Consider the following 144,179-nt stretch of genomic DNA (forward strand, 5'->3'; position numbering starts at 1 on the left):
AGGATATGGCGTGCCACCAAATTGGAAAACTCCCGTTTAATCTGGCAAGACAGTCTTAAAACCTATAGAAAGGCCCTCTGTAATGCCAGAGCAGCCTACTACTCCTCATTAATAGAAGAAAATAAAAGCAACCCTAGATTTCTGTTCAGCACAATAGCCAGGCTGACAAAGAGCCAGAACTCTATTGATCCTTGTGTTCCTTTAGAGCTCAGTAGCAACGACTTCATGAGCTTCTTTAATGATAAAATTCTAACTATTAGAGACAAAATTCATCACCTCCTGCCCTCAACAGGCTCTGATTCAACTTCAAACCTAAGAACCATAGAAACAGCTGTTAGACCGGATGTGTATTTGGACTGTTTTTCTCCAATTGATCTTTCTGAATTGGCTTCAATAATCTCCTCATGTAGACCGTCAACATGTCTCCTAGACCCCATTCCTACTGGGCTACTTAAGGAGGTCCTGCCCCTAATCAGCACATCCTTACTGGATATGATCAATCAGTCTTTACTAACAGGCTATGTACCACAGTCCTTCAAAGTAGCAGTAATTAAGCCTCTCCTGAAAAAGCCCACTCTTGATTCAGGTGCATTAGCTAACTATAGACCTACTGTATATCCAACCTTCCCTTTCTCTCAAAGATCCTGGAGAAAGTTGTAGCTAATCAGCTATGTGATTTTCTAAACTCTAATAGTCTATTCGAGGATTTTCAGTCAGGTTTTAGAGCTAACCATAGCACAAAGACAGCACTGGTTACAAACGACCTCCTTATGGAATCAGACAGAGGACTTCTCTCTGCACTGGTCTTGTTAGACCTGAGTGCTGCTTTCGACACCATTGACCATCACATCCTGTTACAGAGACTGGAACAGTTCATTGGTATAAAAGGAACTGCATTAAGCTGGTTTAAGTCCTATTTATTAGATCAATTTCAGTTTGTACATATTAACAATGAGTCCTCTGTCCACACTAAGGTTAGACATGGAGTTCCACAAGGTTCAGTGCTTGGACCAATATTATTTATCTTATATATGCTTCCTCTGGGTAATATTATCAGGAAGCACTCCATTAATTTACATTGTTATGCAGATGATACACAATTATATTTATCAATAAAGCCAGATGAACCCATTCAGTTGAGTAAACTTCAAGTCTGCCTTAGTCCTGGATGAGCAGCAACTTTCTGCTGCTAAACTTAGATAAAACTGAAGTTATTCTGCTTGGCCCCAAACACCTCAGAGACACCTTTTCTAACAACATATATACCCTGGATGGCATTACTTTGGCCTCCAGCTCCACTGTGAGGAATCTGGGAGCTATCTTTGATCAGGATTTGTCCTTTAACTCCCACATTAAACAGATTTCTAGAACTGCCTTTTTCCATCTATGTAATATTGCTAAAATCAGGCCCATCATATCCATAGGTGATGCATAAAAATTAGTCCATGCGTTTGTCACTTCTAGGTTGGACTATTGTAACTCGTTATTATCAGGCTGCCCCAATAAGTCGTTAAAGACTCTCCAGCTGGTCCAGAACGCTGCTGCTCGTGTACTGACGAGAACCAGGAGAAGAGACCATATTTCTCTTGTACTGGCTTCTCTTCATTGGCTTCCAGTAAAATCTAGAATAGAGTTTAAAATCCTTCTCCTCACCTACAAGGTTTTTAAGGGTCAGGCTCCATCATACCTTAAAGAAGTCATAGTACCATACTACCCCACTAGAGCACTGCGCTCCCAGATTGCAGGTCTACTGGTGGTTCCCAAAGTCTCCAAAAGTAGTGCCGGAAGCAGCAGAGCTTTCAGCTATCAGGCTCCTCTCCTGTGGAACCTCCTTCCAGTTTGGATTCGGGGGGCAGACCCCCTCTCTACATTTAAGAGTAGACTAAAAACCTTCCTCTTTGACAAGGCATATAGTTAAGGGCTGGATCAGGCCTTGGACCAGCCCCTGGACCAGCCCCTAGTTATGCTGCTATAGACTTAGACTGCCGGGGGACTCCTGTGGTGCACTGGGCTCCTCTCTATTCTCTATCCTCCTCTTCCTCTCCATCATTATGTCTCATGTCCGCTTAATGTCTGCCACTAACTTGCTATCTTCCCCGGAGCCTTTCTGTGCTTTTCTCATCTCTCAGGTTGCTGTGGATCCTGGTCCTGGTCCTGCTGCTGTGGTTCTCTGGCTTCATGAATCACTGTTGCAGATCGTCGGCCACTTGTCACATTTTTCAATAATACCATACTGCTAACTTTTTAGTCACACTCCTATTGTTAGTGCTATAGTCACTGTTAGCACATTGGTTGCTGTTTGTGTTGTGTCTCTCTCTCTCTCTCTCTCTCTCCACCCAACGCTGACCCTTACAGAAGCCGCCCACATTGAGCCTGGGTCTGTTCGAGGTTTCTTCCCGTTAAAGGGGAGTTTTTCCTGCCACTGTTGCTCAATATAATATCTGATGCTGCTCATGTGGGGATTCTTGAATCCTTAATGTTGAATTCCTGAATCGTTGGGTCTCTCTCTTAATTAAAAGAGTTTGGTCCAGACCTGCTCTTTATGTAAAGCATCTTGAGATAACGCTGTTGTGAATTGGCGCTATATAAATAAAGATTGATTGATTGATGATTGATTGGAGTTTGCAGTAATGCATTGTACTGTGCACTGCAATGAAGGTCATGAGCTGAATAACTTATTTATTCCCTCTAGATTCCATCTGGACCTCTAACGTGTCTCTGAAGGCATTCTACAGAATGATGGAGGTGTCTCTCCACCATTACCTGCTATTTACCAGTGAATGCAAAATTATGGCAGCAGCTGTGTGGGGAAATATTTGATAGATGACTTCTGAACATGTTCATTACACTACTGCCACCCCTCTTTTCTGAGCCATAATGTGAATGTAAAGCCGTCACTGTTAATTGGTTTGTGGGCAAAGATTAATTAGTCTGTTCAATCTTTTATATAATCAATGTGACAAAAGCTAAATAAGCATTTCATAAGTGCAGAGTGTATTATTTCATGGACAGATGTCGAAATAACTGAAGCACACTATTCCTGTCTGCAGCTCAACAGCAGACAGCTATGGAAGGTTTCTAAAATTTACAAATCCATATTATGTTTTCTGTTTTTAATATACCCTGAAACTTTCAGCTAGCAGACAGTATAATGACAATCCAGTCATCAGTTTTGCTATGTTGTTTTTGTCTTTGTTTAAGGATCTGAACATTAGATGGAAAAATGCAATGTAACTCAAATGTCTACAGAAACTGGCCTACTTTATCAGACAGCCCGGTGGGGTTACAGCGCTAAATGGTTAACCAGCCTTTAGAGATGACAAGGCCATAACTAATCTTGACTTCAGGCAACATGCATTTATCTGTCTGTGTGTGCTCACCAAGCAGCAATGCATTACATGCTGTTTTTTTTAGGGGGCCTGCACTTTGCTTCGATGGAAGGTATAATGCTTTGGTGTCCAGCTATTACAGTAGCATCACAGCCAGCCAAAGAACCCTGCAATCAAAAGCTTTACTGAATGTACTGTAAGGTTTTCTGTAAGTGGCCAGAGCACTTAAACTTGATGTGACACTGAATAGCTTCTAATAGGGTCTGGGGTATTTCTGCACCGTTAAATTCTCACCCACTGCCTCCTTGGCTCGGAGCTCTCATCTGTAGACACCAGACAGGAAAATTCCCCTGACAGCCGCTCAGCCTCTAGTTTGGAGCTGTGCAATAAAAACAGTCAGGTCAGCCTGTGTTAGTTTCCCATTCGGATCTTTCATGTCCTCACAGTTTTTAAGGGCCACATTTGTATTCCATTTTAAAAGCTACTTGGAATTCAATACCATTTTAAAAACCAAAAGTCTTCTTGCAAGTCTTTTTGTGGCAGCAGCCATAAAATAAAATAGTCTGAAGTGGTTGAATGGATCACCATAATCATCAAATGTCAAACAGCAGGCAGACACACCAAAGGCTACAAAAGTCCAACTGTAGTGTTGCAGACACACACACACACACAAAATCCCTTTTGAAAAGATCATAATCGTGGTCCCGCTTGACAAGTCAGAATTAGCTTATATGATGTATATCAAATGTTTTTGTTTTGTTCATATTTGATTTGAACTATAATGTATGCCTGTAGCTGAGATACATGGTGGAGCAAAAGGAACAAGGCTGAGCCAATGCTGGGTCAGATCATACCTCAAAAATTGTGCATGCTACTTTTCCAAGATTTTGTCATTGAAGACAAAATCCAAAATTACTCCACAAGGACACCCAGTAATGATATTACAATGCATCAGAGTGATGACATGCCCAGTGTTTCTACAACAGTTTCCTCAGTGAACACCTGCCTTGCTACACACTGTTTCACTCTTAATATATTGACGAGCTTATTGTTCCTACCAAATCCTACAAAAGGCTTACAGACAACAAACAGAGAACCAGCTAGTCAGAAATCTGCCAACCAACAGAGATCTATCAATCAACATCTATATACTACAACATAGATATATATTTTTGTGACAATGTTTGTTTATTGAAACGAATGTTATTGAATGTGTGCATTGCGTGCAACCTTGGTGTTTCGTGGAGGATTAATTTGGCTTGCAATAAAGGGGAAAGGAAATAACTGAGTGAAAATAGTAAGTAGGGGAAATGTAGGGTTAAATCTTTAATGTTGAGGAAGTGTATCTAAAGATAAGAAAAACCCTTAGGAACGCTGAATATTTTGGGTTAACTCTTTAATGTCAAGGGAGTATATTTAAAAAAGAACCCAAAAAAGTAAGGCATCTCTGGTGTTGAGGAAGTATATCCACAGATAGTAAGTCAGAAAGGATTGGGTTGAGTCTCTGGTGTTGAGGAAGTGTGTGCAGAAATAGTGAGTCAGATAGTATTGGGTTTAGTCTCTAAATGTTGAGGAAGAGAATTTGAGAGATATCCAATATTTGTTGCACACTTGGATACAAAAATGGGACTCCCAGGTGTGCATGGGTTATGAACATCTCTTTAATCCACTGGAAATACAGAAAACACAAGCTCATCTGCTCAGCGTGGCCACATATTGCTGGACATCTCGGTCAGCTGGGGGCGCGTGTGCACCTTTGCATCCTCAAACATAAGGCAATAAATGTGTGCTGGCACTGTAGTTCTTACTCACACATGGTACTATTCTGTATGCTTGCACAGTCATTATTAAAGCAGGATACAAGTGGTTAAGTTTCTGATCTCGTAGCTAGCAAAACGGCGGCACTTAAAAGAGAATCGGCTATCTTGGAAAACTTCAACATATTGATTTATTTGCAATAGCAGTAGCCGGTTTCTCTCACATACTCATTATACATATGTGTCACTATGTTTACACATTGTTTCCTGGAAATACAGAAAACACAAGCACATCTGCTCAGCGTGGCCGCATACTGCCGGACATCTCGGTCTGCTGAGGGCGTGTGTGCACCTATGCACCCTAAAGTCCCCTAAGCTGCCCAGAAGTGCCTCTGGGGCCATACTCATTTTACCCATCAATAAACCTACTTATGACTAGTGCTTTTGTGCATGCGTATAAATCACATTACAACTGCAAAATAACAAAAAAATAAAACATAAGGATGGGGGGGTACCCAGTGTCCATTTATATTTTCACGTTGCTGTGGGTCCCACAGTTAATTTCACAGTCTCGGCAGCACACATCCTTACAGAGCCACGATCAAAACCTTGCTCAACTTTTCCAAAGACATGCTAGACAGTCAATTCAGTGCTGAAATATTTTACAAGGGCGGCTGTGGCTCAGTAGGGCGGCTGTGGCTCAGTGGTACAGTGGGTCGTCCCTCAATCAGAAGGTCGGGGGCCCCAGCTCCTATGGGTCAACATGTCAAAGTGTCCTTGAGCAAGACACTGAACCCCAACTTGCTCCTGAAGAAGCTTCAGTGTGTCAATGAGTATGAAAGAATAGAGAAAAGAATTCCTCCTGTATGAATGATGTGTGAATGGGTGAATGAGGATGTGTAAAGCGCTTTGAGTAGTTGAAATAACTAGAAAGGCGCTATACAAATACAGACCATTTACAAAGACACGTCCAGGGCTATGGAGCAATCAATCAAAGAGCTTGCTTCTAGAGAGATTCTCCTGTTGGGCCTCTCCATGGGGACATATTTTTCAGCAAAAGACTTCTTTTGAACTTAGTTAATTGGAGAATTAACCCGACCCGAGCCAGCGACGCCGTTTAGGTCACACGTCTGCTTTACTGAGGGGTAATGCTGTGTGTCCGTTATCGGACATTATCATCAAAACCTACTCCATCCCTCAGAATTCTAGAATATGTAACCGGCTTTCTGTCGGGGTCCGTGTTGGGTGGAGAGATGAGAAAAGCACAGAAAGGCTCCGGGGAAGATGCCAAGTTAGTAGGAGACATTAAGTGGACATGAGGCATAATGATGGAGAGGAGGAGGAGGAGAGAGGAGCCCAGTGCATCATGGGGAGTCTGCTGGCAGTCTAAGCCTATTGCAGCATAACTAGGGGCTGCTCAGTTGGGTCGGGGTGCACAACGCTGCATTTGTTATAGTTACATTGAAATAGTGTGGTCTCGTTGTTGAGGAAGCTCAAGTATTTGACTTTGTATTTTCCCAAAAACATGAAGCTGAAAAATTCTGCAGGGTTGCTGACGAGGCTGGTCTGAGTCAGATTACTTCACTTAGCAAATTTTCCCCAAACCCCTGTCAAAGCTCTGACCTTGTCACCATGCATGCAAGAACGCTTCTGACTGTTGATTTCGGTGCAGGTGTGGCAAAGGGTGAACACTAATTAAGTCGAGACATTTTGTAAGGCAAAGTCTTTGTAGATGATGGCAGGGTGCCCAAGGGGGTAATGAAAGTTGCAGCTGACAAACAGATACAGCGAAGTACTGTCTACCTAGAGTACACGTTCATTTTCACACACTGTGTATCTCAACCTGGCAGCGCTCATCCTACCTCCGTAAAGAATGTGACAGGGGAAGAGAGGTTCAGGAGGATTGCAATCCTTGAGGAACTCTTTTACCCCAGGATGAGAATCTGTCATTCTCCTCATTCATGCTTTCTCATGATAACCGTGCGAATACCATGAATGTGTGTAATTCTGTCAAAGCAGATATTTCTTGAAGATGCTAACAAGACAGACATCTGTGATAAAAGCATCCCAGAAACTCAAAGGTGTACTTTACGTTACAGTATTTCAAATTTGTTGATGTCATTAAAAGGTCACAGTTTGACTGTTCAAACCAGCGAAACATTGAATCTTGCTGCATGTTCTGCAGTTTCACCATCATTGTAATTTGGAAAGGTCAGATGGCAAAGCATAACTGGTTGGCTCTATTGTGTACAACGTACAAATGTTTTAGCTTACTTTTTTATCAAGCACATTCTAGAGCTTTTTCAGCTTTGTATTTCACTCCGCCTCTAGGATTCTGCACCACCTGCACAACAAGTTCGAGGTTAGCTTCGGACATAACTGACATGTTCGATTGTACTAACGGTCCAGTAAACCTCTTTCAATATGCTATGAGCAGGGTGATAGCATAGAGGCAGCTGGGAAGGGTGGAAAAACATTTTGCTCTGAGACCACTGGAAATGAGGAATGAATGAAGTGTTGGAGGGCGTCTTATATAGGATGAAAATAGTAATGCTAGGGTCTTGAGTGGTTTTAGAAACAGGAAAAGAGTCAAAGGAATTTTCAACCATGTCTACGGCGCTGACCAAATCTATTGGGAAATGTGGTGGAATGTGGTTCAGTCATCTACAAGCTAGAAAAAAAGCCAAAATGTACCTCTTCATCCATGTCAAAATGTCACATGTTACAACCACACCACACTAGAATGGAGGAAGACAGGATCTGGCTTACGCTGATGATGTCTCTGAAAAGAGACAATTGCTCTGCACTGTAGGTCTCCGTTCTTTCACTTCTCTGATGTCGAGAGAGAGCTTGTATCCCGAGATGCAGCCCATGGTCAGACAGGCGCTGCCGTTCCTCCCTCTCAGTAGTGCCTCTGTGATGAGAGAGAAATGTCAAGTTAACCTCTGTGTGTTGTGTGCGTATGTGTGCATGTGCCTTTGTATGTGTGCGCGTGTGTGAGATTGTTGAAATTGCATTGCTATAGAATTATATAGCAATGCAACCTGGGCGCAACACAAGGGAGATGACTCCTCTCTTTCCCCACTCCCAAGGATGACCCGTGCCACAGCAGATGCCATACAAACAGACTTGTTTTATTAGCAAGTCTTCAGCTTCAGGGTGAGATCAGGCCAAAACAATAAACAAAACATCTTATTAAATACATCAACTAAAATACCTAACCGAAGAAAATAAAATGAGGGTTTTTTTTATAAAAGTGGGAAAACATTACATAGCCTCATGCATTCTCAATCAATCAATCTTTATTTATATAGCGCCAATTCACAACGCTTTACATAAAGAGCAGTTCTAGACCAAACTCTTTAATTAGAGAGACCCAACGATTCAGGAATTCAAAATTAAGGATTCAAGAATTCCCACATGAGCAAGCATCAGATATTATATTGAGCGACAGTGGGAAGGAAAAACTCCCCTTTAACGGGAAGAAACCTCGAACAGACCCAGGCTCAATGTGGGCGGCTTCTGTAGGGGTCCGCGTTGGGTGGAGGTGAGACAGAGAGAGACAGAGAGACAGAGAGGGAGAGAGACAACACAAACAGCAACCAACGTACTAGCAGTGACTATAGCACTAACAATAGGAATGTGACTAAAAGATTAACAGTATGATATTATTGAAAAACATGACGAGTGGCCGACGATCCGCAGCAGTGATTCATGAAGCAGAGAACCACATCAGCAGGACCAGGACCAGGATCCACAGGAACCTGAGAGATGAGAAAGCACAGAAAGGCTCCGGGGAAGATAGCAAGTTAGAGGCAGACATTTGGCTGACATGAGACATAATGATGGAGAGGAAGAGGAGGATAGAGAATAGAGAGGAGCTCAATGCACCATAGGAGTCCCCCGGCAGTCTGAGCCTATAGCAGCATAACTAGGGGCTGGTCTAAGGCCTGATCCAGTCCTTCACTATATGCCTTGTCAAAAAGGAAGGTTTTTAGTCTACTCTTAAATGTAGAGAGGGTGTCTGCCCCCCGAACCCAAAATGGAAGGGGGTTCCACAGGAGAGGAGCCTGATAGCTGAAAGCTCTGCCTCCGGCACTACTTTTGGAGACTTTGGGAACCAGCAGTAGACCTGCAGTCTAGGAGCACAGTGCTCTAGTGGGGTAGTATGGTACTATGAGCTCTTTAATATATGATGGGGCCTGACCCTTAAGAGCCTTGTAGGTGAGCAGAAGGATTTTAAACTCTATTCTAGATTTTACTGGAAGCCAATGAAGAGAAGCCAGTACAGGAGAAATGTGGTCTCTTCTTTTAGTTCTCGTCAGAACACGAGCAGCAGCATTCTGGACCAGCTGGAGAGTCTTTAACGACTTATTGGGGCAGCCTGATAATAATGAGTTACAATAGTCCAACCTAGAAGTGACAAATGCTTGTACTAATTTTTCTGCATCATCTATGGATATAATGGGCCTGATTTTAGCAATATTACGTAGATGGAAAAAGGCAGTTCTAGAAATCTGTTTAATGTGGGAGTTAAAGGACAAATCTTGATCAAATAAGACTCCCAGATTCCTCACAGTGGAGCTGGAGGCCCGAGTAATGCCATCCAGAGCAGTTATGTTGGTAGAAAAGGTGTCTCTGAGGTGTCTGGGGCTGTTTGTTCGCTTACACTTCTTGTTTATTTCAGTGAACTTTGTAAAGCACTGTGAGACTACTCTGTTGTGATATTGGGCTACACAAAATAAATTGAATTGAAGAGAATTGAAGCAGAATAACTTCAGTTTTATCTGAATTTAGCAGCAGAAAGTTGCTGCTCATCCAGGACTTTATGTCCTTAAGGCAGATTTGAAGTTTAGCCAACCTTGTGGAACTCCATGTCTAACCTTAGTGTGGACAGAGGATTCATTAACGTGTACAAACTGAAATCGATCTAATAAATAGGACTTAAACCAGCTTAATGCAGTTCCTTTTATACCAATGAACTGTTCCAGTCTCTGTAACAGGATGTGATGGTCAATGGTGTCGAAAGCAGCACTCAGGTCTAACAAGACCAGGACAGAGAGAAGTCCTCTGTCTGATGCCATAAGGAGGTCGTTTGCAACCTTCACCAGTGCTGTCTCTGTGCCATGGTTCGCTCTAAAACCTGACTGAAAATCCTCAAATAGACTATTGGAATTTAGAAAATGACACAGCTGATTAGCTACAATTTTCTCCAGGATCTCGGAGAGAAAGGGAAGGTTGGATATAGGTCTATAGTTAGCTAATACACCTGAATCAAGAGTGGGCTTTTTCAGGAGAGGTTTAATTACTGCTACTTTAAAGGACTGTGGTACATAGCCTGTTAGTAAAGACTGATTTGTCATATCCAGGACCTCCTTAAGTAGTCCAGTAGGAATGGGGTCTAGGAGACATGTTGACGGTCTACATGAGGAGATTATTGAGGCCAATTCAGAAAGATCAATTGGAGAAAAACAGTCCAAATACACATCAGGTGTAACAGCTGTTTCTATGGTTCCTAGGTTTGAAGTTGGATCAGACCCTGTTGAGGGCAGGAGGTGCTGAATTTTGTCTCTAATAGTTAGAATTTTATCATTAAAGAAGCTCATGAGTACCGTGTGTTTGTCTGTGCTTGAGCCTCTGTCCCGTTCCGTAACACTAGCGCTTTGTCAGCCTGGCTAACACGTTGAACAGAAATCTAGGGCTGTTTTTTTATTTTCTTCTATCAGTGAGGAGTATTATGCGGCTCTGGCGTTACAGAGGGCCTTTCTATAGGTTTTCAGGCTGTCTTGCCAGATTATGCAGGATTCTTCTAATTTGGAGGCACGCCATATCCTTTTCAGTTTAGGCAAATTTTGCTTAAGTTCGCGGTTCTGGGAGTTATACCAGGGAGCTTGTCTCTTTTCTTTAATTATCTTTTTTAGAGGGGTGATGGAGTCGAGTGTCATTCATAGGGAGCCTGAAGCACCATCGACCGGATAATCAATTCGGGCAGGGCTAAGATTCACATGGGGGTCTTCTGTTGTATGGAGACACAGCATTGGCTTAAATACTGAATGAATCACCTCCTTAAATTTGGCAACAGCACTATCAGATAAGCATCAAGTGAGGACATTTTTGTCATATGGCGCATAGTCCAGTAACAAGAAATCAAATGTTAGCAGGTAATGGCCCGATAGAATAGAGTTTTGTGGGAAGACTGTTAACTGTTCAATTTCAACACCATAAGCCAGAACAAGGTCAAAAGTGTGGTTAAAACAGTGAGTGGGTTCATTTACGCTCTGAGAGAAGCCAATTGAGTCCAATAGTGAAATGAAAGCAGTGCTCAGACCATCATTATCATCGTCCACATGAATATTAAAGTCACCCACTATAATTACTTTATCTGCACCAAGGACTACATTTGATAGAAACTCTGAGAATTCAGTTAGGAATTCAGAGTACGGGCCAGGAGGGCGGTACACTGTAACTAATAAGACAATTTCAAATGAATTATGGTAAAGTTTAGGTCTAGGCTTGATCAATAAGCTAGATTTATAAATGGCTGCACCTCCACCTCCTCATCCAGAGTCTGGAGGAATATGAGTATTAATATGACTGGGGGGAGTGGCTTCATTAAGGCTAACATATTCTTCATGGTGCAGCCAGGTTTCTGTCAGACACAATAAATCAATATGATGGTCTGATATAATTTACTAAAACAGCTTTGGATGGCAGAGATCCGATGTTTAAAAGTCCACATTTAATTCTCCTATCCTGTTTGACTTTGCCAATGGTGGTATTAATTTTGATTACATTTTTCTGCAGAACTCCTCTTCTGTTAGACTTTATAGATCTAAATTATTTGAATGGGCGAGGGATGGACACAGTCTCTATGGGATGTTGGGATCTTGACCTTTTGACCTTTACGTCATCCATCATCCAGTTTTGAATAGATTTGACATAAGGTGGATAATATTAGTCTCTAACATGGTTCATCTAAAAACCAAGTATTTTTTTAACATGCCGCCCCTTTCCAAATGGTTCCTTTGGATGATTTCCCTGATGATTCTGTGTTACAAACTATTTGGCATGTCAGGTTACAAATGTAATGTTATTCTCAGGCATGCTGCTCAGAGTAATCGCAGTCCACGGTTCTTCTGCCAACAGCGTCAGGGTTTCCCTCTCTCCTCTGTGCCATGCGCAGGCAGGCTGCAAGTGTAAGGTTGCAGCCAAGCAGGAGAATGCTTTGTAAACAAATATACAGAATAAAAGTAAGAGCATTAAAAGGAATGCTATATACAAATATACATTATAAGAATGAAATAAAAAAATGCACATTGTAAATAAAAATAGGCTCCCTGAGATGTTAAGGTCAAGGAACTTAAAGCTATCAGTCCACTCCACCTCAGTCCCCTTAATGGTGAGAAACTGCAGAGGGGTGATTCTCCTTCTGAAATCCAGAATGAGTTATTTGGTTTTGTCTATGTTAAGAGCTTGTTCTTGATCTTGTGAACCAGGTCCCTGTGTCATTACTCATCCCCCTTTTGATGAGGCCAAGGATGGTCGTATTGTCCGCATAATTGATGATCCTGTGGAATCTTCTTCCAGTTTGGGTCCAAGGGTCAGACACCCTTTCTTCATTTAAGAGTAGGCTTAAACCTTCCTTTTTGGGAAACATTATAGTTTAGGGCCTTGGAGCAGCCCCTAGTTATGCTGCTATAGGCCTAGACTATAATGCACTGGGCTCCTCTCTCCTCCTCTTCCTCTCCATCCTGATGCTTCATGTCTCTTTAATGTCTGCCACTAACTTGCTATCTTCCCCGGAGCCTTTCTGTGCTTTTCTCATCTCTCAGGTTCCTGTGGATCCTGGCCCTGGTTCTCCTGCTGTGGTTCTCTGGTTCCTGTGGATCCTGGTCCTGGTTCTCCTGGCTATGGTTCTCTGGCTTCCGTCAATCACTGCCGTGGATCATTGGCCACTTTTTACTTTTTACTTATATTAGTCATGTTATTATTATTCATATATTAACTATTGTCATGTTTTTCACTGTTACCATATTTCTCATATTATTAGCCATATTCCTATAGTCAGTAATATAGTTGCTGTTATTATTTTGGTTCGTTGTTTGTTTTGTGTGTTGTGCATCCCCCCAATCCTTGAGAACCTGTGCATGTCACCTGGAGTACAGTCTCAAGGTTGCAGGGGGCCATTAAGGGGATGTGTCCTTTGTGTCAGTCAAATCTGGCATAGAAGCTGTTGAGGTTGTCTGGCAGAAAGGCGTCTCGGATCATAGTTCTGTTTGCCACATGCTTCTTGTGTTGTTTTCACTATAGAAGCTCTCCAGTCTCTGGGTGTATGTCCTCTTGGCAGCCCTGATGGATTTTTGGAGCTGACTTGAAAGCTGCACACTGTTTTCTGATCTTGCTGCATATATGCGCATTGAACCAGGGCTTCTGATTGGGAAGCACACAAGTAGTCCGAGAGGGGATGCAGATGGAAGTGCACCAGTCAATATAGCTGCTAACAGTGTCTGTGTATTCATGTATATTGTGCGTGGCTTCTTTAAAAATGTTCATATCAGTGGCCTCCAAACATTCCTGCAGTCCTGCCAATGCATTAAGTCCACATTATCACAATCCTGACTGTGACTGGGTCTGCTTTGAACCTTTTGGTGTAGGTGGGCTGTAGCAGAATAGCAAGGTGGTCACATTTTCCAAAATGTGGCTTGGAGACAGCAGTACAAGCATTTCTAATGTTGCTATAGCATCTATCCAGGGTGCTGTTTCCCCTGGTGGGGAAGAGGACAAACCGGTGGAATTTGGGGATGCTTTTCCGGAGATCACAGTGGTTAAAGTCTCCTAAGATAACAATAACTGGGTATGCGTTCTCATATCTGATGATCATGTTGTGTTAGTTCTCTGAGTGCATTGTCCTGGTTAGCCGAGGGGGGGACATACTCTTTATTAAGTATAATGCACAGCTGTTCTCTGGGCAAATAGAATGGTCTGCACTTCAGTGATATACTCCATGTCTTCAGAACATGACTGTGTTATTGGTGCTCCAGGATTGTTTGATGAGGACATTCCATTACATGGCGGTCAGCTCTGTAAACAGCTTGCCGGTGTTATCGCCCCGGGGAGGGTCCTCTGTCCAAGCCACGTTTCACAGAAACATAAAACTGAACAATCCTGGATGTACTTCTGTGAAGCTATCCAACTGAAGATAGCATCTTATTTGCCAGTGACTGGATGTTGGCGAAGAGTATGACCGTGACCGTGACTCCTAACTAGTTGGCGGAGTCTCCGTTCTACTCCTCCCCACCTACCAGGCTTCCATGTCAGCCTACGGGCACCAGAAGATTCTCCTCCTGTGGTTCAGCTCTGGGAAGTAGTCCAAGACATTTGTGACTCATTACTCCAAATTGTAATACAGTCTCTCGATTATACTTAACCCTTTAAGCGCCAAAGTCGCAAAATTGCGACAAGCAACATTGCTGAATAAAACAGGCTGTATCTATAAATGTGGTGCCGAATCTTGTTATTACTTTTCACCAGGACATGGTGGACATGTGTGCCTGTAATTTGAGCAGCATTTGTGGGCGTGGTTCTATTCAAAGTTTTACAGTAAAAAGAGTTTGTAAAACACCCTCCGGCACAGAGACACGGTGGCGAAGCAGAAGTGGTAGTGCAGAGCGTAGCGAGAGCGAAAGAGTGTTTTTTCATTTACTCACGATGCCAAGAGGTCGGTTTACCATCGACGAAGTACTTTGTCAGGTACTGGCTGACTCCGATTCCGAGGAGGAAGACATGCAGTTGTCCAGTGAAGCAGAAACTGACATTAGTAGTGACGGCGAGTCCGCGCGCCATAGTCCACAATCAGCACATGGTATAGCGGATGCTTCACCTCAGCGTGGCCGGGGTAGAAGCATTCTGCGAACGTCAAGCAGGGGACGTGGTCGAGGTGGCAGGGGGGCTCATAACACCGCAAATATGGGTGAATGTAGCGGGGATGAAAACAACCGCGGTTGTCGTGGCAGACGCGGGAGAAACCGCGGGAAAAAACACACCGCTAATAGCGGCGGAGGTGGCGTTCATTGCCGCACCATAAATCACGGCGGCGATGATAATGATGATGATGGCTGGCAGTTCTTGAGAGAAGAGGAAGAGTATCAAAAGTGGATCCGAAATTTTGATGAGCCTGTTGGTTATTGTGGAGACGATCTGACAAATTCTGAGCCCATTGATTTCATCTCTCTTTTTCTGAATGATGAATTCTGGAGCCTATCCCAAATTTCGTTTAATACTAAAGGTATTTAACATTTACAGTATGCCTTTATCTCAAACCACTTTAAAGTTATAGCCTTTTGAAACCTTGATATCAAAATTGAACATTTTCCAATATGTCCGCCACCTTGTGACGTCATAATATGCAAATTAGATGAATAATTTCACTCCCATCACAGACTTTGAGTCATACTGAACAATTTTCTCATTGACAGTATACCTTTATCTCAAACTACTTTCAAGTTATAGCCTTTTGAAATCTTGATATCAAAATTGTATATTTTCTTGAAAACTCCGGCGCCTAAAGGGTTAACATGAGCTCTAATATACTGCACATGAAAAGACAGCAGTGACACCAACAAGACAAAAACTGTGGAAAACACACAGAGCGCTACGCTGTATAAATGTGTAAAACTTGAGTCAGAGACCTGTGCTATGTTGTTCACAGGGGAGTGCCATTTATTGACTTGCTGGGGAGTGAGTGTGTGTGTGTGTGTGTGTGTGTGTGTACATCAAATTTTGTCATTTAGCCATATAAACGGGATGAAGATGGGTCTATCGGAACTGAATTTTACACTTCACATCCCTCTTTTAATCCTTGCACTTGTCATTTTCATAGATTTCATCAAGCTAGACTTGAGACTGTAAGCCTCCACTGTTACACAATTTAATTATTTGTCCATGTCACATTTACTTTTTGCGCTTGTCACATTCATATATTTCATAGACCTACACCTCATTTGCTTATCCATAGTACAGTCTATATTTCCTTTCTATGGTCAATATTTTATTTCAATCAGCCGACTATTCCACTCCAATACTTCTAATACATCTTAAATGTTCAATTTAATTTCAATATTGGTATACTTCATTCTTTCATTCAGTCAACCTTTACTTAAATCATGTGGAACCATTGAGGGCATGCCCTCATTTGAGTGCACAACAGAATACATACAAAAATAATTAACAACAAAACACAAACAAACTACTACTACACAACACAGTTAAAAACATTTGCATTCAAAAGCACAGTAATTCATAATCATGGTTTTAAACTTACTGATAGGTACAACTGTGTTTTAATATTTGTTTTAATATGCATTGCAACATCTTCCAAGTGTGTGTAGCAGAAAAACTAAAAGCAGTTTTTCCAAATTTAGTCTTTAAGTGGGACTTTGAGCATCAGACAGTCACTTGAACAGGTGGAGTAATGGTTATAGGACTAGTTTAATAGGGAGGTAAAAGATGACGACAAGTAATAAATCTTAGAGCGGAGCAATACACTGAATCTAGTGGCTTGAGGGTGAAGGCAGAAACGTGCCTATAGATAAAAACATCATAATCCAGAACAGACATGAAGACAGCCTCAATGATTCATTTTCTACTAAGAACAGGAAGATTAGCTCTGTTTCTGTACAAATGCCCAATTTTTTGTTGTAGCTTACTGATGAATGCTGCAATGTTAGTGTTGAATGTAACTTTTTGATCCAGCCAGATACCAAGATATTTATACTCTGAGACCCTCTCCATACTATGTCCACTCAGAGTGGAAACATGCAAATTATTGTCCACAATATCTCTGCCTCCAGAGAATAGCATTTATTTTTAGTGTGCAGCATCAGCAAAGCATTACAGAATTGTATTATCCCAATAAAGGCGGGAATTACAATTTCTAATAAGAGATGTAATACTATTAATATAATAGCCGAGGGGGGGTCGCGAGATGATTTTCAGTATCCTCTTGATGTGACCACTGAGGTGATTACAACAGATTAACGACAGTATCATTTGCAGGTGACATGCTGACATGTTGTTTTGCACCCTGCTGGAGATAAAGTGCACAGGCGAGGACATTTTCACAAAACTTGACAACAAACTAAAAGAAGAGGGACTGTCTTGGAATGAGTGCATCAGTGTGTGTACAGATGGTGCTTCAGCAATGCTGGGGAAAAAGAAAGGACTAAAAGCCAGAGTCTTACAAGTGGCGCCCCACGTAAACTTTACTATTATCCACAGAGAAGCTCTTGCAAGTAAAACGCTCGACCCAGAGCTTAAAGGTGTTCTTGAGACTGCGATAAAAATGGTCAACTACATAAAATCACATCCACTCAACACCAGGCTGTTTGCCACTCTCTGCAACGAACTGGGATCGGAGCATCAGGGCCTGCTGTTCCACACAGAAGTCAGGTGGCTTTCACGGAAGTGTTCTCAGCCGCCTGTATGAACTGCGGGACGAGGTGCGCTCAGTTTTGATGGAGCATGGGTCCCAGCTCGCTGACCACCTGACTGACCCTGACTTGTTAACAAGGCTAGCGTATTTGTCTTGCATATTTGACGGACTGAACGGACTTAACATGTCATTGCAAGGTGAAAACACAAGCATCATGTCGCTGAATGATAAAATCCATGCATTCAAGAGGAAAGTGGATCACTGGACTGCATGGGTTGAAATTGAGAGTTGGATTGATATGTTTCCTGAGCTGGAGGAATTCATGGAGGAAAATTATCTGAGTGTTAACACTGTGAAGAAGTCTATCACTACCCACCTTCAAGCCCTCCTGGAACACTTTAACAAGTTTTTCCCAGAGGAAACAGCTCCGGAAAAATATGACTGGATAAGATCACCATTCACTGTAACGACCAACATGGAGGACGCACTGGTTGAACTGTCAAGTGACTGCACCTTAAAGACAGATTTTAATTCAAAGACATTTGCTGAGTTTTGGATTTCAGTTGAAAGAGAATATCCACTGCTATCCAAGGCTGTGATGGACGTTCTGACGCCATTTGGCTGTACATACCTGTGCGAAATGACTCTCAGCACTGACATATATTAAAAATAAATACAGATCTCGTCTAAACATGGAGGATCTCCGAGTGCTTGCTGTGCTCCACGCATTGCACCCATCTCATTAGGTGAGATTAATGCTGAAACATAGTAATTCCAAAAATGTAAATTTGCACCGCAACAATGTTCACGTTTACTCAGTGCTACAGTTTATGGCTATTACTTTGACTAAGATATTCTTCTGCTAACATGGAAATGAAAGTATTGTGTCAAAATTAAGTTTGCACATGACAGCAACAATGTTCACTCATAATTTACATGGAGATTACTTTGACTGATGTATTCTGTTTATGTCATATGGTTGTCAGGCTGTTCTGTTCTTTTGTGTTGTCGTTATGCCTATGACTTGTTATCAAAACCAATATCACATACAGTGGGGCAAAAAAGTATTTAGTCAGCCACCAATTGTGCAAGTTCTCCCACTTAAAAAGATGAGAGAGGCCTGTAATTTTCATCATAGGTATACCTCAACTATGAGAGACAAAATGAAAATCACATTGTCTGATTTTTAAAGAATTTATTTGCAAATTATGGTGGAAAATAAGTATTTGGTCAATAACAAAAGTTCATCTCAATACTTTGTTATATACCCTTTGTTGGCAATGACAGAGGTCAAACGTTTTCTGTAAGTCTTCACAAGGTTTTCACACACTGTTGCTGGTATTTTGGCCCATTCCTCCATGCAGATCTCCTCAAGAGCAGTGATATTTTGGGGCTGTCGCTGGGCAACACAGACTTTCAACTCCCTCCAAAGATTTTCTATGGGGTTGAGATCTGGAGACTGGCTAGGCCACTCCAGGACCTTGAAATGCTTCTTACGAAGCCACTCCTTCGTTGCCCAGGCGGTGTGTTTGGGATCATTGTCATGCTGAAAGACCCAGCCACGTTTCATCTTCAATGCCCTTGCTGATGGAAGGAGGTTTTCACTCAAAATCTCACGATACGTGGCCCCATTCATTCTTTCCTTTACACGGATCAGTCGTCCTGGTCCCTTTGCAGAAAAACAGCCCCAAAGCATGATGTTTCCACCCCCATGCTTCACAGTAGGTATGGTGTTCTTTGGATGCAACTCAGCATTCTTTCTCCTCCAAACACGACAAGTTGAGTTTTTACCAAAAAATTCTATTTTGGTTTCATCTGACCATATGACATTCTCCCAATCCTCTTCTGGATCATCCAAATGCTCTCTAGCAAACTTCAGATGGGCCTGGACATGTACTGGCTTAAGCAGGGGGACACGTCTGGCACTGCAGGATTTGAGTCCCTGGCGGTGTAGTGTGTTACTGATGGTAGCCTTTGTTACTTTGGTCCCAGCTCTCTGCAGGTCATTCACTAGGTCCCCCCGTGTGGTTCTGGGATTTTTGCTCACCGTTCTTGTGATCATTTTGACCCCACAGGGAGAGATCTTGCATGGAGCCCCAGATCGAGGGAGATTATCAGTGGTCTTGTATATCTTCCATTTTCTAATAATTGCTCCCACAGTTGATTTCTTCACACCAAGCTGCTTACCTATTGCAGATTCAGTCTTCCCAGCCTGGTGCAGGTCTACAATTTTGTTTCTGGTGTCCTTTGACAGCTCTTTGGTCTTAGCCATAGTGGACTTTGGAGTGTGACTGTTTGAGGTTGTGGACAGGTGTCTTTTATACTGATAACGAGTTCAAACAGGTGCCATTGATACAGGTAGCGAGTGGAGGACAGAGGAGCCTCTTAAAGAAGAAGTTGCAGGTCTGTGAGAGCCAGAAATCTTGCTTGTTTGTAGGTGACCAAATACTTATTTTACCAAGGAATTTTTAATTAATTAATTAATTAACTAATTCATTCATTAAAAATGAAGCTTCCACTATGAAAAACGGCTTCCACTATGACGGACAACGGACAACAAAACTTGATTGGTTTTAGAATCGAGGAGGAAATAATTCAAACTGATGACCTTAATAGTCCGCCATACTGTTTTGCTTTCAAGAACACTGTCGTGTTTTTATGTTGAGAGATGTTTAATCGGATGCGCCGACAGTGAGGAAAAGTGAGTGTCTTCGCCTGAATAGAAACACTTGCTTTTGCAATTAATAACTGACGAAAAACATTTTCCCAGGATCCAATGAGAAATAAATTTAAATGGATGGTCATAGCAATAACTGGTCATACTGTTGACTTATCAAACATGTTTTTGACTGTTGTGGACTGAAAATAAAAAAGGGGTAAACAAGGATAAAATCTCATGGTTAAATAGTGAGTCATATAGTGGTTAAAGTTAAAAAGAACTTGTGCTGATATTTATCATTTTATGCAACGTCTGCGCTCGCAGGTCCTACAGAAGTTACACTGACAGGAAAAATATAAACACAAAACATATAGACATGAAAAGTCACGAAAAAAATTCCAGGACTACTTCACGAACTTCTGTGAGACTGGGTTGGATTGCAACAATTCTCTGACATATTCCCTTGTTCTTGAGGTCTCAGCAGACACAGCCTAGCTTTTGATTGATTTGATTGGTAGCTTCGAGCTCGCTGGGCATGTTACTGCAAACCAGTGGAGAATGCAAAAGAATAGTCCTGTTGATGTAAGAATTTGATGTTGCCACTTGTTAGCACTTGTAAATATCATGTCACAATTATAGCAGTTGCATTGGGCATAACCTTAAAATCATAAGAGGTTAACGGAGCCACCACATGACTGAAGTTGCGAATGAATCTACGTTAAAAATTGGTGAACCCCAGAAACCTTTCAGCGTGAGGACGACATGAGAGGGATGGTCACGGGGTCATCAAAGTTGACAGGATTAAGTTGGTAGTTGATGGGAATGAAACTCTCCTGGTTGGATCATCAGTACAAACAAGTAGTGATTGATTAGAAATGATTCAGGGTCATAGAAAAAGCCAAAGGTACAGGACAGTGTGCATAAAAAGAAGTCAGTTATAAATCCCATTGTGCATTGCCCCAAGAAACAGCTGAGCACAGTGCTTCAAATTCCATGGTTTTGATAGCGTATTCAGACTATCTTTGGTTGAATTGACATAATGAGGGAATAACACACACCTGGCCATGGAACAGCTGAGCAGCCAATTGTCCAATTACTTTTGGGCCCTTAAAAAGGTGGAGGACACATATAAAATGTGTTGTAATTCCTACACCCTTCACCTGATTTGGATGTAAATACCCTCAAATTAAAGCAGAAAGTGTGCACATCTTGATTGTTTCATTTCAAATCCATAGTGGTGCTGTACAGAGCCGAAATGCTGAAAAATTGTGTCAGTGTCCAAATATTTATGGACCTGATTGTATATGGTTCAACAGTTTGATTTTATCTGCGGAACTGTCTGAGAATTGGCCAATTGAATTGAATTGAATTTTTGGGAAACAGCAGAAGTGTGCTATAGCTGGATGACAACGGTGGAACAGAATAGGAGCTTGTCTTGACCACTTGTGAAGAGTTTCATCAATTCAAAAACTAATTTCAAAGGTGAAAGAGGAAAGGCTGTTTTTGTCCATTTCCACTCTGCTTTTCTCAGACTTGACAAAACTCCTGAGAGATATTATACATCTCTTTTTACAGGCTGAGTACTTCCCCTAATTTAACTTGGATACATAAAATTGCTGGAATGCCCCTTTAAACTTAACTGTAGAGGGTGAAGAATTAAGACACTCTGGTCTCTTTTGTCTGAAATTAATGTATTTTATTCCAGTGTTGATACCAATTAAGAAACTCCATACATGAAATGCAGCATAGTGTGCTTGCCAAACCTCTGCACTAGCCAAGTGTTACCCAAGCTACAACAGGAAGAAGGGCATAAAGAGGTGCATTTGTGGCTCTTTATGGCCATCTTGTCTTTTACTCTGAACACAAATCTAGTAAAACCAGTCTCCCACAAGCTCAAGAAGCTGAGACACCCTGAGGTGTCAGCAGAGACAGACTGGTGCAGCTCCGCTGTCACAAGGACAGATACAGGAAATCATTCCTGCCCAAAGCAAAAACCCTTTACAACAGCTTAACTCTGTCACGCAGGGACCTCTCATCCTGTCTGTCTCTTTCAAATTGCACTCCATCCTGCCAATTATTGTACATTTGCACATTGATATATTCTTTGATATATCGATATATTCCTTCCTCAGGTGTTATTACTTTTTCTTTACAGTGTATTTATTTTATTTATGTTGCTGTGACAATACAATTTCTCAGTCTGGAATCAATAACGTACATACTATCCATCTATCCAATCTTTGCCACTGGAGTCTGAACCTGTCCATAAAAGGCGGACGTTTGTTTTGTCTCTTTAATGAAGAGGGATGTCATCATTAAAAGCAAGTTCACATACTGAGGTAAAAAGTCACTGTTTACATGTTGTTTAGCAGTCTTCTGAAGAAGCTATTCAGCAGTCTTGTGCTTCTGTATCGAATGCTGTTGAACCTTTTCCCCGATGGCAGGAGAGAGAACAAGCAGTGAGGGGGATGGAATGGGAGGGATCAGTGGTGATGCTGCACTCTGCTGATGTCCATCAGAGACAGAAGAGAGGCATCAATGATCCTCCTGCTGTTCTCACCACGATGTGACATCGCCACACATCTGCCCAATCTGGAACAATATGTCACAACTCCCACCAGACTGCAGAAAATACTGGACTTATGTTACGGCAATATCCCTGGTGGTCTCGATCACTCCTTGGATGCTCTGACCACAATGTCATCCTTCTGTTGCCAAAATACAGATCACAACTGAAAACAGGTGAACCCCTAAAAAAACAATCAGAGTCTGGAATAATGAGGCAACAGAAACACTTAAAGGTTGTTTTGAACTGACAGATTGGAATTTGTTTTTTAATGACTGTGGTGATGATTTTAACATGCTGACAGATGTGCTGACCTCTTATATTTTATTCTGTGAGGATACTGTCACTCCCACCAAACAAATAACAATACATCCAAACAACAAGAAATGGGTGACAAAGGACATGAAAATCTGCCTGGTCCAAAAGAAAAAGGCCTTCTTACAAGGAGACAAGCTGAGGGTGAGGGAGCTGGAGAGGGAGTTCAGGAGGATGGCGAAGCTGGCTAAAATCCACTACAAAAACAAAGTGGAGCAGAAACTGACGTCAGGAAATGCAAAGGAGGCATGGCAAGGGCTAAACACCATGATGGGCAGAGCCCCAAAACCTGCAGCGGTTAACTGCCCAGACCCCACCTCCTTTGCAGAACGGCTCAACACCCGGTTTGACAGCAGCAGCACACCGATCACCTGGACCTGCCCGCCTTCTGTCTCTCCCCAAGAAGAAGCCCTCACCGTCGACGAGCAGCTGGTGACCTCCATCCTGCGCAGAGTCAACCCACACAAGGCCTCTGGCCCTGACAGGCTCAAAAGCAGGGTGCTCAGAGACTGCTCCACTCAGCTAGGTGGGGTCCTCACCAGACTTTTCCAGCTCCTTTTGGACTACGGGTGTGTCCCCAATCTGTGGAAGGAATCCACCATCATCCCTATTCCCAAAAAAACCCACCCTAAAGAGCTGAAGGACTACAGACCAGTGGTCCTGACCTCCGTGCTATGTAAATGCATGGACCGAGTGGTAGGTGCCTGTCAGACATGCTCTCACACAAGCTGGACCCCTTTCAGTTTGCCTACAAGGCAAAACGTGGAGTAGAGGATGCATGTCTCACACTTTTAGATACTGTCACCAAGCAACTGGACTCTGCACACCCCCACACCAGGATTTTATTCATGGACTTCTCCTCTGCTTTTAATACCGTACACACAGACACCCTACTGCACCACCTCTCACACCTTCAGGTTCACCCCACACTGATTTTATGGATTCAGAGTTTTTTACATGACAGGCCACAGCAGGTGTTTTTAAATGTTTTTAAATCCAGCAAGTTGATTTTAAACACAGGCGTTCCTCAAGGTTGTGTCTTAAGGTTGTGTCCGGACAGCACTGCGCTGACCCGTTACCAGCTGACAGTCAACAATCTTGCCCAAGCTTTTGATGAAAGCTCTCTTAAGCTTAACATCTCGAAAACAAAGGAGTTGTGCTGTGGGGCCAGAGGTAAATCTCTGACACCCCTTTTTAAGAATAAGAATAAGAATAAGACCGACTTTATTTATCCCGGAGGAAATTGTTGTGCCAGAGTGCGGTACAGAGGTCGTCACAACAATACAATACAATACAAAACACCCGTCAGTATCCAGGGTCAGTCTGTCGAGCAGGTAGAAATTTTTAAATACCTGGGAAGTGACATCGACACCAACTTGTCATTTGCAAATCATGCAGACTCTGTGTACAAAAAAGCACAACAGCGCCTCCACCTGCTGAGGAAACTGAGGACTTTTAATGTCAGCAGAGGCATTTTAACCCTGGTCTACACCTCACTCATTGAATCCATCCTCACATTCAATATTGCATCCTGGTACAGCTCGCTCTCCACTAAACACAAAACAAAAGTCTCCCGTATTGTTAAGCAAGCCAGCAAAATCATTGGTTCACCACAAACTCATGTCTCCAAACTGTACAACCGCTCTGTGATCAGGAAAGCCACCCTGATCACAGAGGACCCCTCTCACCCCCTCCATCACTCCTTCCAGCTACTTCCATCAGGCAGACGTTACAAAGTCCCACTGGCCCGCAAAAACAAACAATAACCACCCTGAACAACATGAAATAAGACACTGAACATTACATACATTTGGCATGTATTGGCTGCTGTTTGCTTTTAACATTTCATTTGTCATATGTGTGTGTGATATGCGTTGTTTTTATTGTTAGAGCCTTGTCAAAGGAGAATTTCTGTCACCGTCTGGGGCAGACAATAAAGTCTATCTATCTATCTATCTATCTATCTATCTATCTATCTATCTATCTATCTATCTATCTATCTAATGTTCAGTTTCAGTTTCTCATCTGAGCTGGAGCTGGAGTGGGAAGGCCCACTGTCTTCAGTCTACAGAGGAGGTGGAAATGCTGTAGTGCCTTGTTGATGACGGTTGTGTTGTTGTTGATTGAGAACAGGTCATCATTTCAGTGCACGCCCAGGAATTTGCTGTTGAGACTCCATGTTTCTTGTCCTTTGAACAAAGGGCTCCTTCTCTGAATTTCATTTCACAGAGTCTGTAGGTCTTCACACCTTTGTGCTAAATGCACCCCTGGACCCAGCTTCCAGGCCACCATTGATCAATGTGTGACACATGACCCCGCAACATAAGCAGAGCTTCCCAACTGCTCTCTCTCTCTCTTCCCTGGACCCTCCTGGGGGTCTAAAAACATGCGCTGACTTATTATAACAAAAAGCACCAAAATGTCAAACATGACGCTTCAAAGCGGCAGTCCATAAACCAGTGGGTGACGTCACAGTGGCTACGTCCACTTCTTTTATACAGTCTATGCTCCAACCTTACATTAGCTAGCTAGCTAATGCTGCATAGCAAGCTAGCATTAGCAAATGCACATAGCTAGGATAGAAGCAACTCTTTCAATCAGGTTGTAACAAAACATTTCTAGAGTCTGGCTTAATTGTTAAACCAGAGAGAAGTAGTAATGAAAGTAGGACATTTAAGTATCAGCATGCAATGGTAGTTTCTTCATCTTAAACAATTTATTGAAAGAAAATCTAACAACAGTGGAGGGTAAAACGAGGGTAAACGTAAAATTGGGATGTGGCCAAAGGATGTCCACTCCTCTCCTTTCTGTGACTCTTCCAGTCTCTGTATCTCTGTTGCAACCTGCTGATGACACTCTGTGACCCTCTAAGCTCAGTGGACACTTCTGTCTGAGGACCTGTTTGAAGCCTCCAGTGTTGAGGTGCTGCTGATCAATAGTTAGGTGTCGTCTTGGTCTCATGATGTCAGAATGTGAATAGCATGATGAGGAGGACTGTTAAAATACCAATTCTAACTGAACCAGGAAATGTATTGGTGGTGGTTCATCCTGAAATTTCACCTGAAAGCTGAATATCCCTAACTTTTTGTGAGTAGTGTACTTCTATGTGGTATTCAGATGTACCAAAATAACATTTTGAAAGATTGAAGTGCATGTAGGCTACTAATAATATGATTTCCAAGTATGCAGTATAAGTACCCTTATTACATGCTGGGCACTGTCAGGAGCAGGTTTGGGTATTAGCAGTAGGATAAAATTGATTATTAATAACTTCAAAACACTTAATATTAATCATATTATTAATGAAATTAATAATTTCAGGGCACCACCCTGGAATCAGGGACTTACAACTAAACAAGCAAATTCAATCTCAAAGGAGTTCCCTTAAAATGTTAACATTTATACACTATCTTACATTTATAAAGTGAATAGGCAGGCTTGAATCCGAGCACTGACTATCGCAACCAGGGTGTGGGGGAGGCTGTTACCTAGGTTTAAAGGGGTATGGACGTCTGATCAGAGAACACCTCCTGTAGCAACTTGCGTTGCAGTGGAAAGGCGGTCTGCTTCGTCACGTGCTGGTTTTGTATTCTTAGTGACGTCATGGCCGCATCGCTGGGTTCTTCCTGGACCCCGGTGGGCTTCTTCCAATCAGACCCCAGGATTTGAATCCCAACCAAACCTCCACTTACCTGAGGTTTGGAACATCCGGTGGAGTTTTGGTTTCTTTGTTTCAGGCTTTGGAATTTACATGTATACCTTTCTTTGTTCTCCCATGTGCTGAGGTCCCAACATCAATCAATCAATCTTTATTTATATAGCGCCAATTCATATCAGCGTTATCTCAAGACGCTTTCCATAAAGAGCAGGTCTAGACCAAACTCTTTAATTAGAGAGAGACTCAACGATTCAGGAATTCAACATTAAGGATTCAAGAATCCCCACATGAGCAGCATCAGATGATTGAACATATACATATACTGAAACACAAGTATAAGTATTTGAGATGAAGTACATGCGTTTGAAGTGAATTTAAGCAACTTAAAACTAATTTAGCATTACCTATTCTTAATTTAAGTAGACTACAATACACTTAGTGAAATGAGTTTCACTTGTACACTAAATTGCCAATGTGAGTATTTGCAACATAGTATACTTTTTCAAAGTACACTGAAGAACAGCTTAAAATGAGCTAACATTATTGTGCACTGGTTGGAAGTATACTTAAATACACTTCATATCATAAGTACACTTAAATAAAGCATACTAATAGTTTATTACAAAGGACTTGAAAATAATTATACTCTTCACAACTACAGTAGATAACCATTATAAATATTTCCAATCCAGTATTACAAAGGACTTGAAAAATAAGTATACTTTTCATAAATACATTAAATTACTTGATGTTTTTTCAATTGAGTATACTCTTCAAAGCTGTGCTTATGTTCTATTGTTACAGCCCTAGAGCCTGGGCCGTTTCTCTCTTTCTGGCTTTTGTTTTGCAGGTCCCTGGCTGGGCGGAGCAGGCAATCAGCTAACCTGGCACACCTGGCCAGTGCACCAGGGTATATAGGCCGGCCTGGAGAACCAGATCTCTCTCTCTTTGCACATCCAGCCATACATGCTCTTTGTTTTCTGTAAATAAAATGGTTGTTGCTTGCAGTGGAGCTTTTTGCACCTCTTCCTTTGTTGTGGCCTAGGAGCCAGCCATGACACTATCAAAATATACTTACTATACTTAGTACACTATCAGTATTTTTATTTTTCATACTTTGAAGTTGAACATCTATTTTGAAGTACACTTAAAAAAGTACATTTTAAATATACATTTACGTTGACCACAAAACATGTAAATATACTTTGTATATTATATACTTTAACCTTAATAAAACAACATAACAAAATCACAGAACGCTATATAAAAATGAAGTAACTTGACATAGATGATCAGGGCCCTTCTCAGACTGTAGAAAGCTCCTCCTGAGCCACAGTTGACCATATTCAGCTGTACATCAATAACCATAATAATAAAATCACAGATGTTAATTTGTAAAATCGGTGGGATGTCCCTTTAAATACAGAGCCGTGTCCCTTGATTGACATGTGTCCCAGCCTATAACAGCCATCTCCACCAGGCTTCCTCCCACTGATATGACCCGTCCACACCGGCGGTCACATCGTTTTCCCACCTTCTGTGGACCAGGCCATGAGTCCGCAGTAACCCTGACCATCAGGGCGACGCCACCCGGGCTCAAAATCACCCGCGTCCGTCCGTGAGCTGACGGTGTCCCTGATGACCGGTAGAGGGCGGCACTGAGGCTCCGAGGGGCCGGCGCTCAGTCAGTCCGAGGCGGGCTGGAGTGCCGCTGAGCCGGGCAGACACACAGACACGGAGGAGGGCAGGCGGAGGGAGGAAGGCTGCCTCATGCCGCCGGGGTTCACCGGGAACTAAACAATCTGACGTTCAGCTCCGAGCGACGGACTCTGTCTGTTCTGGGAGGAGGAAATATTCCACAAGAAAATGATTCTTTGGGGGATTTGGATGCTGATGGCGGCTGTGCAGGTAAAATATTTCTACACCGAGTCCGTCGGCTGGACTGGCTGCAGCTGAGAGAGGGAGAGAGGAGGAGAGAGGAGGAGAGGAGGAGAGCAGCCTCTCTGTAGAAGGGAGCGGTTCAGATCCATCTTCTTTGGCTGCGGTATTCCTTCAGTTCTCTGCTAGAGACGGGCCGAGAGCAGCCTGTGTTCAGAATGGTGCTGATCCCAGACCAGCTCATTCATCTCAGCAACCAGAGAACCGCAGCCTGGTGGTTCCTCTGATTATTACAGATAGTGCATGAATATATATCAGTGTGTGTGTGTGTGTTAACATCCTCCATCCTGCCGCTGTCGCTTGTTTCAGCATCTCAGCATCCATTCATGTCGCTTCCTGCTCAGACTTCAGCTGTAATGCAGCTCAGCCTGACTGACAGGCAGGTGGCAAAAGATTCCCCTTTAACGTGCTCCCTTTGAACCTGCTGAGGTGGAAGAGGAAGGTTTAGGGCCTTTTGAGTTGTGTCTGTTTGGCATCATGTCGTCCTGTGCCATGTTGCCAACCGTCGGCTATGTTTCAGTATTGGCTCTTGGCCCGGGTGCATCGTGGGAACATGAACCTCTTGTGGAAGTGATCGTGGTGTGTTCAGACCATGTCACCTGGTGGTTTGGCGCGAAGCTAGTAGAATAGCCTGATTTTTGAATAGGGTTTGGCGTGCAGGTTTTGTGTGCGAGATCAAGCAGACTCACAGACCGTTGCGGAGGACCATGGTCCTGAGTGTAGGTTTTACCAGGTACTGAAGTCACATGAGCAGTAGGCTGCACACTGAACACACTGAAAACGCTTGAGAATTCATTTAATAAAACAGGGAAAAGGTGATCCACACTATGTGGACAAGCCAGTAGAGAGGACAGTGCTTTGCCAAAGGGTCAAAGGTCAGGTCCTTAAATAAACTCAATGCCATGGCTCCTAAACAGCAGGGTCGGCACCGTCAGGGTTTACATTAGTCCTCTACGAATTTAAGCTTTTCATAAAGACTTTGATCACACACTTTCTATTCATTCCTGAAGGCACCTGCATTGTGTCTTATTGTATGCGGTTATGGGATGTTTGAATGTTATCAATACATAACCGTGGAATGGATTACTGGTAGGTCAGTCAACAGCACTGGGAAGTTTGTAGAGATAATAATGGCTCTGTTCCCCCCAAGCCATTAACTCAATCAAGGGGAAGAGCTTTGATTCACCAACTGGGTCACACATTTTAAAGTGACTCAAAATTCTGTGCCCCCTTCTTGATCAGACCTTTTTAGCCTGGGGGGGTGTGCCGCTAGTGAATCCCGTTCTTTATAGTGATATTAATGCAGATTTATTTTGCTGTTTATTTCACTGGACTGACTTTTTAGCCAGACATTTTACTCCCATCCTGCATGCCAGAAGAGAGAAGACGTTTAACCAACAGACAGGTGAGACTGATAGCTGGCGCAGATGCTCACGTGTTTTTTACTTTTTGCCCGCATCATAGATAATATTCTTATGTATGCCGTGCAGGAGCTGTGCTACATTTCAAGCATTGTTTAACAGAGGTGTCTCATGGGATTACATTTGATTAGAGGAGGTTCTGAACTATGCCAGCAGTGAGATGCACACACACACACTGGGAGGTAGAAAACAAATGAACACGAGGAGTTGTTTTTATGTTCAGTATCTGGAGGAGGAGCGCACCAGCATGCTGGAGCTCTGAGGGCAGAATTAGCTTTCAGCCCAATCCAGTTCTGGACTGGATATGATGCAGAGTACTGAGAGGTGGTGGATGGTTTTACACAGAACCTGGTGAAGAAGAACGTCAGACAGCTCACTGTTATGTAGCTACAGTACGTCATGTTTAAGCTGACTTCTCAAAGGCTCTGATCAGGCAGAAGAATTTAGAGCTCCAGTGTCCGACTCAGTGACAGCTGTTCAAACAGATGGTTTTTTATCATCCCGCCTACATTAAATCAAACGGGTGTCTCTATTCATGATCCTGACTAGACCCTAACACCTGTTACTGTGTAGCCGATCAATAACTCTGATTCAGTCCTTTATTGATGCAGTTTCTTGTGAGTGACGCTGCTTGTTTACACCTCAGTCATGTACTGTGAGTTTTTACACTAATGTGAATGGGATTTTCAAACACAGTGATGTTACAATCAGCAACAGCAATACTTTTTCAAACATTGCACCAGTAAAGGGGCCTTTTGATCAATCAATCAATTCGAGTCTTTCTGTATATCAATATATCAATCTTTATTTATATAGCGCCAATTCATAACAGCGTTATCTCAAGACTCTTTCCATAAAGAGCAGGTCTAGACCAAACTCTTTAATTAGAGAGAGACCCAACGATTCAGGAATTCAACATTAAGGATTCAAGAATCCCCACATGAGCAGCATCAGATATTAGATTAGGAAACAGTGGCAGGAAGAACTCCCCTTTAACAGGAAGAAACCTGGAACAGAACCAGGCTCGGAGGGGAGGGGGCTTTCTGTCGGAGCCGGTCTTGGGTGGAGGTTGGGGGGAGAGAGGTTGAACTATACTACTGACAATAGGAATAAGGCTAATGATTAGCAATATGGTAACAGTGACAAACTATGACAATAGTTAATATATTTTTGATGGTGTTGGACACACACAGGCTACTTCTCTCTACAAGTGTTTTTATTGGCATGTGCACAACATCACAGAAAGAAGTAGTTGGCAATGGAATTCTTGAATTTCAGGCTCCCTCTCACAGTGCTTGTACAGATAGAATAAAACATTGAGTATTAAGAGTCACCAGTGGAAAAAAGTTCTGATTAGAATGGGACACATAATCTAAGATTTATGACCTGAAATGCTGGCTTTGCGATGGCGTCTGTGTGGTGAGTTCAAATCAGGCCCTTGTTGATGTGAACCCTCAGGAACCTAAAGCTGCTGACTCTCCACCGTAGTCCCATTGGTGGAGATGGAGGGCGCGTCGTCCCTGTGGCGTCCTGTAGTCCACAATCAGCTCCTTTATTTTGCTGATACTGGGATGAAGGTTGTTGTCCTGGCAACAAGATGGCAGGGCACTTACTTTCTCTCTGTAGGCCATGTCATCATTGCTAGTGATGAGACTGCTGACGGTCGTGTCATCAGCAGGCTTAATGATGTTGTTGGGGCCGTGAGGGGCCACGCAGGTGTGCATGAACAGGGAGTACAGGAGAAGGCTGAGCCTGCGGTCCTGAGGGGTGGACCGGAGGGCAGTATTGAAGGCTCGGGCCATGGTATCCTCTGTAGATTTGTTTGGCCTGTATGCACTGAAGTGCACTGGCATGGGTCCAGTGAGTCAGGGAGGGAGGAGGTGAGGAAGGTTTTGCTTGATGCAATAGATGAAGGTGGAGGTGAGTGCTACTGGGTCATTCAGTCATTCAGCTACAGGATTTTGGTCTGTTTAGGAACGGGGACAATGATGGACCTCTTGAAATATGGGGGCTACAGACTGGAGCTATGAGATGTGAAGACATCTGCTGGTTGATTGAACACCCCTTGAGGGCTCATCCAGGGATGCCATCAGGTCAAGGTACCCCCACTCCTTTTGGAGGATCTACACATGTCGGCCCTGGATATTGCCAATGGGCAGGGGTCCTGGGCCTTTTGCACCTCCTCAGCTGGGTGTTCAGAGTCCATCTGGGAGAGATGCAGAGGTTATCAAAGCACTGCTGGTTTTTCCTTTTGTAGTCTCTGATGGTTCTTAGACCACATGCTCCTGGTGTTGGACCCTTAGTGGTTAGGCGCCACTTCTCCCTGTATTTTCAAGTGCCAGCACTCCTCAAAATCATCTGAGTTGTAAGCGTCAGTCTGTGCCTGAAGTTCTGCACCGTTAACCCAGAGCTTCTGGTTCAGGAAAGTCACACACAGGAATCCTCGCCGATGTGGCTAATGACTGGTTCTCCATGCTGGTGTTATCGCTGCTATAGCTACTGTTTCTCATTGGAACCCGTCATATTAGCTAACCAGAGCTGACCGCTGTCTATCAAACAATAAAACAAATTCAGAGTACCAGTTTTTAATAATCACATCAATGAATCATATTGGTTTTATTTTAGGAAACCAATGTTATCATTGGAATTTCAATTATGTTCATTGGCTGAAATAATCATTGGCTGATTAGTATTTAGTATATAGTTTCTTTTTGCTGTCTTGACTGACAGTTTGGGCTGTTGGTTGGTCTAGCACTTTGATGATCATCATGGATGTGGGGAATTGTCTGTCCACAGTATCTCTGTCACTCTCTAACTGTCACCACTGAAGCATTATGCAGAAATACAGCGTCATACCAGAGTCTTGCTATGTGTGTTTACTTCCTTCTTATGCTAATAGGTAAGAGATGAAAGCCGACCCCACCCTCCTCCCACCTCCAAACACGTCAGTATGGTCAGCAAGGACGTGAGGGTTTAAAGTTTTTGGGTTAAGTGGAAGCAAATCACAGCACCCCACTTGGCATCATTAGTTTAATCACACAAGAGCGCCCCCACACATACACACACACGCATTCCCACGCTCTAACAAACTACAACAGATGCTTTTATGGCGAGGAGCGGGAAATGTGTGTGTGTGTGTGGGACAGAAGAAGGGGGGGGGGGTTCATGTCAGGCCTGGGTTCAAACAACAGGAGAGACAAAAGTCTAGACACTAATTATCATCAAAATTAATTGACCCAGTTGTCTGCTGCTCCTTGTGGTGATTAATAATGGACTCCTGCTTTGGACTGGTGCTGAACTGGATTTTATTTTCTATTTTGCGCAGCATTTTGTTGCAAATTTGGACAACAAACCCCATTAAGAAAATGTTGAAAACTAGATGACTGGTGTGCTAATTGCTTCTCCACTTGTTCTGTTGTTTTATGTTTATATTCAGCCTGATGGCAGAGAACCATGTCAGTGTCAGCCAGTTCACAGTCAGAGGGAAAGTCATTAAAATATTCACAGAAACATCAGAGCCAAGAGGTTGTGAGGACACCAAGATATCATCGAAGATTCATGAAAATATCTGAATATTTGTTTTATTCCCTTTCATTCTTTCCTTCTCCAGGTTGTTGTTCTGGGTGGAGAAGCTGAGCATTCGTTGTCAGGCAAGCAGGGGTCGTTGCCATGCGTAAGGGGCTTTACTCAGAGGGAATACATCATCGAAACGGACCAAGAGCTGGCAAAGGGACAGGCTGTCTTCAACGGTCAGTGCACACACACGCGCACGCACGCACGCACACACACACACACACACACACACACACACACACACACACACAGGCTTGGAAGGGGGACAGCGGCAGTAATAATCCCCTGCTGCTGGGTGGGGGTTGTTGAAGAGTCCTGCTGATATTTGAACCATAATGGAGCTTGAAGAGGACTGACCTTTGCTGACTGAGTTGGAGAAGAATGTGGTCCAGTCTGTGCTGTTCACAGTACTATTGTTTAAATATGGGAGGACACTAGACAGTGTGAAATAGCACTGAGACCAGCATCCAACATGCAACACCTCCAAGATAGGAGGGCGACAACATTGATCGATGCTTTTACAGAACGATCACAGTGTTTATCACTAGTGCACAATTGTTTGGGAATGTCATCCAGGGTGTGAGCGACTTGACCTACCGCCAATATTATATGATGGTATTACACTTTTTTGTGTAATACCAGGAGGACTAGCCTATTCTGTCCCTTTTTATGTAAGTAAAATTAATATTTTGATAATGGAAAATAAGTAAATGGGAATGTATTATGCATTCTCAACAGTGTGTTGGGGGAATGGTAGTGATTATTCATTGCTAATAGCAGTGCCTTGGCTGGAATGCCAACATGAAGAACTATAGACTCCCCACCACAACGCTTACCTGGCCCATATGCTTGAAATGCAAGAAGATATAAGAATCAGTCCCCCCAAATGTATCTCAGCACTCACCTGTTAGTTTCCTCCAGCATGGAGAACATGCTATCTTTACAAGAGTAATGTTCTTAAAGAACGACTCCACTTTATTACCGCTTGTTTTTTATTTTATGCTATGAAAGCATTGTGCTCACCAAAGTCATCGCTGAGATGTTGAAATGCAACATAAGTGAGACAGGACTATGCAGTGAGACAGGCTACAGATACAAGTGGTCAGATGGTGAGACAGAATTAAAGAAGCACTAGTGTATCCGAAGTTAAACCACCTAGCAGAGCTGTGGGCTTCTTCAGCACCAGCGGGGTGTCACTGTGTGTTCAAGAGTCATCAAGTCAGCCACCTGTCTCAGTAATGACACGTACACTTACTTTCAGTATTCATCTAAAGCTGTCTAACATTAGCTAGCATAGCTTGGATTAGCCACCATAAGGTTGGCCATTCAGCCCCTGAGTGTGTTGACCTTAGCAGGTGTCTTTTATTGCTTATGAATTCAACTTTTCATGTGTTAGAAAAAGAATGTGTTATCCATCCATCCATCAGCTGTGCCGCTTACCCGTCAGGGTCACGGGGTCCCAGCTGACTTTGTGTGAGTGGCAGGGTGCACCCTGGACTGGTCGCCAGTCAATCACAGACACATAGAGACAGACAACCATTCACACTCACACCTGCAGGCAGGTTAGAGCCAATTAACCTGCACTAACCTGTGGGAGGAAGCCGGAGTACCTGGAGAGGACCCACACTAGAGGAAAACATGCAAACTCCACTCAAACCTTCTTACTATGAGGCAACAGTGCTAACCACTGCACCACAGATGAGTGCAGTATTACTGTCTGTGTGAAATCAAGAATATTCTGTATTTATGTGGCCCAAAATGTTGCTTTTCTTTTCATTTTCAATATAAGTCTTCAGAAACCCATAGAGGTCACACTCTCGTCTGCATTATTATGTTGCTATGGGTTACGCAACCTGCTGCAGGATCAATCAGCGTGATATTTCTCTACGCTTTGTCAGAGGGCTCAGAGTGATCAGTATCATTGACATAGTATGCAAGGCCAACAGAAACCCGATGCTGCCTCGGATACCTCTGTTTGTTTTAAACCAAACCTTTGGGTTTGATTGACTCTGGGGCCTTTTTTCTTTTTAAATTCTCCATTGTGTTCGTAGGATGAAGAAAACTGCAGTGTTACCAGACTGCCGCTCAGCCTCGTTTCTAATGTTTCCAGGTGGCCGCTCGCAGAATTGCAACAAAAATCTCTTGCAGACCAAAAAGCATTTTCCCCTCAGAGCACGGCTGTAAAAGAGCCCTCTGTAAACCTGCTGACGGGACCCCTCCAGCAGTTAACATGTCACATATCACACTTTGTATTGTATATGTTTAGTCCATGGACATTTATTCATTCACTATCTATACTGCTTATCCTTAAGGGCCCCCAGAGCCTTCTTGCTCTGAGGCAGTAGTGCTGACGACCGCACCACCATGCTAGCCACTATGGATGTTTAATCTTTGTAATTTTTTTTCTCTGAATGACATCACCGCGTGACGTGATACAAGCCTTTCACCATACCCCAGAGGTAATCTAGAAACCTTTCTGATGTATGTGTCAGGCGACTAATTCTTATTGGACTGAATAGGCGCCGCCTTGGGCTCCAGTATCCAGGTCTTCTAATCCATCCGTGGCTCAGACCCTTTGATGTTTCTGCATCTGCATGTCACTTTTAAGAGTATTCTGTCTTTTGATATTATTATTATTGATATTAAAGGAACTGTGTTTGAGTGTGACAGTGGCAGTAGACTGACCACAACACAGATAGTTGTGCTTCGTTGTGCTCTGATGAGAGTAGTGTCAGGGCTTTGGGCCTGGAAGGTTACCTGGACTGTAGAAACATCTACCTTGATATATCAGACCATATGAACCTGAAGAAATACAGGCCTGACTTTCTTTGCCAGAATGAAGTCGCTTTGTGTTTTCTGAGGGAATTTGTGAAACACAGCTGAGTAGCCAAACAGGCAAAATCCCTCCAATAATTCCGAGCTAAGAATGTGTGTGTGAGTGTGTGATCACATGTTGATGTGCTTCAGTGGACTTGTATGGGCTCTGTGAAGTGTAACAAGCCAACTGTGAGTGAAGCTGACGGAGCAGCTCTAGAAACAAGTGTTTCAGTGGCGTGTGTGTGAGTGAGTGTGTAGGTGAAGGGGGTTAGAAGCGTGTTGTTTGCAGAGTGTAACAAATACTAATTACTCCATCATTTGCAGCCAGGCTGCTGAAAGATGAAGACAGTTGGTCATCTTGTACTCTTCACCATTAGAACCTCCTCAAATCAAACTGTTCCTCACCCCTGTCTAAGACTCATGATGGGCTTTCCTGGGAAGTAATGCGTCCTGTTGTCGTCTTTATGATCTCCATAAGACCTTTTCGAGTTGACACTCCTGCAATAATTGGCAATATTCTGAATAAAAACAGGATGCTGTGTCAGGGTTGATTGACTTCTCACATTTAGCAGCAATTTAGCACCCACCACATCACATTTTTGTTCTGCATTAGCCTTTCTCAAAATAACCTTACAGTTATTCAGTTAGCATTTAGCCCTTAAGTCCTCATGTTAGTATAGCAAAGTAACAACATACACTATGTGCAATACAGTGTGTAGGCTGCAGTGTACAGGACATGTCGATGCCAGTATGCACCATGAGCTGTAACTGATGAATATTATATTTCAAATGTCATTCTTCTTAATAGTTGCAATGGCAGACTAATGTTGAACTTGACCATAACCTAGCTATAGACAGACCACCAGCATCATGATTAGTTCACAAAACTAGCTTTTTATTCTCATTGTTTTTTTGTAAGCTAGAAGCTTTGAAATAGTGTTTTCTTCTCCTCTCCATAATCACTCATCCTCAGAGACCTGACTGGATGATGGATTCAGATGGTTTTGCTGTGTTGGAAACAGGATGTAAGGGACTTGATGAGCTGTTTGAAGATCATTTGAGGACCAGTGCAGGGTATCTTTGCTGGGTTACAATCTGATGGCTCTGGGTGCTGTTAATTATTTAATTGAGAGCAGAGGAAGACTGAATTATACATGAGAAGATGGAGGGCAGAGACATGATTATAAGCAGACAGACTGACAGACAGACTGTCTGTCTGTCAGTCTGAGTGCCCGGGGGTTCGGTCGCGATGGAAAGGAGGTTAGAGGTGGAAATCAGCAGCAGAGACCAGGCCAGACTGATAGAAACAGACAGTAGGAGGAAACAGGAAGTAGCCTGATGGTCATATGATCCAGTCTGTTTTTCTAAGTACTGTCTTAAAGCCTTTTGGATTGATTCATAAGAGATAGATAGATCGGACATTGATTGCAAATGAACCCTGTCTGTCAGCTGTTGAACTGGAAACTGATCAGTTTATTCACCTAACTGGTAGTTATCAAGAGATTTTAACGTGAAAGTACCGATGTAGTGAGCACTGTGTTGGACAGAGGAGGATACATCCATCCAGGCATCCTTAAAATGAGATGAATAATTTATACCTCAGAGTGGTACAAATTGAGTGGTTTCTACTACAAAATTCAAGTAACAAACACTACATTACACTCAGAAGTGAAAACGCATAAGAGCAATGAACATCCCACTGCCAAGACGTTAACAAGTCCCTGAGAGACAAAACAAGGGCAAAAGCAGGAATCAATTGAGATGGAAAACGCAGAGTGGGACTGATTCAGATAGAGAGAATCCGGCTGCGAGGGGAGACAGTGATATATGAGGCTGGAATAAAGTAGGGCAATCCCCTGCATGACAGGAGAAGAGAAAGAAATGGGAAAGAAAGGCAGAGATAGAGAGGGGGTTTAGAGGGAGGGTGTGGGGAGATGAATGTGTTCAGTGTGTTCAGAGAATGGGGGATTCCATGGCTGTGTATAACAGCACTGACCAGCAGCTCTCCAACACTCACCAACACTCACCAACACACACCAACACACACCAACACACACCAACACTCTCCAACACTCACCAACACACACCAACACTCACCAACAGTCACCAACACACACCAACACTCACCAACACACACCAACACTCACCAACACTCGCCAACACTCGCCAACACACGCCAACACTCACCAACACACACCAACACACACCAACACTCACCAACACTCACCAACACACACCAACACACACCAACACACACCAACACACACCAACACTCACCAACACTCACCAACACACACCAACACACACCAACAGTCACCAACACACACCAACACTCACCAACACACACCAACACTCACCAACACTCACCAACACTCACCAACACACACCAACACACACCAACACTCACCAACACACACCAACACACACCGACACACACCAACACTCGCCAACACACGCCAACACTCACCAACACACACCAACACTCACCAACACACACCAACACACACTAACACTCACCAACACACACCAACACACACTAACACTCACCAACAGTCACCAACACACACCAATCGGGAGCCAGTGGTCAGTGTGTCACAGCCAATCAGGAGCTCATTCATGTTCTCCTCTGCCACCATCATCATCACTCTCACCGAGAAAAAACTCCTACAGTCAGTGACCACAAGCATTTTAACCACAAGCAGTATGAAACAGCGGTCATGGCCACACTTGGGCTGCCTGTTAGGGATGTAACTAGTTGTGGGTGGCAACACCAAGACTGTAGTGTGATGGGTGGGGTGTTAGCACCTGAACACATCAGGGACCTGTCATCCATTCTTCAAGTAATACTTTCAGAAAGCGGTGGTTCGAGCCTTTAAATGTTTCCGAACAGCCCTTTAAATCAAACTTATATGCACTGTATGTAGTGTAGGCCCTGCCAGCCAACTCAGGCTCCTACAGCCTACATCTATACACACTTCAGTTCAGGATGTTGGCTTCGTCTCATTGGCTCTTTGTTTTGTCTCTTCCTGCTGCTGTGCTGGCAGTCAGCTGGCTTCCAGGCCACTGTGGGCTGGCAGAAAGACCACGTGCACAGTTGATGTTAGCTGGACTGAAAGGTTGCACCTGAGTAACATATGAATGATATAATATAATATAATATAATATGTACAATAATGAGCTGCTTAGGTGTCAGTCTTGTGTGGATCCCTCAGGTCTGACATGTGTCTTCAGTGCATTTCTTAATTCTATTCATAAAGCAGATTTTTGGAATATTTTGAAACCTGCAATGTTTACATTCATGTTGCCCTCCTTCACTGCCTTTGTTGACGCATTGCTTCATATCTTTGTGCATCACTGCCACCTGGCGATCAGTGGACTAATGTGAAAGCATTGGCAGGAATGTGTAGGCACATGATGAACAAAACTAGGACCCATTCATGAGGAAGCAGCACAGCTCACTTAGCCTTTATGTGTATAGCCTCAGCTCGCCTCTGAGATCCATCCGCCTCCAGACGAATCCTTATGTTCACAGAAAATATTTTAAAATGCTAATGTGTTGTCTATGACTGGAGACAGATTTGTAACAGAACTCTGAGCTTTTGCAGATTTTTTTAAAAGCAGATGGTAAAATGACTTCCTCTCCTCTCCCACTGTCAGAGGTAGAGCGGGTTGTCCGTCAATCAGAAGATTGGCGGTTTGTTCTCCACCTCCTCCATGTTAAAGTGTTGTTGGATCAGTCAGTGTCAATGATGCATGGCCATTAAGCTCATGTAATAATTGTTGCTCAGTGTTTAGTTTCATCTGTGTGCTGCTGTCTGATGAGCTGTAATGAAACTTCTGGAGACTTCTCATGAACCACATTTCTTCTGCCCACCTGAAGAGGAGAAAACTGCTCATTTTACCATCTACCTTAATCTGTGAAAGCTCAGTTGGTGCTGTAAAAGTGTTCTGGCTGAAAGGGGAGGAAATTTAAGACACAGCTGCCTATAAATCGTTGGCAGATATTTAGCTAAAGCACTGAGGTGAAAATGTTTGAGCTCATCTCGAGGCTGTTTCCATGAACATATAGAGATGGGAAAGAGACGGTGAGATTAGTCAGAGGAGAAGGCTAAACTGGCTCCACACACAAACACACATAGTCCACACACACACACACACACACACACAGTCTGTGCCTGCACACTACTAGCTAGTCTACCACCACTAGCTAACGTGTACCTCCTTTGGTACACAGGCTGTTAGGCTGAAGTGAACAATGCGAGGGCAACATCTGCTTCAGGTCTGGGTGGTAATGCATTCCAAGTAACGCACATGGGTTTTTAAGAACAGATGCTTTCCATGTTCTTTTTTAAAACTGTACTTCTGCTCTTTACTCAAGTATATTTTCAAGCCTTCGTTACAGCTAGTGAGCTCTAAATGTGGGGCCCGCTGCATGTTTTGTTTGTGTGTATAGTTAAAAATGACAAATATCACAGTTTAAAAGGTCCCACGTTAATGTGTTTGATCAAAAGTTTCAGAGGCAAATAACATGAGTGAATGAGACAGTTCAGGCGATCTCTTGATGCTGAAAATTGAAAAACTGGGAGTCTGTTTGCTTCTGTAGTTACATGCCTGTGACCGGAACAAATCTTCCTACATGTCGATGTGTATGTGGAATGAAAACGGTGGCAGTGGGAACAAGTCTAATAGGACGATGGTAAAACTGCTCTGCACTCATACACAATAATGGACACATGCATTAAAGTTTGTGTTATTTTTTGTGATTGCGTGAAAACAGTATGTCAGAAAAGACATTCTCGATCGAGCAGCAACCTTAAATGTACTTTGTGTTCTGGCAGCAGTGCGGGAGGAGTTCTTTGGTGAAAAATATACAGTATGGAGAAAGAATGAGTTATGATGAATAGAGCAGTAGTGTGCCTGTGGTGCCCACCTGCCACACTAGATGTTTCAGTGTTAATAACTTGTGATGACTATCAATGTTGCCAAGCTGTCAGATAATGAGCTATGGAGCTTTTTAGCTTCTTGTAGCTCTGTTTGGGGTTTTCTGGACCACACAGTTCTGATAACGCCTCTGTATACCACCTCCCCAGCACCAGACAAAGTTAGCAATTAATTGGTGAACATAATAGAGTATTTATTAGTCAAAAGACCAGATATTTCCCTCAGGAACTGGTGAAGACCAAAAGCAGAGCTAAAAGCATTGGACTTGTGAATATGGGTCAAAAAGACTAGAAAGAACTTTACAGTCCATTTATCATGTACTAATCCCCCACGGTCTACACTGAACAGATTGCCCTCAGTGGAGGATTTATTGGAATTGAACCTGCAGTCATGTGAGTTGCTGTTTGGATTGCAGTGGAAAACTCCAAAAGCTCTCATTTCAGCAATTGTTTCCTCAATTTGCCATTTACCAAATAAAGACACCATTGTATTACACATTATGTTAATACTACCACTACCAATAATAACTAATAACTTATAAAAAGTCCTGTTCAGAAAGACCCTTGACTACAACTAAGGAAATGTTGAAGAAATTTTACTGTGTAGTTTATGAGAAAATTAAAGGAAAGAAATCACCTCAAATGATATTTTAACATTGACTATTTCAACCAATTAACCTTTCTGTAAAATGTATAATATACTGACTAATTAATAGACTCATTAATAGACCATTTACTATTACTAAGTGTCATTTGCTTCATTTTAAGTTCTCTTTCAAATCAAGTGAAAAAGAGTGGAATGTTTTCCAGACAAAGGTGACGAGGCTGGAGACTGAGTGAGCATACACACTATTGACAGTACACACAGGTACAAGTAGTAAAAGTGTTCTAGAATGAATTCTAGATCTGTGTTTTTTGAAGCATTTAGAAATAGTGACTTTTTGAAGTCCCTGAGATATATTAATATCAAAATATAATTCCTGACTTTACTGCTAAATGTAAATTATTTGCAAATGATTTGATGGTTATTATTTAAATGTTCTCAGGTGTACTGTAATGAACTAATGTCATGTTCTGCAGAAGCCTTGAACCTTGTTTGCAATTTTGTATTTAGTTAAGTGAGAAGAGTAAAAAATAAACTTCTAACAAAACCCTTGGAACTCATCCCTGCCAGGTGCACGACCCTGAGCAGCGATGACTGAGGAAGCTCTCGTGCTCGATGAAGGAAATGGAAGTTTATTAAAACAGTTGCTGAGAAGGGGACCGTTGTTTTGAATTAGCATCAAAGGCAGGAAAAGACAGGACAGGAAAAGGGAAAAGCCTGCACATTTATTACGGGATTGGACCACTGACTGTCTGTGTTACAGTTTGGCCCCACTTTAGTGACCATATGCAGTCCAGCCATGTACATTATTTTCATGGCCATTTTCCAATTCTACCCATTGGAAGTTTCATAAAGACACTGAAAAGCCAGCTGGAGACAGTTGTGGACCACAGACTGACCATACAGTGTGGATTAAAGACTCACTGTGTGTGTGTGTGTGTGTTTATGTTTATGTGCTGTATTTGTGTGTGTGGAGGAGATTGTGGGTCTAGTTATCATTAAAATGTCTTGAACTGACAAAACCCAGACAGTGCCACTCTCAGCTCCACAGATATGGTTGGACTGTGTGTGTGTGTGTGTGTGTGTGTGTGTGTGTGTGTGTGTGTGTACTCCCACGGGTGCTTTTCCAGTTGTGGTTGTTCATGTTCCACTAATTCCTGTCTTCCCATTTGTCTTTCCCCCTGTCCCTCTCCATCTCTGTCTCTCAGCCATTTTCTATTTAATGAATGATGGCTGCATGCCTGACCTCACATCTGAATAATGAATGTGCACGTGTATGAGTGAGTGGATGTGCACAGAAGAGTGCACGCATGCCTCAGTGTTAGTATGAAGGGAAAATGCTGTTCTTCTGCTATCTGTTGTTGTATATTTGCAGAATAGACCTGTTACAGGATTATAGCTTCACTTCAGAACAGTGTCATTGACTGATGACCTGACTGCTGTGTGTTCTGAATGAATATAACAAAGGGCAGTATGCTATGTGCCAAATCAATGAATATATTGTAGACACACTGCTCTAGAGGGAAACTGCTCATCTGTTCATAGCAGTGTGATTCTAGAGGTGACAGCACTGGTACTAACACACACAGTACTAACATGAACATTACTCAAGGTCCCTGGTAAATGGTTGTTGGTTAACCCTCTGTGAGCACAGCACACACTCATCAGTGCTTCACTGACTGCTAATACATCACAGCCTTTGCCGCTGACAGTCCTGCTACATCACATCTTGATACCTCAGATTTCAGGTGATGCCAAGCAGCAGATTTCGTATTCAAAACAAGTTTCCCTGAGTAGAGAAATGGCCAGAGCTTCAGAGTCAGATGTATGTATAAATGTAATATGTTAGATGGAATATTTGTTGATTTATATTTTAATGTTTTTAATGGCAGGTAATGAACTAGAGTGTGTTATGAATCTATTAGATGACTAACAGAAAAATAACCACATAACCCACTGTGATTATCATTTGATAGGGTGTTGATAGGGAGTCTTAAATGTGACCGTTGTCTCATTTTGTCTTTTGTAACTGAAGTCGGGTTGTCAACATAATCACATCAGGCTCTCAGAATATTTCAGCGGGCATTTTTCATTGTCTCTGACAGACTAAATCATCGATTGAGCATTTTAATAAATGATCAACAGATTAGACTAATGAATGAAGTTGCTGGTTATTTCTCTTATGCCTTTGGTCAGCCTGTCCTCATAATGAACAAGTGCACAAAAAATGTTCACTTTAGAAAAGCAGAACATTGATTCATAGGAATAACTAGTTGAAAAATTGATGCACATACATTTTCTGTTGATTGATTAAGTGATTGATGGAATAATTGAGTATTGATATTATATTATATTTTATATTATATTGTACTGGTGTTGGTAGTACAGCCCACCCCACCATAGAGGTGCTGGCTGCACTGGCGGACAGTGGTGCTGCTGTCTGTGGCGCAGAGGGAGCAGAGGGAGACAAACTCCATCAGTCCTCTGACATGTTTATTCAGCTCAAGATGTGTTTGAGTCTCTGCTGTGACTGACAGCCGCTCAGTCTGTCTGAGCCTGCTGCTCTCCGGGCTCATAATACCATTTACCCACGTGTGTATGTGTGTGTGTGTAGTCAGTTCTATGATCCCTTGTAAACCCAAGAGGACTCTCTGCTGTCTGTGTGTGTGTGCTACTGAGTAAGTGAGTGTGTTTCTGTCTAATAGTGGGTAATATAATCAGTGGGGCCTGTCATGGTATATTAGGGATCTGCTGCCATCATCCTAGACATTGTCCTGCCTTCGACTCCCAAAACACATTAGCAACACACACACACACACACACGCACACAAGGTTCAGTTATTTGTTATTCTACAACACAGGGTTGTAGTTGTACTCCCATTATGCTTTATAATATTTTCATGATATGGGGTGGGTTGTTTCTTTAATATCCGTTTGGCGCTGAGCAGGCTCCTCACCTCACTGATGCTCCGTAGATTGTTGACATGGACCCTGTTCATTGCTAATGGAAAAGAAATTACACTCTGAGACTAGAACATAACTAAATAAATAAGCAAAGGAAAGGAAGTGCACACTAGGAACAAAACAATCTCAGCTCTACTTCCATGTACTTGCTTGTTGTGGAGCTTTCACACTCAACTTTAGGTCGACAAAAGTTAAGGATTTATCTCCTGAAGCCAAATGTAACTGAAGAAAATGGTTTTTGAGTTGGATAGCGATAATGATATTTTATAGATTTGTAATGTAAAAAATGTGATTTCTCTTGATGGCCAGCATATCTACTGATGATATGCAGTTACCTCCGGTTATTCAGTGGGAGGCGTCTGATGAAGACCTTCATGTTATTGCTTGTTCATGGACCATGTGGAGTCACTGTCTTAGGCTGACTGTTACAAGGAGCTTCACAATATCTTCACATAACACATGGGGTGCTGGTGGGAGGGGGTGAGTCGAGGGGGTTTTGTAGGTCAGAGTTCAGAACTGTGGTGGGTAGGTCAGCATGTGGGTGGCTGTGTGCTTGATTCCCACCACATAATCATGTGGCTTCCCTTCCTGGCTTTTTATGTTTCTCCAGATTTTCCTCCTTTAACCCTGCCCTGAACTTTTGTGAGAGGTTCCTACTGAGCCGTGTAAACTTAAGAGCACCACGGCAACATTTCTTAATGCAAGCTGCCAACATTAGTTTCTAACACTCAGTTTCTTAGAATTTTACTGTGTTTGACTAATGGAGGTCATTAGAAACTTAACAGTTTGACCTGTTGGTGGGATTTGGAGGCGAGTACTGTGGATATCATTAAAATGTCTGCTGGAGTTGGAGGTGGCTGTTGTTGGACGTCCAGGTGAGGGACAGTAGACGGCTGTTTTCACAGGCTGAGACACCGTGACATGTGGACCGGAGGGTCAGGGGACTGAACTGATCCTCTGAATGGTGGATGAACCGCTCTACGTCTGAGCCCATCAACTAACCCTAACCCTACCAAGAATCACCATCCCCTCCTCATGTGCCAAACTAGGAGACGCTTCTAACCATTAAGACAGCTTCTTTTCTAGACTTTGGTGTAAAAACCTGTTCTCCTCTCCGTTATATTGGTTCACAATACAACTGCCCTACATGTTGTAAAATCAATATCTGCTCCAAGCTGAGATTTGTCAGTGTCATGGTTATGGTGTGTCAGATTCACTGCCTCTACCAACCCAAAGAGAAGAGTAGAGGTATCTAATCCACCAGCACACACACTGCTTTGATTTGATGTGATGCATTGCCTTGGCATGTGATTTTTGCTGATGAAAGTTTTTAGTGATGGTTAAAGTGTCAGATTCCCAAATATTTTGTCCCAGCGTCCACAGGAGTGGCATGTGGTCCCACCTCTGGGGGGAGGACTGGCTCAGAGAGGATTATGGGATTGAGCGTGAGGAGGATGAAGGCTTGGGTGGGTGGGTGGGTGGGGGGGGGTGTTCTTGATTTTAAGATGATGCTTCAAAGCCAGCATTCATTACATCCATAATCCAACTTTGTGGCTGGAAACAGCCCTCAGTGTGTGTGTGTGTGTGTGTGTGTGTGTGTGTGTGTGTGTGTGTGTTTCAGATCAATCAGGACAGGGCGACAGCTGTCCTATGAGGATTAGCTGTATGTATCTAAAGTGTGCATGTCCTGTCATTCTGAGTGTTGTGTGTGAAAACACATCAACAGACTGACTCTCTAATCTTGGCCTCCAGATTTCAGCCATATCTACTTACATGCACTCACTCAAATGTTTACTCTAAACCCTCAGTCTTACAGTCTCAAGTGTAGCTATAAAGTGTGACTCAAACCCTGTTACTAAAGCAAAACTATAGCTTGGAACATAGAAATAAAAACAACAAACTTGAATAAGAGCATGTCCAGAGTGTTTCTCCAGCAGGTCTTCAATGCATGTTTTCATGATGTCAGATGATGGCCTTAAAGAGGAGCTTAACTCTATTTGTCCACGGCTGTATTTATGGCATACTTTTTTACTCAGAGTCTGTAGGCTGAGCCGTCCGGCCTTCTGTTGTTATGTCTGCTGTTGGTCCCATTCCTAAAGCACTGGACAGACAGGGACCACTGATAAATGTGAAAGACTCTGCACACTGGTTTTTAACCTTTTTGGCTCATGACTCCTCCAGGTTTGATACATCTACAGTAAAGTTTGATACGGTAAAATGTTGTCATTATTCAAAGACGACAAGATTACAATCTGAAAAAGAGCTTGTTATTTTATTCATAAATTGACATACAGTTTACTGTGACCCAGTTTAATATCGATATTTACCTGAGACCTGTCTCAAAACTACTACTTTTATCCAAGATCTCAAAAAGTTGTGCTGAAACAATTAATTGTGCATTTGACTGATTTGATGATCAAAATTAATTTTAAATATTCCAATCTAGTTTCAATCCCTCCAAAGTACTGAGACTGCTCTTCTCAAAGTCTGTGATGCCTTTCCATTGGTGAATGCTCCATCATAGTTCTTTTGGTCCTCTGCGCTGCCTGACACAGTGGATCATAACTTTCTTATTGGTAGACTGGAAATATGGGCAGGTGTCACCGAAGGGGCCCTAAACTGGTTCAGGTCCTTTATATCTAATAGATGCTTCTCCATGATTATGGCTGGCTCAGTTTCTCCCCACATGGACATACTCAATGGTGTCCCACAGGGTTCAATTCTGTCCATTTTTATTTTCCAAGTATAATCCCTTCACCCTCCACAGGATCCTTGATAAGAGAAAACCTCTCCAATTAAACCATAAAAACACTGATGTCAGTGCTCTTGGTCCCCTCGCATATGGAGCTCACATCTTGGCAAACCTAGGAGAACTAGTAACCTCTGCCAAGCCCTCAGCCAGAGATCTTTGTCATTTTTGATCAGGACTTGTGTAACAAACCTCCTGTAAAGAATGTTTTTCAATCATGTTCTTCTTTCATCATTTAAGAGATAAAGCCAAGGTTAAGTCTTTTATTTCAGCCCAAGACCTATAGAGACTCATCCATGCTTTTATGTGCCCTTGCCTCAACTATTAGAACTTTGTATATCGTCTCAATCAGAAATCAATCCACTGCGTTGGTTCAAAATTCCGAAACTCAGCTCTTAATCCAAAAAATTTAACCATGTCAACCCTGGTTTTGCATCCTTGTACTGGCTGCTAGTGTATTGTAGGATTACTTTTACTTTTAGCTACCTTTAAGGCCAGGCATGGGCCGGTGTCTCCACATATTTCTGATCTTCCATCTCTTTGTGAGCCAGGACATAGACTGAGATCCTCTGCTGGGGCACTGGAGCCATTTAAGGTCTAGGCTGAAAACCAAAGACGACAGGGCCTTTGCTATAAGGACTTTGTAACAATCTGCCAGAGGAGATCAGGCCTGCGGAGTCAGTCCCCCATTTTATTTCACTTCTTAAGACACATTTTATGAAGAATATTTTAATAGGTTTTTTTAAATGTTTACTTTTTTGCTTTTTCGTGTATGTTTTGTATTAACTGTTGTGAAGCACTGTTAGCACTGAAAAGTGCCGTACAAATAAAATTCTTTGTATTATTAGGTAGTGTGAGCATGTGAGAAATTATGTCTCACACCAAAACCTTGACAGATGCCAACCCAGCAACAGTACTGGCTGATTGCTTAATGGATTGTTGGCTCGGTAGCTCATTCACAGTTTGTTGTGTTCTAGAGCTCCAACTCAGAGTTTTGAGTAATTGAGTAAATATCAAATTGAAGCCGGTGTCACAGTAGCCTACATTTGTCAGAGGATTCACTTTGACTTAAGACACGCCTGATTAAAATTCTGTACACAGATGACCATGTAAATAAGTAAAAAGCCTTCTCTAATATTCTAGGATACGGGTAATTACATTTAAACAGACTTTTTACAGACTTAAAATAACTGAGCAAAAATGAACTTGTCCTTTTGACACTTGGCAGTGAACATGAAAAGTATCCAAAACGATAGCCCATTTGATTTAGTCAGGGTCTAAAGTGAAGCATGGATTATGCTGGATTATGGATTATGCCTCTGAACATAATATAAATGGAAATGATGTAAAAACACGAGTAGAGTCTTGGGGTTTATTGCAGACGAGTATGATAATAACAGTGTTTGCCTTCTGATTAAAGGAGAAAACAAGTGATTGAAAGACACAACTAAGAACTAAGAATTTACTTCATATATAGAAACTAGAGAAATAAGAAGCACAAAGGAAATCATCATGCTGGCACCGGTGGTAAGCACAGGAATGCTGCGCAGTTCTGCAGTGACTGAGATGTCACACTGGTGTAAACTGACAGCCCATGGAAGCGAGGCTGGGTTCGTTCTGATGGGGATGGCATCATTTTGCTTTGTTCTTTAACACTGTGTGTGTTGTCTTGTGAATGTGTCATAGAATCGACTCATAATATTCCCTATTTTAATGCAAGAGATGTGAAACACAGCTTTATTAAGGGTTGATTTACTACTTTGGCAAACACTAGTTGTGGCTCCTCTAAAACATATTTTTACTAACTATGGATTAAATGACTACATATAAAGGGAAGGATGTCCCTCGTAGTAACAAACCCACAGAGAATCTGCCCCAAAGCTGCAGCTCCCCTCAGGTCTTCTGCTTTCTGTTAATCTTTACTAGATGCTTTAGTGGCCTGACCATAATGACCATAATGGAACCGTATCTTATCTGCCATTATTGTGATCATTCCCATATGTAACCATATTGCAGTTGCCAGGCACAGACTAACGTCAAAAAATGGATGTCCAAGAATTTCCTCCAGTTGAATAATTCCAATTCGGAAGTAATTATAATTATCCCCTGTGACCCAGCACTAGCACAATCAGCTACCTCTCTGGTCTCTGTGCTTTATCGAATAGTGTTTGGAAAGAGGCCTGTAACCTGGGTATTATTTTGGCCTCAGTCACCTGCGCATCAAAAGACAATTCTTAGGTGATGCAATCTTGCTTTGCTCAATTTAGACGGCTCACCAATATCAGGTCATTCCTCTCCCCCGCGGAGTGAGAAAAGGTCACCCATGCTTTTATGTCTTCCAGACTTGACTATTGCATCACTCTTTATCCTGAAATCTGCAGGTTAAATTTCCATAGATGGCAGTTGATGCAAAACACTGCTGCCAGGCTTTTAACACGTGCTAAGAGAAATGACCACATCACACTGATCCTCGCTGCGCTTCACTGGTTACCTGTGACTTTTTTACTGCTTGTTTTTAAAGCATTGAATGGTCAGGCTCCAGCTTAACTCCCTATGAGACTGACTGCTGCCTGAGATCCTCCAGCTGGGCCGTACTGATGGTTCCACGACCTCAACTCATCTTTTAAATCTCTTCTTAAGACTGACTTGTACTATATTTATGCATATATTGTATATGTGTATTGCTTATTTTATTGTACTGTTCTTATTATAAAGCACCTTGTAACTTGTTTTTGAAAGGTGGTATATACATAAATTATTATTATCATTTCTACCTCAAAGACTTCCTTGTTTCCTCTGGGATATCTTTGGTGTTGTGGCTGTAGTCCATGTGTATAACTCTAAATGCCTTTTCCTGAGCTGGATAAAAGGTTCCTTTCTCATGAAACTTCTTTTAGTCTACATATTGGCGCTCTTTATCCAGGGACATGTAGAAATTCAGAAGGTGGTTATGGAGAATTTTGATGGAGAGCAGAGGACCAGGAGGAGGGAGCGGACCTGTGAATGGCTTCATTAACACGAAGGAGATGGGTTCATTAACACCCAGCAGCCCTGACGAAAAAAAGAGCCCCACTGCTAGACTGGGAAGGAACAAAGCGTGCATGTGTGTGTGCAGGAGGTGATAATTGGAAGTAGTCTCATGTTTGCTCAGACACAGATCTAAAAGTTGAGATCTTCACTGTCTCGTTGGCTTTGAGATCCCAGATTCCCCCGTGACTGCCTGTGTGTGTCTTTGTCTCTCCTCTCTTTTCTTTCATTTTTCAGGCCTTTTTCTCTCTGCCTCTCTTTTGCACTCGTGTGTCCAACCCTCTTTTTCTCTCTGATGGGGACTAGACAGGCTTGTGGGCCGAATTTTAAGTGCTGTTGAAAGCATGGTCGTGCAGAGATGGAACACTTTCACAGAACAGAACTGTACAGACCAGAGCACTTGGCAACAAATGTGCGCCACAATAGTGCTACTATAATTAGGATGATTTATCATGTAAGTAATTTATTAAAGTGTAAAAATATATATAGTTTGCCACATTGTTTGTACTTTCATCTTCATTAGTTCATTAGCTTTTCTGTGTTCTCAGTAAACTGAACTTCTGTGGGTTTTAGGGCTGCTGCTCTGATAAAACAACACATTTGATGAAGCTGTGATGGACACTTATTTTATTATTATTATTATTATTATTGTCTTTTTATGGAAAAATGATTACTCCATTATTTTAGAATATAAAAAGATTAACTGGTAACTGTGAGAAGTGTTAGTTGTATCCTTGTTGTATTGTAATGCAGTTGGAACTGTGAAGGTGACGTGTTGGGCTGCTACAATACCTGAGGTCCAGTACCAAACGTGTTCAGGCATCTGAATCTGGGATCATGCTGAGTTTGATCCATATTGTTGATCCATCACTGTGTTGAGACAGATTATGAATCTGACCACATGTTGGACGGCAGCTTCTTTTACACGACCATTTGTGATACTCTGTGCCACCTTTCTGTCAGTTCTAATGTAATACTAGGGTGTGATTCTCTGCCCTGCAGACACTTTTATTTTATTGTGTTACGTAATTCAAGCAACTGTCACATCTCTTCAGGTCTTTTCCAAAAGAATGAAAATCAATGTTTACCTGGATGGGAGGAAAAATACAGTGAAATATCTCAGTCCCAGGTTTATATAATTTATAGTTAGTTAGGTAAATTGCCTGTGTGTTCCGTGTCCCAGCTGCCCCCAGAGACTCTTCAGTGTTTGTTCCCTAGTGCCTCCTCACCCACACTCCAACTCATCAGTGACAAGAGGTCGGGTGGGTGGATGCGCCTCAACATGGCTGATGTGTGCTCCTCTAAGCCACTCAGCTAATCTGTCAGTCTGTTTGCATGTGTAGTGCGATTAGAGGCAGATCAATGCAGGGATTGATCAGAGCCTTAACAAACACAACTTTAAGAATTGATAATGAGTGGATGTGAACACTGATTGTTGCAGGCTGTTTGCTCAGACGGCTCAGACTTACTAGTGAATAGAGTGGAAAGGAACCCGGCTCTGTTTAAAGTGAAGGCCTTCCATCCTGTCACATTCACAGTGAGGAACATGGCTCAGGTGTTCAGGGCCCTTTAACTCAGCAGCTGCTGTCTTTGATGGACATGAAGAAGCCAAAACATCTTAAGTCTAAAACTCAACTGAAGTCTGTAAAATTATTTGTAAAATATACAGACACGATGTCACGGAAATGATTCACCTTTAGAGAACTTCAGAGAGCTTCTATTGTGCTGTTGGATCCCTCTATTAAAAATGAATTGGAGAGATACTTTGCGACCACAGGTCCAGTAGCCACTCTAATTTCTCCAGAGGCTATTTTGTGGTTCTGTTCTGGCGCTGCTACAATTAGATAAAGCAGCATAATGAAGTAAATCTCATTTAGCTGTGAGAGTCCACCAAGACAATCAGCAGTTGTCGCATATCTGCGCTACAGATATCGATTGTCTGTCCAACAGTGCAGGAATAACAGATGGGAGCTCTGGTTAAGATGAGGCTTTCCTTAAACCACTTCACTGTGCACTCTGCCTGCAAGCACTCTCATCCTGTCTGTATGTTTGTGTGTGTGTGTGTGTGTGTGTGTGTGTGTGTGTTAAATGGAAAATCCACCGTAAAGCAGATTTATATCACATTCATAAAGCAGATTTATATCTCTGAGCAAGTCAGCGATTCAGCGTAATTGTGTTAATTTATGCTGATGCACCACAACAAGACGCAGTAAGATACAAAACACTGATACAAAACACTGTATGATGCAAAACAAAATGATGATACAATACAATAAAAGACTTTATGAATAAAACACCACTACATACCCGTGACAGGGTTGAGTCCTTGAGGGTTGCAGGGTGGAACCTATTGGCACTGGACATTGGTGTTGGATGTCAACTGTGAAGTACAGAATTATTCAATATGAAAGTCACTTTTAGGGATACGGAGGTGCAACAGGATTCAATTACTTTACTTATTACTGTGGGGCCCATCTTGGGTGATGCAGCATAATGCAAATTACCCAATATCCGCACCAAAATTATTAAATTCCATATAATCCAGCCTTGGTGATGCAGTATGAAACCATACAAACTAAAACTTATTGAAAATGCTGGGTGAAAACAATGCATTGATACTGGGTAGTTGTGTTGACATTATATTCAATCTGAGTACATTTATAGCTCAGTGATTTTTAGTGTGTAGAATATAAATGATGTTATGATTGTTTTAGAAATAATTATAATAATAAAGTAATAGTAACAATAATGAATTTGACTGTTCGATACATTCTCATGATAAGTGATAGAACATCAAACAGTATGCAGTGGGGGAGTGACCCCCGGCTATAACCGCTGATGACTCTTTACTGTCTGGGGGCAGGGGCCAGTGTTTCCGGTGTAGCCAGCTGATATCCAGGCCAAGACTTCCTTTTCTGTACACTGGACATTTCAGCTAATCTCTAGTTATCTTCATATGAATGCAGAATCCAAGAAAAAAAGCGAATCAGAAGCTAAATCGTAGTCACAAGATAGCCAGCGAGTTCTGAGATCGCATTTCGGACGATGTGTTCTCCCTCTTTTGCTCTGGGCAGGGCATGGCTGTGATTGGTCACTGCTACTTGGCCTACAAATGTATTACAAATGGAAACCAGGAGGCATTTGATACCAAAATCTTGCCTACAGATTCTGCATTCATATGCATATGTCTGTTTGAAGTGATTACTTAACACTAAATCCCCTTGTTTGAGTTTGCTAATTATATATGCGGTCGCATTATTACACCGAGAACTGGCTCTCGTTCTCTCAGACAAATAAGGTTGTGCTTCAGAAGATGTGTAGAGTTTGTGCTGTCAGTGGGGAGCTCATTCCACCATTGTGGAGCAAACCAGGCCCCCCAGGTGTGAGATGACAAGAGCCTGGAACAGAACTTGTGCTGAATTCTGAGACTTCCCGATGATCAGTTACACCTTTCTCTGAATTTTGACAACATGAATAAAGCTTTTTTGTTGGTATACATATTCCCCTATGTAAAGCAATTAGTAAGCCTGAAAGCCTGAAAAAAGAAATTTTTTTTCACTCAACTGTGCCAAAAAATAAATAAATAAATCAACCTATTGCCACTATGTTTCTGTAAATCAAACATATTCTAGTTGTTATACTGCTTTGAAAATGATTCAAAATGTATGAACAGCAGTGTTGTAGATCTTCCTGTATGCTGGACTGCAGCCAAGTGTGAAGTGTGTTTAAGGAGATTTTCCCTTCAAGACACATCCAAGTACTTTAGGCTGCCAGCTGTGGGGCAGAAAGGCATGGTGGCTCAGTAAATGGACAAACCTATGAACAGCGAGTGATGCGAGCGGCAGCCTGGGAGTCATCTATCAGCCCTGTGCTGTCTTCACATGGTAATGCAGGACTGCAGAGCTCAGCATCCACTCTGCCTGTGTGTGTTTATTAACAACATGTTAGCCTATCAGAGCTGTAGCTGATTGATTTTTCAGCCCTGCCCAAAGGCCAGGGGAAAACACTGGCTTTCTGACCATGGGCAGTTACCAGGGGAAACCAGGGTGGCACCTTGTGTATTCCTCTTGTGAGGCAGTGAGGGAGTATTGATTTTGACAGAGGTTTTAAATCCAGGGTGGGGGAACACCACATAGTTCATCTTTTAGGTCATTGGAATACTTGAAAACAGTAACCCTTCATGGTACTGTTACAAAAGCAGAGTCTGGAAAGGAAAAAAAATAGAAAGTAGAAAAGTAGAAATAGATATATTAATAATGCTTTTTTGGAAAAGTTTGCATAATGCAAACATTTCAATCAATCAGTCTTTATTTATACCACATGTTATCGCAAGACTCTTTCCATGAAGAGCAGGTCTGGACCAAACTCTTTAAGAGAGAGACCCAACGATTCAAGAATCCCCACATGGACCAGGAGACAAGAGCAGGAAAGATTCCCCTTTAACAGGAAGAAACTTCAGACAGAACCTTGCTCAGAGGGGGGCGGCTGGGGTGTTGGGTGTGGTTGGGACAGAGGCGGCACATTTTTTTCCATTTTAAATTGATCTGTTTAGTTAAGTTAGTTGATTGTTGTTTAGTCTTCAAAAAGGTGGACAATTGTGAGAACGATGTCTTTAAATGTTAAAATGTCTTGTTTTGTCAGATCAACAGTCCAAAATTAAAGACTGAGAGCTTCAGTTTTGTGACATAAAGTAGAGCAAAGCACAAGTAATCACATTTGAGAGGCTGCAACCAATGAATGTAATGCATTCTTGCTGGAGGCTCAATTGTAAAAAGACTCAGTTTTCTGTGGATCAACATATCACAACTGCTTTTGCCACCAACAGAGTAAGATACCTTATTCACATGTTGCAGTCTTTGTGTCAGTCTTATCTGTTCGACACATTTCAGTCCTGTCGCTGTACTAAATGCAGAAATTCCTCTCACATCAGTCCACGTATACAGTAAGTGTATTTCATGCGAGTGTAGCGTTCTTTCAGTGTTTTTGTCTTGGTGCTTTTGTGTCATACGGGAGGAGCTACCATGTTGACCTGTTTCTGACTTGCGCCCACATCAACATCTGCGTTGTGATAATGATTCGAATTTTTCTGAAAGCTCTGATTCGTTCGACTTGCCACTTCATGTGCAGTATTTTTAATCCTCTTACGGACAGTTCTGCATACATGCAGCCATCTTGAGTTGTCTGGTGACATGAAGACTTAAGTCTTAAACATGGATGTGGAATATTTCCCATTGCTGACATCCATTCCATATGTGTGTGAACAAAGCATCAGATACCCTGAGGGAGAATGCGAGTTAATCTAAAATGATAAACTACAGCACTTATATTTTAGTATAATGACCAGGATTACCATGTATGCATTGGCCACTTTAATTGCATCTAAAATCACTGCTTATCTCCACTACTGACAAAACTAGCACATGGTGTACAACATGGCAGTATCTAATGTCTTAGATAAGTTCTAAATGACATGACATGACCTGGCAGGAGCCTCTTCATTTCATTCAAATTCATGAAATACAATTCCCTCTATTTTCTCTGTGTGCATGGGCTGGGCTGACAGAGAGAAGAAGGAAGTTGGCCTCTGGCTTTGCTCCTAGACAGAGTTTATCTAGCAACACCCAGCTGTCACTACAAGACACACACACACACACATGAAGAATGCCAGGAGCCTAAAAAGTTCAACAGTATTTGTCAATATTTAGCAGACAGAAAATAATTTTGGAAGATTCACTTGTGAGGCTTTAATCCTGATTAGTTTGTCTTTTAATCTTTGCTCAATTGTGTGTGTGTGTGTGTGTGTGTGTGTGTGTGTGTGTGTGTGTGCGTGTGTGTGTGCGTGTGTGCGTGCGTAGCATGGCTACAGCTGAGCCTCCACACCATGTGACAGCATTGTGGGTTTGACTTTTAGGCTCTTGTCTCTTTAAAATATTACTTTTCAAGTCTTAATATTAAGTTCAAAACATGGGCCCATACACAGGCTCATTTAGCTGCTGAACATGAACTCGTATGTATCCCAGCTCTTAGATATCATCCCACAAAGCTCACACATTGACCTGCAGACCATTTAATGAGTCATGTGTTGTTGATCAGACAGAACAGATTAGGCAGGATAAATCCCCTCAGGTCAGAGTCAATGTCCATCCCACTTCAGTCACAGCCGGTTGACCCTCACACTGTTAGCTTTACTCTCATGGTTGATCTTTGTGTAAACAGAAACTGATGTTAATCATTAGCGTTAGTTAATAGAAGAAATCAGCCCTATTATTTATGCCAACATAATTAAATGCGACTGAATTTAATCCTGATAAGAGCTTCCTGAAAAAATCAAGACAAGCAATCAAGTGGGACTCTACAGACTGTAATCCACTCTGAAACATTCATGTTCCCCTCAGAATGAACTGAACACATTTTGCTGACCCCCTTACCTTTCATCCAGTGCCATCATCAGGTCAACGTTTTCATGTGTCTAATACTTCGGTTCATGGCTACTACAAAGATGCTCCCACTGGCTTCAGCTCTACTTGGCGTTGTAGTCATGTGCTAACTTGCTAAACCGAGATGATGACACCTGCTAAACATCAGCATGTTAGCATGCTGATGTTTGCATTTAACCTAAAGCAGTGCTGGTTCTAATTTACAGAGCAGCCGGTAAACTGACTATTCTGTCCACCTTATTTTGGAAAGTGGAAGTAACAGCTGGTCAAACACAAAAACATGTTTTTTTTGTGCAGCATTTTCCCTCAACTGAGCTGATGAACTTCACGAGTTTATGCACAATGTCTAATGATTTTTAGTGATTATTTTAGAATATGTAGCCAGTTGCTATAATCATGGCATATAACTCCATGCAGCGGTACATTAAGCAGGCATTAATTAGTGAGAGTGAGAGTGAGAGACATGAATTGTTAGCTGTCAGTGTAGCTGAACGTTAAGCCGTTTGACATCTATACTAATCTGCGTCAGTAGCAGAGTATTTTCTAGCTATCGTCAGATGGTCTGAAATTACAATGTATGTATTGACATGCTACAATGATAGAAACTGGCTAGTCATTCATATTATTTATGGTGAATAATAAATAATTTGCCATGTTAATGTGTGATTGTATTATTTGTTGGGATGGACTGGCTACAGTGGCTGATGTTTAACAAAAACGTGTTAGCTATAGCTAGCTCTAATGCTAGCTTTGGTTTACTTCGGCAAAAATGAAATAAAAGCTATTTTACTGTCATCACGCATATCCCAACAACAGATATGGACAAGACAAACTTCTACATCCTTTATTTTAGGTGTCAAAGTCTGAAAAGAGACCGTTAGCTATGAGCAGCCAGTAACTGGAAGTCTGGCACACAAAAATGGAACCTGGCTGCCTCCATTGAAAATACGGTGGATAAAATAGCCTTTTGTAAAATGTATTCAACGTCATTTGGATTGGAAACAAAGTAAAGTTGCATGAGCTTTTGGGCTCAAAATTGAATTAGATTGTAGAGATCTGTACACACCATCCAACAGAACCAGTTGGTAAACAGATTCATGAAACCACTTATTCTAGATCACTTGGATGTTGTGTTTGAATCCAGATTCCTCAATAAAAAAGTCTAACTAATCAGACTTTTTGAGACAGACCCTTATTAGCATTTAGCCTCAATATGTTAGCACCTAGCACTTTGCATCTTGTTATTTGTGCTGTAGAGAGCAGAAATGTCTTGTAAGCCTTTTGAGAGTTTATAGAAGACCTGCAAAGTAGGACACACATTGTTCCAGTTATAAATATTAAGGACATATCATATGCAAGAGTAAATACTAAATCAAATGTGTTTGTACATTTATTTATGTTTTGCCTATTTCCATGGATGACCTGAGTTTGGGATTCTTTTACTAGATGTGTTTTCCAGATCAAACATCTGTCTGGTGAAATCAGCCCAGAGTGCTGGGGGAAGGTTTTCACTCCATAAAAGTTGGAACCTGTTTCATCGGTCTGGGTGTCAGTGAAGAGTCTGGGTGGCCTGTTGTAGCTTACATGTAGCAGGCCTTTATTCTGAGATGGCCAACAATCTAAAGAGAACACTCCATTCTTATCAGGTTATTATTTAACATCAGTGCTTGAGCAGCTTCAGTCTCTCATATCAGCTGTGTTTTATCTACAGCTCCATCCTGTTCTCTATCTATGTGTCTTTACTGTAAACACCTCTCCATCTTCCTAATCATATTCTTTCCAGAATATTGATCAGGTCCTGGTAGTGTATTGATCAAGCTAAACTTGGCTGGACCGGAAATGGTTCTTTGGAAATACAGCAGCTCTGTCACACTGTCCCACATTTACATTTCATTATATCAACTATTCTCTCTGCCAACCAATTTAAAATTTGATAATAAATTCATAAATGACTGACCATTAACCACTTGCCACAATGAATATAAAAAAGACTAAAACCTGACCGATTCTTTATGGCCTGTAATTATCAGATATATTGTTATCAGCATATATGTTTAGGGTTTATTTATTGGTCATTCTACAACACAGGGATGCGCAACAAGATGCAAGCTGCAAATAAACTTTTGTTAACTATTATTTATGCTTATGAGTTGAGGAGTCTGGCGGCCTGAGGGAAGGAGCTGCCCTTTAGGCTGGTGGTACAACAGCAGATACCCTCTGCCTCTATCGAGAGAGCAGCAGGGTCAACAGATCCTGACAGAAAGCCCCCCCCCCGAGCCTGGTTCTGTTTGAGGTTTCTTCCCGTTAAAGGGGAGTTCTTCCTGCCACTGTTGCTCAATATAATATCTGATGCTGCTCATGTGGGGATTCTTGAATCCTTAATGTTGAATTCCTGAATCGTTGGGTCTCTCTCTAACTAAAGAGTTTGGTCTAGACCTGCTCTTTATGGAAAGAGTCTTCAGATAACACTAATGAAGTTTTATAACTAGGTTCAGGAAGAATGACCACGCCTCATTCCCACCTCATTTCTGCACCAAAGTATTTAAGCTCCTCATATCCGTTGCTTCCCCCTTCGACTAGGTTTTCACATGACCAGTAATGAACTCGCATCATCACTCACCTCCATAATGGAACAGGAGCTCTTTCTTAACCCTTCAATCGGTGATCAACTAACTCCTGAAGTTTTGGAGTCTCCTCCGTCTCCCAACATCTCAACTTTTCAGCAACCACGGTTGCACTTGGCCGTCCACTTTCCCGCGAGCCAAACACACCTCGCCTTCATTCCGACGTCATTCAACTGCAAATAAATCCCAGCGGGCCGTTACTCGCCTGAAGCAAGCAGTCAATCAGAGCAACATTCCTTTTCACCGTTCCCACAATTAGGAAAAACGTTCTCTCTCTGTTTCAGAGCTTCCTCATCCTTCCGTTCCCCCTCAGTCTTCACTCACAACTCACAGCCAACACTTTCCATCTACATATTCCATTCAGCAGACCACCACTACAATTCCTTCCCTCAACCCTCATCTCTCAAACCTTACCCCTTCATTCCCCAACCCTCTATCCATCCTACCTACTTCAACTCAGCTGCACTTCCTCACTATGTAATAAACCCTTCGAAAACAGCAACTTTATTGGCGTGGTCTTTGTTAGTGAATTATGAATTGGCGCGCTATAAATAATGATTGACTGATTGATGTTTTAGCTTCACTTTTGGGGTAATGTCATGTCGTCAATCTGTGCATACAGTTTATCATATTTGACAACTTTTTGTTAAGGAAATCTAAATGGGTGAAGAATGTGTTGAGCTCATCTGGTAAATTGGTCTCACACTGGTCTGCACAATAGTCTGAGTCTCATTTCATTAATTTCACTTTCCTGTTACTGGGCATTTTCCAGTAGTAGGCTGGTAGAGGGGGTTATCTCTAGGCTATTGTAGCTCTTTTCCCGGCTCCCTTTCTTCTCTGTCATAGTTCTTGTGGCAGCGTTTGGTTGCCTGGTTTAGCTTGGTGCTCGGAAGATGCTATGGGCAGTGATCATCTCAAGGTCCACTGCACATAATTCACTGCACGCTTCCTTTTCCCGAGACAAAGAGAAAATCGTGAAAGGTCTGTTGATGTTGGAATGTTTCAGCCCCCTGAACTGCTGATGTTGAGTTTCAGGTGGCCCCGGGTATGTTTATCTCAATGCATGTTGTTTTGTTGTGCTGTCAGTTTGAGATGCTGTAGCGGTAACCACCCACAGCCACTTAGCAACATCTGAAAGCCCTGTGCTTAGTTCTGCCCCAGTTCCCCCCAGGTGTGGGTTAAACCAGTCAGATCTAACATGATGTAGCAGCATGAGTGTTTTTGAACATGACTATGGATAATGTATGAGCTTTTTCACTGAGCCGGTATAGATGGTCACAGAGAGTGGAGGAAGTGACAGCTGGAAGGACATGGGTGTCTAACCAGATGGGAAGGGTCTAATGAAAGGGCTCCAGTAAGTTGCACTATTGAAAATGTAGGATCCAGCATCTGAAACATAGGATACCTCTGCCCTGCTGCTTTGATTTAGGGCATTTCTGCCTCTTTCAAGTCAAGTCACTTTCAAGAAGTGCATTAGTCATTTGCTGGAGTATCTCTTTAAAGGATGTTTCTAACTGGCTGAAAATCATGAAATTACCAAGCATATTCCCCTGAGGATGACTCCTTTCCATTAAGTACAGAATTTATCTTCCAACACCACCTTCAATCCAGATTGTCAAATTTAAACACAAAATGAAATGAGGATTTGGATAAAACTGCGGTGTAATGTGTTGATCACATTTTTGCTGATTTTGATAAACCATTTCCTCTCAGTAACATAAGTGAATGTCAGCAATATATAATTATAATAATGATAATGATGGCGATGATGATAATTATAATAATACATTTCATTTGTATTGCACATTTCAAAACCAAGTGACAAAATGCTTCACAATAGCAAAATAAACAGAATCCAATAAAATAAGAACATTATAAAAAGAACATAACAGAAATATTGAAATAAGATGAAGCATACAATTATATTAAAATGATAAAAACAATTGACTTGCTTATTAGACACACACATTTTAAAAGTGTATTTTTGAAAAAGACTGAAAAGAGACAAAGATGTGGCCTGCCTGATCTCCTCTGGCACATGATCCCAGAGCAAAAGGGACCCACTGCGAGATCCCAGGCTGCACTTAAGCTCCTATGGGATTCATTCAGCATTCCCTGACATAAACAGGAACCCATCTGGGCTTTAAAGGGATAATTATAATCTTAAAATGGATTCAAAATTGCACAGGTAGTTAGTGTAATGAAGCTAAGATTGGGGTTATATGTACCCTGTAGTTAGTGTGAGGGACATTTTGAACCAACTTACTCCTGAAGCATAGCGTCAACTGTATAAACTTAGATTCCTCCTGTATGAATGATGTGTGAATGGGTGAATGAGGATGTGATGTAAAAGTGCTTTGAGAAGTTGAAATGACTAGAAAGGTGCTATACAAATCCAGAACATTTACCATAGTCCTCATGACTGCACTGTTATGTCGTCACAGAGGTTTACAGACCATTGAGGCAAAATGACCCGTTCATTAAATGCACTTTGTTGTGAAGGATACAATACAGTTTGATGGATTTTTACTGCAGAATGCTGCACACTTTTCATGCCTCTACAGTCTTCCACCCTGTAGAGGCGTGGCTATGAATGATTCTGTCATTGTTTGAATTGATTCATCATCACAGGAGGCCCGAGGGCTAAAACTGTTTGAAATATTTCACAAGAAAATAGAAAAAAACTGAAAAAGCAGACATGACGTGAATTTAGACACAAGTTGTTTTTCTATCTCATGTAGCACTCAGACTGAAAAGAGCTGGTTTCAGTGAAGACTCTCAGTTGGCTATGATCTAAATGCTGCTGTGTGTTGTGCAGCAGCTTTGACCAGAAAAAGATTCTGTTCAAATGTGTATGCTGTGTCAAAAGGTCTGACTCATTTTTTGTCTCAATGGTGTTCAAATGTCAGTCAGTGATGAATTTAACACACTACAGCATGAGCCTGGTTCAGAAGACTTCACAGGAAATCACACTTTGCTGTCTTGTTTCTATTAAGAGCATGGTATGGTTAAGAATATGCTACTTGAATATTCTGATGGTTTGTATTTTGATCTGACAAAATTTTCCCTGCACAGCATGGTATTTATTTAACCATTTTCTGCAAATGGAAGAGTGACCAACAGCTCTCCTTTGTGAAGAGATACTTGACCTCAATGGACAAAACTGGTTAAATAAAGGTGAATAAATACAAATAAAAACATACAGGGGAGACTCCAGTCATGTGATCAGAAGCTCTACACACATTATTGCAATGAAACAGAATTTTCTATACACATTGTAGTTGGATACATTAAAATAACTAATAATAATAAACATGCAGGTATATTCTAGCCAACTCACCAACTACACATACACACACACTCACATACACACGCACACACTCACACACACACACACACACACACACACACACACACACACACACACATACGCACACAGACAGACGCACACACATATTCAGGAAATCAGAGGAGCTTTTAGGGCTTCTGCAGTCACCCTCTCAGTTTGTCTGTCTCTTCCTGTCTGTTTTTCTCTGTGTCATCAGTGTTTCTATCAGGCCATCACACATTTTAAATCAACTCTTGCAACACCACTGAAAATAAACTGTGAATAAGGTGTGTTTTTATCAGCTGAGGAGAAGTGGAAAAATGAGCTTCCTGAATGTGAAAAACAACTACTGAAGACAAAGCTACATGCTGGTATTGTCCTGTAGCACCCAACACTATGAGGATGTTGCCTGTGTTTTCAGTCACACAACTTGGTTTATGATATCTGGATCCTGCTTGGCAAAATATCTGCATTTTCTGAGCTCTGATGGCAAATCTGTATTGAAACTTTTATTTGTTCATGTTTTGCCACGTCAGCATTGTTGCTCTGGAGATGACAGCACTCTGTAACACCACTGAGTGTTTCTACGGCTCAACCAGACCAACAAAGTGGTGAACTAAAAGGATATGGCTGACCACCTCATGTCAGGAGTCAGATTCTCTCAGTTAAACTTTTATGCTACAGCCCTACATACAGACAAGACATTATATTGAAATCATGATGGAGACCTTTTGAGGCCGTGTTAAACAGACATTCCGAAGACATCTCAGAAAATGTAAACTTGCCTTTGTAGTTTTCAGCATGGAACATTTGTATGACTGTGGAAAGCTTGCCAAATTCTTCCTGTCCATCCTCCTTTTCTTTGATCCATCACTTGTGAAAAGAGGTCTTGGACAGAACCAAAGCTGCAGCCCTCACCGCTGTCCGTCCTCCTGCTGAGGTAGAAGAAGCTGCTCTGGATGCACTGACTTGTTGTTAATGTGCCGACTGTGATGAGCTGACATTTGCCGTTGACAGCTTTGTTCTGCATGAGTGTGCTGTGTCTGTTCAAATCACACCGCGGACCAACTTGCAATGATTTCTGGTGAAATGCAGTCACAGTGCTGCTTACCTCCCCCCAGGCATCTCAAAAGCTATTTCCTTTCCAAAGGTAGGCTATACTTGGCAAACAAATAAAGAGGAGAAAACTGCAGGGAGAGGAAACCCTGCTGTTTACTATTTCTGCCCGTTTATGGTTTTACTTCTGCAAATCCAGCTTCAGCTTTGGGACTTAGAGGCACGCTCTGGCCGGGCCCATCGATCTTTCCTCTAATGCTCATCTACAAACAAGTCAGGCTTTACATGACTTTTTTTCTTCACTCCGTTACTCCAGCATCCAGTTTTTTCTTTCTTTTTTTCTACTTAAGCTGCTTTGAGAGAAAAAACTATTTTTCTGCACTGTTTGACAGCCTCACATATATATTCTGAATTTGCTTGTTCCATGATGGGTAAATCATTCAAACCCAGTGGGTTCAGATTAAATTACTCTAGTGTCTTAAGCATCACTTAGTGCAGTTTTCTTTCCCAAAATCAAGGTTCAACTGAAGGCTCTAGTGGTAGGGTGAGGCGATCAAGCATCCAGAAAGAACTCAAAGTGGAGCCGATGAAAGCGGCCAGTAGAGGTGGTTCAGGTGTCTGATCATGATGCCCCATGTTCCAGGGACATCCACCCAAGAGGAGATCTCGGTGCAGAGGAGGAATATGCTGGAGTGAATACATATCCCATGTGGCCTTTCACCCAGAAAGAAACAAAAAAGGCACCTGGTGATTTGAGTCTCAGTTAAAGCACTGAAGTTCTCAGTGACAGTGGGGAGTCCTTTTTTGTTTAGTTTGTCTTGTGCATGTGCACATATACATGTGGTTGATGTGATGTGAACAGTCCAGCCAATGGTTTCACGCTATTCCGCTGATCTACAATAAATACACAGCCATGTGCCAACAAGACAGAGAAGAAGAGCATCTGCTAGTGAACACAGGCGTAAACATCAGGGTTCAACCTTTTAAGAAAAATTTGCTTGAGTGTTATTGTTTAATGAGGAAGAAGATGCATTCATCAATTGTCCGACCAGGGGGAAACACACACTGAGTTTAGTGAGTAACACTGAATGTAAACATCACTTTCATTAGTTTGTAAGAAAACTGTCCAACCTCTAACCTCTACAGGTCTTTTTACATGTTGTTGATGTCTCGTGTGGGTTCGTTGTTAGTCCACCTGGCTGCCATGTAAGAGGTGTGGGAGTCTATTGCATCCTTCAATATTCACTTTGCTGGAATTTAGCCTGAAATGTGTGATATGTGTGTTCAGTCTTGAAATGTTTTAAATAAAAGAAATGTCAACATGTTAACATGACCCCACTGGTGGGTCATAGTTGAACTCCCTGTGAACAAAAACACTTCACACCAGTGATTGGTGTCTCTGTCTTTGTGTCTTAGTGAGCTTCGTGGACTGTGGTGGACCGAAGGTTTGGTTTGAGGTTGGAGACTCTTCGGATTTCAGAGTGAGTGAGGATGGAGTGGTCTACACTGTTCGGCACGTCAGCCTGACGGCAAAGGGAAAAGCCTTGGTGGTGGTCTATGCCCGAGAACTGCAGTCCAAACAGGTCTGGAAGACCAGAGTGCATCTCCACGTCCCTTCAAAGGGCAACAGCATAGGAGCTCAACAGGTAAGACAGTAGCACAAGTAGACGGCTGTTTCCTGTAGACCTACTCCATGTTTTAAGCAGTGCACACAAATAGGTTTACTGCGAATAACCAGTAAAAAGTTCATCCATGTTCTCCTTATTCGACTCTGACTCTGTGTGGTTATTGAGACACTAAACAAAAACTATATCATTGTTATTATTGGGCAGCTCAACTGCTTATTCTATTTATTATGTTTGTTTATTATGTCTGTCTGTCATTACATTAATTCCATTCCAGTCTGTTATCCATCCACAGTAAGTGCACAAGCCTCACTGTGTCAAGGCGCACACACATCTCCTGTCACTGAGTCATTAGGTATTTGAATAATAGTGAGCTCATTAACACATACCAGTGGATGTGAGTCTTTGTGCATGTGTGTGAGAGAGAGAATTGTCTCTTTTGACCAACCCCCCCACCCACCCCCAAACCATACTACATGCACAGATAAAAAATCAGCTTTTCCAACCCAACAGTCGTCTGTGGTGGTTTGCCAAGTGCTGATTGCAGAGACAAAGTGAGTCAAACAGCCATCTGTTAGTCTGTTTCATATACACCAGCGGTAATAAGGCCCCCCTGCATGTATTTAGACAAGACACTGGCATTGATTGGCTGTTCTTCTAAACACAGCACAGAAATAGTCGGCTGCCATATGCTTTAGTTGCTATCAGCGATGCTAGCTGAGGAGGAACATCACAGAGAGCGAAAGACGCTGTCAGCAGTCCCTCATAAGGAAAACTGGTGAGGAGCAGTTAACAGCCAGCTATCTGCCAGGGGAGCAGTGTCGGCAATGAGACGCAGGATCAGGGATGTTATCAAAAGAAAGTGAAGAGTGAGACAAACAAGCGTCACACTTACAGCCCACCAAGCTCCAGATGTCAGAAAAGTCAGTCTTTGGTTGACAGATCAGACGGAGTCGCCTGTCATCAACACTTTTGTTCTCCGTGCTGGCCAGCAAGTTCTTTGAAATGCAAAATATACCCTGATGCTAAAATTGTTGTCAAATGTATGATTATCCAGGGTAGGAACCTTAACTGCAGAGAGAAACAGGCTTTGATGAAGGCGGCACATATTTCAGACAGGCCTGTGTCTGATGTATTTCAGGCTGTCCTGTTGTCTGATAATGTGTATAAAGCATAAAGTATCCATAGAATTATCATAGAAAAATAAATATAACATACATACAGTAGGTATTGTCTTCATTCCATAAATAATTCATGTGCTTTTTTTTTGATAGCGGTTAAACAACCGCGTGGGAGGTGTTGAGCTATGATGGAGTAGCTTTATATTAGAAGACTTTCCGAAATTCTCCCAGAAAACACATGATGCTTTCTTTGGAGTGTGAAACGTCTTGCAGAAAGTGTTGCATTTTATAGACTGTAGCACACAGAGGAATTATTTAGTGAATGAAGACAAGTACGACATGACCGTTGTACTGTTGGAGTTATTGCTGTGGAAATGTACATTATACTGAATTATAAGTCATTTTGAGGATGAAAAAAAAAAAAAAACTCGTAGTTACAAATTGACACAGCAGAGAAGAAGAAGAAAGCATCCACTCATCCGTGTATGATCAATATTCACATCTGCAGATAGAAAAAGAACAGTGGGCCCTCCTAACAGTAACAGTAACAGTCACAGTGAGGAACAACAGCAGCACTAAACTGATCCAGTGTACACATGAATGATGTGTGACGGATCTCTCTGACATTAACCAGGCAAAGTCTGTCATTTCAGGCTTTTTTGTGTGCAATTGTGCTTTTATCGTAAAGTGAATAAAACCACAATAAAAAAATATCCTAATCTCAAAAGAATACAGATCTTTCCCTCTACTGTTTGGCTAAATTGCTTTGCTTGGCCCTGATGAAATTGTTTCTTTTGTTTCATTTATTCTGTTTTCTGGTTCATTTTACTTAATGACTCATCCCGCATTTGTTTTTTCAATGTATTTCTTAAATTCTTATTATACTTTCCGTCAACGATGGATGAAATTAGATTTATTGTACTAAATCAATGAAATGTAACTGAATCACAGACACATCCCTACCTTCAAGGTCAGGCTGAGGTGAATTGTGGGAGGGCAAAGTTCCTTACCATCCTCTGTGAACCCTGCAGTGTAGTGCAGTGTGCTTACTGACCAGTCATGCAGACACACACACATACACACACACACACACACACACGGTGACAGGTGGTAGTCATTTATCAGACGGACTGTAATGAGAGCATTAATCCAAGCCACTGGAACAAGGTCAGAAATACCCTGACTCACCAAGTGTCCCCTCTACAACTCAGCCATGCTGTGTGTGTGTGTGTGTGTGTGTGTGTGTGTGTGTGTGCGCATGTGTGTGTGCAGCGCAGTATACAACCCATTTTTACTGTCTCTGCAGGTAAAGCCCAGTGATGCAACACTGACTCAGAGGCTGCCAGAGATCTTGTTTCCATGGCGCAGTGTGGTTGTCAGGGGTGATGGCACTTTGAGACGGGTGAAGAGAGACTGGGTCATTCCGCCTATCAACGTCCCCGAGAACTCACGAGGACAGTTCCCTGAGGACCTAGTCAGAGTAAGACACAAACACACACACACACAAAAGCAGGCCTGGCGTACAGTAGCTGTGAGAAGCCTATATAGCGCATTCATTCCAATTGTAATACAATGGGCTTCACAAAAAAGCAATAAAACATCAAAGGCACATGCACATACAGCCCTAGCTGCAATCTAAACAGCCAGCCATGACAAAACAAAGCTACTCAAACACACAGGAAAGAAGGGAATGTTGTAGGTCGACTTTTAAATGTTAACACTGAGGCAGACCTAATGCATTCTGACAGTATTTCAGCAGCTGGCAGTATGAAAATTAGAGGCAGCTTCACCAACTCTGCATTTAACCCTTGCAACATCCAAAAGGCCCGTAGCAGCTGACCTTAGAGTCTGACCAGCCTGTCAGAAATGTACAACGGGGCAAACTGATGCAGGGCTTTGTAGACAACAAGTCAAATGAAAGGATGGTTTCTTGAATTAACTGGAAGCCGACATCTGATAACTGGAAGTGATGAGCTGTGATCAGCCCACAGTGTTTGTAGGTTAAACAGTGAGGGGAGTGTTGTGATACCCAACTGGAGATACAGTGCTAATTCGCTTCCACATGTAACAAGGAGGAGGGAGGAGACCCCGGGGCAGACCCAGACCTCTCTGGAGGGATTATATATCTCATCTGGCCTGGGACCACCTCGGAGTCCCCCAGGTGGAGCTGGTAAGCGTTGCTCGGGAAGACGCCTGGAGTGCCCTGCTCGACCTGTCGCCACAGCAACACGACCCCACATGGATAAGCGGAAGATAATGGAATGGGATGTAACAAGAAGCGTCTTACTTACATTACATTAAGTGACATCACTGGGAAACTAAGGTAGGCTTGTAGAACCATATGGTTTGTAACTTTGGAACATTCTGGTACAACCGTTCATATCTTTAATGGACTCAAAATAGTGATTTAGTGTGGCTCAGGCTTCCGTGGGACAGGGACATTTACCTGGACATACACACATTTCTTTCTTTGATGAGGCGAAGCATCAACAAAGTAGGTAGCAGACCAAGAATTGAGCCCTGGACTCCCTAGACATAAATTCTTAAGTAATGTAGGAATGGGTTCTTTCATCCTATCAGACAAGCCTACCCACTTCTCTGTGAGAGCTATAGCAGATCTAAGTATAATAGAAATGTCATTACTTTTTCTTTCTGCTTTTAATCAGACATCCAGCTCGCTGTAACATGACCTTAGTAAGCGGTATATGGAACAAAATACTGTAGTCTAAGCTAAACTAGAAATGTTTCAGCTACCTTTCTGACCTTTCTGAGCTTTCAAGTGCATCTCACTATGTTCATGAAGCAAGTGGTGCAGGCTCAGGTGTCATCACCTGACCTAAGTATGGATGTGAGTTGGATGGAAACAACAGCATGGCAGCGGTTTGCCTACTGCTCCCATGTTGGAGCAGATGCCATCATCTACCTGCTGCAGCGAACTTCCGGACATCTGAACAGAGCAGGAAACTGTGAGGATTAAGTTTTCAGACATCTCAAGTGCCATCAACACAGTCAAGCCCCAGCTGCTGAGTGAGGAGCATCACTGGACACCTCCCATCTCCTGGAGCACTGACTACCTCAAACACAGACCTCAGTGTGTGCAGCTGTGGATCTGCATGTCTGACACGATGATGGGCAGCACAGGAGCTCCACCGGGGGCGGTCCTGTCACCTCTTAGTTCACATCGTACACTCAGACTTGCAGTACAACTCAGAGTCCTGTCATTGGCAGAAATTCTCAGATGTCTCTGCAGGTATCAGCTGAATCAAAGGTGGACAGGAATCAGAGCAAAGGGACCTGTTGGCCGGCTTTGCTGAGTGGTTCAGATGGAACCATCTTCCCCTGAACGGTGATGGGTCATGATTTTATTCAATTATAAAAAAATATCAAATGGTACTCATGAATGTGACCAAAACCAAGGAGCCATCCACCAATCCATCCATCACATGTACCTCCCACCTTTGTTTTGTGCTATGCAGTTAAAAGCTAACTCCGGAGGCTAATGCTGCATTAAGACTGATTTCCAGATTGTTCTGAAGAAACTAACTACTGATTCATTTGAGCTGATTGTTGTACTTTTTCTCTCTCTTAAATGGATAAAATGTTCAATTTAATTGCAGTTAAACAGAAAACTAATTGTTGCAGTTCAAATAAGAATGAAAGAATGAATGAAATAGAATGAAATAAGAATCTTCATAGGCTTCCTCTATCTTTTTTGTGTTTAGTGAGCGCAGTCTTGTGCATGTCGAGGTCTGTCTTCACACTGCTGCCTTTCTCTTTGTTTTGATCATACGGACAGCGTGCACAATATTATTGGTGCGCCAGGCATCTTAGTTTATTTTGGCTTCACTTTCTGTGGTTATTTAGCATCAGCCTCAAGCATTTGCTGAATGTTGCCTGTGCAAGCCTTAAGTCATACTGACATACCAGACACATCCAGGTCAAACTCAAAAAGTTTAGCTTCACTTTTATATTATTATATTTTTACCTTTTTAAACAGGCAGTCTTGCTTACTCAGGGGAAATATCTCCCAAAATACTCTGAGCAGCAGTAGATGCAGCAGATGACACATAGAAATGAAAGATATGGTTTAGTTTGTGCAGGCAGTGTCACATAGGATGTGTCCACTTCCATCTTCTGCTTTTCCTGTGTATAATTCATTAACTGTAACATTGATCTCCTCCTCTTCCTCTGTCTGTGCTTTAGATCCGCTCAGACCGGGATAAGAACCGGATGCTGCGTTACAGTGTGACGGGCCCCGGGGCCGACCAGCCTCCGACTGGCATCTTCATCATTAACCCAATTTCAGGCCAGCTGTCAGTCACCAAGCCTCTGGACAGAGAGCACATCTCCAACTTCCATGTAAGACTCTCCACACCGTGACAGCAAGGTCTAAAACCTAAATCACTATGTCTCGATTACCCTCACAGTTTTATCAGTACGTGGACATACATTAAACATGCTGATATTCTACAGTGCGCTATGCTCACTGAGTAGCAAAAAACGAGTCGGACAGGAATAAAATTGGGTCTAAAAATTAAATGAGCTGAGCTGCAGTAGCAAAAGTGTGGCCACGGTTTAGTTTCAGTTGTAGTTCAGTTCAGTGTTGTACAAAACTCTAGTGGCTCACTGCACACAACTGGAGGTGGTTAGCTTATCTTATGCCAGGGACACACTGCCTGCCTCAGCAACGTGTGTGAATCGCGAGTCTCGCCTATTTTGGAGCAGGAACACGTTGACACTGATATGTTTTGACATCAAACCAGCAAGATGACAACTTTTTAATAGTTTCACGGTCCATATCTGTACAATATCTTGCATATATGGAAACAATGAATGCATATTTTTAAGATAAATACCTCCTGTTTTCCTTTCAAAGTAAAAGTCCTGTAGTGTTTCTGTGGACATAATCCCTTCATTTATTGTTATTATTAAGAGTTTATGTGACATTTAGAATGAAATGAAGTATTCAATTATTTATTACCGTTATCGAAGCCTAACTCGATGTGGAAAGCTAGGCAGGTTGGCAGACAGTAGGCAGGCTGGCAGGCAGGTTGGCAGACAGTAGGAAGGCTGGCTGACAGTAGGCAGGCTGGCAGGCAGGCTGGCTGACAGTAGGCAGGCTGGCTGACAGTAGGCAGGCTGGCAGACAGTAGACAGGCTGGCAGGCAGGCTGGCAGACAGTAGACAGGCTGGCAGGCAGGCTGGCAGACAGTAGGCAGGCTGGCAGACAGTAGACAGGCTTGCAGACAGAAGACAGGCTGTCTGTGTGGACACGCGTACGAGCAGCAGCAGTTCAGACGTGAGGTAAGCAGTGCGTTCCTAGCCGCTTCATAAAGACTGGAAACAGATAGAGACAGCTAGGCAGGCTCTGTCCTGACCTCTAAAGGAGCTCATTAATATGCCATGTCGTGTGTATTTTATCCATATTCCTTTGGAGTTGTGCCCCTCTGAGGTCAGGGAAGGAGATACATAAAAGCATGAAAAACAAGTCTGGGCATCCTTAAACAACTGGTTAAGATGTTTTGTCAAACAAAACATTCACAGGCTTATTAGAGTTGGGCTGCAGGAGCCATTCCATCCTGATTCTGGTTCCTGGTTGATAAACGCACCCCTTTCCCAATGATTAGTATTTCTTTACCTTCTCTTTACACAGCTGGAGAGCAAATATTCACCTAGCAGGTGAAAGAGCGCTGACCATTACCTCTGGGGGTTGAACTAAACTTCACTGGTGACAGAAAAACAATGTAATTCTGTCACTAAAAGACCAGAAGCAAACTTGCCTGCTCTCTAGCAGGTTTGTGTCAGCAGCCAACAGAAACACCACTCTAGATACTACTCTCTACTCAAATGATCCAGCTGATCGGGACACTTTAATCTGAACAGCTGGGGTCTTTGAACTTTGGTAACTGATGGAAAACGCATTGTGAAGAATTGGTGGGCTCCACCTGCTCTTCTTCTTCTGCTGCCTGTCTCATTTTTAGGCTTAAGTTACAGGTTGTTTCTGCCTTCTTCAAAAGAAGGTGGTTAAAGTCATTGTCAACTTATGTTCCTTAAAATATTGAAAGCTGAACTTGAGGGTATGATAAGGAATGTGAAACCATTCTATTTAACACCAAGCCTGACACTTCACCAGGCTATTTACTGAAAAAACAGAGGTGCATTTCAAATGATTTACCTCACGCTTCACTTGATGGGTGAATGTGCTGCCGGTCTGCCTCACCACCTTGTGTTCATGTCATCCACGTTTTTTCATCTTTGCTGTCACTCTCTGCTGGATATATTCTCTCTCATGCACAGAGATGAAGAAGAAATTCTTTAAAAAAGACTCTTGGTGTTTGCTCACTATATCTAATACAGTCACATACACCTCAGAGAGCAGAGTCTAACCTTTTGATCTGTAGGAATGCACACACACAACTCACACAGGGGAGTGGAAATCTGGAGTCGCAGCAGGGTGATTTGCATTTAAGCTGTCTGATGAATATTCATGTGATTGGATGTAGTTGTCAGAGCTAGGAGCTGGGATTGGCCGGCATGTTTATTCATGAGGGAGGCTTTGGCTCTCTGAGAGCCTCATATGGATGTTTAATACACTGCAGAGAAATGGCTTATGGAGGGTCGAGGGCCAATCAATAGCTGTACTCAGCACCTTTGACCATTTGATGCTAAATAAATACATCTCATTGGCCTGCTGCTTTCATGGGTTGCATCAAAGATGCTCAAGAGATTCTTGATTTTCAAAGTGATGTCCCTTTGAAAATCAAGAATCTCTTCAGTGAAGTTTTATAAAAAGTGGAAGTGCATTGTATTGCTTCCAGGCTAAACTCTGCAGGGACACATATTGATGAACATGAAATAGAATCAGGAGCAGTTAAGAATGACCGTGTATGTGGGTGTATCATCTGGGTTTGTTTGAGTAGACATACTGAACACATGAATTCATTAAGCTCGTCTGTGTACAAGTGAACTGTTAAGCCGGTGTGCCGCACGTACACATAGACAGGTGACCAAGGAAGGCTTAACTAGCTCTGCACTCTGTTCTGTGTGTGTGTGTGTGTGTGTGTGTGTACAGTTGCGAGCCCATGCTGTGGACCTGAATGGAAATCAGGTGGAGAACCCCATCGACATCGTTATCAACGTCATCGACCAGAACGACAACAGGCCGGAGTTCACACACACCATCTTCAATGGCTCTGTACCAGAGGGGTCAAAGCCGGGTACCAACACACACACACACACACACACACACACACACACACACACATGCATCTTGTGGATTTAAGGATTTAATCCTTCGCTGGCTGTCTGTATTTCCCTGCAGGATCCTTTGTGATGACGGTGACAGCTGTGGACAAGGATGACCCAAAAACTGCCAATGGGATGCTGCGATATAAGATCCTCTCCCAGAATCCCCAGAGCCCTTCCTCCAACATGTTCACCATTAACAATAAGACTGGTGACATCATCACAGTGGCAGCAGGCCTCGATCGGGAGGTGTGTGTGTGTGTGTGTGTGTGTGTGTTCCCCCAAACCCATGAGGAGCAGCTGCCTCTCGGTGAATGTGTCTAGCCTGCAGTGGAAAGACATCTAGGGGGTTTATTTCCAGTCAGACACCTACAGGATGAGCTGTGTGTTGTGCATACAGTGGCTCTTTTTAAGGACTGTTAATCAGCTCAAAATCAATCAAGTCTGTCTCCTACTTTTTCAAATGTGTTGTTTAAGTTTAAGGAAATTGAACACATATTTACCTTCCAGAGTTAGAGACAGCAGTGCATTCATTAAACATTCTTGAGGGATAAGGCCAGTTAAATACTCAGTCCACTTATTAGCTTCTTCTGGAGCTTTCACCCGCATGGAATTTGCTTAGTTGTCATAGAAATGGATCAGTTGTCATCATGTAACCTTAATATGCAATTTGACAGCAGCTGGTCATATATGGGTTGTATACTAGCCAGTATGACAACACAGCTAATAAGGGCACTGTAGTCTGAGTTGGGATTGTTTTTACTTAGTTTTAGAGTTCTGCATCATTCTGTTACTCCAACTCAACAATGTAATCACTGAGATCTGACTTTACTTTGCATTAAACTGATTGTGAGCACACAGGAAGTGTTTGGAAGCTTGTAATCCCTCACTGTGTTATCATACTATGAAAGTCAGTGACAAAACAGTCACTGCTCAACACTCACTTACTCAGCTGTTCGGAGCTTTGGGCCATAGGGACATGGTCTTCATCAGCAAATGAAATTATCTCAGTTGTCATGGACCTGTATATTGAAATGTTCAATTTTTAGTTTTAGTTCAGTATTGAGCATGGCTATTCTTAAAATCAGAATTCTCAGCAGACATCAACGAGACGTCCTGAAGCCAGGATACTGAGTGGTCAGGAGAATGGGAAAGTACAAACATCTACCGTTCCATGGCGACCGAGCAAACATAAATCTGCCTAAAAAGACCATGTGATGCAGTCAGAAGCTTCAGAACAATGAACCAGTGAATGTTTAGTGGTTTTAACCAAAGAACTGACTGATGAAATTGAATATGACCGCTGTAATGTTGTTTAAATTGTTGGTTTTTATTTCAATATAAATCATTATTTTCCTTTGAAAGGTATTAAAATGGCGATGAACCTTTTGCGGGAGGTGTGAATGGTGGGGTGATTGAGTCCACAGTAACAGAGCGTCTGTCCAGTCCAGAACAAAGTTTGAGGCCCAGCTTTGCTGTTTGTTCTGTCTGTCTCCAGAAAGTCACCCAGTACACCCTGATCATCCAGGCAACAGACATGGAGGGAAACCCCACCTACGGCCTCTCCAACACTGCCACCACCATCATTAGGATCACCGACGTCAATGACAATCCCCCAGAGTTCACCACAGACACAGTAGGTCCACAGACAGTAGGCACACACACACACACACACACACTGACACATTCTCTCAGACACTCTGAGGACAGTGTAACGGCTGTCAGACAGCCGAGGCTAAACACCACTGAGGCTGTCTGAGTTTATATTGGCAGCGGTTGATGGCAGAGGAGTGAAAAGCAAATGAGACCGATGAAGCACGCTCGTCTACCTCAGTAACGCCCAACAGGTTGGACAGGAAGGAGCAGGGTTTGTGGGAAACAAGAGCACTTTGCTCTGTTCTGAGATGGATCATCTCCGCTTTGGTCACACAGCAGTTTCATCATGATGTTAATGTAGTGCTGTTTTACAAGGTTGTTTAATTGGTGTTAAAAAGGCTCTGAACAAGTCTGTCTTCTTGTCTCTCAGTTCTTCGGGGAGATTCATGAGAACAGGGTCAATGTGATCGTTGCTAACCTAACTGTGACGGATAAAGACCAACCTCACACCTCAGCCTGGAGCGCCGTGTACCGCATCATCGCCGGAGACCCCACAGGACGCTTCTCCATCCCCACCGACCCCACCAGCAACGAGGGCCTGCTCACCGTGGTCAAGGTGGGCTTTGTTCTGCACAACACATGCACACACACGCGCACACATACACATGCATGCACACACACACCAGATTGAACAATTAAAGGTGTAAAGGCCATAAACAATTTGATTTGACTCTTTTCTTCCACAGAGTCAGGGTTGGGGGGTCAGGTTAGGGTCAGGGTTAGGGGGATAGGGTCAGCATTGCTGTAATCCACACAGTCTCACAAAATGTAGTTGCACTCAAAATTATTCAACCCCCATTGCAAATTAGCTGTATTAGGTGTAGAACTCAAGCAACAATTGAAGAGCACTTGAAATATCTCAACACAATTAATATTACAGGTGGTTTCACACAATATGGCACTTTTAATTACTGCAGTCTCAGAATTATTCAACCCTTCTTGATAAGCAGGTTATGACCTGCTGCAAACGTGATGAATATTCAGACACCAGGTTCTGACAGCGTTCCTGAGGAATCTTCTCCCATTTCTCATGGACAACAGCCTCCAGCTCTCTAGTGTTCTTGGGTTTGCGTGCTGCAACCTTCTTCAAATCCCACCAGAGATTTTCTGTTGGATTGAAGTCAGGCGACTGTGACGGCCACTCTAGTATCTTCCAGGACTTTTCCCGAAGCAAAGCCTTGATGGACTTTGGGGTATGTTTGGGATCATTGTCCTGTTGGAAGGTCCGATGACGCCCAAGCTTCAGCTTTCTCACAGACGGAATGACGTTTTCTCCTGGATTTCCTGATACTGATTGAATCCATCTTGCCCTCCAAACACTGCGGTTTCCAGAGCCAAAGGAAACAATGCAGCCCCAGAGTATCACTGAGCCACTGCCATGCTTCACTGTAGGCAGGGTGTTCTTTTCAGCATCTGCCTCATTTTTCTTCCAATTTCTTCCAAACTTCCAATTTTGTTTAATGGCTCCAGAGAACAGAATCCCAAAACTTCTGTGGCTCATTCATATGGTTTCAAGCATATTGGAGTTGACTCTTGTGCTTTTGAGTCAGTAGTGGTGTAGGTCTTGGAGTTCAGGCATGGAGGCCTTCAGCATTCAATATGTGCCTTACTGTAGAAGCTGAAACCTCAGTGCCTGCCCGGCAGCCTTTGATAGCTTCCTCTTTCTGCCACGTCCAGGTAGTGCAGCCAGCTTTGAACGTTTGAACTATGCTTCCAACAGTATCTCTAGGAACTTTCAGTGCCTTTGCTGTCTTTTTGTATGCTTTTCCTTGTTTGTGCAGGGCAATGATCTCCTCTCTTAACTTTTTGGACAATTCTCTTGATTTACGCATATTTCTGATATGCAACAAGCGTCACTGTGAAACTCCTAGCCTGTCCTGGTATTTGATATGCTCTATCTCAAGCGCACCTGATGCATCATGTGTGCATGACAATTTGCAAATGAGTGCTCTATCAGGGATTCTATTCAGAATCAGAATCAAAATCAGAATTCCTTTCTGGAATTTGTGAAGATCTCGTGGTCAAGATGCCAGCAGGTTTCAGAGCGATCAGCTGATCACTCGTGTAGCCAAAACGGCTACCAACGGCCATATGTTTACTGCACCCAGCAGAGTTAAAGTAGTACTTTCACAGCAAAAAGATGACAAGAGCTCTCTCCACTAGCATGTATTGGAGAGGGAACGTCTTTGAAGCATATTACCAGCAAAAAAAGTAAAACAAATAATTAAAAAGATAGTTAAAAGTAAGAAAAAATAAGAAAACGAGCAGGAGCAATCGTAACAGGCAGCATATACTTCCGCACATGTGCACTCATGAGCATTCTGGGGGTTGAATAATTTTGAGAGAGTAAAAAAATAAGTGTGTTGAATTTGGAGAAACCATCTACAATATACAGGTGCTTTCAGACAGAAGCTGTCGCTGTCTATTCTCTGCTGTTGAACAGGTGTATAATGCAGGTGAAATCAGCTCTGGGGGCTGTCATCACTGTGGCTTCTCTCTAGCGAGATCAGAGAAGCTGATGTGTCTGTTAACAGTACTGACAAACAGAGCTCATAATGTTTTAAGAAAGAAGAAGTCACAAATGGGATTTTTACCATCATACTGTGAGCAGCAGCAGTCTGATCTTATGCCAGTAGCTTCCACCCAGCAGCAGGCCGTGGTGAACGGATGTGTTTAGTCTGACGGGTAGTAGATGTGCTGCTTCTCGGACACCACAGTGAGAGCCTGTTACCTCCAACTCTGGCAGCTCTGCTTGTTCCATTTCTCTCTAGTAAATAAATATGATCCAACATTTTTCTGTTGCAATCAAGCCCTAACCTCTGTTACAAATACATTACATCTCCTGTGGCTGCCTCACAATAAAAGCCACCCTGTGGTTCGTTAGTTGAAAGATTTTCAAATGAAGGAACAGCAGTAGGAAGATGTCGGGTTTGCATAAGCAGCAACTTGGTATAGTCAGGTCTTGTAAAAGAGTGAGCAGTCAACAGTGAGGTTACTATCAGTGAGACCAAATTATAAACAGTAGCTTTGTAGGTACATGTAGTTCCATGAGACAAGGCTGAGTGAGTAACTATCAGATAAAATAAAGGCCGAAAGATAGAAATATCTGTAGACCCCCACTGTACTGGTGTAGCTAGAGCATATTAACCGTGATGGTCTGGATCCCACATCCAAACCAGATGTCAATCAATCAATCAATCAATCAATCTTTATTTATATAGCGCCAATTCACAACAGCGTTATCTCAAGACGCTTTACATGAAGAGCAGGTCTAGACCAATTAAGAGAGAGACCCAACAATTCAGGAATTCAAAATTAAGGATTCAAGAATTCCCACATGAGCAGCATCAGATATTATATTGAGCAACAGTGGCAGGAAGAACTCCCCTTTAACAGGAAGAAACCTGGAACAGATCCAGGCTCAATGTGGGCGGCTTCTGTAGGGGTCCGCGTTGGGTGGAGTTTGGACAGAGAGAGAGAGAGAGACAACACAAACAGCAACCAACGTACTAGCAGTGACTATAGCACTAACAATAGGAGTGTGACTAACAGATTAGCAGTATGATATTATTGAAAAACATGACGAGTGGCCGACGATCCACATCAGTGATTCATGAACCAGAGAACCACATCAGCAGGACCAAGACCAGGATCCACAGGAACCTGAGAGATGAGGAATCACAGAAAGGCTCCGGGGAAGATAGCAAGTTAGAGGCAGACATTAGGCTGACATGAGACATAATGATGGAGAGGAAGAGGAGGATATGTGGCACATCGACCATGCTACGGCAACCGTTGCTACAGCAGTAATTATTGTGATTGTCATCACAGCTGATATGAGGCCCCCTATAGGCCCCCGTTCGTGATCAGCTTTAACCTCGGCCACCAGGGCACCTTCTCCGTAGTGTTGTAACCAGCTAATCTTTCCCACTCATAGTAGCTCTACATGCCATATAGTGAAAACTGGAGCGTGGATGAGCCAGCTGACATATGAGATATGGTAATAACATACAGAGAGCTGTGTATTGTGCGTAAGGTTCTCATGTTGAATTTGTCAGACAACCAATGGATCATGTAACTAACACCCCACCCCTTCCCTCTGCTGTCCAGCCCATAGACTTCGAGCTGACCCGCTCCTTCATGCTGACAGTAGAGGCAGAGAATGAGGTCCCGCTGGCCCGCGGCATCCATCTGCCTCGTCAGTCCACAGCGACCATCTCTGTACGGATCCTGGACATCAACGAGAGTCCAGAGTTCAGCCCCAACCCCAAGTCCATCAAACTGGAGGAGGGTCTGCCTGCAGGGTCTCTGCTCACCACCTTCACTGCCCAAGACCCCGACCGCTTCATGAGACAGACTGTCTGGTAAGACGGCTATGATGTTAGACCATTTCATTCTGTGGTGGAGTTCACAGAGTTTCAGTTGTAAGTCAGAATATGGTGTTAAAATAAAAATATGGTATAATAAAGAAGAGTAATTTAACTATGAAGTGTCGAGCAGGTTTGAGTTGAGAGCAGAATGTGTCATTCACTGTCTTTTGATAAGAAGAACCTTTCATCTTGTAAATTAGTCACATATTCATTAGAATTGGTTCTGAAGTCACTGTCACTGTCGGTGGCTGACGAGGTATGACTGAAAGAAAAGGAGGCTTATTGGTAAGTATGCACCCTTGTACCCATTTACAGTAGTGTTTTCATCATACAATGCACATCTCATGTAGGTGGAACGCTGTGATTAGATTAGAGGCAGAATTAGCATAAAGCCCTTCACCATAGCCCAGGGAACATTAGCTAACATGTCCATGGGAACAATTATTTAAAAATCTAAAATCATTATTAGCATTTATTAACTAGTTTTTAAGTAGCATGCCCCAAAAAGACAGACAGACAGATACACACACACACACATACATTCTTGTCTTTTTATAGTTGTGAGGACGCTTGACCTAATGCATTCCCCAACCCTTACGTAACCGTTACCGTAACCCAATTCTAACCTTAAAACAAGTCTTAACCCTCAAATGGCCCTTTGAAGTTGTGAGAATCAGGCAAACTGTCCTCACAGCACAGAAATGACCTCACAACAATGATGTAAAACTAAAATTTGTTCTCATAACTATACAAAGACATGTGAACAAACACACACAAACATACACACAGCCAAACACATGATTTCTATAAACAAATAAAAGCTGTATCTGTTCGCTGTAGGCTGTGTTCAGAAATACATGTACACTGTTATATCCAGTAACGCCATTGGGCTCAATAGAGAGAGAGAGAGAGAGAGAGAGAGAGAGAGAGAGAGAGAGAGAGAGAGACGCACTGAGGTTGAGTATCAAATCTAAAAGTTCATGAAGTCTGTCTCAGATGCCAAAGGAAATAAATTGGCTGATGAGGTGGACTGAGACAGTGCTCACCAAGGATGTTCTTGGGGGAGAAAATGAATTCTCTGAGTGCCGTGGTTGGTTAGGGTAGGAACATCAGGTTAAGCCAATCGGAGGCAGAGTGTGGGGGGTGGGGGGGGGTCATTCCGTCACCATCCTAAAGAAGAAAAAACTGCTTTAGGACCAGACAGACTAAATGCCCTTGCTGAGCATGTTTTGGGGATGAACGCAGAATTCACAAAAAAGGCCAAATAATTAACATTTAGTCGAAAACCATGTTTCACAAAGTTTATAAAGGAATGCATTGGGTATGCAGACCCACCATAGCATTTAGTCTTTCCCATTCAGGAACAGAGGTTCCCGTTTCAACTGATTGAATTGAAATAGTGACCGCAGTATCCCCAGACTCCCTTAAAAAATCTCACCATTGTGTGAGTTGTTGAGTAGAGGGAAATGGATATGATAAGAAGAGATGCCTTCTGGCACATAAGGGACAATAAAAACATTCAGCGACGTTGAAGTAAAGTAGCTTGAAGTCACAGCAGTCTGAACAAACTGTGTCAGCTTTGATAATCACTGGTGCTCCTGGTGGATAGATGGAGCATAACAACTGGTGTCCACACAGTGCTTTGGGGTGTTATGAGGTGGCAGTACATTCACTACCTCATCGAGAGGGATTTAATTAAAGCCAAGTGCCCGTCTGGGAGCTGCAGGGACGTTCCACGGATCTGCCTGAAGCCTGTGGATACAGTCGGAGTAGATATATTCTAGAGGATAATATGCAGTTGTATATGATCAAATGACATTATAATGATATGACATAATAATAATGTAATAATGTAATGAAGAGTCTGTGGCTCCTTCCCAGTCTGCCCACTGGCTTGATTTGCTCAGTGGGTGAATGTTTGCCCTCTCAATTTGCGAGATCGACATGCTGTTCTCCCCCCACTTTGAGACTAAAACCATCTTATCTGGATATAGAGTAAACACATCTTTCCTGATCCTGCAGCACTGAGCTCGTGGCTCAGCAACCAGCAGACCAGAGCTCAGAGAGCCTGAAGGACTGCTGCTTCTTGTCCCCATCGTTCTTCCTTTAACATCCCACTATTTGTTTCTAAATGTAGTGCTGAAGTCTTTGTAGCCTAGCAACAGCCAATGGTGGACGCACACTGTGTTCACAAAAACATGTGAGCACACACACACACACACACACACACACACACACACACGCTCATACACAAGAAGTGAGTATATTGTGCAGTATAGAGCAGGCCTGGGAGAGCATTTTGGTTTCAGATTTTTCTTTTTTGTTGCTTTGTATTCTGTAGTTGGTGCTGCTCCTACATTTATTCACAGCTGCGTCTTTCAACTCTTTATCTCAGCAATTAAAAATATACCAAACAGACAATATTCCCTATTCATGGGTGGTTTAAGTGGCTTCTTGGCAGCCCTGCTCGCCTTTGCTTAAAGCTGCACTGTTTCCCGTTTATTCACGTTGTTTCTCAACTACATGCCCAGTTTGAAAAAATGATTATTTCTGCTGCTACAGCATTGCAGATGTATGAGTGTGAGCAAGTCGTGTTTGATAAACACATTTCATCTGCAAGTCACAGGGATTTGCCAAGCTTCATTCTGTTTCCAGGTCTACAAAACATAACATAGCAAATTTCCACTGACAAATATATTTTTGAAATAATTTTCAAATCGGTTCCAGTGAGAATAAACGAGTGAGTTGCTTCATGGGAGTGCTGCAGTCTATATATCAGGTCTGCAGGAGCTGTTTGGCCGGTAGCCAGGAACGCAGATAAAGAAGCCTCCCTGTGCTGGTTTCTCATGCTGTCTCTCTCTGACTGAAATCAGGTATTCCAAGTTGTATGACCCTGCCAACTGGCTGGAGATTGACCCGGTTAACGGTCGGATTTCCACCATCGCCATCCTTGACCGAGAGTCTCCCTACGTCAAGAACAACCTCTACAACGTCACCTTCATGGCGTCTGATAACGGTGAGACACAAGGGCAACACCGGTGTCCTGCAGTAACCCCACCCCCCCACGCACAGAGGGGGATCATGTTCACTGTGCCACAGTGCTGTTTCAGTGATTGCAGTAGTGCTGGTTTTTCTGTGAAGTGTGTGCCACAGTCCTGCCCCTGCAGAGTGTCTGCAGAGTCGTGGAAACAGTAGCTAGTGAAGCTATGAGCTCATCTACACTGGGAGTAGTTAAACTACTGCAAAACTACGCTTTGACATTTAGATCAAGAGTTCAAGTTGCAGATTGAATCAACAGCAATAAACTTATTTGAATGTCTCTAAAACAACCAGTGTTTTAATAGGAAGAAACTACTTAGGAAGAAGCCACACCTTCTAGAAAACAAATGATCCTGGGATAAACACATCCAGACAGTGGTAACTAAAATGGGAAACTGTAATTAAAAGATGTGCAAAATATCCGGCCCAACAAATTGTCAAACAAGTAATCCAAGCTTTGGTTTTGTCTCTGTAACTGGAGTATTGCTCAGTAGTTTGGCCCCGTACCTCAGTAGGTAAAACAACTGCAGCTGCTCCCGAATAAAGAACCACTTGTAGCTCTTTCTTGCTGGTTGAGAACAAATCTTACTAAAATGCATGAAGTGAAAAGCAGATGGTTGTATTCCTGGGTGGTATTCATTAGAAATGTCATAGCAACAAAGACTGTTTACTATTTAGACTAATTCATTAATTCACAAATTATTTTTTACAAGTCTTTTGTAACCCTTTAGTGCAGATGCACACAATTTTTCAACAGGACACACTGAAGCAGGTTGTTTTACTTTACCAAAATCTAAAACCACATGAGTTCAGTGTATAGTAACATACAGAGCAATGAAAGACTGGGATTCACTCCCAAATAATATTACACAACAATATAATATATATAGCTTAGAAAAATGCTAAAAGAGAATGACTTACAAAGAAACCTAGTAATTAGAAGCATTCATTGGTGTATAAGGGTTCCATGGGCTGAAAGTTAAATGATGATATTTATCTGTTGGAATATGATGGATTCAGTCAGAGCCCGTTTTTTTGGATTAATTATTAGTTTTTGTCGTTATAATCTCTATTATATCTAGTCTGAAGTTGAGCTCTTATTTCACAGAATGGGAAGTGGAAGATTTCTTCCTGTAGACAGTAGATTGTACTGTCAACATTTCAATTCTTTATTCCCTTAATCAAATGTCCCGACCAGGGAGGCCTGTAGGATTACATGGTCAGTCTTTTGGACACAGTAGGCCTATCGCTTTCTAATGGAGATGTTTTTCTGCCAATTTAGTGCATGATTCCCATTCTTACTTTACTATGAAAAAAGGCTTCTCTGTTCAAAGTGATAAATTGTTCTAGAAGAATGTCATTCAGCAGCAGCTCCATCCATTCCTTCAGGCGTGCACCCTCTCCATACAGAGGCCCACTGTGCTCCCAGCTTCCTGCTGACTGACACGGTCTCTGCCAGCGTTGTGCGCTCACACTCCAAAGAGCTCACTGACAAGAAAACACTCAGACACAAGTCAAACACAAGCAAGCTGTTGCAGAAGGTCACACGTCTTCAGTTTTTCAGCAGTCACCATATGTGTACCCTTCACCTATTATTACTGAACATACTGTGGTTTATACTGTGTGAATCCATATGAAGAATACATGGGAATGCTCTTTGCATTCTGACATCCGGTATTATGAAACTAGTCTCTCACTACTTTGTGACTTCTCTGTCTGTGGCTCTCAGCTCCAAGCCCATTGCTTTCTTACTGAAGATGACAACGCTACTCAAACTGGAGGAAATAGTGCATCTGGTGGGGACTATTTTCAGCGGATTAATCCATGTTAGGTGCCCTAGTTAGTATTTGGGGCAGCAGGACGGTGTGTGTGGGACTGAGTCCAAATAAGTAGTCCAGTGTGTGTGTGTTCGTGGTGTTGAAAGAACATGTCACCCAGACCAATGGTGAGGCCCACTGATGTGTTTAATAGCTTTTGTACAACAATGGGGCTCACTTTCCACCATGTTTATCTTCCTCTGTAAAGTTAGTGATATCAGGGAAAGGGACACGGGCCGGAGACTTTGGTGTAAAATGGAGTCATCTAATCACAGTTATAATCTTCACTGAGTTTTATCCTTTGCTACGTCACTAAGTCACCCTGCAGAACTTGAACTGGACCTGCAGATGGCCATTAGCTTTTAACAATATTGTGTGCAATAAATGTGCATTGTTGCTCTTAAATAATCACTCAAGTAAAAGATGTTATTTGAACATACATGTTTTCATTCTGTGTGTCCAGGTATCCCACCTGCCAGTGGGACAGGCACCCTTCAGATGTACCTGCTGGATATAAATGACAATGCACCGCATGTATTCCCCCCCGAAGTGGAAATGTGTGAGAAGCCAGATCCCAATGCCATCAACATCACAGCCAGTGACCCTGACCTGACCCCTAACGCTGGACCCTTCGCCTTCGAGCTGGCCAGTCGTCCTTTAGACGTACGCCGCAACTGGACGCTCAGTCGCCTCAATGGTCAGTATACTGTGTCCGAGCATCAGTGTTTATCTTTATTCACTCATTCACTCTTTCACTTTCTATACCTACTTAAAGGGAATAATTTACCATCCACCCATCATATATACGACACAGCTGGCGCCAATCCCAGCTGACTTTGGGCAAGAGGTGGGGCCCACCCTGGACTGGTCACCAGTCAATCACAGGGCCAACACACAGAGACAGACAACCGCTCACGCTCACACATACATGCAATTTAGAGCCATCAATTAACCTGCACGACTTTGGACTGTGAGAGGACGCCAGAGTACCTGGACAGAACCCATGCAAGCACAGGGAGAACTTGCAAACTCCACACAGGAAGGCCCCAGGGTCAACCTGTAAACACCATTTTGCCATTTTGCAACCTTCTTGCCGCAGGCATCAGTGCTAACCACTGCACCACCATGCTGTGCTGTATAATATACCCCTAAAATAAAAATCAAGTTATTTATATAATCAGTCCATGTCAGTGGAAGATCACATAACAATCGCAGCCTTCCAACCAGTCTGAAGTATTGATTGACCTTATTGGGTTCTGTAACACCAGGTTCAGTCAATAGTGTTGGCTCTTGAGACTTTTACAGAGTTGATACTCACATGATCACAGGTGGTCATATGTGGGTGTTCTCCTTGGTCTGGTCTCTGGTATTCCACGATGACCTTTGACCTCTTTGTGGCCGATGCTGCCAGAGGTTTTTGTCTGATGTTCACAGACTGCTGATGATATCAGTTTGCAGTGCTGTAGTTTCTGAATGTGATGTCATACACCAGGTCTCACTCCAGGTCTTAAGGTGTTGAATGGTTCATGCTAAGTACTGACTCCTTGTGATCTGGAGACTACTGCTAGATGTTGCGACAGCCTGTAAATGTAATAAAGTTCCACTGGGGTTCTCCTTGTGGTCCCTGTTGGCTTAGCAGTGTCAAGCCTGGTCACTCTGATGGCCATGGGATATGGGCGTAAGCTCTGAAATATGTCACCAAGTGAACTTTGAGTTTAGAATATTTATTACAGATGTGTATTCCTACGGTCAAGAATTGGTCTCCACTCTCAGTGACATGAGATTTGACCTGTTACCATCCCAAAATAGCCGAATAATGGCTTGTTTTACAGTTCATAGTGGATAATGTCATGAAAACAAAGCTTTTCAGTTCAAACATATGTTGAACTGCTTTGAGCTTACCTCTGTCTCCATCTTATCATACTGTAGGCGAGTATGCCCAGCTTCGACTGCGGATTGGCTCCCTGGCCAGTGGGATCTACGAGGTTCCCATCATGATCACTGACTCTGGTAACCTGCCCATGTCCAACACATCCTACCTGAGGGTCAAGGTCTGCCAGTGTGATCACCATGGAGACTGTGTGGACATGGAGAGAATCATTGCTGCTGGACTGGGCACTGGAGCCATCATCGCCATCCTCATCTGTATCATCATACTACTAGGTGAGCTTCCTACACACACACACACACACACACACACATTGGTGATCTAACAGAACATACAGCTAAGCTCAGTAGAAACTGAACAGTTCCCTTCAATTCAGTTCTAATAGAAAAATAACCCCCCCTTAATTTCCACAGCAGAACATATAAACATGAAGACCTGTACAGACTCTCTGTACTCACCATAGTTGTGTGAGTACTACTTTTAGCTAAGCTAGCAGCATTGCTACAGTTGGAACGTTGGTGTGTTGATAGCTCCACCACTTTGGTCCACAATGAAATGTCTCAGCAGCTATTGGATGGATTGCTGTGAAAGTGTGTGCAGACACCCATGTTACAGATGAATTGTAAAGATGCTCCAACTTTGCATCTAGAACATCACCAGGTCAGCATTTTAATATGTCCAATACTTTGGCTTATGACTAAATACCTGCAAAACCAACAACATTCTGATCGACTGAAGCTGTAGGGGAGAATGAGGTTGGTTGTCACAGGGGTTATTACAGCCAATTGGTGGTTCAGTCCCCACATGTCAGCATGTTGAAGTGTTCTTGGGCAAAACACTGAACCCCAAATTGCTCCTGAAGCATAGCTTTGGTGTGTGTGAATGGTTAGTTTCCTCCTGATGGCAGGGTTGGCAACCTCCCATCAGTGTATGAATGGTGAGTGAATGGGTGAATGAGAATGTAGTGTGAAAAGTGGTTGAAAAAAGGCATTATACAGACCATTTGCAATTAGATGTTACATCCATAATGAGTAATGAGTAATGAAACAATGGCTGTAATAAAAGCTAGAATCTTTGTAGACTGTAAATTCCTTCATTTTACTCCTCATCACAGAGGGTATTTCAAACAGATAATCATGATTCACAGTCATGGTTTAAATAATCAGACAAACACACAGAGGTGGTGATTCTATTCATTTTAAAATTCATTTGGTGTTTCTGGCCTAAAAGAACCTTTTAAACTACACTGAACTCTATGGACAGCTAACGCCATGATGGGGTCAGTGGTCACAATGTCACAAACCCAAAACCTTGGAACAGGTTATTATTTCAGTTCAGGCCCACTCATATACTTGTGAGTCTCTTGGTTTGGTCTTCTCTGTCTGTGTGTTACTGTAACAGTACTGTACTGTTATCATCTATTCGTAACGTGGAGCAATGTATTTTTTGGTGGTGAAGCCTACTTGCCATTAATTATGATGGGAGAAAAGAGAAAAGAAAGGATGAAGTATGATGACATAGTTATAAAGTCTGCATACAGAGGAGGATGGGGTGGTTGGATGGGGCATAGCTGTCCAACATTTTAATGTGCAGCTAGATAACAGGGGGACTTGTGGCCACATTGTCATGAAATGTACTCCACTTTCCACTTTCCAAGTTGCCCAGTGGTGTGAGTGTGAATGTGTCTGTCCTGTGATTGACAGTCCAGAGTGGACCCCGCCTCTCGCCCAAAGTCAGCTGGCATTGGCTCCAGCCCCCCCTTAAGGATAAGAGGTGTAGACAATGGATGGATAGATGGATGATTCATTGGGATGTTCTGCCATCCTTTGGCCACACTTCGTATTTCTGCTGTAGTGGCATTGAAAACCGAAGTATATTTAATCCACTGTTTTTTTTTTTCCTCTGGTGAGGTGTGCTGAAGTGGAGCTGTAATGCTGGTTTGTTTTAGTCTTCCAGAGACCACTCTGGAACCTTCTCCTGAACTTGAATTGTCCCACATATTAAATAATGCCCTTGCCCCCTTGTGTCACACGTGTCCTGCAGTGCTGGTGCTGCTGTTTGTGATGTGGATGAAGAGGAGGGACAAGGAGCGTCAGGCTAAGCAGCTCCTCATTGACCCAGAGGATGACGTCCGAGACAACATCCTCAAATATGACGAGGAGGGAGGCGGAGAGGAGGACCAGGTACGTACGCACGCACTAAAAAGTTATAGTAGAAAGTTAGAGTAAAAAGTTTTATAGTTAAAAGCTGTAAAAAGACAATAACAATTTCCAAGAAGCCATCCGTATCAGTCCAGCTCAGGTTTCTCTCTACTGTTATGGTGTTGGTCAATTATGTCTGATTAGATGTGCTGACTATAGGTTAGTGTTACATTACTTGTGACTGGTGGTTTTAATTCTTGGTTAACCTCAGTGTCATTGATGCTTGTGACAGAAATGGCCTTCAGGCTGCATCTTATCAAGCTTATCCTATTAGTAGTAAATATATGTACATTCTTTTAACAATTCACGCTCTTGGCTCCTTCTTTCACACTCATACACTCACAGTCATACACACACATTCTTAGAAATGAACCTGAAAAGACACATTATGTTGTCACACAGACACACACTGTGCTCCTCCTACAGTTTTCAGTCATCTGTCCTCCAGCTAAGATTAAGTGTACTACAAAAGAGGACCTCGAAACAGGATTAATTGCTTTCCATTGGAGAAGTGTCCCTCTGCACATCTCTGCTGGTGCCAAGCACATCCACACTTCTGCTGGGAAAAATGTTTAACCCTCATTTACTCAGCTGACTAGACTGAGAACATGTTTGGCTCTAATGAGCAGCAGCTCAATGAGCAGCAGCTCATTAGAGCGGCCGTAAAAGGTAAAAGTAACATGGTAGCACACATACAGTGCCGTACAGGTGGAGGATTCATTTGCCATAATCCATCCATCCATCCATTATCTTCCACTTGTCCACGATCGGGTCATGGTGGCAACAGGTCAACAGGTCACTCCAGACGTCCTGCTTCCGAGCAACACTTTCCAGCTCCTCCTGGCCATAACGCATTGCACAGTTTTAGCAGCAAGAAGTGCAGGTTTAGTGAAATATGTTAACATGTAAACATTTACTGGCACACAGTTTTGTACAAAAAATCCTGTCACCTGGATAAAAATGTAGTTGACTTTTTCTTTAGAGCTACCAAGTCAGCTTTCAGTTTGACCAACAGTGGCTGATGGCTAATGACAATCCCATCAGCCTCAGCTGTACACTGTGTGTAGTACTAATTATTGAATATAAGTATGCTAACATTCTGACTTAAGATAGTGGACATGGTAAACACTGTACCTGCTTGATATGCTGGTGTTAGCATTTAGGTCAAAGCGTCACTGTGCTGTAGTGTAGCTCCACAGAGCTGTTCGCTTAGCTGGAGATGTCTTTTTTACTTCATATGTGACACACAGTCACAATAATCACACTTAATATGACATTTTCTGTTCTGATTGGGTCTGCTTTTCTGTATGGTCTTTAACTCTTTATAGGGCACTCATTGAAATATTTAGAAATTCAAAATTTCAACCCTAGACCATTACTGGTCTAGGGTCATTACAAGACTTTTTTATTTCTGTGAGTTTTTCAAAAATATAAAAATTTTATGGTGAAAATCAAGGTCAATGAAGTTACCATATATGGTTTCTTGCTGGTCTGTCATGTCATGGCTTGGAGAAATCTCGTAGTTCTACTGCCTGTTGCCGTTGAACTCTTACTTAAGTTACCAAATATGGTCCCTTGCCCAAAAAAGGGTTAATCTGATACATATGTGAACTTGTATCAGAAGAGAGTATCCTGAGGATGTATTGAGCATTTTGGCTGTAACATCTGTGTTATTATTGTTATGTTCAGGTCACTTCAACATTGTATCAGTTATAGTTTTTGACTGAATGTACACCAGTGCTCTTGTGTTGTCAGAACCATGGAGGGTCAGTAGCTTTCCACCCAGCTAAACTCTTTCTTGTGAAATGACGAAATGTGTAATAGCAACTTTTCTTGGCAGTTTACTGTGGCTCATTGTAACATCCCACATAGAATAAAAACTGTAACAACTGCAGAATTCAAAACAATTATTTTCACCAGTCTAGATATTTCCAACTAATTAAGTTCCTTTTAAAAACAGCACTCACAACATACACTTTCCGACATTGCCTCTGTAGGGTTAATGATGTAGATTACAATGGATTCAGAGGATCTTCAACACAACCGTCACACTTGTCAATAATGTCTGACAGGAAATGGCATCAGCACAGGAAATTATGTCAGCATAGCAAAACATCCTTCAATATAAGAGTCGACCTTTGCTGGAAGCCAAGATAGCTCTCTTTCATGTACCACCTTTTTTCTGTTCTGGTTGTTCTTATGTGCTCTTCAACGGCATCACTCAGGAACAGAAGGGAGATTGTCACCATATTATTTGGTTGGATACTAAAGTGATATTAATCATGCTTATCTCGAGTCTGGAAAGACGAGGATGGAAACTGCAACTTGACTTAAATCTAGTTATATTTGGACATTACTTGAGGACAGCCAGTTCTTTGCTGTACCTCCATCTTGTGCCAGACTTTAGCTTCTGTTGTTGGCTACTGATCATGTTCAATTGAAAGTGGATTATTATGTTTGGGGCTAAGAGTCTTACTGAACCTGTAACTTACAAATCAACTGAAGTAAAAAAAAAAAAAGGACCCCAAAAACCCAGAGGGTTTTATTTGTGTCTTCAAAAAATGTTGGTTTACAACATAACATTTCACAGAGTTTCTTTAATTTGCAAATTCAAGTGTTTTTTTCCAGACATGGTCAAATTTGTCATTTGATATTTGACTTATTTAACCAAGTGATATTTAAAAAGACACAGGCAAAAGACAAGCTATTGTATACCTCTGTCAGTTAAGTGTTACACAGAGAATGAAATCTTAACTTAGTGAACACAGTTTATGTTAATAGCTTCCTCTCCATGAGTCGATATATGGAAGAGACCAACATTCATGCAGTCCCTCTGCAGTATCAACAATGAGCTCAAAGTCACTACAAGGAAATCAGTGTTTGCTTCTATGTTTACTACTGCTTCTGTAACACACTGCTCACAACTTGGACAGTGTGTGTTTTCACTATTCTGCTTGATGGCATCTGGCTTTTAATCCTAAAGGCCTATTAATGACCACACCATCCAGTGGAGTGTATATATCCTTGTCCTGGTCCAGAATATTCTCCCAGGGAGCTTTCATCTGTGATCGCTGCATTTCAAAGCTCAGAAGCGACAGAGCCGTCCTACCCAGAGGTTTCCATACATGTTGTGATAACAAAGGATCATGTCATGTCACACTGTGTGAGATATTTTGGCCACCATCTGTGTCAGACTGCATAAAGAAATACATGTAAGATCTGCTTGCATCATCCATGTGTACTGCTCAGGCACTGTGCAGCAAACTTGCTGCTGCCTAATTCAGCTTCTAACTTACCAAAAATCAAGCATCATAGGCGTTTAATAGTTTTCTTTAGCTTTCCAAATGGTAGGTCTTTCCAAATATAGGTGCACAATAGTCTTAAATTGTTCTGTTGTCCCTGCCTGCTGTATCCCAGACTAACCCTCCATTCATATATATATATATATATATATGTATGTGTGTGTGTATGTATGTATATATACACACACACACACACACACACACACACACACACATATATATATATATATGTATGTGTGTGTGTGTGTACGTATATACATATATATATATATATGTGGATGAGTCAGGATGACCGTTGTTGTGAGTTGAATCTCAGTACACATGCTGTTGCCAGCTGCAGAGATTTACAGACTCAAAAGATGCCACGTGATGATGTTGAGGAGTTGACTTAAGTTTAATTTAATGCAAATGCCCTCTGATATATGGGAGAGGCAGCTGCTGGTGCTTGTTTTGATTCCAGAGAGACTACACAGGCCAAGAATTTACATGTGTGAGCTAAAACCCCAAATGCAAGCACTGACCTTTTTCTATAACCTTGTGGGTGGCTGTGGCTCAGAGGTAGAGCGGAAGATCTGCAGTTCAATCAAAGTGTCTTTGGGCAAGACACTGAACCCCAACTTGCTCCTGAAGCATAACTTCCACTTTTACATACATACCATACATGTGTTACATTTTAGAATGCATTTTCCTACCTTCCAGACCGCCATTGTTGATTCATGGCCATAAAATATGAAATTCAGATTTTAGAAACCTGACCTTGAGTTAGATAATCTGTCACAGTCAACATTGTTTCCGCTTTTATTGTTATAAATGTTACCTTACAGTTGTATGCCAATGCAGTACAGACTTTCCAAATGAGTCTGCCTCTAACAATGAACCACTCAATAATTGATTCAATAATTAAATTGTAACAAATGACCTCCTGGAAATACTATTAAAAATGAACAGCACTACAACATGCTCTGAAACAATAATAATGATAATAATAATAATATAACAAGTGAGAATGTCCTTACTGAGAGGACATAAGTCTGTCTGGTCCTTGAACGTGTAGAAATACAAGAAGAAGAAGCACACAGCCTGTTCATTCTCTCTTTCTGGTCATAGCATGGCTCTTAGCCACTCTTCAGTGAAAAGTATTCTGTTGGTCAGCCATTATTGGGAACAAAGCCCAAGGTCAGTCCACAGCATGCTGTTATTGTCCTGAAAAGGCTGCTTTAGTCGATTTCCCTGGAAACCAGAGAGCACGAAATGGTTTCTGGAGGGTTGCTGCAGTGACCCGGACAATACCATTCAGATCAGAGGCCGTGACACACACTTCCCCTCTTCCCACTCACTGTGCTGGTGTCGTGTAAGGGAAGGTGAAATAGAGACTGTTTTTCTCTAAATGAATGTTAATTATACAGTATTAGAGTCAGGTTCACTCCTCTCGTAGGACGGATGATGTAGAAGAAATGGTAGACGTTGCATAAGAAGAGTATGTATACATGTTCTGCCAAGTTAGTCCTGTTGAAGACTACCACTTTCATGAATTAGTCAAGTTTGTTATGAGTTCTTGACTTTTTCAGTATTTTAATACCCAGAGACATGCAGAGCTCGTGGCATTAGAAACCCTCCCATTACACATTTGGGTTTGATAGTGAATTTACAGCCAAGAGCTCACTTTTCTCATTTAGCCTGAAGTGTGAATTTACAGCTGCCAAGGACAGATGAAGTGTGATGATGTGTCTTCAGAGGTCATCGTCTCTCCATGCATAATAATGTCCATTTTATGTGGAATCACAATGATCCACAAAACAACCACATTTACAGTTCCAGTATGAATCATATTGTTGTGGTCTAGTGGTTTGCAGATTTTTGAAAAACAATTATTGAAGCTGAATTTAGTGAGATTTGCTCTAAATGTGAAATGGCCTGTTACAGCATTCACATCATAGCATTGTTGGTCCAATCTTGCACTGATATCAGAAATGTCTTAAATATCAATACTTTCATTTCAAGATTGTCACAATGCCTTAGCTCAGGTTATGGAATGAAAGAGTTTGTCATGCTAGAGGGCACAGAGTAGACAAAAAGTATCTCACTGTGAGTGTCAATGTACCATGTCGGCATATCAGGCTGTCTTTTCTGCTACATGTTGAATGTACAATTAGGAGGTTTTATTTCTCGTTTGGTCCACCAGCTTCAGAGAAAATGATATAAAAACCTCAGTATCTGTCTCTTACTGATTTTCACTTTTCCAGCAGACACAGAGGAATTGGATAGGATGTAAGGTTCACACAATAAAAGGCAAAGAACATAACTTTCAGAGGAAGTCATGAAAATTCCTATTTAGCCAAGATATAGTCACACATGATAACTACAAGCAGCACAACAACTGTGATGTGTGTTCCCTCTTTTAGGACTGCTTTAGGACTGCAAGTGTAAATGGCCGAAATGTGTTTTGTTGGAACAATTGAGAAGACCCAAAGCCAGAATCACAAGGCAGAGGCAGGAGTAAGACAACACAGTGATTTTACTGAAGGGTTAGGCAGAGTCAAGTACAATCCATCCCAGAAGTCAAAAACCAAAAAATCCAGACAAGCAAGTAGAGGTACAAAAACATTAGGCAGAGATACAGGTCAGGACAAAAATGTAAGAGGCAATGCAAACACACTGGCAGGATAGGAAGCAGGCACGAGCACAAACTACCATCTGGCAAATAACAAAGGCAACGTACTGTACTGTGGGATAATGAGCTGATCAGCAACCAGTGTGCGGCAGACTGAGCAGGCTGGCAGCTGATTAAGGGGGAGTGGCAGTGGGTCTGGATAGTGTGCCGGTGGAAAATAGCTGGCAGGTGCTGATAGCAGGAAGATGAGCTGAGGAGTGTGTGCAGGAGGGAGGAGGTTAGGAGCAGGAAGCTCCAGCAGTGGTCCAGACTGAAATATGTTGAGTCTAGATCTGATCTAGATCAGCTATATCTAGCTGTGCTTTGTGTTGAATGCTAAATAGCCAAAGCTAACATGAAAAATATATTGTGAGCATGCTGACATTGGCATTTAGCTCACTGCACTGATGTCCAGCCTCACAGAGCTGCCACGTGGCTCCAGACTCACCCAACAGGAATATTAAGCAGAAATCATGTAGCTTTTCACAGTGGCTATTGATGTTTATCAGTCTGGCTGTACTGGAAACCAGGCTGACAGGAAAGATCAGTTACATGAGCAATTGAATCTGAGAACAACCATTGAATCTGAGATGAGGGAATGCAGGTGGTGATGTGATTAAAGGGCAAAGTCAGTGGCATGTCCTTACAATTAGTTGAGGGCCTGAGGATCGAGAGCGTGCTCGCAAGTTGTAAAGCTCCATCAGATAAATTTGTGATTTGTGATATTGGGCTGTGTTGTGATACCTTGCCTCTCACGGCGGCAACAAAATGTTGGGGTTGGCACCTTGTATGGGGCAATTTGGCTATCAGAAATAATTAACTATCAAAGATTATTAATAATTATTTAGATTAATGGGGCTTAGTGTAAAGTCCACCTCGATTGGGGCACCACCTCGTTAAACGAGGAAAAGAATAGCCAGTTTAATTAAATTCAGTCTCATAAAATAACTAAGCTATTGGTTGGCAGTATTCACTCTTGTACAATATTAAAGAAGGTGGTGACTCCCTACAAAATGGCCACCAGACCCCCTGGCGTGTGGGTCAGAGGCAGACAAAGGAAAGCTAAGTGCTGTAACTGTTAGCTTAGCTTTGTCTCTCAGTCGAGGCCTATTGTGACACTGTACGTTTGAGTGTGTAGATAAAGGTGCCTGGTTAGGAAAGGATGGTTAGTTGCATGTAGACCCTGTGTCTGAGCAACTAACCTCAGCCTAACTTCAAGGATTCAAGGAACTTTATTTGTCATACCAACACATGGGGTGGCACGAAATTACGCTCTCAGGTCCCGGTTTAAGCCACAATAAATATATAGAATACAATGTAAAAAAAAAAAAGAGGTACTATATAAAATTGAAGTACTAAAAGAAAAAGAGCAGTATAAAATAAAATAAAATTTACACATCTAAATAAAATGTACACATCTAGAACAAGCAGCCGAATTTAGCTTAGCTAAATATGTGTGTATGTGCAAATATGTAGTGTGAGGTAGTCTAGGTGGCCAGGTGGCCTATATTGCACCTGTGATAAAGTGTTCATAGCCAACTTTATGGCTGCACAGTAACTACAACACATCACAATAATCAAACTCACTGAACATTAAAGCAAATCAAAACCAATACATTAACAAGGTTAAACCATTGTTTAGCCATGTATACAGTAATGCTATGCTATATGTGCCCAGTTAGAGTTTGTTACCAGTCCTCAGAAGGGAAGAAGAAGGTCCTTCAGTCTGCTGCTTTCTCAGCCTGTTGATGAACCAGGCTGGAAGAAGGTTGTGCTTCTTTGTCCTTGCTGTCCTGGTTGCAGGTTGGAGGAATCCGGTCGCTCCTTTGTTCCTTGATAGTTAACAGCTCAGTGCTAACTTGCTGGTGTGCTCCTGTTGCTCTGGTGATCAGCTGGCAGACTTTGGATCATACCTGCTGGCGCTGATAAACTTCTTCGTGCTGCTGCCATGAAAAAGATGGTCTGTTTGGTACAGGCCACACTGAGGCTGGGGCTCTCAGAGGTCCAGAGCCGGGATCCTCCCTCAGGAAAAGAGAGTTTAGACCCTCATGGGTCCAGAACCAAAGGTTTAAGAGAGTTAAAGAGAGCACTGAGCTCAGTTGGCCCTCAGAGGTCCAGAGCTGGGGTCAGAGAGAGAGAGATCAGTGGGGAAGATCTGGTTTTGTGTCCTGGGGTTGTAGGGTCATGTGTTCCTCGTTGGCCAGTGGTGGCAGTAAAGCTGGGTCCAGGGGTGAATTAGCACCTATGTGTGAAACTTAAGGACTCTGGGAAACTGAGTTCATAGAGGGAGCCCTTTGTTCAAGACAAATTTTCTGGTGAAGCCCAACAGCTGTATGAATCAACCTGGCCTTGGCCTAGTGTGTATACATTTTGTTGTACTCAGGAATAGACATAACAGTTAAGAACAAGGTCAATAAAGTTGACTTGAATTGGCGCTATATAAATAAAGATTGATTGATTGACTGTTCATGTACTGTAATACAGGTGTATCTATGGTTTTGTCTGTGTGTTAAGGACTATGACCTGAGTCAGCTGCAGCAGCCCGATGCCTTGGAGCCAGAGTGTGTCAAGGTGGGGATCAGACGTCTGGATGAGAGGCCCCTCCATCATGATCATCAGTACCCCCTCCGCTCTGCTGCCCCCCACCCAGGAGACATAGGAGACTTCATCCATGAGGTACAACAATACAGACACAACACTGTTTTTGTAGGACAAATACATCTGGGATCCACAAATCTCTTGGTGTCTTTTACCAAATTAAACCTCTATGGTAACATCTTTGTGTAAGATGTCACTGTTCTTGTCACTTTAAACCAGCAAGTGTGACCACAGTAGAGGAGGGTGTCCCATCCTCACTGACATCCAATCTGTTTGCTCAGATGAAGCTCTGGCACAAGCACTTGTAAGCACGCAGGAAGTGATGAATCACAACTTGAGCGAAATACAAACTGTGTGTTCGACTGCACTAAGGAAACACTGTGTTCAGAAAAAGCTCTTTTGCTTCTCTCATCCATTTTCTATCCCTGAGTATAAAGCATCAAAGACCGGCCAAAATGTGTGCAGTTTACCTCATCACCTTTCAGGATTTATGGATAAGTTCAAACTGTTTTTTTCAGACAGTTGCTCTTCATTGCAGTGCAATGTGGGAACTTACACACTGGAACATTCAGAGACTTTGATTTCTGCAAATTAAAACTGCCTGCAATGCCTGTTCTGAAACAGGGGAGTACACACAGATGTCCCCACACAAAATGTGCCCTGTGATGATATGTGGCTGGCTAGAGGATGCACACTAACAGCCAGAAACCGACATAATGTAGCAAGAGAGAGTGAGAGGCAGACAAACACAAAGAGTACAGTGTCTGTAATTCTTAATTAGCTTTGCTAATGGTCAGGATTAGCTGGCCTCAGACATGGTCACAGCCTGACTACCTAATAGGAGGTAAATCCAGTTCAGTTTAGTTAATCCCACAGAGTGGCTGCAGACTGGCCTCGGGTCCTTAAAAGGACAGTTTGGAGTTTGGGGACCTCAGTCCATTTCCTACTATATTTACCTGCAGTATATTACTAATATTCTATGTACTTGTAGGTGTACACAGCATAGCATAAAGGTAATTACTGTACAGCCATTTTTTACAGAGAGGAAATGATACAACACAAGCATCAATTAAAATGAAAATGTATAGCTGCTATGTCTGTCTGCTGCCTGGTGCTGGACAGGTAGTGGTACAGGTAGTGTTTGCCTGTTTCTGTTGGAAACCAGCTAGATGCTTAAACAAAACAATGAGCTGAAAGATTTTTAAGCTCTGTAGGGCTTAGGGGAACTGCAGAGTTCAGATGGGGGTGGGTCTGTTACTAAAAATACCACTTTTCACATTGTCATTTGATTCATTGTTAATATCAAATATTGTTTCCTGCAGCTACAGTAAAAAGCCTTTCTGAGAATTGTCTTACAGTTTCAGTATCAGTATTATCTCAGTATCAGTATTATGTTTCAGTATTATATGTTTCTTTTTTCTTTTAAGCTGATCCCAACTATTTAATTCAGGTTAAGAACCAAGAAAGAAAAAAGGAACCAATGTTGCCAAATAGGAAAGGTACACTGAAGGGTACAGTGGCATCCTGCGTACATGGTGACCGATGTAGTTGTGTAAAAAATAAAAATGGAGAAGCTCAAAGCCTGAGTACATCTGTGAACTCTCTACATTTCAAGGGGGCCTTGGTGAGATCTGAATAGATAGAAATCCTGTTGCCTTGATATTTGAGTGAATCAGCAGCTTGTCAACCTTGTCCCTTATCTGGAAATTGCAATGTACTAACATTCCAATAATGAAGGGGCGCAGGGGTTTTCAGTCTGTAGCTTCTCATGCATCAGTGTTGCTTGTTGCTCTTGGTTTAGACTTGAATGGTGGTGATATCTGAACAAAGATCTGTGGCTACAGTGATTACTTTAGTGTAAATGTCTATTTTCAAGCACATTATTGAAAGCACTCAAGCTCAAGTGGCCGAAGTCGGGCAGACCAAAGTTATGATTGAGTGAATCATGGCTGCCACATTCTTTCCACTTGGCAGTTCCTGTGGCATCATCGAATATGAATACTGTATCAATACCTCAAATGGCTTGAATCTGACAGTCAAGCCGAGTTTTATATTATTTAACCAGGATAAATTAACACATTTATTGCCTACCTCCGTCTGTTTGGGACAGTTAATGAACGAAACTGACTACAGCACACTGCATGGACTGTAGCTGATAATGTTTCAAAGTCCAGCCTTGCCCCCTACAGTACGTGGGCTCAGCCCAGCGAGAGGGCTGACATACTGTATTTGACTGTGTGGTTTTCCTCAGTGTGTGTTTGCTTTACCTTTAAACCTTCCTCAAAGGCTTCCACTCTCTCAGATGGATTAACATGAGTCAGAGTTATTCAGATAGGCTTCTGACGACGCTGAACTGTGCGTTTAACACCCAAGCATCGGGGGGCGTCTTGGACGTGAGGAGTCATCACTGTCGATGGAGCTGGTGCATGTGCTAGATATCCACATCGATAATGTGTGCAAGTGTGTGTGTGTGTGTGTGTGTGTGTGTGTGTGTCTTTTGGTTGGGCTGCATAAAGACATCTGCCAAGTGGAGCTATGAATAATGAGTGGGAGCCGTCAGACATGGCAAGCTGATCTAGACAGCTTAATCCAGCAGACATGACAAGCTGATGCCTCTCGCCCTGCCTCTCCCTCTCTGCGTTAATTCTCTCCTTCCATTGAATTTCACAGTGACAGGAGTGTCTTGACTCAAACGGCAGACGTGGCCCACAAAACATTTCCACAGTTTATCTGATTTACTGCACTATGAGAGGGAAAAAACCAACCATTTTCTGGGCTATTATTTTGGACAAAATCAGATGTTAATTTTAGATGGTACCAGTTCTGTGAGTGAGTTCATAAAAACTGTGTGTCTGAAACATGTTTGTGTTGGTGGGGGCTGGTGGTTTTAAGTTCAGGCCACGCTGGGTAATCTGCTGAATCTCTTCCTAGAGATAGAAGCAGCATCTGTCCAGCCTGACCCAAATCCTCCTCTCTTCTACGCTCCTCCATAATCCCTCCTTGCCTCCTTTTCCCCAGCACTCCCTAATGTCCGTCTCAACTCCTGTACACACACACATACGCACACACACGCACGCACACACGCACACACACACACACACGCACACAGATAAACACAGCCTTTCTAACTAACACACCCTCTGTCTTGCTCTCCCATACTGTGTGTGTGAAGGGGTCAACAGGTGTCATCAGACGTTTAACACTGGTCCTACACAGCTCTGCTTTGGTCTGAAAGCATGAACACAGTTTCTACAATCCCCACAAGTTGACTATACAGTCAGTGTAGAAATATTATAGGATTACTATAACCCTGTACTAGGTATCATCAGATTCTTGTAGCTCTCTGCTCTTCTCCGTCAAGTCAGTCACTGCATTGTTCATTTTTGTGAACTGAAAGTTAACAACTCTACTTAGCAAATATTTCCCACAATGTTCTCTGATTTAGATGTGATGTGCATAGAACTCCAAGGATTAACCCGTTCCATGAGTCTGGTGTAACTGTGTGTGAAGGTTTTGTCAGTAATACCACTCCCCTGTTTCAGCTACTGATAAGGTGCTATCAAGCAACAAACTGAACCCCAACTGATCCATCTGTGACATTTATTTTCCAACCTCTCTGTCTCCCTGTGTTTATTTCCAGTCAAACAAAGTTCATGGAAGACCCACAATTCTTATTCAATATTTGGAGCCAGTGTAAATGAATGCACACCCCCACACACACTGGCTCTCTTTACTCACTTTGCTGTCTCCTCTGTTTTTCCTTCCAGGGACTGAAGGCAGCAGACAATGACCCCACCGCCCCCCCCTACGACTCCCTGCTAGTGTTTGACTATGAGGGCAGTGGCTCCACCGCTGGCTCCCTCAGCTCCCTGCACTCCTCCTCAAGCTGCGGAGACCAGGACTATGACTACCTTGGTGACTGGGGACCACGCTTCCGCAAGCTGGCTGACCTGTACGGAGGAGGGGATGATTAGCACCAGAAATCTCCACCAACAGCAACCACCCTCTCCACCCCACCCTTGCTCCAAGGTTCAGGTGGTAGGAGGGGTTAAGGAAAGAGGATATGGGGTAAACATGGGATATGAATCGGCACTTCTGTATTACCACGGGACAGCTTGACGACAGTTGATGACACTTGGGACCATTCTGACTCTTGGCCTAATGAGGCCTGGCACTTGGCTAGCATGCAGGCTAATGGACATCATCTTCAAATGTGAGCAGCCAGAACAGTGTGCTCAGAGGCGATGTTGTCACTATGATGGTTAAGAGCTATGACAGCCATGCTACAGACACTCATTTACACTTGAATCTCACAGTACAGGAGCACTGGGGTCAAATGTGCCTTTTTGTACATTCTTTTGATTGTGTTCAGTCTTGATTTTGTTTGTTGCTTTAAAGCTCCCAGTGCTTTGCAACGGCAACTGGAGGAGCACTTTGCCATGACAACGAGTGCATGTGTTTGGATTCAACCTCATTACCTGTATGTGTGTGTGTGAGTGTGTGTGAGCCATTTCCACAGAGACACACTGGATGGACACTCAAAGGACAAAGCCTCCTGTGAGACGCCTTGGATGATCCTACTGGCAAAAACATGGCTTTACTGTACAGCTCTGAGTGTTAAAGGATTTCTTTTTCCATCTGATTCAGTCTCAAAATAACAAATGGACTCCCAATTTATGACACAGTGTTAGCATAATCAGATATACATATGGTTAGGTTTGATCTCTCAAGTTTTGGCTTTTAATGAGTAACACACACACATTGTAGTCATTACAATAGAATACCTTTCACTGTCAGATACGTTTGTTATATTTTCTTTATGAAGCCCATGTCTGTGTGCATAAATGACGGGCTCATTTCACTGCTCTGGTTGAGATCAGAAGTTTTAATTTCCTCTCTGCTCTCCCACACTGATTTTTCTCTGCAAAACCCTGATCATTAAGATTCACATCATGTCAAACTGTACTGCTGTAAAAAACCTCCTCTGGCATTCAGCTCTTTAACAGTTGAGGACATTTAGCGCCTCAATGAATCTAAATAAATTCTGGAATCTAGGAGGTTTTTACTAGCAGAAAATGTTAATTGTAGCACAGTTTATGTTTTTACTGCACCTTCAGCAGTGGGAACTTTAGATTGGATGTGCTTTAGCTCATTTGCAGAATGACAAAATACAGAAGCAAAGTGGCGAAAAACCTGGTGATATGATATGATATAATTTGCACTGATGTGATTGTGCAGATGAAAGAAGACAATGCAAACAAACAAAGAATCAGGGCCTTGTGCAACGAAAACTAAAAACATTTGAAGCACTTTTAGTAGCATATTTTACATATGAATATGTGTGATTGATGAGCAGGTTGTGGACAGAATATGAAGTGACTGAGGTCAGTAATATTCACCTTTCCTCTGTGATGTGGGTCTGCAGCAGAATAGTGCAAAAGTGAACGACCAGAGTGAAACAAAGGCCGAAAAGCCATTTTAACTGTCCAACACTTAAGGGTGACAAACAGGAACTTCAGGAGTCGAACTGATATCAGTAATTTTGCCTATTGCAGTTGAATAGTAGCATATGTTGCAGCTTTACTCTATTGCTTTTTATTTTGATCCATCTGGACGTATTGTTGCCGTGGTAGCAGAACAATCCATTCAAGCTCAGTCTTGAGCAACTTACTTTGACAGCATCTGGCCAGATTTGTTTGGTTTTTCACATGAATATTCATGGTCCCTGGAGGATACTTCTACACGTTCCATTCATAGAAATGACAAATTAAAGATTCAGAGAACATAGAAACACTTTTTTCAATCTAAATATGCACCAGATGTACTTCACAAAGCATCTGAAGTCACATCAATGTAACTACAAAGTGTTATTAAATCTACTGTAATTTATCCAAACTTTTCTCACCAGTCTAGACATGAGCAGTATGGTTGTTTCTATCACATGCAACTAAAATGAAGACAACAATCCATGCTGGGTTGCTGTAGCAATACACATACATGGCACACAGTGTAAGCAGTTTTAAGCAGTTGTTAAAATGTAAATGTTTGAGCCAGATGAGTTTTGAATGACTACAAGTGAAACTACTACAGAGCAGCTGACCCATGCTCTACCCCACAATAAATCCAAACAGAAAGTTTGTTTGTGTTGAACTCTGACTGAGTCAATACACCTGAGGAATAATGTACACCAACAACCATCAGCAGCCTTGTGACTGACAAAAGAAGCTCTGTCTTTCAGAAGAGGGGGGCGTTCACTGAACAAGGCCAACATGTTGTTTGGTAACAAACCAGCCATCGGTGTCAGAGCCAATGTGGTGATAATAATGAACTGTGAACTAACAGAAGATGACAATAAATGATGATAATAAAACAGCTGCTTTGGAAAGACTCTTTGAAGAAACACTAAATTTGATCTTTTTTTAACACTGGTTTACACTAATGTAAACCAGAAAATTCTCCTCCTTTGTAAGCTGAATAAACTGTTGAAACCCTCATCGATCATCTGCAAAATTAACCACAAAGTAAAATGCAACCTCCACATTAATGCAGCAGTGAATGGATCCAGAAACATCAGATATAACAGGAAACACTGAGGGAACGTTTTACAGCAACATGAGCACTCTTTACAGTGTAACAGTGTATTTTTACAGTGTAATGGTTAAAGCTATTTAAGTAGAAGTAGAAGGTTCCACCTCTGCTCATCACCACATGCTGTGACGGTTGTTATTGCTGGCTGATTAATCTGTTCCATGTCCACTTTGATCAGATGTTGAGAGATCTCGACTGGTTTTCATGACTCATGAAAAGTACTCAAAGGAACATGTTAGCTTTGCAACATTAAGGCTACAAACAACCCATAATGCCAAACACCAGGCTGGTGCTTTCTTTATTCAATGAGAACATCTGCTGCTGTGAATGCACAAATGCCTTAGTAATCCAATGTTACATGGAGTCTTATTTCATTTTATATATCCCATGTTTTCGAGTACCTTCGTGCTTCTCCAGGGGTTAACTCTTTACCCGTGACCCTCACTTTAGTATCATATTCAGGACCCATGTTACAGTGGTAAGGCACAACCTTTGACTGTTGTTGAGGGATTCTGTTAGCAGGAGGCAGATGTTGGTCAAACCCAGAGCTGTACAAAAGAGTTGCATATTTTTGCCAGTTTGGTGTTCCAAAGCTAGTGAGAAGACATGTACAGTAATGCTATACTTTAGATAGATACCCTCTGTTTTTTTGTTTTGCTTATATCACAGTGTAATTTATGCAGCTGATTGCTAATAAAGGGAGACATCAGTCCTTGTTTTGTAGCAAAGATACTTCTTGATACTCTGCTGTGGTGGACTAAGTACAAAAAAGGCAATGTCTCTTCTGTCTGCTGATGGTTTGCCTTAGTGTTCTCTGGTACTCTCCAACTGGCTACTCACTGTAAACTGAAATATGTACAGAGTGTTTTTTTTTCTCTTGTTGTTCTTTTGGCTGTGGTCTTCAAAAATGACTTGCTAATATCCTGAATCCTTGTATATGTGTAATTTGGATTACAAATTAAAATGTTTTTGCATGTTTTTATCTTTTCATTATGGGAAAACAGTATTTTTCCAGATCTATTGCACCAAAGTTTAACATCAATCACACACCAACACGCCAACACCCAATAGGTTCAGTAGAGGAAATTGTGGCATTAGTTGATTTTTTAGCCACTTTGGAGAAGAAGAACAATTTTAAAGTCACTTTAAGGGCCTTCAAGTCAATCTGACTACAACTAATTCTACAGGAAGCCAATACAGTGCAGCTAAAACTGGACTTATGTGTTCACTTGTCTTGGTTGTGGTTGAGAGCCAAGCTGCATAGCTTTTTTCAGGGGGCAAGTAAGAAGTGAATCACAGTAATCAAGTCAGCTTGAAATTAAGACATCAATCAGTTTTTCTGCATCTTTTTGATTGTCATACTTTGGCGATCTGTCTAAGGTGGAAAAATTATGTTTCCGCATTATTTATGTGGAACTTGAAGCATAGAACTGAATATAGGATAACACCAAGACTTGTAACCTCAGGTTCAATCCAGGGAGTTCATTTCCCCAGACAATTAAACAGTATTTCTCTTTTTGTTTTGGGGCTGTCTGGCAGGATTTCAGTTTCATCCTGGTTTAACTTTAAGTAATTACTGCTCATCTATTATTATGTTGCCACAGACAGCCAGTAATGGAGTTATTAGCTGCAGTATAATTTGGTTCAGCAGAGATATACAGTTGTGTGTCATCTGCATAACTATGGAAACATACATTGTGCTCTCTGTTCTGTTCTTATTACCAAGTCTAGAGTGTCACCATGCTGATGAGTGTTGGGTGAGTTCAAAGCTGTTCAGTATATTCATGAGCTCATAGCTTTGGAGTCACTCTTTTTTATTAATATGACGATTTACGTCTCCAGTCAGGATTAAACTGTCGTATCTCGTGAATCCAAGTGAGATCTGTTCCTAAGCATGTGGGGGGGCCAATATAATGTAACGATGAACACTAATTATCCTGCCTTGGGCTACCAGATATTCAAAGATGTAAATTCACCCAGGTCATTGTCAATGCACACAAACTATGTATATAAAATGACTGCCATCTCTCCTCCTCTCCTGCTCTGTCTGACTGACTGATAAAATTGAAAGCTTGCCAGTAGTGCTATTTAGCCAAGTCTCAACTAACAATATACAATGTAGATTATTTTCGGTTATCAGAACATTAAACATTTTTTATTTGACATTAAAAAAGAGCAAAGTTTAGCTGCTGGTGTTCTGCTGGTGGTTCCCAAAGTCTCCAAAAGTACCTTTCAGCTGTCAGGCTCCTCTCCTGTGCAATCTCCTTCCAGTTTGGGTTCTCTCTACATTTAAGAGTAGACTAAAAACCTTCCTTTTTGATAAGGCATATAGTTAAGGGCTGGCTCAGGCCTTGGACCAGCCCCTAGTTATGCTGCTATAGACGCATATGATGCACTGGGCTCCTCTCTATTCTCTATCCTCCTCTTCCTCTCCATCATTATGTCTCATGTCCGCCTAATGTCTGCCACTAACTTGGTATCTTCCCTGGAGCCTTTCTGTGCTTTTCTCATCTCTCAGGTTCCTGTGGATCCTGGTCCTTGTCCTGCTGCTGTGGTTCTCTGGTTCCTGTGGATCCTGGTCCTGGATCTCCTGCTGTGGTTCTCTGGTTCCTGTGGATCCTGGTCCTGGTTCTCCTGCTGTGGTTCTCTGGTTCCTGTGGATCCTGGTCCTGGTCCTGCTGCTGTGGTTCTCTGGCTTCATGAATCACTGATGCGGATCGTCAGCGACTCGTCATGTTTTTCAATATTACCATATTGCTAATGCTAATTTATTAGTCACGCTCCTATTGTTAGTGCTATAGTCGCTGTTAGTATGTTGGTTGCTGTTTGTGTTCTCTCTCTCTCTCTCTCTCTCTCTCTCTCTCTCTCTGTCCAACCTCCACCCCACACGGACCCTGACAGAAAGAGGTCTCTCTTGCTCTTTATGGAAAGAGTCTTGAGATAACGCTGTTATGAATTGGCCCTATATAAATAAAGATTGATTGATTGTATCAATTAAATTCATCGACAATAACCACAAAGAATAACCTAATCCTAAGAGTGGAATATGTTTTTTTTTTATTCTCTTCATAGGGCAAAGCAGAGATGTTGGTTGACTAGATGAATGCAATACAATTATCCACCTACAGGTGATCCTACCACCAGCAGTCTAATTTCTTTTACTATCTCTTTAGTTAAAGCAAGTGATGTTGATGAGGTTTCTGTTTTTTTAAAGAGCAGGTCTAGACCAAACTCTTTAATTAGAGAGAGACCCAACGATTCAGGAATTAAGGATTCAAGAATCCCCACATGAGCAGCATCAGATATTATATTAGGACACAGTGGCAGGAAGAACTCCCCTTTAACGGGAAGAAACCTGGAACAGACCCAGGCTCAGAGGGGGGGGGGCTTTCTGTCAGGGTCTGTGTGGGGTGGGGGTGGGACAGAGAGAGAGAGAGAGAGACAACACAAACAGCAACCAACATACTAACAGCAGCTATAGCACTGACAATTATTGACTTTCAAATTGGTGATGGTCCCTCATAGAAGGAAAATTACACAGCACTTATAAAAGACATGTTTTGTAATGATGTGTGCTTGATACATGGTAAACGTTTTTAGTTGAATGGAAAGATTTAGCAAGTACTAGTGACAGAAGACTTTCCATTCTGTTTTCAGTGGCAAGGAGGGGGCCCATTCCTGGCAGCCAAGGACTTTCTCCAAATTACATGGAAATGAAATACATCATTTGAACTACATTTTTGTTTCTGACTTATTTATTATTTATTTATTATTCCAAATTCCATTTGAGGTCATATGTCATCTTTCTTTAGGCATAGCTGGCCTTTTATTCAGGCATAGCCTAAATACAAATATACCCCAACTCGTTTTCCTTTTCAGATGTTTTGCAGAAACATGTTTTTATATTTTATGATTATACATTGTACTATATGTTATATTATTACAGTTCACATATTCAGTACCTTCATTCCATGTTCTGTTTTGGGTGCTTTTAAAGTTAAGCTAAGCTCACAGTCCATTGTTAAGAAATACAGCCTTATGGCTTAATTGACAAATAAGCATTTCAATCAGACTTATTCACTAGAGGATTGCAGAGTGATCAAACAAATATAATGTTATATAATAATGGCAAAATCCATGATAAGGTGAAGATATAGGGTCTTTGGTGATTAGACCCTATCAAGATGTCATCTTAAAGGCTATAGAGATGCACGACATGAGAGGAATATCCCTTGATGGAGTCTAGACACTGTGGTGGTAGTGATGAAGGTGTGAAGAGCAAAGCTGAGATCTGGATGAATGTGGAGCAAAACTTATGATGAGGATGGTGGAAGGACTTGGGGAGCTGAATGTGATGAGGACTGGAGGTAAATGGGTTGGAGGAGGGTCACGTTAATCTGATGAAATGACTGACTCACAAAGGCAGAAGAAAAAATATGATTGGTTCAAGTTTCACTCGAAGATAATATAAATAATGAGAGACCATAAAGATAGTGAAAGGATACATTCATGATAAAGATGGACAGCCTTCGTGGTTGGACTACAGATACGTGTTAGGACCCCTGTGTTTCTCCCTGTTTTCCCTGTCTCTCTCCCTTATGTGTGTCTGTCTCCCCCTGTCTGTGGTTGTTTGTCTGTCACCCGAGCAGAGTCAAGGAGGTTACTCCAGTTCACCTGCAGTCACCACACACCTGCACCAGATTCTCAATCAAGCCACCTATACCTCTCCAGCCTTTAAAGACCGGCACAGTCCTCCACTCTTCCCCATCAGGCTCCTAGTAACTTGACTCTTTGACGACTTATAGAAATCTCACCTCTGTTCTCCTCGTCCTCCCAGATTCCCAGCACCCGCTCCTCCACCAGCCTGCACCTCCTCGCCTCCGCTCCGGCCCTTCTTTCCCCCTCGGCTTCCCTGCTCTCGCCCTGGAGACTGAGCTCCTGATTCCCCCACTACCTACCCACCAATAAACTTGCTTTTTCTCCTAACCAGAACAGCCGGTCTTTTGTGTCTGCATTTCGGGGTCCAGCCAATTTAGTTAGGCATAACACTAAGCTTCATTTGCTGTATTTATACTTATATTGTAGTGAATGACAACAAATAAATCACTGCCAAAGATGAACATTTTTGTTTTAACTTTTCCATACATAATGTTCATTCAAAAAACAGTGTCACAGTGATGTGGTTGAGAAAAAGAATAAAGAAACAAAGCGTACATTTAGCATATTTATGTGTGGATTTTTTTTTAAATGCTCCATCACACTGCATTATTCACTGTTCTAAGTGAGTTATTTTAGATGTAACAATAACAACAAGATGTGGCATATAGGCCTAATTGAATCATATTAAGATTATCCCTATGTTAGCCATTATATGTCCTAACTGACTCTATAAAACGATTGTTGTGTAAATCCATTACAAAATATAAACTCTAGCGAGAAATGTGCATTTTATTTTCATAATCCTTGTTCAGTTTATGCGTATATACATGATGTTTCAGGTCTTACTATCGTTGCTATGTTGGTTACTATGGATGCTTGTTACGGCCCTTGGCCTTGCTGTTTCTTTTGTTTTCACTTCTTCCTCCTGATCTTCTTTGTTTATTTTGCACATTGTATTCTTATTGTATTGTATTGTTTAACAATCTTTTTTGTAATAAATATAACTGTGAACTAACCAAACAAGATCTGGTCGTTTATGTTACGCTCCTTTCCCCCTACTGAGCCCGGGGCGTAATGCTCAACCTGGTATTGCTAGACTTGGGAGCGCAGAAGCTTTTAACCACTATGTCACTCAACATTTTATCACAAGGTTGTATTCTTATTTTTATTTATTTATTTTAATTTCATTAGTCTGGTGGGTGGACATGTATGTATAATAATACATCCATGTCGGCAGACAGGAGGACCCGCTGCCTGGAAGTATGTTATCTTCACTTTCGCCACTTTCTTAAAATACAATCTTTAACATTTATTGCTAGTAAAACACGAGTGTCCTAAATAAGTCAATGATACAATAGGTTTATAATAATTCCCTGCCTTTGAATTTACTTCTCCTTTGATTCTGAGAAATTACTGCCCACTATCTTCATCGGCCGTTGCTATGGAGCACACACACGCACACACAATGTTGGATGACATAGTTCATGGAAGGGCACTATAGTTGAACATGGTGAATTCCTTCTGTAAACTGTTGGAACTATGTATAAAGTCTGTGGTTTTGACTAAAGTATCTGAAATTAACCACCATATTTACAGTTTCTTAACATATACTATCCACATGCAGTGTATTTAAAAGGTTGGCTGTATTAGAAATTTCATGTATTCAGTAGATATATCCTTTTATGACCCTAGTTATTGTTTTAGCCATAGACAGTATAAATGCAATCTAGGGTTTAGGCTAAAATATCCAAAATAAACCAACATTGTTACTTTTTCTTAACATAAATCATCTAAATGCAGTGTAATTACAAGTTCAGCTGTACTATATTTGATGTATTCAGTAGATATATCTTTTTGCCACCCTAAACCAAGAGGACAATCTAATCTATACAACTCCTCACTCTGAGTGTACATGTTGTTGTATGTTATTACTATTATTATTATTATTATCATTATTATTATTATATGATTCAGCTCCTCACTCTGTGTGTACATGTTGTTGTATATATTATGTTATTATTATTATTATTATTATTATTATAATTATATAACACATCTCGTTCTGAGTGTACATGTTGTTATATATTATTGTTGGTAGTAGTGGTAGTAGTATTATTGGTATTATATAGTACAGCGCCTTACTATGATTGTGCATGTTGTTATATATTTTTATTAGTAGTATTATTAGTAGTAGTGGTATTATTGTTATTATTATTATAAGACTCTGGACTCACCTGGTGCAGTAATTTACCTCTGTGTAATAATTTGTAATAATAATTTTTAATACATCTTTTTTTATTCATACTTTTATATATTTATATTTTACTTTGTGTTTGAAGTTTATTCTTATTCTTTTGGAGCTGTGTGTAACAAAAAGCAATTTCCCCCTGGGGATTATTAAAGTAATTCTGATTCTGATTCTGATTCTGATTCTGACAACAGCTGTAGTGCTAATTTGTATCAAACTGCATAGCACGACTGTAGGGAACAGTTTTTTTTTTTTTAAATATTAGTGTTTCTCTTACTGAATTACTGAATAAATACTGAATTGAGAATACACTGGAGAGTTAAGAGGATGGCAACCGCATCTGTCTGGTCAGATTTTTAATATCGAATTGTTGAATGTGTGAAAATTTATTTTAACCATATTTCACCCATAATTAATAGTACCCCCAGTTGTTGACTATACTCACATGGGGTTCAGTGTCGTGCCCAAGGACACTTTGACATGCTGACTCATAGGAGCCAGGGATTGAACCAGCAACCTTCCGCTTAATGGACAACCCACTCTACCTCTGAGCCACAGCTGCCACAATGTGTCAGTTGTGGCATCCTCAATAGGGACACTCTTCATAATATGAAAGCATTTGAGGTCATATGTCACACTCAGTCATCATCTGTCATGTTACATGACCACTAGTCGTAACATATTAACAGATTTACTTTAAATCCAGACCTCCCTAAGCCTCGATGCAAGCCCCGATTACAAAACCAGTGCGCTGGCACTTTTGTCATGTTTTTTGCTTCTATTCAAATGTCTGCCTCTAACTTGCTATCTTCCCCGGAGCCTTTCTGTGCTTTCTCATCTCTCAGGTTCCTGTTGATCCTGTGGATCCTGGTCCTGGCCCTGCTGATGTGGTTCTCTGGTTCCTGTGGGTCCTGGTCCCGGTCCCGCTGATGTGGTTCTCTGGTTCCTGTGGATCCTGGTCCTGGTTCTGCTGATGTGGTTCCCTGGTTCCTATGGATCCTGGTCCCGCTGATGTGGTTCTCCATCAGCCAATGGATCTGCGTCTGTCCAAGGCTACAGCCTGTCCGTCCTTGGGAGCTGGATCTCTCCTTCACTGTGGTGCTCCTGGAGGTTTCTCTTTTCCCACTGGGTTTTTTGAGTTTTTCCTTCCTGAAGAAGGAGGGTCATAAAGGGCAGGTGATGCCTCAGACTGATCCACCGGACTGATCCATTGGCCTCATCGACTGCTGGACTCTTTATTAGATTGTTTGTTCGCTTACACTTGTTTATTTCAGTGAACTTTGTAAAGCACTGTGAGACAACTCTGTTGTGATATTGGGCTATACAAATAAATTGAATTGAATTGAATTGAATTGAATTGAATATTTGGTATGCTACTAAAATCTAGTCAACGTCTACAAATTCTTCACCAAGCAGAGATATCTATTTTCTACTTAGTCACTACAGTGTATGTCTTAAGCATCCAAATATGGAGCAGCTTGTTCTGTAAATGTGGCTTGCGCAGATTTTGAGATACATAACGCATATAACTGGTGGTTGTGTTCTGGATTCACAGCTATCAGCTACTCATTGTCCCCTTCTGATTTTATTTTCTGGTTATTTTCCAGGAATAGTTGACCTTGGCATTACATTCATGTTTTGGTCATACACTATATGGACAAAAGTATTTAGCCGCACCTGTTAATTATTGAATTCAGGTGTTTCAATCAGACCCCTTGCCACAGGTATATAAAGTCAAGCACCTAGCCATGAAGTCTCCAATTGCAAACATTTGTGATGCAAAATGGGTGGTTCTAAAGAGCTCAGTGACTTAAAGTGTGGTACTGTGATCGGATGCCACCTCTGCAATAAGACAATTTCATCCCTGCTGGATATTCCACGGTCAACTGTAAGTGACATTATTAGAAAGTGGAAGCGTTTAGGAACAGCAGCAACTCAGCCACGAAGTGGTAGGCCACGTAAAATCATAAAGCGGGGTCAGTGGATGGTGAGGCACACAGTGCGCAGAAATCGCCAACTTTCTGCAGAGTCAATAGCTACAGACCTCCAAACTTCATGTGGCCTTCAGATTAGCTCAAGAACAGTGTGTAGAGAGCTGGATGCAGTGGTGTAAAGCAGCGACCACTGGACTCTAGAGCAGTGGAGACGTGTTCTCTGGAGTGACGAATCACACTTCTCTCTCTATCTGCCAATCCGATGGACGAGTTTGGGTTTGGCGGTTGCCAGGAGAACGGTATTTGCCTGACTGCATTGTGCCAAGTGTAAAGTTTGGTGAAGGGGGATTATGGTGTGGGGTTGTTTTTCAGGGGTTGGGCTTGGTCCCTTAGTTCCAGTGAAAGGGAATCTTGATGCTTTAACATACCAAGACATTCTGGACAATTTCATGCTCCCAACTTTGTAGGAACAGTTTGGGGATGGCCCATTCCTGTTCCAACATGACTGCGCACCAGTACACAAAGCAAGGTCCATAAAGACATGGATAAGCGAGTTTGGTGTGGAGGAACTTGACTGGCCTGTGTAGCAATATGCCCTGCACGGTAGCACCAATAAAATGTAACAGGTTGACTACACCATTTAATTAATTAATTAATTAAAAGCTCTCATATAACAGGGGGCACCACTCCGTTTTTCTTTTACGGAGAAATCTTAATTTATTATTTTATTAGCACAAATGGCTTCAGGTATTTAACCTTAAGAATTAAATATTAAACAGTCTCAGTCCAAATGTAAGTTCTTTCAGGACATGGATGTTTAAACTTTGCTATGAAGAAATATTCAGGCAGCGAAGTGGCGATTAAATACACATATAGCTAATAGCTAAATGTCAACAGAGTAAATGATACCACAACACTAATAACTAGACGGATAAAGACAATAAGACATGAATGACACTTGATAGACAAAAAAGAAGACATAAATGAACACTACTAGTAAGATTTTGGACTTATTCTTATTCAAATAAATGCTCAGATTGCCTCTGTGTATATTAGCCGTAACGTGTTTTCCATACTAGTAAAAGTTTTAGAATATTACCATGAACTTATTGTGTTGTGCGTTTGTGTTCTTCAACTCATTATTACGAAAAAGGATACATGAATGATGATCTGGTAGAGCGGTCATGGCTGGTCCTCGAGGGCCTTTTCACACTGACAGTGCAGATCCTCAGCAGCTTCAAGGTTGGTTGGCCAAGCTGGTCGTATGTGTAGATGCGCCTGGGCTGTCTGGCTCTCATCGGTCTCTCCCTCCATGCTTCTGGTTCCCTCTCCTCATTCTCAGATTCAACATAACTGTCTTCGTTCTCCAGTTCAGCAACAAGAGCGTAAGCCAGTTCCTCAATACAGTGTCTCTCCTGCACTTGCTCCTCTTCTGGGCTCTCCTCAGGCATGGCTGCCTCCGCAGGTCAATCTCTCAGTGTGCCCATACCAGGACAGAATTCCTCCGCTGCTGCATTGAGGGGAGGGTCAGCCAGCCTCACTGCTGTCCATACCTGATATTGCTCTTCACTGGAACTGTCTGAATCCGCCGGATAAGTGTCACATTTGGCTTTTGGAGTTCTTCTCACTGTTTGCTTTACTTTGTTTTCTTTACCTTTCTCTTTTCGGTTGGGGTCGCTAACCTCTGGCTTTTCAACCAGGTAAGGACATGGCAGGACTAGGTTACGGTGTAACACTCTTTTTCTTGCTGTTCCTTGTAATGGTACAACATACTACATAAATCATGTCCTCCCAGTAGCTAAGCAGCTTCCCAGGGTCACCTTTGGGTGTCAGGTTCCTTACCAGGATGTGGTCACCTGGCTCAAGTGTGGAGCTCCATGCTCGCTGATTGTAGTTTCTCTGCCCTCTTTTTGCACACTTTTTCATATTTTCCATCACAATAGCATATGCCTCTTGCATTGCTTCTCTCCATTTCTTTTTTCTCTTTTTTTTTTGTTTTTCCTTGAGGCTGCGCAGCATACCCAGCAGAGTCCCGTTGAAGCGTTCTGCAGGATCGGCTTGGGGGTGGTATGGAGATGTGCGGGAATGGTGAATACCACAGTAGCTTGGAGCTTGTGAAAAAGATTATTTTCAAACTCTTTTCCCTGGTCATGGTGTATCTTGGATGGGAAACCAAAGCACATAATAAAGTCATCAAAGAGCTTTCTGGCCGCAGTCTTCCCAGATTTGTCCCTTGTTGCATATGCCTGTGCATACTTGGTGAAATGATCCATGACTACAAGTATGTGTTCTTCACCTCCCTTACTTTTTTCTCCAAATCTAAGTAATCAATTGAGATCATCTAGAATGGTGCAGAAGTCTCAATGTTCTGGATCAGTGTCCTGGTCACTGTTTGTTTTTTTTCCTTTCAGGCAGCAACACACTTGAGTAACATAGTGCTCCATTTCCTGCGTCATCTTAGGCCAGAAAAAGTGTTCCTGGGCGAGAGCAACTATTCGGTCTGCTCCTAAGTATCCCATCTGCTCGTGCAGATGTTTGCAGATGACGGGCTTCAGGGACTCAGGAATGACCAACTGTGTTCTGAAAACTGTCTCTCTTCTGGGGATTCCATCTCCATCAACTCTGCAGACACTCTCTGAGAAGCCGTCTGCCAGCCTCACTCTTGTGAGGGTGTGTTCTCTTCAGGACAAAGACTCTACTTATGGCTGGGTCTGTGTTTTGTGCTGCTCTGATGTCCTCCACTGTAAGAGGCTGAATTGGTTCAGACATATTGCTCCTTTCTGGCAGTGCATCTGTGTTACAGGTGACAGCAGAGATCCAATTAACTTCTCCTGTTTTCTCTCTCTCCAGGCCTATACTTAAGAGTGAACCTATAATCTGCCAACTCGGCCACCCAGCGGTGCAAAAGATCAGAGGGAGTTGGAGAGTTTGAACAGATGAGTTTTGAGTCTGGTTTTAAAGAGGGGTAAGGAGTGAATTCCATAACTAGGGAGCCGATCGGCTGAATGTTCGGTCCCCCATGGTGACGAGGCGAGCAGAGGGGACAGAGAGATAATAATAATATATATTTTATCCAGAAATATGAATTTAAACAACCAAACTTCAACAACTTTTCCTCAATAAAGTAAATAGAATTTTAAATTATTTTTTTATTTTTTGTACTATCCTGATGTTTTGTCTCATAGTGTCATCTTATATTTATATTTTTTAATTATGGCCACATCAGCTCCACAAACAAGACACACAGGTTCACCTCCGACAGACAAACAGGTAAAACTCTGCCCCCCACCTGCTTTGAAAGTCTCTGTTTTCAAAGTCCACTTTTCGTTTAGCCATTTATTTTGGGGGGGCTAGCTTAATGGCGCATTTCCACTAGTACCTACTCCGTACCTACTCCGAGTAGAGCTGAGTAGGTGCTAGTGGAAATGCGCCATAAGTGTCGCTATAACAGCGCTGATCGAGGCATTGATCCGCTGATCGGTGTGTCATTATACCTGCTGCATGGGTCCTGACTAGCGCGGCAGCTGTTCAGTGCATTGTGGGATTTGTAGTATTAGAGGTGGAAGTGCTGCTTACCGACGGGCCAGTCTTAATAGTCACATGAAATTATCTCGCATCCGGCCCGCGGGCCTTGAGTTTGACATATATGCCATAGAGACTGTGTCTGCTGCCCGGCCATTAAAATCTATTAAGTCTGAAGCTAAAAGAAAAGGTTTGTACATAAAAATGTTCAAATCAAGCAGGATAGAAGTGTTAAATATGGACTTTTAAACATCAGATCTCTGCCATCCAAAGCTGTTTTAGTAAATTGTCTGGTATGAAACCATCATATTGACTTATTGTCTCTCACTGAAACCTGGCTGCACCATGAAGAATATGTTAGCCCTAATGAAGCCACTCCCCCAGTCATATTAATACTCACATTCCTCGAGCCTTGTTCTCGTGCCCTCACCACGTGGGAGAACAAAGAAAAGCCTACATGTACATTCCAAAGCCTGAAACAAAGGAACAGGCACTGAAACAAAAAACTGGGCGCCAATACTCCCTCGGACATTATAAACATAAACTAAGCAGAAGGGTTGGCCTGGATTCAAATCAAGCATTGGACAAAATCCACCGGACTCCTGGAAGAGCTCCATGGTGTGGCCATGACGTCCCCAAAATTTACAAAACCAGCATGCACCGAAGCCCTTCCACTTTGAGGCAAGTTGCTATAGGAGGTGTTCGCTGATCAGTTGTTAACCCATAAAACCGAGGTAACAGCCTCCCCCACACTCGCTGGACAACCAACCAGCTGTTCTTGTTCTTATTTTTGTTTCCCTGCTTTTTGTTTCATTTTTGTGTCCCTCACCAGACACGTTGGGATCCTGAGAAGAACGCAGAGCAACCCGCAGCTTTCGTTCGCTGTTCTCTCCAGAAAGAGAAGGATAACTTCTACTCTCCGCTCTCTTTCACTCCCAGTCGACTCCCGCTGTTCCTATGCTGCCGCACAAAGATCAGCATGCCGTTAACTCCGCAGACGCAGCGGCATAACAGACCTTTGCCTCGCCGCCATCCGAGCTCCACACACGTGGATACATCACCATCCTGCCTTCTCTTCCTCACCCCTCCCTCTACTACTTCTACTGATATTAATAAGTATACTGATCTTAGTAATAATAGAGTGTATAGAGTGTACCGCCATTCTGGCCCGTACTCTGAGTTTCTATCAAATTAGTCCTTAGCGCAGATAAAGTAATTATAGTAGGTGAATTTAATATTCATGTGGACTGCTTTAACCACACTCATGACCTTGTTCTGGCATATGGTATTGAAATTGATCTGTTAACAGTCTTTCCACAAAACTCTATTTTATTGGACCATTACCTGATAACATTTGATTTCCTTTTTGACAAAAATGGCCTCACTCGATGCTTATTTGATAGTGCTGTTTCCAAATTTAAGGATGCAATTCCATCAGCATTTAAGCCAATGCCATGTCTCAATACAACAGAGGACTCCTATGCTAATCTTGGCCTCTCCCAATTTGATTATCTGGTCCACAGTGCTGCAGACTCACTGCGAATGACACTCAAATCCATCGCCCCTCTAAAAAAGAAGATAAGAAAACAATAGAGACAAGCTCCTTGGTATAATTCCCAGACCCGCAAACTTAAGCAAACGTGAAAGGATGCTCCTGAAGCACAGTTTAAATGTGTGAGTATATGTGAATAATTTGTTTCCTCCTGATGGCAGGGTTAGCAACCTCCCATCAGTGTATGAATAAATGTGTGAATTGATGAATGTTAATGTAACGTTAAAATGCTTTCAGTTGGTTGAAAAGACTAGGGAAACACTATACGAATATAGTCCATTTGTCATTAGATACATGCATGCATTTTCACAATTACTGATGGTGGTCATTGCTGGTCATCCACTACCTTGATTGATTAATGCAATTATGATTAATTAATACAAAATGAATAAATAAATGCCCTTATACAAATATCCTTCCTGTGCCTACATTTCATATTCTGTTGCTGTTCTGTGAAGTAAAGAACAAGATTTTCTTTTGGAGGGATATTCATGTAAAACCCATTGCTTCACCAACCCTTTATAAATTACAATGTCAAAATGGAGTCAAATCACCAAAGACTCCTCCAATCCATTCAAATCCAGCTCTCATTGCATCCAGTGCTCAGAGTTCCATCCACTGAACTCCATATGACATTCCTTAGGAGTTGAGCGAAAAGTCAACTGGACTTGTTGAAGGTACTTGAAGACGTTTCGCCTCTCATCTGAGAGGTCTCTTCAGTTCTAACTGACTGGTAGGGAGGTCAGGCATATAAACACTGTTCAAGTCGTTAGGCCCTGGGTGGGTCCTATGTGGGTCCCACATTTTTGTGTTGCGTTGTGGTCTTTGTTTCTCCATGTCAGTTCTGTTGCTGTGTTATGGTACCTTCAACAAGTCCAGTTGACTTTTTGCTCAGCTCCTAAGGAATAACTATGACCTGGATGACTGAGAATCTTCACATCCATATGACATCCATATCATATCAGAAAGCTGCCCACCTCTGAGTCATAGTCTGGAGTTTTTCCTGTCACTGCTGCCTAATATAATATCTGATGCTGCTCATGTGGGGATTCTTGAATCCATGATTTTGGATTCCTGAATCTTTGGGTCTCTCTCTTAATTAAAGAGTTTGGTCTAACCTGCTCTTTATGGAAAGCGTCTTGAGATAACACTGTTATGAATTGGCGCTATATAAATAAAGATTGATTGATTGATTGATTGATATCCATATCACATATCGCATCTTCACCAATTTCTCTTCACCTCTTCATCACCACCACCATCAGTGTCTAGAACTCCATGGAGAAGATGGAGTACAGCTCATGGCTTCATTATCCCCTTACAACTAATGACCTCACGATGGAGTCTAATTGTCAGACATGCTAAACATTTCTAAACTTTAATGTACACCATGACAAAAAAAGACAATATGACAATAAAATAAGGATCACTCTTAAAGGAAGTCTGTCTTGATTCAGCTATTTCTTTATTTCTCTGTCACTGGGATAGGAATGTGGGATAGGCTGCTATTTGCTTGAACACAATTAACAGTTTCAGAAAAAAGAGAATAGTTCACCTCAGGCTTGACAGTTGGTCAACTCAAAACCTGGTTTCATTTCAGTAGCTCCACTGTTATTTGCTGGTATCATAAGCAAATGCATGACACATGTAAAATGAAAGATTCAGCAGCGTCTTGTTTCATCTGGCCTCTTATCTCAATCCAGCATGGAACAAACAGAGCGTCTGTGCTTTCCAGGCCCAAGGGCACATCAGCAGTATCTTTCCCTAGCAGCTAGCCATCAAACAGCACAACATGATGAAGGCAGAGAAAATAGGAAAAACCCAGTCCCTCTTCTGAGATCAGATGCAGACAAACACATTCTGCCCACTGCACTGCTTTGTCTGTGTGTGTTAGACTGCTTGTGTATAGAGCTTGTGCAGATGCATTAAAAAACCAAAAAAATCAAATATTGAAATTCAGGGGATCCAGCTGGAGAGCTGACTGAAGCTAAAACAAATGTAGGTTAATATGACAAAGTAAGTGATGCATTCTTTAAGTTAAAAAAAAAAATATATATATATTGATATAATAATAAAGTTAATTTAAGACGTATGCTAAGTCATAGTAGCCCGTTACACTTTTAAATCAGCATACTGTTTTGTATTGTTGGACACTGGAAGGAGCAGATTTGTTTATCAGCAAAAGAATAAAGTGATTATCAGTAAGAGTGAACACTTATCAGTGCACTTATTAATATCAGTAATATTATTAATCAAATTAATCATATCGGGGCACCACCCTGGGATCAGGGACTAATAACCAAACTGTGAATTCAGTCTCAAAAAGAAATTCACTTGAAATGTTAATATTGAAACACTGTCTTATGAAAGTGAACAGCAAGGCTTGAATCCGACGATCATAACAAGCTGTTACCACCAGGGTTGCCAACTTGGCGACTTTGTTAAATCTGGCAACTTTCCAAATCCTCTTGGCGACTTTTTTTTTTAAAAGCTACTACCGACAAATCTAGCGACTTTTTCTGGTGTTATTGGAGACTTTTCTGGTGTTTTGGAGACTCTGACGTGAAAGCACATATCGTTCTGCAGTTACTGTCCTCAGCTAGCAGCGGGTGCTGCCGTGAGCCCCTCTGCATCCCAGAGCACTGACAGGCGGTCAGTCCGGCACAGTAGCCTCACGCTGCAGTCCCAGCTGCAGTCAGAGCAGACAGGAGATCCACACCACTCCACACTGATAATGAATCGCGGGTGCGCAAAGCCGCTGATCCCGTCCTGGATTAGAGCAGGATGTAAATGTAAATGTTTCTTCACTGTCACACTAAAATGAATCAAATTGCATTTGACTTATAGTTATGGCAAAAAAAATTCATGTTTTACTGTGACTTGTTGTAGGCTCCTAAGTCATGCATACGGTTAGAAACTAAACCACACTTAAGAAAAAAAACCCTCAGTAACTCTGCCAAAGTGTCTCTTTTGGCTGGTCCCAAGCCCAGAGAAGGAGGGTTGGACGTATAGCTAGCAATTCCATCCCACATTAAATTTGATATTCTAATATTAAACAATACAGGACAAAATTGATTTATGTAATGTGGGTCTAGACAAAGCATTTAAGTCATGAAATTATTTTGAGAAGTGATGACCTATTTCAATGGCAAAATTTAAAAAACAAACCAAGAATCAACAGAAGACAGTTCATTTGCAGTTGATTTGTCATTTACTCACTTTTTGTCCCTCCCACAACATTATTCCTCTCTCCTACAGCGTCCATTACAATTGCATGCAAATTGCACATTATGCAAATTGGGCTATGACGTCATTTAGCGACTTCTAGCGACTTTTAGGACAGCCAATAGCTACTTTCCCTACTGAGGAGTTGGCAACACTGGTTACCACAACAGAGCTCTCTTTCCCATGTTCACACAGGTCTATGCCAATTTTCTTCAGAAGACGCCCTCTGTTCTGTGCTCTCCTATGCTCCCGACAGTACATGCAATTCTCCACTTTTTGTGTGATTTGTGAAGCTAAGCCAGGCCACCACACTGAAGTGTTTGCTCTCATTCTGCATTTGTTAAGTCCTTGATGACCATCATGTATACGTTCTAATTTCTGATCTCATGGGCCTTGGTATCACTATCCTGCTGCCTCTGAGTACCAACCCATTATGCATGTGTGTGATAAGTGTTCAGGCCACCCATTCTTAATGTGCCTCTTGGAGTCGCACATCAGTAGTTGACTCTGCCATCCATTTTCGGTGATGCCGGGATGCTGCTCACCACCGCAGCAACGTAGCACTCTACATCTGTGTTGCTGTCTCCGCTGTGCTCCGCTCCCTGCTTTGGGCTCCTGGACAGCATGTCCGCCACGACCAAGCCGCTGGATCACATGGTTGGGGGTTGAGGTAACTTTGGCGGATGACAACTCCCCCTCGATGACATCCCCTCTTAGTTTAACAGCACCGGTACCTGGACCCTCAGCGCTGGAGCGGGGCAGTGTCGGGCATGGTGGCCAGGCAGCCCACAGCGGTGGCAGTCCTCGGTGGAGTCAGCGGCGTTGTGGCAGTGAAGCAGTGGCCTGACAAACAGCTCCCTCTCCATTGCTCTCCTCGTCGGCTACTCGGTTCACTCTGCTGTTGTCACTGCGACGAAACCCCTCAGGTCCCAGGACACGCTCCACCCGCTGTGCTTCCGACAGGGCTGCTGACAAGGAGGTCGGGGCATGCAGGCGGAGGTGCTTACGGAGACGTTCAGGCTGAAGACCCCAGATAAAAGCTTGGACCGTGAGTTCCTCTTGAACCTCCACGCTAAAACTGGGGTGACCCTGGCGAGAGAGGGTATGTAGGTCTGCAGCGTAGGCTCCCAGGTTTTCTCCAACACTTCTCCTACGTCTGGCAAGGTGGTCTCTGACGTTGTCAGCATAGACGTGGTGGCCAAAGCGGTGTTGCATGGCTGCCTTTAATGCCACCCAGTCTTGTAGCTCTTCTGATTGGAGGTCAGTCAGCACCTGCAGTGCCTTTCCTTCCAGCGAGAGGGCGACATGCCCAGCAGTTTCTTCAGGAGTCCAGGTGTTGAGCTGAGCAGCCAACTGAACTTGAACCAGGTATGTGTCCACTGGCCCTTCCCCATTGTAGCGTGGAAGATTGATAGTAGATACTGATCTCCGGGGGCGTGGCTGCCGATGTCACCTCCGCGAAACCGGGAGCGGCGAGACAGGCAGGCTGCCGGTGAGTGCTGCCGTCACTTCTGCCGGCGTCTGCACTGCCATCACTTCTGCAGGCATCTGGCATGGAGCGACGATTTGGCTGGAGCCGGCTGCCTCCTAGCGTCCTGCGGCGTTCCTCCACAGCAGGGCGGGGCTCAGTTCCGTCCAGCCGGTCGCTAGAAACTTTCTTCCGACTGCTCTTCTGAAGAAGGCTGTAGTTCTCTTCGATAGCGGCCTCTACAGAGGACATTAGAGTATCGATGTCTCGTAGCAAAGCCACACTGATAATTGTCCGACCATATTAATAATCATTTTATTCTTTTGCTAATAACCAAACTTGCTCCTCCCAGTGTCCAACACTGATCAGACCAGGTCTTCTCCATAAAGACTGCCAATTATCAACGATGCCCACCTTGTTTGCTGGACACCACCTCTGGAGATTAAACGATGACATGCACCTATTTTGCAAGGGACCAGAGAAAACAATGGAGTCTGACGTTGTCTTTGCATGTGAGCACACTGACTCCACATTAATTGTAGTGACCTTCAATAGGTGTAATTGGGAATCATTCCAGACAATGTAAATAGGGATTTTATTATATTTACACTTATCGTTAACCATCAGTTTTAAATTGGACTCAGCGTCAGGACCTCAGGGATGTATCTGACTATGAGTGCTGGCGTTGTTAACTTCACGTTTGAGCTGCCAAAGATCAGAAACTTGAACTGGGTTGTGGTGCATCCATCAGCTTTTTTAAACTGACAAATAGAGTTCCAGTGAGTGAATGTTTTCCCGAAACTCAGATTCATGTTTTACCTCCTTTACCAGTTATTATGTAACGTGACAGCTGCATGAGCTGTATTGTTACATTTTCAGATGACACCACTGTGTTGTCTCTCCTTCAGAGTCCATAGCTGCGCACTGCCTGCTTTTTGTTAAATGTTGTATTGATCCGTTTATTTTTGGAAGGAGTAGGGAACACTGTCACAGTCAGCTAAGGCAGGACGTACACACTGAGATGATTATTGTGTGGCCAGCAGAGTTTCTTTGCTTTGAAAAGTTTTTTCAGTGCAGTTATTTTTTGTTTCTTATGACTCTTATTCGAAGTCTTCAACCTTTCCTGGTTTCGTAACTTAGTGGTGTGACTCAGAAAAAACCTATGCAACATAATTAAGGTCTGGTCCAAGATTACTGAAGTGGAACAGAAGGATTTGGTTTTATAACAAATCTCAAGAAGCATAACACTGCTCCTGTTTCCAGAGAATATCTTTGTGAGGGAGTTCTTTTTGCTGCCATCCTAACGCCAGGTAATTTATTACCTCAACAGTTTGTCCACTTCATGACAAATAACAATAAATAAATCAATGTTGTCTTACATATACAGCTTTACACCATATTGGGCACATAAAATCAGTCAATCTGTGTGTGTGTTAGAGACAAAGAGAGAGAGTGAGAAAGTCTGTATAAATGCATGCTGGAGGCCAGTCTCCTGTCCTGGAGATAAATGTTTGACCCTTGGCACCTTCCATCTCACCTACCACTCACAGTAGGGCAGTAGCTCCTCACTCCCTATGCAAACTGAAGAAAGTCACTGAGCAGGAGATGAAACAGACACTTCATCTCATCACTGCTCCTCTGCTGCCTGTGAAGTAGGAAGCTGATAACAGGACATGCAGGGGCTGCTGTTTGGGATTTGGGCCACTCTCTCCTTTCTCCACTAATCTAGAGGAAGGTTTAAGAAACTCACTCATTAGCATGCTAAGATGGGAGTCAGTCCGTGGCTGTTATACTTCAATAATCGTATCTAAAATGAAAAAAAGCCCCTCTAGCTCATTCTATTTCTTTTCCCAGGACTTTTCTGTGATGGTCACTAACTAACCTTTTCTCTTTTAACATTTCTGAGGTAGCGTGATTGTTGGTGACCTGCTGAAATCCCCTAGCCAAGATAAGTGAAAGTGAGATTAAAATCATTCCATTGACATGGACACAAAGGCCTAATCTTTATAGCTTTTTGTTAAAAATGTATTTCACTGCTAATTGTGTCATGACCTGTCTGTCATTCCACTGAAAACATGCACTACAATATGTGCTCCCAATGTTCACACCCAGCTTTCCACCATCTCCACCAACAAGCCAACATTTCCACTTCCATCCCTCCATCCATTGTCTATACCGCTTGTCTGTAAGGGTTGCAGGGGAGGGCTGGAGCCAATCTCAGCTGACTATGGGCAAGACAATACATTTATGAAATCAATTTAGAAATGTGATAGCTGAATTGTTTGTGCAGTCCATGTACATTCACCTCCAACAGCTTGTATGCAGACTGTATGTCTATGTATGTTTTTGTTGTGGCTCAGACTATGAGTGATCTCAAAAGGCAGGGATGGACTTGGGGTGAATGGGACGGCCAGGTGCAAGGAACAATGCTACTGCAGTTAAACTTCAGTTTAGTTAGTTTTAGACTGATGATTTTCAAAGCGCAGCCTGTGAGCCAATGGCAGCCCTCAGAAACATTTTGTCTGGTCCCTGAATGTGGCATGAAATGTGTGTATTATAATTAATTTGCCTGCGGTCCATTTCAACTTTCAACAGCCTGCATCATAATACACTACTCCACCACTGCATCAAACCCTAACAAGCGTCAGGTTAGAATCGATGGCTCTTAGAGAGCTAGTGGCTGCGCTAGTGGCAACTTGTAAGTGTATAACAGAATAATGGTTTGTCATCAATACTAATGCTGTTAGGTAAAGTTAGCTAACAGAACCAGCATGAGAGAGATGGGGATGGAACCAGACAGCAAGACATGCAAGACCACAAGGAATAAACACCGTAAATCTAAAGTTAAGTTATGTTAAGTTATGTTGATGTAGTAATTAATTCATAATCATTGTGTCTTGTCACTAAAAATTACGATAGTAATGTGTCATTTGTGATATATGCTGAACTTCAATAAGTAAAAGTGAAAATCTCTCTCTGCTGCTAGAGCGGCTTTCTGGCATCTCAGTATTTAATAAATAACTGATTGGTTTTGGAATTATTTTGTTTTCTAAGTCAATTTTTCCTGTGGTGCCCGAAATTGGCACTCAGTCATCAAAACTTTGAGAATCCCAGCGGCTGAGAACTGGTTAAGACAGAGATGGTTTGGATACAAGTTATCCCAAGATACAAGATACGAGGATTTAAATTGCTCTTTTTAGGTTAATGTAAGTTTGGGTAAGGATTGGTGTTGTGAGTGAGCCAAAATTTTCAAAACATCAGGAAAATGCACATATGAGAAATATATGGTTGTAAACCTTACATACACAGGTTCAACTCTTTCACCAGACAAAAAGAAATACTGTACTGACTGTTATGTTTCTACAAATGCCCTGATTATTTCTCTCTTTGTACAATATCTGTGCATTTATTCTATTTTATCTATTGTATTTGTTTATTTGATAGGGCCAACACACATTCATGAACATCAGTATAAAAACACTAGAAGTAAACATGCCAGAGTTAACAACAATGCTAATTTACACACATAATTCTTAGGCAGGTAATGTAAGTTAAGTTAAGAGTGATCACAGGTCTGATGTGCCTTGAGCCATTGTTTAAGATGGGTCCTAAAAGTGGTACATGTGTGACACTTCCTTAATGACATTAATATGTCATTCTAATATTTGCTTCTCTTTGCTAACAGCCCAGTTTGTCCAATGTGGTTCGCCTATGTGGGACCTCACAGTCTCCTGTAGCGATTACCCTGGTGCCAATCCACTGTCAGCCTTCTGTTAAGTTGTTTGAAGATTGATTAGGGCACTCATTGAAATGCTAAGAAATTAAAAATTGCAACCCTAGACCATTAATGGTGGTCATTACAAGACTTTACTTTTGTGAGTTTTTCCAAAAAAGTTTTAATTTTATGGTCAATGAAGTTCCCATATATGGTTTCTTGCCGGTCTGTCATGTAGCCTGATTGTCGCTGATTGGCTTGGAGAAATCTCGTAGCTCTACTGCCTCATGGTGAGGCAAGGGGTGGGCATTTTGAACTCCCACTTAAGTTACCAAATATGGTCCCTTGCCCGATAAAGGGTTAAGGATTGTAGGGGGATGAAGCCAATCCCTGAGAGAACCCACACAAGCACAGTCAACTGTGCATGTAAACTCCACAAAGAAAGGCCTCAATCGGGGGCAGGTTTGAATCTGGAACTGGTAAACCCACTCAATTGCCAAGCGGTTGCTGACAACGCCACCTTGGGAATTTCACCCAAGGAATTATTTCCACCTCTATCGGCTACAGAGGCGCACAGGTCCGTTACACTAACGAGTGAGAGACATGGTTCCGTGAAATGAACAATATTTTATTAACAATAATTGAAAATAAAAACACTCTAAAACATCCTCACAACTAAAACAGGGGTACAATTAATTAAGTCAGAGCTGGGGCTCACCTAGGGTGCGGTGTGTCAATGGGGGCGTGGATCCCAAAGAAAAAGGGTCACCCTATGTGAATACACAAAAACACGCTTGTGAAAGGGAAAAAGAAAACCAGGGGTTGACGGCACAGCACACTGGGAAGGGATACCACCACCAAGACACCAATCCCACCGCCGCAGGGGCTCAGCTGTGAAACAGAAAAAAAAACACACAGTTAACAGGGCACACTCAACCAATCACAAGAAACAATTTTAAATTCAACGATAGGTGTCAAGCTGTCACCTAATCTGAACAAAACAAATTCCAAAAAATATACAAACAATAAAACACCACTGGGACCAACAGCGGTGTGGCTTCAAATTAACCAATTATAACAGATGAACCAACTCAAATACAAAACTGGGACCTGACATTCCAAATTGTATTAAGTACAAAACAGTTACAAAACTAAACAAACTGATGTATGATCTGAAACAAAATAAACTGAACCAATAGAAATAAGGGGAATGAAATTAACAAGATCAACTCAGGAAAAACCCGCTGTGTGTACAGTAAGACAACTAAAAAAAAGAAACTAAAAGCAGGCAGTAAATGCAACATAAAGCAAGGCTATTTGTTCATGCCGTGTGCAGCGATGTAGCAGCTGAGCGGTGAAGCAAAGCTGCGGTGCTTCAGCGGCGAGGCAAAGCAGCAGCAAAGTCCGACAGTGGCGAGCAGCCCCCACGGCTCTTCCATCTCACACAACTGGAGGGAGCACGTCGGATGCCACTAGCCACGTAGCTTCCTGACAATGTTTGGAGGTACCTGTGAACCGTAAGCGAACCAGGGAGGTGCGTGCACTCGGCCTCAGAGGAAGAGAGAGGGGCCCAAAGGGCCACCACCCCCTCTTTATAGGAGGCCATCGTGCCATGATTGGCTTATCACCCCTGAGGTACACAAGACAAATGCAGCCCATTCACACCAGGCAAAACTAGTCTGCTACACTGTGGTCACCAAAATTGGCAGTTCGATCCCCTGCTCCTCCAGTCTGCATGTTGGAGTGTCTGTGAGAAAGACATTGAACCCCAAATTGTGCTTCTGTTGAGTGTTTGTGAATGGTTAACTCCAGCTCCATGGCAGATAGCACAACCTCCAATCAATGTATGTAATTTCAGTGAGGTGTTAAAACATCATGAATAATAGAAAGATTCGGAAGTGTGTCTTTGCCTCTCTTGTTGCAAGAGTACTCACAGGTCAAGTGATTGGTATCTGACTACGTCATTGAGTTCTGCACTGTGGCAGCAGCCAGCAGCTGGAACTCTCCATTAACAGTTTGCAAGAAAGAAAGTGAGAGAGACAGAGAGAGTGAAAGATTATTTTTCCACCCAAGTGAAAAGTTGGAGGAATTACAATAGTCCAATTGGGATGATATAAAAGCATGAATAATCATCTGAAGCTCAGTTTGTGAAACAATGGGCCTACGTTTGCTAAACGCTTTTTAAATGAAAGAAGCATGTCCTGGTCAATGAACTGATTTGTTGATCAAAAAACATGTCATGATTGAATATAACACCAAGAAGCTTGGACTGAACAGCTGAATAGAGAGGGCCAATGCACTGGGCAACCTTGCAGGTTACGCTGTCTGAGGCTATGAAAAGGACCTCAGTCTTGTCTGCATTTAACTGTAAAAAGTTGTTTGCCAACTGTTCAAGACAGCCAGTTTGTCAGTCTCATCAGATTTAAAAGAGACATACAACTGGATGTCAACAGCATAACAATGATAAGAGATACCTTTTAAAACTGGAGATAATATCTCCTAAGGTAGTCATATATAGTCATATACAAGACAAATAATATAGGGCCCAGGACAGAGCCCTTAGGCACACTACAGAAAAGAGCAGCTGATTTAGACATGTAGAGACCAAGTGACACAGATAAAATACCTGTCTGAAAGTGTAGAAGGAAAAATATATTAAAGTCTGATCACACAATGCACACACAATACACATGATGTCTGACAACAGCAGAATTTATAACAAATTCCTGGCAGGTAAAGAAGTTAGGAGTAATGGATTGGAAGAGAACACCACACACGCACTCCGCAGCAACAGGAGGACATGCACACAATTTACCAGAATACTACAGACATACAAATTGGAACAACAGGATATGCAATACGATACACGCCCAATGTAATACACACACAGAGTAAATTACGCAGTATTAAAGCATAAAAGCCCCTGAAGTTGATCAGAACTTTGGAATTGAATTGCACTGAATTGGGGGTGAAGTTAAATTGTGAAGCTGAGTTGTAAAATTCCCCAAGGCTGCTGAAGTTGGTGTCCAGCTGATTCCTTTGATATTCCACAACAAAAGGTAGGAGGAGAACCAGTCCAGGGCGCTGCCAGAGACACCCACCCACTGCCTAAGCCTTTCAATCAGGATACTGTTATCTACAGTATCAAATGCTGCGCTGAGGTCCAGCAGCACCAGAACATTCACCCAAATCTGATGACATCATTATATCATTGCAGACTTTTCACTGTTACCATATGGCTCATTATTAGTTATGTTCCTATTGTCAGTACTATAGTTGCTGTTATCATTTTTGTTGTTGTACCTCCCCCTCTGTCCAACCTCCACCCAACACGGAACCTGCGCTGGGGATCGAACCCCCGACCTTCTGATTGAGGGATGACCCACTCTACCACTGATCCACAGCCGCCCCCTGTTCCCTAGTATAATATCTGATGCTGCTCATGTGGGGATTCTTGAATCCTTAATTTTGAATTCCTGAATCATTGGGTCTCTCTCTGAATTAAAGAGTTTGGTCTAGACCTGCTCTTTATGGAAAGCGTCTTGAGATAACACTGTTATGAACTGGCACTATATAAATAAAGATTGATTGATTGATTGATGTTGACAGCTTAAATGGCAGTGAGCAACAACTGTCTCTAAAATCTTTCAAATAAAAGGTAGCTTGGATATTTCAATCAATCAATCTTTATTTATATAGCGGCAATTATGTGGAAAGACTGTTAACTGTTCAATTTCAACACCATAAGCCAAAACAGTGTGGTTAAAACAGTGAGTGGGTTCATTTACACTCTGAGAGAAACAAATTGAGTCCAATAGTGAGACAAAAGCAGTACAGAGACCATCATTATCATTGTTAACATGAATATTAAAGTCACCTACTATAATCACTTTGTCCACACTAAGGACTTAATCTGATAAAAACTCTGAAAACTCAGTTAAGAATTCAGAGTATGGGCCAGGAGGGCGGTACACTGTAACAACTAACACTGGTTTTAGTGTTTTCCAGGTTGGGTGTGAAAAACTAAGAACAAGGCTTTCAAAGGAATTATAGTTAGGTTTAGGTCTAGGTTGGACAATTGTTAGAATGTCTTTTTCATGTAACATGCTGCAGGGACATGTGTCCTAGATAACATGCACGTTCCCCTCAAGTCAGCATTGAATCCTCCTGACTCCACTTTGTCTGGACGATGGTCAGTTCATGTAAAGGTTAAGTCCATCTTTGGGGTACCCCCTCACATACCTGAAACCAGATAGTGCTTGTGGAATCATATACAGAACCTTTCCAAAAAATTTGAATATCATGGAAAAGTTTATTTATTTCCATAATTCCATTCAAAAAGTTAAACTTTCATAGATTATAGATTCAGGGCCCACAATTTAAACGATTCCAAGAATGTATTTGTTTATTTTTACATAATTTGGGCTTCCAGCTTGTGAAACCCACGAAAACAGGAATTCAAAAAATTAGAATACTGTGGAGAAATCAGTGTCACACACTAATCATTTACTAAACTCAAAGCACCTGCACAGGTTTCCCCAGGTGTCATTAAATTGCTTCAGTTTGGTTCAATTGTCTCAGTTCGGTTCAATATGGGGAAGACTGCAGACTTGACAACTAGCCAGAAGACCATCATTGATACCCTCCATAGGATGGGTAAGCCACAAAAGTTCATAGCTAAGGAGGCTGGCTGTTCACAGAGTGCTGTGTCCAAGCATATCAATGGAAGTCTAGTGGAAGGGCAAAATGTGGCAGGAGAAGATGCACCAGCAAAAGAGATGACCGTGGGCTTCAGCGGATTATCAAACAGAGAAGATTCAAGAATCTGGCAGAGATCCAGAAAGAGTGGAATGAGGCGGGAGTCACAGCTTCAAAAACCACCACATTCAGACGCATCCGGGAGGTGGGCTACAACTGTTGGGTTCCTCGGGTCACTTCTGAGCCTGAGCCAACGTAGGAAGCGTCTCAACTGGGCCAAGGAGAAGAAGGACTGGACTGTTGGCCAGTGGTCCAAGGTCCTCTTTTCCAATGAAAGTAAAGTGTGCCTTTCATTCGGGAATCAAGGTCCAAGGGTTTGGAGGAAGACGGGTGAGGAACAGAACCCAAGCTGCTTGAGGTCCAGTGTGAAATATCCACAGTCAGTCATGATTTGGGGTGCAATGTCCAGTGCAGGTATTGGTAAAATCTGCTTTCTTAAATCCAAGGTCACCGCAACAGTCTACCAGAATGTTTTAGAGGACTTCATGATTCCTTCTGCTGAGGATCTGTATGGAGATGCAGATTTCATCTTCCAGCAGGACCTGGCCCCTGCCCATACCGCCAGAAGCACCAAAACCTGGTTTGATGCCCATGCCATCACAGTGCTTGACTGGCCAGCCAACTCGCCGGACCTAAACCCCATTGAGAATCTATGGGGTATTATCAAGAGGAAAATGAGGGGCACCAGACCCAAAAACAAAGAAGAGCTGACAGCAAGCATCAATTAAATCTGGGCTTCCATAACTCCCAGGCAATGCCACAGGCTGATTGCATCAATGCCACGGTGCATCGAGGCAGTGATTAAGGCAAAGGGATTCCCAACCAAGTATTGAAGATTGACATATTGTTTTGAAAATACCATATTTTGATTGATTTGATGTGATCCTAATTTCTTTCTTTTTTTTCCTGCAAAAACTGAGGAGTAAATGGTGATTTCTTCACAGTATTCTAATTTTTTGAATTCCTGTTTACATGGGTTTCATGACCTGGAAGCCCAAATTATGTAAACAAAAATAAACAAATGAATACTTGAAATCATTTAAATTGTGGGCCCTGAATCTATAATCTATGAAAGTTTAACTTTTTGAATGGAATTATGGAAATAAATAAACTTTTCCATGATATTCAAATTTTTTGGAAAGGGTCTGTATATATGTGAAAGCTTTGCTCTGTATTCTTTAGTGTCATCTATGCCTGTGATGTTAGACTCCGAGCTCGTAAACCTACATAAACTTGAATAAATCTTGGACTCTCTTCATTACTACAACCACAGAAAAGCATCCCTACAACAATTAAGCTAGAATTAAAGATTGCTATAAATCTCGAGGAATGTGAGTATTAATATGACTGGGAGGAGTGGCTTCATTAAGGCTAACATACTCTTCATGGCACAGCCAGGTTTTAGTCAGACAATAAATCAATATGATGGTCAGATATCAGATCATTTACTAAAACAGCTTTGGATGGCAGAGATCTGATGTTTAAAAGTCCACATTTCACTCTCCTGTCCTGTTTGACTTTGCCAGTGGTGGTATTAACTTTGATGAGATTTTTATGCAGCACTCCTCTCCTGTTTGACTTAATAGACTTAATAGATTTGAATGGTCGGGGGACGGACACAGTCTCTATGGGATGTTGGGTGGGTGACTGTTCTAATGGAGGAGCAGAGAAGCGTGTAAGACTGCAGCTCTGCTTCCTGGTCTCGACTCTGGATTGTCAGTTTGTAGTGCTGTTCCCCCGTCTCACCCCAATAGACAACTCACTGAAGAGTCATGTATAGGACAGCAGTTGTATCTACTGTTCTCAGAGCTAATCAGTGATGTAGATGCTTCTGGTCAGCTGAACTACTTCCTCTGCTTTCTCTCTTGATCTCTTACTCAAGCTCTTCTGTGCAGAGTTATTTACCACACTCCTGGTCAACTCATCAGCATGAGGAATCACACTGATTTCGATTACATCCTCTTATCCTGTGTTTTCCAAGGCCACAGAGGAGGTTACAGGTTGTATCTCTACCTTTTGCAAGGTGCTAAGATATTTAACAAGATAGGTGTTAGAAATGCTTGTCATTTGATAAAGATAAGATAGTAACATGCCCAGAGGTTATTATAAGTAGCATTTGTAATGCCTTTTGGCCTTTCAAATGCTCGAGCATGTTTCATGCTCTGGTAAACAGTTACTTATGGCCAAGTCGTGTGGATTATGTGTCTTCCGTGATCCCAAGTTCCAGAAGAGTTTGAGAACAGTCTGTTATATGTCATTACAGGTATGATTGTTAAAAATAATCACAATACGATCATTTCAATTCTCTGGAATATATACACGTTTTGGTATATGCAGTCTGTATTTGGAACTGAAAGAGACAGTAATCTGAGAGGAGAGCATGAACTGATTCAGTCCCTGTTACATGTTGTGTCATTACAGAGTCATTCAGAAAAAGAGATTCAAGAGAGAGCTGTGGTGATTCTAAAACATTGACATATTCTTCAAAATGACCTAAGAAAGTTTTAAAGACCTACCTATTTTAAAAGAGGAAGAATAATGCTCATAACAGAGCTGCTCCAGCATGCCAGCATTTCCCCCAACAGTAAAATCACAACTATCAAATGAAAACCTCTTCAAAGTTATTTAAAGTGTGGAGCCTGTAAAAACTGCCAGCATACCAAAAATCTTTTAACTACTAACCAATGGAAAGACCATCAGCAATGTGAACATCATCCCTTTGATACAGACTTTTTGTCATACAGTCTGACTGTACGCAGAGCAGAATGTTGGCTCTGTGAACTTTGACACAGGAGGTTGTGATTCTGTCAATTTAATCAGACGAGACAATGGTGAGTCCAGTGGCCTGCCTGCTGCTGCTTCTGTCAGCAGGAGCAGAGCCCAGTGTCTGCCTGGACCATGGCCCTGACATTTACTAAATTCTGTATAGGTACACTGGTCTGTGTGTGTGTGTGTGTGTATGAGAGAGTGAGGTGAGAGAAAAGTGAAGTCTATTCTCTAGGCTAATGAAGGAGGTTGACAGGCTTTTTAACTTCTGGACTCCAGAGAGGCAGGAGGCAGAAAACCATGACACTAATTGCAGGTATATAGCCACTGAGTGGACCAATCAGACCTCATTATCCGTGTATGTGTGTATGTGTGTGACTATGAGTGTGTGCAGGTGGAGCTTTTCAGTATAATGTTTACAGAAGATTTTGTTTTTTCTTCTAAATCAAAGTAAATAACCTCATGTATCATAATACTGTTGTTCCACATCAGAAAAATGAATAATAATTACAGGTTAACTGCAGTCTGTGATCCAGTACCAGTCTTATTGTGTCTTATCAACTTCTATTTTACACATTCTGAAGATGGAGGGATCCAAAATTAATGTAAGCTGAGATTTCAAGTGACAAAAGAAGATTGAGCAGGTACTACTTCACGATGAAGGGATAAAATTGCCCATAATTATGATAAATTATTAGATTGAATTTAAACAAAAGCTGTTTACTTTCTTGCTGTAATTTGGTAGAGAAACATACCTTGAAATGAAATTTACTCTATTTAACTTTTAATGTGAAAAATGTAAACTTTAAGCTTTCCAGGGATGGTCAGGCATCAGAAACATTCCTTCCAAAGTGGATTGGCAGAGAGGTGTGATGTGGATAAGAAGAAATGTGGCCAAATGCAGAACACAGGGTTGAAGAGCACTCTAGTATTTCTAGAACGATTTCTAGTGAATATGAAGTTTAGTGTTACATCACTGGAATTAATTTTGTTTCATTTTATGCACTTTTGACAAAATGTCAAAACTTGTCACATGTATCAACCAAACATTTCCTTCAAAATTTCTGCTTGAATGAAAATTTGTTTTCTGATCTGTTTAACAATCAGTTACAAAATTAAAACTGCAGCTATATATACCAACCTCTGTAACCCTCACTTTTGTACAGCATCTTCACAGTATTGACTCTGTTATACTACTAAGAATGAGAAAGTATCATGCACACAAAACACATATTCAGTTTCTCCCAAAGAGGTTTACATCCATTAGAAAGCCAGCACTGCCCTCTTGTGGCCAATGAAATAAGTGTAGAATATGTTTACTTCAAGCAGAATGCATCATTTTTTACTTACACTGAAACTCTTAAGATTCACTTGCATTGTGAAGGATTTAAAGGTTAAAATAAACACGCTAGAAGCCAATCAGGTTAATCTGGTAGGAGAATTTCAGACTTGGAGCCTATTTTTACACACTTTATTCAAAATAGCGGACTTCCTGTTGGGTTTACGAAGCCAAGAGACTTTTTTAAAGTGTCATCATGGTGTATATACTCAGCGAATTTCATACATGTAGGTCAAGCGTTGTACGGAGGCTACTTCATTGAAATTTTGTAGGGGGCGCCGTCCAGCCATTTTGCTAAATCCAAGCCCAAAACCCAGATCAGATTACTCATTTCAGGCCTCTTGGTGTGTGTGCCAAATTTGGTGATGTTTTAATCAAGCCTGGCCATTCTACAGCAATTCTCCTGTTTTTGGTGAACAACGCGTTGCCACGCAATGGTGTTTGACGAAAGCTCTGGTCAATCGTCTTGCTTATGGATGCCATAGTGTAAAACATGACTTGCCACTAGGTAGCACTATGAGCTTCGGCGAATAATGTCATATAGATCTGTTCAGGACAGGACTCTCATCAAACATTTTAAGTTTGGGGCAGATTTGATCATCTACAGTCAAGTTATAGCCCACTTCCTGTTTCATGGCAAAACACCTAAATTCAAAGCCCGGCCACATCCACGCCATTCAAGTTTTGCGCAGACCTTTGATAACTTTTCATCATTGGGGTCTCAACCAAAGGCTGGCCAAGCTTGAGGAGGATCAGATGAATGCCCTCAGGCTAGTTTTACCATTTATGACCCCTAAAAATGTTAAAAAATACATATATAATCCAAAATAGCTGAATTCCAGTGGGGTTTACGTCTTCGCAACCACAGACTTTTTTGTAGGTCTTGGAGAAATATATTAGCCTGTTGCACTCAAAATCGTTCAACCCCCATTGCAAAATAGACTTCAAACAAGAACAGGACGGCTGTGGCTCAGAGGTGGAATGGGTTGTCCATCAGTTAGAAGGTTGGCAGTTTGATCCCCGGCTCCTCTAAGTCAGCATGTCAGCATGAACCCCAACTTTCTCCTGGAATGTTTGTGAAGGAATACCAACTTAGATTCCTCCTCTATTAATGATGTGTGAATGAGGATGTAATGTAAAAGCGCTTTGAGTAGTCGAAATGACTAGAAAGGAGATATACAAATACAGACCATTTACCATTCAAATAGCTCAACACAATTGGTATTAGGTGGTTTCTCCAAATTCATCACAATATGACACTTTTAATGACTACTGCAGTCTCAGCATTATTCAACCCCTTCTTGACAAGCATCTTTAGTACTTAGTAGAGCACCCTTTTGCTGTTGTGACCTACTGAAAACGTGAAGCATAGCCAGACACCAGGTTCTGACAGCATTCCATTGAAGTCTTAGCCCATTCTTCATGGGCAAAAGCCTCTAGCTCTATAATAATCTTGGCTTGGCTTGTTGCAAATGCTTTCTTCAAATCCCACAAGAGATTTTCTATGGGATTCAAGTCAGGTGACTGTGACGGCCACTCTAGTATCTTCGGGGACTTTTTCTGAAGCCAAGCCTTGGTGGACTTTGAGGTATGTTTGGGATCTTTGTCCTGTTGGAAGGTCCAATGACATCCAAGCCTTACAGACAGCCTGACATTTTCTCCTAGGAATTCCTGATACTTGAATGAATCCATCTTGCACTCCAAACACTGCAGGTTTCCTGTGCCAGAAGAAGCAAAACAGCCCCAGAGCATCACTGAGCTACCGCCGTGCTTCACTGTAGGCAGGGTGTTCTTTTCAGCATATCCCTCATTCTTCCTCCTCCAGACATACCACTAATGATGACTTCCTGAGCCTGTAAAGTACAAAATGTAAGCTAAGTAACAAGAAGCGGATAAATAAACAGAAAGTAAGTAACAGAAAGTAAACAGTAAACAGGTATTGCACAGGAATATTGCACCTGACAATGACACTTTAGCTTATTGATACTATTGCACATGATAATATTGCAAATGATATTGAACAAGTCCGTTAGTTAAGCACCCCTCCTGCAGAAGTAGGAGGAATTATACAGTTTGATTGCCACAGGTAGGAAAGACCTCCTGTGGTGTTCTGTGGTGCACCTTGGTGGTCTCAGTCTACAACTAAATGTGCTCTGACAGGACGTCAGTGTGGCATGCAGGGGGTGAGAGGTGTTGTCCATGATGCTGAGCAGCTTCCTCAGCATCCTCCTCTCTGACACCTCCACCACAGACTCCAACTCAACTCCCAGGACAGAGCCAGCTCTCCTGATGAGCTTGTCGATTCTGTTAGCGTCAGCTGTCTTCAACCTTCTGCCCAAGCACACTACAGCATAGAAGATGATGCTAGCTACCACCGAATGATAAAACATCAGCAGCATGGTTCTGCAGACGTTGAAAGATCTGAGCCTCCTGAGGAAGTGCAGTCGGCTCTGACCTTTCTTGGAAATGGCATGTGTGTTTTTTGACCAGTCCAGTTTATTGTCTATGTGAACACCAAGGTATTTGTAGTCATCCACAATATCCACCTCTGATCTGTTGATGGTGACTGGGTTCGGACGGGTCCTCTGTTTCCTGAAGTCCACCACCAGCTCCTTTGTCTTCGTGATGTTGAACGTGACTGTGGGGGTGTGGGCTGGTTTTGAGCTCAGCTGCAACGGAGAGAGGTGCAGGACTGGCCCAGGAGATGGCGCAGGAGAGAGGTAATTAGCCCTTGAGAACACCTGCGGTAAATTGCCTCTCTCCCTATTTGTACGCAGTAGCACGCCGGGACCCGGGAAGGTGGAGGAAAAGGAGCACTGCGTGCCCGTACCGCCGGAGAAAGCGGACACTTTGTGTTGAATGCCAATAAACCCCCCTGAGTTGAGCTACGTGTCGGTGTCTTGTGTGCTGGGGAACCCACACAGAGGTCTCGTTGCTACAGTGACATTGGTGGTTCAGTCCACACCACTCCACGAACCGGTCCACCACACTCCTGTACTCAGCCTCCTGGTCCCTGCTGATACAGCCCACGATGGCAGAGTCGTCCAAGATCTTCTGCAGGTGGCAGGACTGTGAGCAGAACCTGAAGTCTGAGGTGTAGAGTGTGAACAGGAAGGGAGACAGGACCGTCGCCTGTGGCGCCCCCATGCTGCTCACGATGGTGTCCGATGTAATGTCCCGAAGCCTCACATACTGTGGGCTGTACACCACGAGTTGTGGATGTACAGTGCTAAACCTCTGCCTTTGGTCTTGCCTGAAGCTGCAGTCCTGTCGGCTCGTAACAGAGAGTGCCCCGCTAGCTCCACCGCTGTGCCTGGGATGTTGTTGTCCAGCCAGGTCTCGGTGAAGAACGCCACACAGCTGTCCGTCTTACGTGAGACGATCCTCAGTCGAATTTCGTCCAGTTTATTGACGAGTGACCTGGCGTTGGCGAGGAGGAGACTGAGCAGAGCCGGTCTGTGTGGGTTAGCTTGTAGCCTAGCACGCAGCCCACTCCGCTTGCCCCGCTTTTGTTTACGTTGCCTCCTCCGTCTGCTAGGCCACAGAGGGGGGGTGACGAGAGCCTCTGTGGTCCGCTGCAGTTCGGGTGGAATAAAGTCGAGCTTCGAGGGTGCAAAAAGTATGTGGTTTTTCCCCAACTCCCACAACTCAGCTCTTCCATACTGTATTAAGGCTTCAATGATGTCAGGGCCACCGGTCTGTAGTCACTGTGTGTGATGGGGTGCTTCTTCTTGGGCACAGGAACCAGGCATGATGTTTTCCACCGGTCGGGGACAACCATCTGGCTCAGGCTCAAGGTGAAGATGTGCTGGAAGATCCCACACAGCTGAGTAGCACATCCGTCAGGGCCTGCAGCCTTTCCTGGACGAAAGCGGCTGAACTCTCTTCTCACATCCTCTGCAGTGATGGTGATGGGAGAGAATCCCAGTGGTGAAGGTGGGCAGAAGAGCTGAGGTGACTAGGCAGCGGAGGCGTCAAGGAGACATGGTGGAGAGAGGGTGCAGGGGGAGGGGATTGGTCAGAGAAACAAGCCACTGACAGCATCCCTGCTCAATAGGATCAGCCTGCTGGTATTTCAAGTACAGAGTGTGTTGTGGATTGCAGGTATTTTTTGGTGTTGATTGAAAATATGTAACAGCAGGCAATGTCAACTTAAAGAAAAATACAATTTCATGTATTAGTATGAGTATGAGTTAAGTGCCCCCAATAAGCACTTTTAGTAAAAGTATTTTTGATATACAATTGTCACTATAGCTACAACAGATTAAACCCTGAAGCACATCTTACATTATTTTTTACAGTTTTACAGTTTCAGTCCACATTTTTTTCCTGTTCAATATATCTACAGTCTGTAATGACCTGTTTTATAGAAGATTTCATTGTTTCATTCAGTCCACCTTTGAATAAAAATTGCATTAAACTGGAAATCTGCAACATGGTTTAAAGGAGAGGTTAAGATTTTGAAGTCTTGAATGAATTGAATGTATAAGAAATGTTAATAAACAGATTGTTTAGAAGAACTATTTAAGTGTTTATAGAGCAATCTAGATGTTGGTGAGGTAGATTTTAGATATTTCTGTAGCTAGTTTTGGCCAGATGAGCCATTTTGAATAAGGGATCCAAATATGGAAGAATTCATGTTCCTGTTTTTGTAGAAATAGAGTGATAAGGAAAATGTTATCTAAAATGCATTACAGAAAATGTGTTCAAGAACTGGCCAAGTTCTGATCAGATTGTGTTTCAGAGTATGTAGTTGTTACCAACCACAGGTTAACAGCAAGAGAGATAGTACAGAGAGAGAGCTGATTTATCCCACCATTATGGGAATCTTCCAATCCCTTAAAAGTACCTCAAGGACAGAGGAGGCCCCTGGAGACATGTAGCACATCTCTCACATCCTCACTGGGACGAGGTTTATTTTCCTGGGAGGTAATAGTTTAAAAATCATGGGAAATCCTTCAACCTTAATCTGTTCCACTTGCAGTGGCAAAACAAAAGACAAGCTTTGGCCACAGTGCTGGATCCACATCAGTAAATGTATTGTACATCATTCCGTGCTGCATTCTGGTTTGTTGGCATTGATCATATCAACGGTGTCTCACAGGGTGATCTAGGACCACAGATTTCATTACCTTTCTCTCACAGTTGTCAACAAACATATGGGACAAAATCACACAGTACACCACTTTTCTATTGCATTACAGTCAGACATAATATTCTAACAGAAGTGTTCCTTTAATGGCTTTACATTTCCTGCTTATGAGTCATATTCTGTCCTTGATCATGGGGTAGGAATGTCAACACCTTCATCTACTGTGGTGACCAACAGGCAACCGCATCTCATTTCATTTACCTCAGAAAGAGACAAATTTTAGTTTTTTTGTGGTTTCTGTGGCACATTACACTGTCCCATGACTTGAATAAAATATGCTAGGATTAGGTTTCATTCAGACTTCTATGGCAAACATGTAATGTTCCACTTGCCTACACATGAACACTAGTATCCTGCATGCCCTGTTATATTTTTCTTGGCAGATTACAGAAATGTTTGAAATGGCTGCAAAGAGTCCAAATGTACATAGTGAACAAAAACGTTCACTGACAACGTATTTGGACATTTGCTTATGGAAATGATCAGATTCTGCCTGGTTCTGATCAGGCAGCTCAAAACAGTCCGATAAACGTAGTGTAAGTCACGTTGGCACGATCATGCACAAACTACACAAATATTGTACTGTTTACAGTATTATTCCACTTGGGCAAGTCTGGATTAAATTATCATAACATTACAAGAAAATCACGTAGATTTTCACTAATAGATGTGATGCCTTCTTCTCCAGACACATGAAGTGCATGTGTCTGACAAATTAACAGAAGAAAAATAGTGCAGACAGGATTTCCACAAGCCACAAAGATTATGGCAGAGAAAGGCAACATGGTAGATGGATTGCACATTCATAGCACCTTTCTAGTCTTTTTGGCCACTCAAACTGTTTTAACTCAATATTCACATTTACCCATTCACACGCTGGCCATTATCAACCTGCCATCATGAGGAAAATAATAATTCAAACACTAAAGCTTCAAGAGTGCAGTATCTTGCCTAAGGACTTCAAGAGACGGGAATCAAAGCTAATTGAAACTAATAAAGATATAAACTAAAACCTGATTCTTGAAAGAACAGTCAGCCTCTCGCTAGCTCTCTCTCTCTTGATTGACATGACTGCATACAATGCAATGTTGCCAAAGTGAGCTAACACATAATATCAATCAATCAATTAATCAATCAGTCTTTATTTATATAGCGCCAGTTCATAACAGCGTTATCTCAAGGCGCTTTAGATAAAGAGCAGGTCTAGACCAAACTCTTTAATGAAGAGAGAGACCCAACGATTCAGGAATTCAAAATTAAGGATTCAAGAATCCATGAGCAGCATCAGATATTATATTAGGCAACAGTGGCAGGAATAACTCCCCTTTAAAAGGAAGAAACCTCGAACAGAACAAGGCTCAGATGTGGACGGCTTTCTGACAGGATCCGTGTTGGGTAGACGTTGGACAGAGAGAGACAGAGAGAGAGACAAAACAAACAGCAAGCAATATACTAACAGCAACTATAGCACTGACAATGGGAAAGTGAATATCCGTAATAGCAGTAATTCATGAAGCCAGAGAATCACAGCAGGAGAACCAGGACCAGGATCCACAGGAACCTGAGAGATGAGAAAAGCACAGAAAGGCCCTGGGGAAGATACCAAGTTAGTAGCAGACAGCACTGGTGTCAGAAGGTTACAAACGACTTCCTTATGGCATCGGACAGAGAACTTCTCTCTGTACTGGTCTCGTTAGATCTGAGTGCTGCATTTGATACCATTGACAATCACATCTTATTACAGAGACTGGAACACTTCATTGACATAAAAGGAACTGCATTAAGCTGGTTTAAGTTGTATTTCTCAGATCAATTTCAGTTTGTACACGTTAACAATGAGTCCTCTGTCCACACTAAAGATAGACATGGGATTCCACAAGGTTCAGTGCTTGGACCAATACTATTTACCTTTATATATGCTTCCTCTGGGTAACATTATCAGGAAGCTCTCCATCAATTTCCACTGTTGTGCAGATGATACCCAATTATACTTATCAATGAAGCCAGATGAATCCAATCAGTTGGCTAAACTTCAAGTCTGCCTTTAGGACATAAAGTCCTGGATGAGCAGCAATTTTTGGCTGCTAAACTCAGATAAAACTGAAGTTATTCTGCTCGGCCCCAGACACCTTAGAGACACCTTTTCTAACAACATAACTACTTTGGATGGCATTACTCTGGCCTGCAGCTCCACCGTGAGGAATCTGGGAGTCTTATTGGATCAGGTTGGACTGATTGATCATATCCAGTAAGAATGTGTTAATAAAGGGCAGGACTTCCTTAAGTAGCCCAGTAGGAATGGGGTCTAGGAGACATGTTGACGGTTTGGATGAGGAAATCATTGAAGCCAATTCAGGAAGATCAATTGGAGAAAAGCAGTCCAAATGCACATCAGGCCCAACAGCTGTTTCTATGAAGTTTGAGGTGGAATCAGAGGCTGTTGAGGGCAGGAGGTGATGAATTTTGTCTCTAATAGTTCGAATTTTATCATTAAAGAAGCTCATGAAGTCGTTGCTACCGAGCTCTGAAGGAACACAAGGATCAGTGGAGTTCTGGCTCTTTGTCTGCTTGGCTAACAGGCTTGAACAGAAATCTAGGGTTGTTTTTATTTTCTTCTATAAGCTTCTATTGCTTAAGTTCGCGAGTCTGGGAATTATACCAGGGAGCTTGTCTCTTTTCTTTAATTATCTTCTTACACACTTATAATAAAAGCAAAGCAGGTAAAATAATCACAAATAACACAACAATAGACCTATGATGGGCAGGTATGAATAACATAATGTAGCAGCACAGAAATTGTGTTGCCATTATTATACTCTGACGGTGCCAATTGGCAGCACCATAGCCAACCACTGACTGTGTAGGCCTGTGGGTTATTATTAATTGCTGTGTTGTACTGCAGGGCCCTTGGTTCGAGTGCCCCGGAGTTTTTATGGATCGTGTACCCTGCTCACTGTCTGCACGGTGATTTTTGCGGTCAGGTGTGTGGCGTCAGCAGCTGACTACACAGTTGGCGCTGCTCGTAGCTGGGGATCGCTGCTGCTTTGTGGGGACCTGCTTTGTCTGGATCGCTGCTGCGTTGTGTGTATCGCTGCTGCGTTGTGTGGATCGCTGCTGCTTTGTGGAGATCGACGTCAGTGAGTTTCCTCGGCGTGTCCGCTATAATGCGCCGATTTCCATCATCCGTCTGGTGGAGAGGTTCTACTTCACCAGCTGTGGACCTGCCTTCTTAAGACATTTGCTTTTCCCCTGGCTTACATCACTCGCAAGTATTGCGTGGTACTCTGGTGTGCTGACTGTTATTAATTGACTGGCTTGATTGGAGCCCTTTTAAAGTCTGTTTGTTGGGAGTGTGGGTTGCATTTTTGTTTTCATTGCCCTGCTCCATTGTCTTGATTATTTTTATATTTAGATTTATTTGTTTAGATATTTTTCTTAGAGTTTTCTTAGAGTTTTTCTTGTTTCTTACCTTGTTTATTTTTCTTTGTATTTTGAGTAATTTATATTTGGCAACCGGTAGTTTTGTTTAATTAATTTAATTGATTTCTG

General features: G+C 42.3%; 1 protein-coding gene across 1 annotated transcript; it reads left to right on the plus strand.

Annotated features, from left to right (window-relative positions):
* Positions 1–28,580: 28,580 nt before the first annotated feature.
* Positions 28,581–101,678, plus strand: LOC139202495 (cadherin-2-like). Its single transcript, XM_070832000.1, has 16 exons — positions 28,581–28,622; positions 33,684–33,822; positions 65,609–65,838; positions 68,245–68,418; positions 71,142–71,297; positions 74,011–74,155; positions 74,260–74,432; positions 75,682–75,819; positions 76,210–76,395; positions 79,950–80,203; positions 83,083–83,225; positions 85,529–85,762; positions 86,995–87,228; positions 88,997–89,136; positions 97,621–97,782; positions 101,472–101,678. Exons 1-16 carry the CDS (start codon positions 28,581–28,583, stop codon positions 101,676–101,678), a joined length of 2,757 nt encoding a protein of 918 aa, XP_070688101.1.
* The last annotated feature ends 42,501 nt before the right edge of the window (positions 101,679–144,179 follow it).

The sequence above is a fragment of the Pempheris klunzingeri genome, chromosome 6 (genome assembly GCF_042242105.1).
Source record: "Pempheris klunzingeri isolate RE-2024b chromosome 6, fPemKlu1.hap1, whole genome shotgun sequence".
Taxonomy (NCBI): domain Eukaryota; kingdom Metazoa; phylum Chordata; class Actinopteri; order Acropomatiformes; family Pempheridae; genus Pempheris; species Pempheris klunzingeri.

What these genes read in the sequence shown, in the direction of transcription:
- LOC139202495 (XM_070832000.1), top strand. Translation starts at nt 28,581, where the DNA reads ATGATTCTTTGGGGGATTTGGATGCTGATGGCGGCTGTGCAG. An exon ending in GCCTGCTCACCGTGGTCAAG is followed by an intron (nt 76,396 to 79,949) that starts GTGGGCTTTGTT and finishes TCTGCTGTCCAG; the next exon opens with CCCATAGACTTCGAGCTGAC. An exon ending in GAGGCGGAGAGGAGGACCAG is followed by an intron (nt 89,137 to 97,620) that starts GTACGTACGCAC and finishes CTGTGTGTTAAG; the next exon opens with GACTATGACCTGAGTCAGCT.